Genomic DNA, 144,179 nt, shown 5'->3' on the forward strand with positions numbered 1-144,179 from the left:
GTAGTGTTTATAAATGTTGTTTATTTAAAACTGAATTTCATGGGTAAATTGCCCCCTTTTCCTCTATTTGTAGAAAATGTAAGGATAATAATTTTGTCATTGCTATTTAACAATGTCCCATAACAACAACTGTGATGAGAGTTTTATGTTAGTAGTCTCACAACTGGAGACATTTAAAACTCAAAGTTTACTTCTGGTAACAAATTTACTCTAGTTTTAAGTATGTTAACTTAAATAAATTGTAGGTTAAACAAAGATAATGTATCGACAAATGACTATGCCAAACTAGGTTACTAAAGAGAGGTTCAAAATAAATATGCTGGCTGACTAAATAAATATTCAAGCTAATCTAGATAGCTAGCTATAATTCTCATAGGTACAAAATGTGTACGACTTGTAAACAAGGTTACATAGACTTTTTCTTTAAACATCTTTATTGGAGTATAATTGCTTTACAATGGTGTGTTAGTTTCTGCTTTATAACGAAGTGAATCAGTTATACACATACATATGTCCCCATATCTCTTCCCTCTTGCATCTCCCTCCCTCCCACCCTCCCTATCCCACCCCTCTAGGTGGCCACAAAGCACAGAGCTGATCTCCCTGTGCTATGCGGCTACTTCCCAGTAGCTATCTATTTTACGTTTGGTACTGTATACATAGACTTTTTGAGTTGAGTTCTCAAACAGAAAAAAAAGTGTATTGAGATAGGAATTATATACATATTTTCAAGATTTAAAAATATCTTGGTTCTTTTTCTGCAACCAACACCCATTTGATCTGATACATTTTGACATCGATGGGGGAAGAGCAGCCATTTTGATATATGTCCAGAGCACACTGTTTCTACTAACAAGGCATCTTCTAATGGGAAACTTTTTACCAGAGTCTAACCAACTGGGATTCTACCATAGCCTAAATGATGTGGGGGAAGGGAATACCCATCTTCAGTCCCTCTAGTCTTCCTGTTTCATCTAAGGGGGAAAAACACTGCAAAGCATTTGATAAGGTCACAGTTTAGAGGCATAAAATTACTAAAAAACTGAAACCTAACCATAGGACTATACAATGATTATATTATATGATAATGAGAATACAACTGAGAAAAAACCTGCACATCTCAGATCTCATTTAAGAAGTTTCTAGAGAAACCCAAATAGATTGGGAGGAAAAAAAAACACAGACGTCAAGAACATGTTTATCTTGACACCTACAGCTACAGCAAATGGTTAACGCAGCCTGACTCCAAGCTAAGTAAACAAAACCTCACACTAGAAACCTACTTACCTGAGTTCTTTCTACCTTATACCATGTCTGGGTTTCAACAAAAGATTACAAAACATACTATATGTCACAAGCTCAGTCTGAATAGAGAGCAACAATACGAAACAGATTCAGATATGGCAGTAACGTTCTAATTATTAGACTGGGAATTTAAACATCTATAATTAATATGCTAAAGGCTCTAATGGAACAAAAGGACAACATGCAAGAACGGATGGATAATGTAAGCAAAGAGATGGATATTTTTTTAAAAACTAAAAAGAGGGGGGACGGCTTAAAGATGGCGGAAGAGTAAGACGCGGAGATCTCCTTCCTCCTCACAGAGACATCAGAAATACATCTACACGTGGAGCTTCTCCTGTAGAGCACCCACCGAACGCTGGCAGAGGACCTCGGACCTCCAAAAAGGCAAGAAACTCCCCACATATCTGGGTAGGGCAAAAGAAAAAAGAATAAACAGGGACAAAAGAATAGGGACGGGACCTACGCCAGTGGGAGGGAGCCGAGAAGGAGGAAAGACTCCCACACACTAGAGGCCCCTTCGCGGGCGGAGACTGCGGGCGCCGGAGGGGGAAGCTCCGGAGCCGCGGAGGAGAGCTCAGCCACAGGGGTGCGGAGGGCAAAGCGGAGAGATTCCCGCAGAGGATCGGTGCCGACCGGCGCTCACCAGCCCGAGAGGCTTGTCTGCTCGCCCGCCGGGGCGGGCGGGGCCGGGAGCTGAGGCTCGGGCTTCAGTCGGATCCCGGGGAAAGGGCTGGAGTTGGCAGAGTGAAGACAGCTTGAAGGGGGCTAGTGCGCCACGGCTGGCCGGGAGGGAGTTCGGGAGAAGTCTGGAGCTGCCGAAGAGGCAAGAGACCTTTTCCTCCCTCTTTGCTGCCTGGGCGCGAGGAGAGGGGATTAAGTGCGCCGCTTAAAGGAGCCCTAGAACCGGGCGCGGAGCTGCCGTAGAGACAAGAGACTTTTTCTTGCCTCTTTGCTTCCTCGGGTGTGAGGTGAGGGGATTAAGAGCACCGCGTAGAGGAGCTCCAGAAACGGGCGCGAGCCGCGGCTGTCGGCACGGACAGTAGAGACGGGTGTCGGACGCTAAGGTTGCTGCTGCCACCACCAAGAGGCCTGTGTGTGAGCACAGGTCACTCTCCACACCGGCCCTCCCGGGAGCCCGTGCAGTCCGCCACTGCCGGGGTCCCGGGATCCAGGGACAGCTTCCCCGGGAGAACGCACGGCGCGCCTTGGGCCTGTGCAGCGTCACGTCGGCCTCTGACGTCGCGGACTCGCCCCGCCCCCGTGCCACTCCCTCCCCCCAGCCTGAGTGAGCTGGAGCCCCCGAATCAACTGCTCCTTTAACATCGTCCTGTCTGAGCGAAGGGCAGTCGCCCTCGGACAACCTACACACAGAGGCGGGACCAAGTCCAAAGCTGAACCCCAGGAGCTGTGCGAACAGAGAGGAGAGGGGGAGATCTCTCCCAACAGCCTCAGAAGCGGCGGATTAAAGCTCCACAATCAACTTGAAGTGCCCTGCATCTGTTGAAAACCTGAATAGACAACGAATCATCCCAAGTTGAGGAGGTGGACTTTGGGAGCAAGATATACTATTATTTTCCCCTTTTTTTTTTTTTTTTCTTTTTGTGGGTGTGTATGTGTGTGCTGCTGTGTGAGATTTTGTCTGTATAGCTTTGCTTGCACCATTTGTCCTAGGGTTAGACCGACCCATTTTTCTGTTTTTTGTTTGTTTGTTTGTTTGTTTTTGTTTTTTTCTTTGTTTTTTTGTTTTTTAAAAGGAAATTTTTCTTCTTAATAATTATTTTTTATTTTAATAACTATACTTTATACTACTCTGTCTTCTCCCTTTCTTTCTTCCTTTCTTCCCTCCTTCCCTCCTTTCTTCCTTCCTTCCCCCTTCTTTCCTCCCTTCCTCTCTTCCTTCCTCCCTTTCTTCCTCTGCACCTTCCGTCCTTGCTTTCTTGCTTCCTTCCTTCATTTCTTCCTTCCTTTCTTCCTTCCTTCCCTCCCTCCCTCCTTCCTTCCTTTTCTTTCCTCTCTATTTATTCTACCTTTTATTTTGAGCCGTGTGGATTAAAGGTTCTTGGCGCCCCAGCCAGGCACCAGGGCGGTGTCCCTGAGGTGGGAGAACCAACCTCAAGACACTAGTCCACAAGAGACCTCCGAGCTCCACGTAATATCAGACGGCGAAAATCTCCCAGAGACCTCCATCTCAACACCAAGACCCAGCTTCACTCAAGGACCAGCAAAGAACAGTGCTGGACACCCTATCCCCAACAAAGAGCAAGACAGGTCTACAGCCCCATCCATTAGCAGAGAGACTGCCTAAAATCATAATAAGGTTACCAACATCCCCAAACACACCACCAGACGAGGACCTGCCCACCAGAAGGACAAGATCCAGCCTCATCCACCAGAACAGAGGCACTACTCCCCCCAACCAGGGAATCTACTCAACCCACTGAACCAACCTTAGCCACTGGGGACAGCCACCAAAAACAACAGGAACTACGAACCTGCAGCGTGCAAAAAGGAGACCTCAAACACAGTAAGATAAGCGAAATGAGAAGACAGAAAAACACACAACAGATGAAGGAGCAAGATAAAAACACACCAGACCTAACAGATGAAGAGGTAATAGCCAATCTACCTGAAAGAGAATTTAGAATAATGATGGTGAAGATGATGCAAAATCTTGGAAATAGAATAGACAATTTGCAAGAAACAGTTAACAGGGACCTAGAAGAAATAAAGAGGAAGCAAGAAACGATGAGCAACACAATAAATGAAATTAAAAATACTCTAGATGGAATCAATAGCAGAATAACTGAGGCAGAAGGACGGATAAGTGACCTGGAAGATAAAATAGTGGAAATAACTACTGCAGAGCACAAGAAAGAAAAAAGAATGAAAAGAACTGAGGACAGTCTCAGAGACCTCTGGGACAACATTAAACGCACCAACATTCGAATTATAGGGGTCCCAGAAGAAGAAGAGAAAAAGAAAGGGACTGAGAAAATATTTGAAGAGATTATAGTTGAAAACTTCCCTAATATAGGAAAGGAAATAGTCAATCAAGTCCAGGAAGCACAGAGAGTTCCATACAGGATAAACCCAAAGAGAAACACGCCACGACACATAATAATCAAACTGTCAAAAATTAAATACAAAGAAAACATATTAAAAGCAGCAAGGGAAAAACAACAAATAACACACAAGGGAATCCCCATAAGATTAACATCTGATCTTTCAGCAGAAACTCTACAAGCCAGAAGGGAGTGGCAGGACATATTTAAAGTGATGAAGGAAAAAAACCTACAACCAAGATTACTCTACCCAGCAAGGATCTCATTCAGATTTGATGGAGAAATTAAAACCTTTACAGACAAGCAAAAACTGAGAGAGTTCAGCACCACCAAACCAGCTTTACAACAAATCCTAAAGGAACTTCTCTAGGCAAGAAACACAAGAGAAGGAAAAGACCTACAAAAACAACCCGAAACAAGTAAATGGTAATAGGAACATACATATCGATAATTACCTTAAATGTAAATGGATTAAATGCTCCCACCAAAAGACACAGACTGGCTGAATGGATACAAAAACAAGACCCATATATATGCTGTCTACAAGAGACCCACTTCAGACCTAGGGACACATACAGACTGAAAGTAAGGGGATGGAAAAAGATATTCCATGCAAATGGAAATCAGAAGAAAGCTGGAGTAGCAATTCTCATATCAGACAAAATAGACTTTAAAATACAGACTATTACAAGAGACAAAGAAGGACACTACATAATGATCAAGGGATCGATCCATGAAGAAGATATAACAATTGTAAATATTTATGCACCCAACATAGGAGCACCTCAATACATAAGGCAAATACTAACAGCCTTAAAAGGGGAAATCGACAGCAACACAATTATAATGGGGGACTTTAACACCCCACTTTCACCAATGGACAGATCATCCAAAATGAAAATAAATAAGGAAACACAAGCTTTAAATGATACATTACACAAGATGGACTTAATTGATATTTATAGGACATTCCATCCAAAAACAACAGAATACACATTTTTCTCAAGTGCTCATGGAACATTCTCCAGGATTGATCATATATTGGGTCACAAATCTAGCCTTGGCAAATTTAAGAAAATTGAAATCGTATCAAGTATCTTTTCCGACCACAACGCTATGAGACTAGATATCAATTATAGGAAAAGATCTGTAAAAAATACAAACACATGGAGGCTAAACAATACACTACTTAATAACGAAGTGATCACTGAAGAAATCAAAGAGGAAATCAAAAAATACTTAGAAACAAATGACAATGGAGACACAACGACCCAAAACCTATGGGATACAGCAAAAGCAGTTCTAAGAGGCAAGTTTATAGCAATACAATCATACCTTAAGAAACAGGAAACATCTCGAATAAACAACCTAACTTTGCACTTAAAGCAATTAGAGAAAGAAGAACAAAAAAACCCCAAATTTAGCAGAAGGAAAGAAATCATAAAGATCAGATCAGAAATAAATGAAAAAGAAGTGAAGGAAACAATAGCAAAGATCAATAAAACTAAAAGCTGGTTCTTTGAGAAGATAAATAAAATTGATAAACCATTAGCCAGACTCATCAAGAATAAAAGGGAGAAGACTCAAATCAATAGAATTAGAAATGAAAAAGGAGATATAACAACTGACACTGCAGAAATACAAAAGATTATTAGAGATTACTACAAGCAACTGTATGCCAATAAAATGGACAACCTGGAAGAAATGGACAAATTCTTAGAAATGCACAACCTGCCGAGACTGAACCAGGAAGAAATAGAAAATATGAACAGACCAATCACAAGCACTGAAATTGAAACTGTGATTAAAAATCTTCCAGCAAACAAAAGTCCAGGACCAGATGGCTTCACAGGCGAATTCTATCAAACATTTAGAGAAGAGCTAACACCTATCCTTCTCAAACTCTTCCAACAGATAGCAGAGGGAGGAACACTCCCAAACTCATTCTATGAGGCCAACATCACCCTGATACCAAAACCAGACAAAGACGTCACAAAGAAAGAAAACTACAGGCCAATATCACTGATGAACATAGATGCAAAAATCCTCAACAAAATATTAGCAAACAGAATCCAACAGCACATTAAAAGGATCATACACCATGATCAAGTGGGGTTTATCCCAGGAATGCAAGGATTCTTCAATATACGCAAATCAATCAATGTGATACACCATATCAACAAACTGAAGGAGAAAAACCATATGATCATCTCAATAGATGCAGAGAAAGCTTTTGACAAAATTCAACACTCATTTATGATAAAAACCTTGCAGAAAGTGGGCATAGAGGGAACTTTCCTCAACATAATAAAGACCATATATGACAAACCCACAGCTAGCATCGTTCTCAATGGTGAAAAACTGAAACCATTTCCACTAAGATCAGGAACAAGACAAGGTTGCCCACTCTCACCACTCTTATTCAACATAGTTTTGGAAGTTCTAGCCACAGCAATCAGAGAAGAAAAAGAAATAAAAGGAATCCAAATAGGAAAAGAAGAAGTAAAGCTGTCACTGTTTGCAGATGACATGATACTATACATAGAGAATCCTAAGGATGCTACCAGAAAACTACTAGAGCTAATCAATGAATTTGGTAAAGTAGCAGGATACAAAATTAATGCACAGAAATCTCTGGCATTCTTATACACTAATGATGAAAAATCTGAGAGTGAAATTAAGAAAACGCTCCCATTTACCATTGCAACAAAAAGAATAAAATATCTAGGAATAAACCTACCTAAGGAGACAAAAGACTTGTATGCAGAAAACTATAAGACACTGATGAAAGAAATTAAAGATGATACAAATAGGTGGAGAAATATACCATGTTCTTGGATTGGAAGAATCAACATTGTGAAAATGACTATACTACCCAAAGCAATCTACCGATTCAATGCAATCCCTATCAAATTACCACTGGCATTTTTTATAGAACTAGAACAAAAAATTTCACAATTTGTATGGAAACACAAACGACCCCGAATAGCCAAAGCAATCTTGAGAACGAGAAATGGAGCTGGAGGAATTAGGCTCCCTGACTTCAGACTCTACTACAAGGCTACAGTAATCAAGACAATATGGTACTGGCACAAAAACAGAAATATAGATCAATGGAACAGGATAGAGAGCCCAGAGATAAACCCACACACATATGGTCACCTTATCTTTGACAAAGGAGGGAAGGATATACAGTGGAGAAAAGACAGCCTCTTCAATAAGTGGTGCTGGGAAAACTGGACAGCTACATGTAAAAGTATGAAATTAGAACAATCCCTAACACCACACACAAAAATAAACTCAAAATGGGTTAAAGACCTAAATGTAAGGCCAGACACTATCAAACTCTTAGAGGAAAACATAGGCAGAACACTATACGACATAAATCACAGCAAGATCCTTTTTGACCCATCTCCTAGAGAAATGGAAATAAAGACACAAATAAACAAATGGGACCTAATGAAACTTAAAAGCTTTTGCACAGCAAAGGATACCATAAACAAGACCAAAAGACAACCCTCAGAATGGGAGAAAATATTTGCAAATGAAGCAACTGACAAAGGATTAATTTCCAAAATTTATAAGCAACTCATGCAGCTCAATAACAAAAAAACAAACAACCCAATCCAAAAATGGGCAGAAGAACTAAATAGACATTTCTCCAAAGAAGATATACAGATAGCCAACAAACACATGAAAGAATGCTCAACCTCATTAATCATTAGAGAAATGCAAATCAAAACTACAATGAGATATCATCTCACACCGGTCAGATTGGCCATCATCAAAAACTCTAGAAACAATAAATGCTGGAGAGGGTGTGGAGAAAAGGGAACCCTCTTGCACTGCTGGTGGGAATGTAAATTGATACAGCCGCTATGGAGAACAGTATGGAGGTTCCTTAAAAAACTACAAATAGAACTACCATACGACCCAGCAATCCCACTACTGGGAATATACCCTGAGAAAACTATAATTCAGAAAGACTCATGTACCAAAATGTTCATTGCAGCTCTATTTACAATAGCCAGGACATGGAAGCAACCTAAGTGTCCATCAACAGACGAATGGATAAAGAAAATGTGGCACATATATACAATGGAATATTACTCAGCCATAAAAAGAAATGAAACTGAGTTATTTATAATGAGGTGGATGGACCTGGAGTCTGTCATACAGAGTGAAGTAAGTCAGAAGGAGAAAAACAAATACCGTATGCTAACACATATATATGGACTCTAAGGGAAAAAAATGTCATGAAGAGGTTAGTGGTAGGACGGGAATAAAACACAGACTTACTCGAGCATGGGCTTGAGGATATGGGGAGGGGGAGGGGTGGGCTGTGACGAAGTGGGGGAGTGGCGGGGACATATATACACTATCAAATGTAAATTAGATAGCTGGTGGGAAGCTGCTGCATAGCACAGGGAGATCACCTCTGTGCTTTGTGACCGCCTGGGGGGGTGGGATAGGGAGGGTGGGAGAGAGGGTGATGTAAGAGGGAGGAGATGTGGGAGCATGTGTATATGTATAACTGATTTAGTTTGTTGTAGAGGGAAAACTAACACACTATTGTAAAACAATTATACTCCAATAAAGATGTTAAAAAAAAAAAAAAAAAAAAAAAACTAAAAAGAAATGCTAGAAATAAACACTGACATAAATGAAGAATGTCTTTGATAAGCTAATCATAGACTGGATAGGGAAGAAGAATCACTGAGCCTGAAGAAATGCCAATAGAAACTTCCAAAACAAATCCAAGTAGAGAGGAAAAAAAAAAAATACACCTAATGGGAATACCAGAAGGAGAACAAAGAGAGAAAAGAAAAGAAGAAATATCTGAAACAATAATGGCTGTAAATTTCACAAAATTCATAATAAATACCAAACCACAGATTCAGGAATTTCAAAGAACACCGAGGAAGATAAACACAGGAAAAACAACAACAACTACATTTAGACATATCATATCCAAACTGCAGAAAATCAAAGACAAATAGAAAATCTTCAAAGAAGTCAGAAGGAAAAACAAAAATACTTTACCTAGAGAGAAGCAAGGATAAGAATTACATGGGACTTCTCTTTAGAAATCATGTAAGCAAGACGAGAGTGGCGTGAAATAAATATATAATAAAATAAAAGAACTACTATGTTATTTTTCTAGGACTACTGTAACAAACTACCACAAACTTAGTGGTTAAAAGATCAGAAATTCATTCTCTCACTGTTCTCTAAAAGTCTAAGATCAAGCTGTCAGCAGGGCCATTCTTCCTCTTAAACTCTGGATAGAATCCTTTCTTGCCTCTTTTTGCCTTCCTGTATGGCCAGCGATCTTTGACATTCCTTGGCTTGCGGACAAATCATTTCAATTTCTGCCTCATTCATCACATGGCCGTTTACACACTGTCTTCCCTCAGTGTATGTCTGTCCAAATTTCCCTTTGTTTGTAAGAACACTGTCATATTGATCTTGTCTTGATTTGGTTACTACAATTTAGTTGAGCAAAGCATTTTTTAACATGATGACTACAGAAATAAGTGTCCCAAATCCAACCATCCTAACATCAATATATTTACATTTTTATGCAAATATTTATATTAGTTTCAGAGATGCAATTTTGTTGTTTATATTCTATGCTCATTACACATTCTCCCACAAATATTACTGTATTTCTACCTAGTCTTACTGATGACGTTGTTTTGAAATTTAAAAATACACATGGTTAAAAGAAACCTACACTATATAAAACATAAAATGGAAAGCAAAACTTCATCTCAGAGCCCCTTCTTCATAGGGAAATACTCTTAATTTTGGAGTATTGTTCCAGAATTTTATGTATGAATAAGTATAGAGTATATATGTAATATATGTATATTATGTATAAGTATGACATATATATAACAACATATTTTAAGTACATGTGAACATACATCTTTCTTTGCCTTACCTAATATATCTCAAAAAGCTTTCCACACAGAACTGATTTGAGTTCCTACTATTCTACCTCACATCCATGAGAGCTTCATATTATAAATATTCAGGTTTTTTTTTTCTTTTGCAGGTATGTCTTTTTTGGGCAATGATACAAAAAGACATATTTATAGAAAGAGTAGCAAATGTGTATTTTAGTATATATTGCTCTAGTAAACATCTATTATCCTATCTTAATGTCAGCTTATTACAACACTTCTTTTTAACCACTGAGTTTTAATTTCAAAAAGTTGATAAGTATAATCATATCTAGGAAGGAAAAGAATCATGAAGTTTTGAGTCCAGCTTCTTCACTGTACTTCACTCTAAATGCTTACATAGCATGAATATGCCATACAAGAGAAGCGTCCTTTTGCTTTGTTTGTTGTTTCTCATTTTTGGTAAGCCCCTATTGCCCAGTGATAAAGAAGGGAAAAATGCTGGCATTTGTGAAATATCTGCTTTGCATAAGCACAGCCATGTTGTACTGGGCTAAAGAGATTTACTTCCCTGTAGCAATTTACTTGAAAAATCACTCTTTTTGATAAAATACTGATTGTAATGTAGTGTAGATAAAATAGTTTTGTATTTAATATCATGTTACAGTTTACATTTGCTAGAACAGAAATTGTCAGATGAAGAAGTTCCCTGAGAACTCTGCTTTAAATCATTTTGTCTTTAAACAGAATTTTGCGACTTTGAAGAAATGGCTGGATCTGCAGTTTCATGATGAGAATACCTCCCTGCATGGCAACCAACTGTTAGGGCCTAAGTGAAGGGAGGTGATATCCAAATATCCAAATTTGAAATAATAAAAATTATCTGCTTCCATAGGCATCCTGTCCTGCAGGCTTCCTCTTCATCCTATACTGCAATCAACTCCTTTCCTTTAGTCCATCCCAAACCCTCTTATCTTCATAATCTACTTTCCTTCCCTTTACTCCAGATGACCCTCCTTGAGCCAAAACAGTAAAGGATCTCACAAATTATCAATTGCACCCCTTTTAGATGGGTGGTTGACTTTATGTGCTTTTTAAATATTCACATTACAATGTTTACTTCAGTCAGACATTAGCTTCAAGGCTTCTCTATTATAACTGCTTTCCTCTCACTATTGTAGGCCCAGTGGAATTTCAGACGACGTCAGCTAGGGAGATAAGAGTTGGCAAAGAGGAGAACCCTACAGTATTCACTGTCTACTGTGGTACTTGTCCAACAGAAACATGACACAAGACTTGTAGGTAGTTTTAAATATTCTAGTAGCCACACTAAAAAATAGACAGTAAAACTAATTTTAATAATGTATTTTACTTAACTACATATATTCAAAACATTATCATTATCAAAACTATTAAGGAGATATTGTGCATTTTTTATTGTACTAAGTCTTTGAAATCCAGTTTATGTTTCATACATATGATGCATCTCAACTCAGATCAGCCACATTTTAAGTGTTCAGTGCCTACAGAGGCTACCATACTGTCTAGTGGCTATCACAGTGGACAGCACAGGTCGAGAGGGTGACTCAAGGAAAGACAGAGCTGGTCAGGAAATCTAAAATCTGTTCTCTACAAACAGCCTCCAGATCTCCAGAGGAACTGGGGAAGCAGCTGTGGTGTCACAGGAGGTGCATAAAATAAAATCTCAGGAGCTTTTGACTGTGCAAGAGTCTATGTCACTTCATCACAAGGACTTTCATGATGAGATCTGGATCCATGCCTCTGTTTGGCAGTTCTGTTGCCAGATTTTTCACCAGAACTTTTTTTCTTAGCAGAGCCTAATTTCTATTATTCCCTAAATATCTCTAATGTGACCCCCCCCAATATGATTTTCTCTGTAGTAAAATTTTTAAAATCCCAGGGACATATCTTATTAATTCTAAGATATTTATTGACATTTCCACTGGGATTTTTAAAACTATAGTCTTCTCTTTATGAAATTCTATAATGTGCCTCTGGAAGTCTAGTTTCATTCTTCCTCTAAATAGGAAGTTTCTGAGAAATATATGTTTCAAGGAAAGGGCCTCTTCATTAAGAAGTATTACTGGGGCTTCCCTGGTGGCGCAGTGGTTGAGGGTCCGCCTGCCAATGCAGGGGACACGGGTTCGTGCCCCGGTCCAGGAAGATCCCACATGCCGTGGAGCGGCTGGGCCCGTGAGCCATGGCTGCTGAGCCTGCGCGTCCAGAGCCTGTGCTCTGCAACGGGAGACGCCACAACAGTGAGAGGCCCGCGTAACAACAAAACAAAACAAAACAAAAAAAAGTAGTATTACTGCATAACAAATAAAAACGTTGAATGAATGAAGTTCTCAAAGTATGATGAAACCTAACAACCACAGTGCTTTCATAGCAAAAGCCATTTCAATCCTCTGTAAGCACCTAGAGTTACCAGTAATCACAACAGTAATGCAAAGTAGGTTTTAGTACTTCAAGCACAATCTCTATACTTCATTTATTTTACAAATTAGTTGACTATAAATCCATCATCAGTAACAAATTTTATATACTGTTTCATTTTAAAAAGTGATTTCTTTTATTGCTTTTTATATTTGGAACACTTTTTTCCTCTGCTTTTTCATACCCAAGTAAACATCTAGATCTTATTCTGCCATTAAAACGGTGTAAATTGTACCAAACCTGTCATCATCACGAGGGACAGTTTGACACATTCTATTATGCGAAACACCATGGGAGTGACTTATATCCTTAAAATTTATAGATTTTTTTTATTACAACCAGCATAAGAAAAACAGAAGTCTATTCCACCAAGTAGAAGCAAATCACCATGTTCAATGGTTTTACAGTGACCTAGCTGGAAATTAATGTAACTGAAATCATCAGCCTGTTGAGAAATAAGAATGACAGTTTATAAGTTTCTTCTTCTTGAATATAAATATCATTTTAAATGTAAACATAAATCAGTTGAGTAAAAACAGACTGGGACAGAGATTCAAAGGTTTCTTCTGTACTCAGTAACCAATCTTACTTGAATGACACATATGATTCCATGAATAAATATCTTTCTAAATTTTATACTGTTCAGGATAAAAAGAGTCCTAAAAACCTTTTAAAGAAACTATTATCGAAGGTTTAAATATACTGGTGAAATCCATTCATATAGTATAGTTTATCTTTTAAAAAAGTTTCTTTAGATGATATTTTTCATTTTAAACCAAATTATGATCCTGTGTATGATTCTTAACCATTGCTATATTAAACCACACCAGTTACTCATCAATGTACATGATGGAAATGAATTCATATTTTTCCTGAAGAAGGTATTATTAATCAATATTAACATCATTTTCTTATTTAGATAAAATAACAATATAAATAGATGTTTTTCTTCCTGTACTCTTCTGAATTATTTTGTACATTCCACTTTGGAAAAAAAATAATTTAGAATAGCACAAGGTCACAAAAAATATTATAATAAAAATAAAATAGTGATAATAGTGCTTAGGGAAGAGATTATTATGATCAACATAGCATTTTGTTATTTCTATAGCTAAAACACTCTCCCCACTTTCCACAATCTCTTCTTTTTTGTTACCCAAATATGTGAAGACCTGATAATTAGCCAACTACACTGGTATGAATTGTCTAAAGTGTAACAAATTCACACAGGTTAAGATGCTATATCAATGAAGATTTTTTATTTATTTGCTTGCTTGGCTTATTTTTCATTTGTTTTATTTTTTAGACAAGTTTATTTGATGTAGCATTATCCAAACTGTCTAGCAGAACTAGAACAGAAATTCTTGCCCATCTTCTAATTCTGTACTGATATTATTAAACTGCATAGTGAAAACATTTTGACAAATTCAAGCACACACCCAGACACACACACACACACACACACACAAGCACACACACAAGCACACACACATGCATACACACAGTAATAGACATTTTATACACTTCTTTATTAAAAGCAATAAAAACATTCTGGAGAGTAAGAAAAAAATGGGAATAAATTTCCTGATTCATTCTTGAGTTTCCTTAATCTAATTGTAGTTCTAGTTTATCAGTACAGAAATGTGTTTTCTTTCTGTTCAGTTTACATTAGTGATTTTCAAAAATATTTAGTCCATTAACCACTTTAGTGGGTCTAAAAGCATCTTGAAATATATTTTTTCTTCCTTTTAAAATTGCTACTACCAAACAAAATAAACCGACATCTACTTAGAATTAATTGGAAGGAATCCTATTTCTCTGAGATTCTGCCAACATAATGTTATCATATTAACATTAAGTTTGATGAGTAGATTACTAATTCACTTCAGAAACAAAAATATAAGATATGAATACAGTTGAGTAGATCTGATAAGTACAAGTGCTCTCAGGTCAGACTCCTTAGATTCAAATCCTGACTTTGCCATTAAATAGCTGTGACTTTGGGCAAATTATTCAAATTTCTACATCTTAGTTTCCTTGTCTGTGAACGTCTCTGAGAATTGTTGGAAGGAAAAAACAAGTTAATATATGGAAAAACATATTAATTTCTGGTTAATAAATGTTAAATGCTATTACAACAGGATAAATTTTCTTAAAGGAGCTTAAGTTTTTCTTTCTTGAGAAGTAGGTCTTCTATATGAGAAAAGAAAAAATGCTGAGGAGTGTTTATATAAAGAACTCTAGCCACAATAAAACCACTTCTTCTTTTCAAACTCTTGAACTAGTGCCCCAGTGGAACCTGGAAGACAGATTTCTATGGTGTTCAGTCTTTCGAGAAAACTAATAGTAGAATATTTTGAAGTAATATTAGGGAGACAATTAAAAGAAATAGTTTATCCAGACACAGCATGTGGGGATAAAAGCAATTAAAAAGGAGATTCAAACAGAGAATACACCATTTCCCTTCTACACTAAAGTTGCAATATGCTGACGTAGCTAGCTTCTTAAATAGGTAGCACAAAGACCATTTCCACACTAGATCACTGTTAGGTATTCAAATATGCACTGGACATAAGAGTGAAATAGTGCCATACTTTCTGTTGAAATGAGATAATGTTTGAAACAGCAACCCACTGTTCAACAGGATGAGCCCAGATAGCATGTTTGAAATGCTTTCTTTCCCTTAATTTTTTTGTGCCTCACTTCTTATAGAAATCAGAGATGGGAAAGAATTCTGATTCAATTTACTTAATGGATGAAGAAACAGGATATTATATGTGAAAAGATATATTTAGGGTTTGGTAGCTAGAGACTGGTAACAAAAGAAGTGAAATTCAAGTTAGCTCTCAGCTTGTTCTTTGGTACATTAATGCTGCCCACACAACATCCATATAGTCTATGCTTCCTCAACAAATTAGATACTCAATAAACATTATTATTGATTTCACCAAGCCAATGGCCAAACTCTTCATGAAAATAAAAGATAACAGCAATTTGAAGAAAGGGAAAATAAAGTTATAATATCAAGAAGTAAATAAGATAGTTGCTAACGTTGCAAAACTTTATGACTAATTCCATGTCCTCAAGATAAAGGTACAATAATTATACCTGATTTACGAAGTACAAGATGACCTAGCACTTAAGAATGTGAATAAAAATACTTTCCAACTTTTCTTTAAAACCATCTAATATGGTCAGACACAGAGAATTAATGGATTGGCATTTCTTTAAGTAAATAAAAAGCTGAGAATTCAGAGTACTTATAGACACAATCTTTCTGTGTATGAAACAACCTAAAATTTGTACACATTTCAGGCTTTATGGTATGAATACAATTACACTAAATGTTTTTAAAAACTAGCATTGATAAGATAGGTTCTATAAAGATACATTTAAGAACTGAAAAACATATGAAGACACTTTTCTTGTTATTTTATAAGAAATTTTGTTATTTTATGTTCCTCTATTTGCTATTAGTTCCTGACAATACCAACGTCAACATATAAGAAAGTAATTATTGTACACAGAAAACATCAAAATGTATTTTAAATACATTTCTGTATTTTGTTTTTATTTTGTTTACAAAGAGCTACACACCCACTGTAGCAAATTTAACAATATAAAAATACTATAGAAAAGGCAAAATTTTTTCTAATTATCTCATCAAGTGAAATAATTATCATCAAACATTGGACAATTGTTTCCATAACATTCTTCTTGTGTTTATACAAATAGGAATACATATGTATGTACATACTTGAATGCATTTAATTTAATAATGCTAAATTAAGAATAATAAAGTATTTTGATGGATATTATCAAATTGCTCTGTGAAAAGATAGCATATTTCAACAAGTAGTTTCATCAGCATGCCAATTCGATAGTCAAGAAAAATCCCTCTATGTCATTTTAATGCACTTATCAGTAAGGTGAATGTTATATCTCACATTTTCTTGTCCTTATTTGGGGAGAAAAGAGGGCCAAAACACTTGAGTTTAATGTATTTAATATTTTTAAGTCAAAGTTTAGGAAAAGCCAAACATGTTTCTATCCCCTAGTTATAAATTAATTCTTGTCCATTACTTTTCCCTCAAATTTTATTATTCTGTTGATAACAAGTTATATTGATCTAATTTTTAAGCCATTAATTATTGGCTGTTTTTAAGAGTTGAGGTTCTAGAGCATAGCTCCCCTTGGTGTTACTCTGATTTTACCAGGTAATGGTACATTCGTTTTACAGTTTAAACAATTTGCCTCACTTTTCTATGACAGTTTTCTCATTTTGTAAATCAGGCTGTTAATAATTACAACCTCCTAGCTTTGCTGCTAGAATTAGATAACACAAGTAAAACATTTAGCAATATGCTTAAACATAATGGGGTTTAACAAAATGTAGTTCAAGCATTAAATATAATAATATATTGATACAATGATAATGATAATATAGAATATCTAGTTGTGTTCATACTACCTATGTGATATCTGTTCTTTATTTCTAAGAAGACACCCTAACATGAATAGTTCCAAAGAAACAACTAAAGGAAGGGTTTGAGTTCTACATTCACCTTCCTTAATACTCCTGAATTTATATCTAACCACATTATATGGGTATGGTTTTGACATCAAGGGTGGGCCACAAATCAAATTTAAGAAAATATTTTCTTGAGCTTAAACTTTATAGTTTTCTCATTTAGCTGAGTAATCATGGTGATCTGGGTTAAATCCAAGCTTGTCAATTTGCTAGCTATGTGAGGTTACTAACTAAACTTCAATTTCTTCATCTGAAAAAATAGAGATTAAATTGTATAAGACAAAACAAAAATTAATTTGGAAATGATGTCAACAGCACAGCAGCAAAAGCCATCACTTATTTTTGTCCCTCCCTTCACTAACAAAAATTAGGTATCCATCCATGAGCAGAAGTGCCTTTGTGGAAGTTGTGGGATCCAGCACCATATGCCAAGGGACCAATTAGAAGTCGCCCACCTGTGCATTGGGTAATAAGCAGACAGACTTCAGTATTAGTTGTAGAAACTACAGGAGACTATGAACCACCTCTAGCTCCTCTTGGCTGTGGTATGGGACTGCCTGCAGAACACTAACTTGGGGAATCACCTAAGAACAAGAGAGCCTTTGTGAAAGTTCAGGTTTCCACTGGAGAAAAAAAGCATTCCGCTGGAGTAAAAAAGGTTTGAATGCATTGGAGTGGGTAAGAAGAACAAGTTGACTTTGCCAGTATCATACCACCCCTGAGATGGCACAGCCCATGGCTTCTCCTGCAGGGGAAAGAGAAAGCCAGTGAGTGAATGTCTGGCTTCCCCAACGGTGTGGGATGCTGCTGAAGAGACTCCTTTCTCTGTCACAGCATTCAGAACCTTGTTGTGAGGGCTCCATAACTGAGGGGAGGGAGCAGATCAGGAGAGGAGTATATGCTCACAGAGTGCCATATGCCAAACAACACCTCCCTTTACTCTGTGGCTGGCTTTCTGTGAGCACTCCCTAAGGCAGGAGCCAGAGCTCCGGTAGACAGGGAGCAAGCACAGAAGACATGCCAGCCAGGGTCCGTTGGCAAGGAGCTGTAGTGCCACCTTCAGGAAAACAAAAGAGAGGCTATCACCAGCCAGCCTGGGGTGTTGTTGATTCTAGAGAAGACATATAAGCTTAAGAATTCTGCCACAAGAGGGAACAAGAGTCATGGAGCAGGTATATCCTTATAAGGTCTGAGAAATCCTCACAATATACAGCAGGAAAGAACAGAGCTGGAAGCATCAATCTTCCTGCTTTCAAACTATACTACAAAGCTATAGTAATCAAAGCAGTGTGGTATTGGCATAAAAATAGACACAGAGACCAATGAAACAGAATTGAGAACCCAGAAATAAACTTCTGTATATACAGTCAACTAATATTTGACAAGGGAGCCAAGGATATTCAACATGGAAAGGATAGTCTCTTCAATAAATGTTGGGGAAACTGGATAACCACATGCAAAAAAAGTGAATTGGACTCCTATCTTACATCACTAACAAAAAAAATGAGCTGAAATAGATTAAAGACTTAAATATAAGACCTGAAACTGTAAAATCCTAGAAGAAAACATAGGGAAAAACTCCTTGACATTGGTCTTGGCAATTTTTTTTTTTTTTTGGTGATACCAAAAGCACAAACAAAAAAGGCAAAAAATAAATAAGAGGGCTACATCGAACTATAAACCTTCTGCACAGCAAAAGAAACAAGCAACAAAATGAAAGGGAAATCTATAGAATGGGAGACAATATTTGCAAATATTGCATCTGATAAAGGGTTGTCAAAAATCCAGACACAGCAAAACTAAAGCCACTAAATAAATAAATACCATTTAGTAAGAGTTTGTGCATGTAAGAACAGTTTGCAAACTGGGAGTTTCCAAATTCAAAGACTGACAAGAAGCTCAAGGGTATGAACTTACAGGATGGCTTATGAAGTGAAAACAAGGAAGTTCTTAACCTTTACAATGATTTTTTATTACAGTGGGAATTTCCAGACAGCAGGGCATTGGCTAAAAGTGTTTACCTCATACCATTTTAAGAAAGATGACTTAAGTTTTATTTGTTTGTTTTATGATTGTCAGAGGCATTTACAAGAAATAACCTAAGTTCTGCTTATGTTCATAAAATATGCTAGATTTAGTTTTGCTTACATGGCTTAAATGGTGTTGTCTGCTCAGGGAATTCTCAAGTCCAGTCTCCATTTTGTATTTAATTGTAATGGGTTAATATATATATATTGGGTTAATATATAATATAATTATAAGAATTATAAATATAAATAGTATAAAATAAATAAAAATTATAAATATAAGAATATATATAATTATATATAATTAATATATAATATAATATATATATAATGGGTTAATATAATATATATGGGTTAAAGTATATTTTTAAAAACTCATACAAAATAACAACAACAAACAAAACAAAAAAAAAAGCACTCTGATTAAAAATAGGTAGAGGAAGTAAATAGACATTGTTAGACATTTTTCCAAAAAAGACATACAAACTGCCAGTAGATACATAAAGAATGCTTAACTGATCATCAAGGAAATGTAAATCAAAACTTCAATGAAATATCACCTCACACCTGTTAGAATGGCTATCTTCAAAAAATCACTAGATAACAAGTGTTGGCAAAGACGTGGAGCAAAGGGAACCCTTGTGCACGTTGGTGGGAATGTAAGTTGGTGCAGCCACTATGGAAAACATTTGGAGGATTCTCAAAAAGTTAAAAATAGAACTACCATATGATCCAGTAATCCCACTTCTGGGTATGTATCCAAAGGAATTGAAATCAGTATATCAGAGAGATATCTGCACTCTGTTTATTGCATTATTCACAATAGCCCAGATGTTGAAAGAGCCTAAGAGTCCATCAACTGATAAATGGATAAAGAAGTTGTGTTCTATATATACAATGGGAGACTTTACAGCCATGAGAAAGAACAAAATTCTTCCATTTGCCACAACACAGATGGTCCTAAGGACATTACACTAAATAAAATAAGTCAGACAGAGAAAGCAAATACTGTATGACATCACTTGTATGTGGAATCGAAAAAAAGCTGAACTCGTAGAAACAGAGAGTAGAATAGTGGGTAACACAGTCGGGGGGTAGGGAAAATGGAGAGATCTTTGTCAAAAAGCACAAACTTCCAGTGAGAAAATGAATAAGTTTTGGAGATCCAATGCACAGCATTGTGACTACAGATAACAATTCTGTATTATATACTTAAAAGTTGCTAATAGAATACATATTAAATGTTCTCATCACAAAAAAAGAAATGGTCATTATGTTGTGTAACAGAGGTGTTAACTAAGGTGGTAATCATATTGCAATATTTAATTGTATCAAACCAACACGATGCACACACTAAAGTTACACAATGTTCTATATCAATTATACCTCAATAAATTGGGAGGAAATAATTTAAAAATCAATTTCAGTTTTTAATGATAGTATTTAATGATACTATCATTTGATGATAGTATTAAAATGTGGTAGTTATTTTCTCTGCTTTTAAAATTAGACTCAGTTCACACATACCAAAATAGAATTTAACCACTTATAAAGTCAACATTTTGTAACTTTTAAGATGTTTTGTCTAAATATACTGCCTAAAACTTATCCTAGGGGAACGTTTAAGTATCTATAGGAAAAATATACAAATGAAGGCAAAATGTCATACTTTTCTTAAGCCTTTTAATAACTTGAGAAGGATCATAAACATATTCTTTCCTTCTCTCTTATGCTGGCATTTGAAAACCTGTATTCATTCAAAATTTTATTAACTCATTCTGCTAAAAAAGAACCATAATTGTCTTGTTACTGGCAGAAGAAAAAACAGAGACTCTATTTCAATGTTCAATTAGGATTACATACAGAGATGCAACTTTATCAGTGTTGACATTTGCACAAGCTCTGCACATTTAAAAAGTGATCATACTCTGCTGAAATGAGTACTGTTCCTGTAGACACAATATAATGTATTTTAATTATCACATTAATATTGATGAATCATCATTCCAGGTCAAGATAAAACAGTAAAATAGCCATTTAAATTAAATTACTCACAGTATTGATTTTATTGCTATTTCTACAGATATGAGAGGATGCTTTAATTTTAGGTCCATATCTAACAGGACACTTTAGTTCTATCTGATTTAAAGAGTCTGAGGGTGCTCTGTGTGGGTGTTTAAAGTCTAAAAATATTTAAAAATTGAATTTCTTCCTGAATTTCATCAACCTGATTTTTTAAACCAGAAGAGAAGGTTCCCAAAATAAGTTTCTAAAATCTCTTTTGCTTTCTTTTCCCACTGAGTTTTCTGCTCATTCTGACTTAACAAAAAGATGTTATATATATTGTATCCACTTAGAAGTGAATATATAAATGGATAAGAACTTCATAATTTTTTTTATTTGACTTTTGTTTAAAAAAATTATACTACCAGAGATGGTTGATGCTGTACATAACCTTAAATATTTCAGGAATTTTAAAAGGTCACTTATTAAAGGAGTCTAAACATGCCAACTTAAAATACATATCATAATTCCTTATGTTATTTTAAAATTTAAAAAAATTATTCAGAACTCATCTCCTGACCAACCTGCTATAAATCAAACTAAGAATTCAAGTTTAAACAAAATAGGATTTGTTTCCTTGAGAAGCACTATTTTTCATAGTCTCTTCTTGGCAGCATTAAATTATTATAAGAACTTTTGGATTTAGGAGAGTTTTATTGTCTTACTGCCCATGAAACCATTAATAACTATTTTTATAACTAAAAATATAATTTTCTTATTTTTTATTAATTGTACTGATGTTAAAGTTTGGGAAATGTCAAGAAAAAAACAAAATAAAAGTTGTTCCTAGCCTTAAAATTATAATCTATTTAGAGACATAGTTACATACACATTTAATTATGAAAAAAAGCCAATGTAAATTAATATTTATTTTGGAGAATTTTTTTGTCTCACTCTTTCTCAGTTTCATAGGTATAATGAAAAGCCTTCAAAGATTAAGGAAAAGTGAGAGGCAACATGTGGTATTTCAAGTGCCAAAAAATTAATTTTGATTCTAACTAATATCAGTCAATCTGGAGGTAAAATTATGTAATACCAAAGTGAATGCCAACTCTATTAAGGGCATGTTTATTTCTTTTTAGGAAGACTTCTTGTTTGGTTTTGGTTTAATTTTTAAGTACAAATTCAGTGTAAATAATCTTCTCAGATTCTAATTTGGACATCTGTGCATAAAAAAGAGATCTCTCGCTTCTTTCAACCTAGAATGGACTATTCTCAGAGTAGTTTCTATGAGGTACGGGAATTCCATAAAATTGGAAGCAGGACAAGCTGAAAGGGTACAGAACTTATACATTTCCAATTCGAGTTTTTATTGAGATGATCTGAAATCACAATATGTTTCCTAGGCACCCAGTACTGACCAGATGAAAAATGGTGGCAGCCGAGTCAAAATTGGCTATGGTTATGATCCCAGGAGGAGGGAGAGAATAAGAGAACCGAATGCTAGGGAATCCGACATCTATGTAATAATCTTGTCATTCATTCAGAAAAGTGTCAATCTTTTCAAGTCTGGAGCTCAGGGAAAGCTAACTTAAATGCATTTTCCAAATATGTATAATAAGGTAGCTAAGCTGTGATTAGTTTTCTGAGGTTTATCTTCCAGGAAAGGGCCAGTAGATACTAGTTACTACTCATTTTTCTACTCTGTCTGTGAAGACAATCCAAAATCTTATAAAAGTTTCATAAGAAATTTATTAGGAAATTAGAGGGCTATGTCCCTCTTTCTTCTCATGTGTCCCTACATTCATTCACTGGTTCGTTCATTTATAACAGTAACTACTTTGAAAAATATAAAACAATATTTCTGCTTTTATAGAGTTTCTATTCTTGTAGGGGGTAACAAACGACAAGATGATTTCATATGGGAGCAAATGCCATGGAAAGAATAAAGCAAGGATTTTTTTTTTTTTTTTAGGGATTTGATGGTGGAAAGAATGCCTTCTGCCTGTGCAATGAAGTGTGCAATAAAAATTGGCAGAGCAAGTGCAAATTTTTGATTATACTTTATAAAAATACATGACTCCCAGAAAAGTATCTCTAAGATTCAGCATTTTTTAATAGTGGTACTTACATGTATTTTAATGACCTGTTAAAGTCATAAATGCATGCGTTTTATGGCTTTAATTATAGAGTAAATTTTCTAATGTTATAAAATCTGAATAGCTGTTGGGTAGAAATTCTCAAAATAGCATGATGGTCTTCAGACAATACACGAAATGTCTATTAATGAGTTCTGTGCGAAATGCATTGCCTGATTACTTGGTTGCTTGAGGCAACTTGACATGGAAATGAAATTATTGACTGAACTGAGCTTTAATACTGGCCTTGACCCCAGCTAGATGAATGTGAAGTAACTACTCTGGACCTTAAGTTAATTATCTGTAAAAAGACTGTATCTCTTCTTTTCCCATTTAACCAGCTTCTAATGCAGGATCGACTCGATCCTGCATTAGAAGCTGGTTAAATGGGAAAAGAAGAGATACAGTGGTACTTTCCAGTTTCTGTTCACGGTGAGGATGCAAAGGAGTATCAAGAGTGTGATGTAATAGGAATACTGGCATTTCCCAATCTTCCACCCTAATTTGCTGATAAGACTATGGAAATAAAGAGTAGTCTCATTCAGGAAGAGCAATAGAGCCACTAATGTGCTTCCCAGTGCCACATATTCTAAAATTTTATTCCAATCTATTTATAGCCTTTACTTAAAGGTCTTCTCTGGTTTTAGGGAAAAGGAGATTAATTAGTAATTATTTTCTGAACTGATTCTTAAGTCCTGCTTAATTTTGGTTTAAGTATCTTTACAATCCAATATCTATTTAAGTATTATGGCATACAATTGAAATCTTACAGATAATATTGTCTAGCCAGTAAAAACATGCATGACTCTGTAGGAATGTGGTTTTACAGAATGGCTCCTTTCATGCAGTGCTTAATGTAAACAAAGAGTGACTGGGAAGACATGGTTGGTCTGCTCAGACATGAATAAACTTTGTGCTACAAAGAAGGTAGGACGCATGGGGACTGATGTATCTATGGTCTGATGTAGGTCACCACATTAAACTCTTTCATTGTCCCTTCTCTTACTCATCTTATTTTTAATGCATCTTTATGAATTCCTTATCTTCCAAGTACAGGATTTCTTTTCTCTTCATTTCCCTTGATATCTAAAGAAATATCTTACTGCTAATAATTTTGATTCTTATCATTTTTGTTACTTAAAACCCACTTGTACTTATTACAAAGGTAGAATTGTGTAGTTTTATGTCTTAGAATCTGTTCTTTTAAGTTTAACATACATATGATATAGTTAAAGCATATCAAGGCATTAATTAAATAGTATGTTTCATAAAACATGGCATATATAATATGTTATATGAAAATATATTTTTAAATGCACAAGGTAGTTATATACCAGATATTGATTTTCTCTTCACTTTTTTTTTTTTTTTTTTTGCGGTATGCGGGCCTCTCACTGTTGTGGCCTCTCCCGTTGCGGAGCACAGGCTCCGGACGCACAGGCCCAGTGGCCATGGCTCACGGGCCCAGTTGCTCCGCGGCATGTGGGATCTTCCCGGACCAGGGCACGAACCCGTGTCTCCTGCATCGGCAGGCGGATTCTCAACCACTGCGCCACCAGGGAAGCCCTCTCTTCACTTTTAATAAGTGACACTCAGCTGGAGTTATTTGATGCACATATCAGAATGTCCTGGGTAAGAGGTACTGTAATTTGAATATTAAGTATATAGTTTACTATTTCATTTTCTGATTAAGGCTTAGATATCCTACTTGATGTTTTTTGAGATTTCAAATTAAATGAGGTCACAAAATGGCAAAGTTTATCAAAAATAAGCAGGTATTAAAATGATTAAAATAAGACTAATTGATTACTCATTTTTTATATGTCATAATGAATGATTCCAGCTTAACGATATTGGTTCATGATCTGTAACTGAGAAATCATTATTATTTTTTCCTTACTGCCCTAAAATTCAAGAAGCCCTATTCCTCACCTAGGTCTAGGAAGATTGTTTTCCACAGGACCACTTTGTATCCTAGATTTTAGTAAAACCAGTAAGCTAAGGCAGATGCTGGAAGGAAGTGAGGCTATTGCAGCCACAACTTCTGTAACATCAAGAATTCATTCAAGACACAGCACTCCAATGCATGAGCATACCCCTACTCAAAATATATACTATGTCACCAGAAGAGCAACCCATTTCCTAATCTTGAGTAGTTATAATTTTCTTATACAGATGATATCACATTTACAAAGACATATTTGAAGATTATTTAATGTAATAGATATTCCAGATAAGGTTTTTCAGGAATAGAGTCAGAAACAAGAGTTTTGACTGGTTTGTGATGATTCCTGTTTGTTTTTTAAACCCTAAATAGACCTCAACTTTACTTAAGCAAAACAAACAATTCTACTTTTCAGTGTAACAAAAATTGTAGGAAGACTATTTTAGTTCCCCTCAAATAACTTTTTTCCTTTCAAAACATAAACACATATTTCAAAATAAAGCTAACTGTAACTGTCAGGATTCACAATGGGGTATCTATTACATGCCTGTTTTGTACTCAGTTGCATTTAAATGCATTATGTAGCATAGTAATGATTATACTAAATTCAGTGAACACTTTCCCAAGGCAATTTTTGCATTATATATTTACACTATTTCCCTTTCTATTAGAGTTGCAACCACAATTAGCATTCAGCAATAACTAGTCTGCCTCTTAAGGAAATTGGGACCTCTCAATTATTTTTACATCTTAAAAGCCAGAAATTGCCTCTTTTCTTAGAAGCGAATTTTATTTTGCAGTGTATAAACTGTGTAGAAGCTATTTTTACTTCCTGCTTTAGATTTGATAAATAGCTGTCATTTTCTCCAATTATTTTGAACTTGCAGTCACAAAACTACCTGATTAGCAAACTGCCTAAGTAGAGTACATGATAAGGCAGAAAAAGCAGCAGTATCTAGATGAGAAATTTGCTCCAGTTAGCTGCTTGCTGCTCAGCTGATTGAAAAGTTTAGAATGGAAAAAAGTTGCTTTATTGATGACAATAGGTTTGGACAGTGACCTTTGAAATCAATGAAGCCTACCCTTTACCTGGGGTGGGGGGTTTAGATCCAACATGGATTCCTCCCTAGCTCCTTCTTTACACTCACAGAAAAAATTACTCTCAGGTCTTTAATTTTAGTGATAAGGGTAATAAAAATCAGAGTTATCTTGAGTTGAGTTGAGAGGTGTATTTTCATCTTGATGATATCTTATTTTATTTTTTTTGCGGTACACGGGCCTCTCACTGTTGTGGCCTCTCCCGTTGCGGAGCACAGGCTCCGGACGCGCAGGCTCAGCGGCCATGGCTCACAGGCCCAGCCGCTCCGCGGCATGTGGGATCCTCCCGGACCGGGGCACGAACCCGTGGACCCTGCATCGGCAGGCGGACTGTCAACCACTGCGCCACCAGGGAAGCCCTTGATCGTATCTTGCAACAATGGGATCATACATATTTTCTACCTCTGCTTCCTCTTATAATTAAAGAGTCCTTCAGGCCATGATCAGGGAGATTTCTGGCTTTTTTGCAAATATATAATCAAAGAAAGAAAAAAAACTCTCTTGAACTGGACAATAACAGAAAATATCCCCCAGGGCAAAAATATATAAAAGCATACATGGAAATATACAGGTAAATGGCAACTCTACCAGAGAAGTGTTTCATATTTGTGGCTTATATGTGAACATACATTTCCAGATAAGTATAGAAATAATAAATGACTCCAATTAATTATGAAGGGAAATTATAAGTTTATCTTTAACTGATCTTTAAATACTTGGCAAACTTCCCCTAAATAAGAATCAAAAAATAATCAGTCAGAGATGGCTTAGTCATATTGTCTAAATGCAAAACACTGAAATACACAAAAAAATGAGAAAAAAAATTAATTCAAAATGTTTTATGTAAGAAAGATGGTTTGAATATGAAGATCAAAAAAACGTCCCTATCTCCCTACCTCCACGCTCTCCCTCTTCTCTTTCTATCTCAAGGTATTAATTCTAACAAGCAATGTAAACATACCATAGCAAGCACTTTACAAGCATTATCAAATGGAATCTGCACAAAGATACTTATAAAATAAATAAAACATTAGCATCTCCATTTTACATTTTTGATATTGATTATAGATTACAGATTAAGCATGTTTCCCAAGGACATCCAACTAAAAGCATCTGTTACAAAACCCATTGATATTTCTGCAATCTGCATACTGACTCTATAAAGGAATATTTATTTTTAAAGACTACTTTTCATTTTATATTGTCTTCACTTTAGGTTTCAAATCAGAGAACTAGCCAGCATATTTAACAAGATACAGATGATACATGCTCCCAAATGTTGCCAATTTGACATGGTTTGGCATAAATCAGTGTTATAAAATCAAGGAAAATAGAGGAGGCTTACTATTGGGAAGACAGGCAATCATGTCCACAAGTTACAGAGACAACCATTTTCACATGAGTGAATTGGAAAGCATACTCCATTCAGTTTCGGTCAAAGGAAAAAGCTCCAAATTGACTCAAAGTCTCTTCTAACCCTATAATTATACAAATAATATTTATTTATCCAAGAAGTCCCTTATTATGTTGTGCATCTCATAAGTAATTTAACAAAGCTAATGCATGCATAAATTGGCCCCTGGAAATCTCTGTAGATTTGAAATTTAGACATATCAAATAAGGAATTCCACATCAATTGCATAGTCTGTCTCAAATTCATTACCATTTTATTTTTATATTATTAATTCATGTGATTACAAACATATACCCGATTACTGACCAGTGACCTTTGCATTATTTTTAGTTTTTGTTTTCTCTCTAGTAACTCGTACTCATGTTTACCTTAATGCCTAGTATATTAGTTTGCTAGGGCAGCCATAACAAGATACCATGAACTGGGAAGCTTAAGCAACATAAATTTATTTCCTCACAGTTTTGGAGGCTAGAATTCCAATATCAAGGTGTCAGCAGGGTTGGTTTCTTCTGTGGGTCTCTCTCGTTGGCTTGTAGACAGCTGTCTTCCCCCTGTGTCTTCATATGGTCTTCCTTTCTTTCTGTGTCCTAATCTCCTCTTACTATAAGGACACCAGTCATATTGGATTAGGCCTCACCCATATCACCTGATTTTACCTTAATTACCTCTATAAGACCCTATCTCCAAATATAGTCACATTCTAAGGTACCAGGGTTTAGAACTTCAACATAAAAATTTGGGGAGGAAAACAATTCAGCCTATAACACCTAACATATTTATGTATTTTCTGACCGTTGCTGAAGAATATTTTACATCAAATTTCAAATGGCACTCTGTAACAAAGCTATCTACATTGCTTTCCTCAGTGTACTGACACCATACATAGAGTTTCTGCTAAGGTTCTAAATGAAATTAGAGAGGTAATGTAATTTGCACCATCCTCCTTGAAATACTTGGTTCAAGTATGGAAGGGTCAGATGTACTGTTTTCTTATTTACGAACATGCATTTTATCTGTAAAATTTAACACGATTAATTGTAGAGAAAAGATAAGGTTTCTTAGTGTTTTTTGGAAGAAAATTTTATTTTAAAAATTACTCGGGGGCTTCCCTGGTGGCGCAGTGGTTGAGAATCCGCCTGCCGATGCAGGAGACACGGGTTCGTGCCCTGGTCCGGGAAGATCCCACATGCCGCGGAGCAACTAAGCCCGTGAGCCATGGCCGCTGGGCCTGCGCGTCCGGAGCCTGTGCTCCGCAACGGGAGAGGCCACAAGAGTGAGAGGCCCGCATACCGCAAAAAAAAAAAAAAAAAAAAAAAAATTACTCGGATAAGTTCTTGTAATATTAAACACTAAGAGAAAAGTTATCATAAATAGGAGTTTACATGAGCAGGAATGTTTTCTAATGCAGGTGCTAAAACAGGACACTTCAATAAGTTTGTGAAGTGGAAATATGCATTTAGTAATGTCTGAGTTGTGAAAAAAAACACAACCCTGAGTGCCGAATGGGTAATTATATTCTTAAGCAGCCTCCAGGACAGGCAAGCAACAATTTTCTTGTGCAATCATCTATCCAAATGTGCGATACTTAATCATGTGTAAGTGTTCGGTAGGGGCAATTTCTGTTCTTTTTCACTCATGTTACTATAGCTCTCTGTCTAATCCATAGGAAATATTACACATTTTCTGTCAGTCTTCTGTATAATTAAAGGGGAAAATAGCAACAGCAAAGTTAAAGCAGCAAATGAACAAAGGACCTACAGCTAATAGTAGAGATTCTACCTAAGAAAAATTTGCTAATGCATCCTTTTGAATAGTCCTTACTCACTAGGGGAAGTTTAGTTTCAGTTAACAGATGTGAATATAAAAAATTACTTTTGGGGATGAAGGGGACTTCAGCAGAGACTGTGAACAGCACCAACCTGCATTATCAAGATGCACATCTGGAGCACTGTAGTTAATAACAGGTTGCTTCTTTAATGTGATTCTGTGGGGTGGCAGCATCTCCAGGGAGGAAGGTAGAAATGAAGACACTGAAGTGATATTTGAGTTCTGTCCTGTATATCTGTGTCTTAATATAATTTTTATATTAAAAAATGTTTCCATAAATGACTTATCTAATAATAAACACAAGTAATGAAAGCAATATTACTACCTATATACTGTGTTGTTATGGGGATTGGGGTCAATATATGTTAAAATGCAAAGCAGAGTACTTGGCACCCAGGAGACAAATAGTTGCTAAAATTACTACTACTGGTTGCTATTTCCAATTTTATGTGATAATTCCTTTATTGCAATTAAAGTTCAATGAATAAGTTATAGCCTATCATTTTTTAAAATGTGTGCTGACTTGTGTAAATGAGGCAAACTGAATGTATGAATTTATCTCTCTGTCCTGTCAAAATCACATTAAATAGCAGAGAATAAACTCACAAGGTCGAGGGCTATCTTTATACTCTTTACCACCGTTTTTATCAAATGTTAGGAGGAAGTGGTGATCAATGCCAGAGTCTGGTCTCTAATATTTAACCAGAAATACAGAAGGATTTAAGGTGATTTTCAAAGGTACATCAAACCCCACCAACTAGCATATATTAAAGGTAGAGAAAGGAAAAGAGAAACATAAATATACATACCATGATCTTCTAAACATTTGCCTTGTAACTACAGATTTAGCAATAAATTTTCCAAGGGCCAAAGTGTAAAAATTTTCCAAGGGCCAAAGTGTAAAATGACCAAAAATTTGGTCATTCAGGAAATATACAAAGCCTAAGAAGATAAAGGCTAATTAACTGTCAAGGAGAAATATAAATATTATGGATACCTATTCTCCCATGAAAGCTCATGAAGAAGCTACAGAATAGCATAAATAAATAATATCCTGAAAAGTACCCTTAAAATAAATATTAATTCATTTCATAGAAAGAAATTTCAATATAGAACTTGAGGTATCTTAGAGTTCAATAGAAATAGTTCTGCAGATGGTAGTAGGATATGATCTTTTAAAACCAAAGCCAAAGTGGCTTTAACATGTTATAAACCTTGTCTTTTGAGCATTTTTCCAAGGTTTCAGTTCTTTTAATTCACAGATAACTTCTCATACATTTTCCCCAGAACACAAGACCGTATCAGGTATCTTAATCCACAGCAACTTTCAGATTCAGCGTGACATATTCCTGGAGCTAACCATCTTCCCACATACCCCTGAGATCCTGTTGTGTCTGGATTACTCTTCTCATAGTGAGCAGCCCTTGGTGACTTCTTGCCAATGGACCTCAATCAGAACTTTTCTAATCAACCTGAGGATTCCTTATTATAGTGAACCACCAAAGGGAAGGTACCAGGGTTTTAACTATTTACTTTCTTGGAGTTTGTCACCTTATGCAAATTTATTCATTTTTTTCCTAATGACCAGACCTATATGACTAGGAATTTGGGTAGAAGCATTCTGTGTCAAGAGTGAGTCCTCAAAAAATTTTTTGAATTGGTATAATTTCCCCAATAGCCAGAGTATCTTGCAGTCATGAGTCTTGTTTTGACCTGGAAATTTGCTCTCTTTACCTTAAAGGAGCTTCTAAGACTTTAGTCTCCAGTGGGGAAGACCCTTTCTTGGAAGTACAAAATTGATACATTCTACATCCACAAACACACCACAGGGACTTCAGCAGGTAAATAAATAAATAATACCGCAGACACACCAGTTTAAGTGGAAAAAAAATCCTGTTGCCTTCAAAATATTCTTCATTTATCTGTGAGTAGACATCTAAACAATAGTGAATCTTTCCAGAAATATATCACTACGTAATTGTATTTCATCTAGATATCTCGTTTCCAGTCAGATTTTCTAATGTCTAATGCAAGAATTTCATATTACATTTTAAGGTTTATTTTTATGTATTTTATGTTTTTGTGGCTATCACTAGTATAATTTTTATTACATTTTGTTTGTTATTTTATAAAATAATATTATTTTTTTCTACAAAGATATATTTATTTACCTTTTCTGAATTTTCTCTTCTAAAAATTTCAGTTATTTTTCTTAGATATTCAGGGTACACGATCATATAATCATAGTCATTTATTTCTAGACATTTACTTCTCAAGAAGCCATCTTTAGATGAAAGTTTTCTATAACCATAAACAAATGAATAAACAGAAATGCATTTTACTTGGAAGTGGATCTTTCAAAATCGGAAGGCCCAAACAGACAGCTGATAAGGATGTTAAGAATATATTCCCACATGTTTCTTGGCTTTAGATCTTAGATATAATGATGAGTTTGTCTTCTTATCGCTTATGTTTCTACATTTAAGAGTTACTGTCATAACATATTATTTGAAGTTAGTCCTTTAAATACAAAGATGATTCATAGTGTGATTTCAAAAAAACAGTCTTTGGGAAGTTTGGAAACATTTTCAGGACTCAGAGAAACTAGCATTTATAATATGTTATTGAGTTACTCCTTCCAAAGTATAATAATGATATTTTATCTTCCATTTCAGCAGCCTCCAATCTTGTGACATTTGTAAACACTTTACACGAGATTTTAAAGATACTAAACCTATCACACAAAACCATTTTGATTTCTCTTTTATATACTGATAAATTACATGTGATGGTTTCTTTCCTGATGCCCTTAATGCAATACATAATAAATAGCTGAAAAATCACCACATACTAAATGACAAATGTAAATATATTTCTTTTCTAAAGTGATTTCTCTTTATAAGTTATGCTTCTGTCTATTAAAATTCATAATGTGACTACAGTAGTCCACCCCTCTCTGAGGGGGATACTTTGCAAGATGCGCAGTGGATAACTGAAACCGTGGATAGTACAAAACCCTATATATACTGCTTTTTCTTATAAATGCATACCTCTGATAAAGTTTAATTTATAAATTAGGCACAGTGAGAGATTAACAATAACCAATCATAAAATAGAACAGTTATAACAATATATTATAATAAAAGTTACGTGAGTGTGGTGTCTCCCTCTCTCTCTCTCTCTGGCCTTCTCTCTCAATGTATCTTGTACAAATATCCTGCCTTTTCTATCTTAAGTACTTATGCACTGTGGCCATAACTTTTGCAGTTTGAAAGTTAAGACCGCAAAACTAGCACACATTTCTTTTTCCTTTCTCACAATTTCAAGGACAGAAGACTTGTTCTTACCGTAGATTTTAGCAACTGCAGCATAAGGTTTTTGTTCCTTTCCTTGGTAAGTCACGAACTTACACCTTCTCACTTAAAGGAAGCACTCAACGGCCTCTCTTGGGCGTATCTGAATTGCCAGCATCTCCACCCGTGTGCTTTGCGCCCTTATGAAGTAGTTACTCGAACACATGCACAGCGTTACCGCAACAGTCAATGTGATGACCTAGACAACCCGTAGTGACTAAGCTGATGGCAGGAAGTGCTGGACAAAAGGACGGTTCACTTCCGTAGCAGGACGGAGTCCTGCGAGACCCCGCGAGATTTCATCACGCCGCTCAGAGCGGGTGCAGTTTAAAACGTTTGAACTGCTTATTTCTGGAGTTTTCCGTTTAATGTTTGCAGACCACGGTTGACCGCAGGTAACTGAAACCAAGGGTAGCGTAAACCACGGATAAGAGGGAACTACTGTATGATCCTTTCCCTATATTTTGTATTTCCCCTGCCTTACCTCAGGTTTAATTATAGTACATTCGAACAACGCATTGGTGTCTGCAGTGTATTATGCCTCCTCTAACTTTAGAAAAGCCCTCTCATTGCTATGCTTAATTTGAATCTATTTTGTGTCCTTAGAAAACCATCTGTCACTAAATTATAATTTGGTGGCCCTAGCTGACTCATGAAACTAGGAATTACATGCAAAAAAAACAGTGGTTTGTTAGAAACTGTAGTTAGTTAACAAGATGTTAAAAAGGAAACGAAGATTTTTAGTACTAAAAGTAAGTATTCCTTAAAAAAAAAACTAATGGAAGAGTTTTACTAATTTCAATATTTTTGCTTGTGTGACCTTGGTTGGAAAATGAAGGAGAGGTGTAGACAAATTGTTCTACGAATTTTTGCTCTTGGTGACTAAGAAATTGCTGAGATGACGTTTACTATTTTATTAACTCATTAAAGAGGGACGTTTGAGGAATAGTTAAAATGCTCTTTAAGAGTCTAAGGATTTAATACTTTCCTCCATATTTAGCTGAATTTATATGCACACTTTATACTAGATAAACAATTATGCATGTATAAATATATGTTAGTCTCTGAACCTCAATTTAAATTTGTGGGGAGGCGAGAAGATGGCGGAAGAGTAAGACGCGGGCATAACCTTCCTCCTCACAGATACATCAGAAATACATCTACACGTGGAACTTCTCCTATAGAACACCCACCGAACGCTGGCAGAAGACCTCAGACCTCCCAAAAGGCAAGAAACTCCCCACGTACCTGGGTAGGGTAAAAGAAAAAAGAATAAACAGAATCAAAGAATAGGGACGGGACCTGCACCAGTGGGAGGGAGCCGTGAAGGAGGAAAGGTTCCCACACACTAGAAGCCCCTTCGCGGGCGGAGACTGCGGGTGGTGGAGGGGGGAAGCTACAGAGCCGCGGAGGAGAGCGCAGCAACAGGGTGCGGAGGGCAAAACGGAGAGATCCCACAGAGGATCGGTGCCGACCAGCACTCACCAGCCCAAGAGGCTTGTCTGCTCACCCGCCGGGGCGGGCGGGGCTGGGAGCTGAAGCTCGGGCTTCAGTCGGATCCCAGGGAAAAGTCTGGAGTTGGCAGAGTGAAAACAGCCTGAAGGTGTTAGTGCGCCACGGCTGGCCGGGAGGGAGTTCGGGAGAAGTCTGGAGCTGCCGAAGAGGCAAGAGACCTTTTCCTCCCTCTTTGCTGCCTGGGCGCGAGGAGAGGGGATTAAGTGCGCCGCTTAAAGGAGCCCCAGAAACGGGCGCAGAGCTACTGAAGAGACAAGAGACTTTTTCTTGCCTCTTTGCTCCCTGGGGCTCGAGGAGAGGGGATTAAGCACACCGCGTAATGGAGCTCCAGAAACGGGTGCGGAGCTGCCGAAGAGGCAGGAGCCTTTTTCTGGCCTCTTTGCTTCCTGGGGCGCGAGGAGAGGGGATTAAGGGCACCGCGTAAAAGAGCTCCAGAAACGGGCGCAACACGGCTGTCGGCACGGACAACAGAGACGGGTGTGGGACGCTAGGGTTGCTGCTGCTGCCACCAAGAGGCCTGTGTGCGAGCACAGGTCACTCTCCATACCGCCCCTCCTGGGAGCCCGTGCAGCCCGCCACTGCCAGGGCCCCGTGATCCAGGGACAGCTTCCCCGGGAAAACGCGCGGTGCGCCTCGGGCCGGTGCAGCGTCACACCGGCCTCTGACGTCGCAGGCTCGCCCCGCATCCGTGCCCCTCCCTCCCCCCGGCGTGTGCCAGCACGCCGAATCAGCTGCTCCTATAACCCCGTCCTGTCTGAGCGAAGGGCAGACGCCCTCGGACGACCTACACGCAGAGGCATGGCCAAGTCCAAAGCTGAACCCCAGGAGCTGTGCGAACAAAGAGGAGAGGGGGAGGTCTCTCCCATCAGCCTCAAAAGCAGCGAATTAAAGCTCCACAGTCAACTTGAAGTGCCCTGCATCTGTGGAAAACCTGACTAGACAGCGAAATATCCCAAGTTGAGGAGGTGGACTTTGGGAGCAAGATATACTATTATTTCCCCCCTTTTTTCTTTTTGTGAGTGTGTGTGTGCTGCTGTGTGAGATTTTGTCTGTATAGCTTTGTTTTCACCATTTGTCCTAGGGTTAGACCGACCTGTTTTGGGGTTTTATTTTTGTTTTTTTGTTTTTTTGTTTGTTTGTTTTTGGTGGTACGTAGGCCTCTCACTGTTGTGGCCCCTCCAGTTGCGGAGCACAGGCTCCGGACGCGCAGGCTCAGCGGCCATGGCTCACGGGCCCAGCCGCTCCACGGCACGTGGGATCCTCCCGGACTGGGGCACGAACCCGCATCCCCTGCATCGGCAGGTGGGCTCTCAACCACTGCGCCACCAGGGAAGCCCTTTTGGTTTTTTTTAATAGAAATTTTTCTTCTTAATTATTTTTTATTTTAATAACTATATTTTATCCTACTTTATTTTGTCTTCTCCCTTTCTTTCTTCCTTTCTTCCCTCCTTTCTTCTCTACTTCCCTCCTTCCTTCCTTTCTTCCTCCCTTCCTTCCTCCCTTCTTTCCTCCCTTCCTTCCTCCCTTTCTTCCTCCCTTCCTTCTTCTCTTCCTTTCTCTCCTCCTTCCTTCCTTCCTCCCTCCCTTCCTTTCTTCCTCTCTCCCTTCCTTTCTTCCTTCCTTCCTTCCCTCCCTCCCTCCCTCCTTCCTTCCTTCCTTTCTTTCCTTTCTATTTTTTCTCACTTTTATTTTGAGCCATGTGGATTAAAGGCTCGTGGCACTCCAGCCAGGTGTCAGGGCTGTGTCTCTGAGGTGGGAGAACCAACCTCAGGACACTGGTCCACAAGAGACCTCCCAGCTCCACGCAATATCAAATGGCGAAAATCTCCCAGAGATCTCCATCTCAACACCAAGACCCAGCTTCACTCAAGGACCAGCAACGAACAGTGCTGGACACCCTATGCCCAACAAAGAGCAAGACAGGTCTACAGCCCCATCCATTAGCAGAGAGGCTGCCTAAAATCATAATAAGGCTACCAACATCCCCAAACACACCACCAGACGTGGACCTGCCCACCAGAAAGACAAGATCCAGCCTCATCCACCAGAGCAGAGGCACTAGTCCCCCCAACCAGGAAACCTACTCAACCCACTCAACCAACCTCAGCCACTGGGGACAGCCACCAAAAACAGCAGGAACTACGAACCTGCAGCCTGCAAAAAGCAGACCCCAAACACAGTAAGATGAGCAAAATGAGAAGACAGAAAAACACACAGCAGATGAAGGACCAAGATAAAAACACACCAGACTTAACAAATGAAGAGGAAATAGGCAGTCTACCTGAAAAAGAATTCAGAATAATGATAATAAAGATGATTCAAAATCTTGGAAATAGAATAGACAAATTGCAAGAAACAGTTAACAAGGACCTAGAAGAAATAAAGAGGAAGCAAGCAACGATGAGCAACACAATAAATGAAATGAAAAATACTCTAGATGGGATCAATAGCAGAATAACTGAGGCAGAAGGACGGATAAGTGACCTGGAAGATAAAATAGTGGAAATAACTACTGCAGAGCAGAAGATAGAAAAAAACAATGAAAAGAACTGAGGACAGTCTCAGAGACCTCTGGGACAACATTAAACGCACCAACATTCAAATCATAGGGGTCCAAGAAGAAGAAGAGAAAAAGAAAGGGACTGAGAAAATATTTGAAGAGATTATAGTTGAAAACTTCCCTAATATAGGAAAGGAAATAGTCAATCAAGTCCAGGAAGCACAGAGAGTCCCATACAGGATAAACCCAAGGATAAACATGCCAAGACACATAATAATCAAACTGTCAAAAGTCAAATACAAAGAAAACATATTAAAAGCAGCAAAGGAAAAACAACAAACAACACACAAGGGAATCCCCATAAGGTTAACATCTGATCTTTCAGCAGAAACTCTACAAGCCAGAAGGGAGCGGCAGGACATATTTAAAGTGATGAAGGAAAAAAAACTACAACCAAGATTACTCTACCCAGCAGGGATCTCATTCAGATTCGATGGAGAAATTAAAACCTTTACAGACAAGCAAAAGCTGAGAGAGTTCAGCACCACCAAACCAGCTTTACAACAAATGCTAAAGGAACTTCTCTAAGCAAGAAACATAAGAGAAGGAAAAGACCTACAAGAACAACCTGAAACAATTAAGTAAATGGTAATAGGAACATACATATCAATAATTTCCTTAAATGTAAATGGATTAAATGCTCCCACCAAAAGACACAGCCTGGCTGAATGGATACAAAAACAGGACCCATATAAATGCTGTCTACAAGAGACCCACTTCAGACCTAGGGACACTTACAGACTGAAAGTGAGGGGATGGAAAAAGATATAAAAAGATATTCCATGCAAATGGAAATCAGAAGAAAGCTGGGCCAGTAATTGTGAACTAGGGTCAGAATTCAAAACCAATGTAATAATCTGGTTTAACAGCTTGATCAATCTATGCGATCTAGACTCTCACATAATTTTTGAATGGCTATTTTACCTCATAACCAATTCCCTTGTAAGTTAATTATCATTGGATTGATTTTGCTCCATTTTATCATTTTGTATCTAGTTCACTGAGGAGACAAGCCTCCCACTCCTTCTCGTTATTATTATTTATATCATCATTATGATGATTTTAATAATTATTTATACATGTGCAGTATTTTGTGCAAGATAGAATTGGTTTGTATTACTGTGGTTGTCTTTTTGTTTCCTTATTTTTTTAAATCTTCATTGAAGACTACAGACCTTTTAGCCCGTTTGTCATACATTATAGAGATGACAGTTTTACACTGAAGGCCACACTGTTGCCCTGGCCTTTGATTTAACGATGTAAGTTGCATACAGTTGTGAAACTCTTAGTGACAGTCACAGTGAAAAGGAAAAATGCAGAATGAGGTGTGAATGGAGAAATCAGAGAGAGAGTAGTGGCATCTTCTGATGCAGAAAAAATAGCAGAACCTTGAGGAAAATATGGAGATGATCTGTGGCTGGGACACCAAATGATAATGTTTGCTATTGATTATCTTTTGCCTCTGTGGCATCTGCTAATAGCATTAGTTTGATCATCTTGTATCTATAAATTCACTATTATCTAATCAGTTACAGGTTTTGAAAACTAAATGCAGCAGGTTTAAGTAGAGTTCTGACTGATTCATCTCACCTTTCGTTTCACCAAAATACCAATTCTTCACTGAAAAGAAAGCTGTTATATGTACAAATTTGATTAACAGTCAGATAAAGGGATTCTAACCACTAGGAAAAAAAGTAACAGTGGTAAAATAGTTAAGTTGTTTAAATTTTAAGGAGTGTTATAAATTTGATTGAATTAATTGCTTGTAACACATAATTTGGTAGAAGTACTTTGAAAGAAGTATTTTTTTTAGAAATGACCTCAAAAATGAATTTTAAATGCTTGTAATGACTTCTGGTTCCCGATCTTGCATATAAAAAGCTTGGAAGTTGCCACTCTGTCCTAACAACAAGTAAAAAAGCTGAGCAGACTGAAAAATCAACAACATTACTTGGATACATAAGAGAGGGGAGGACGCAGGTGAAACTCCTGGCCCTAAGATTGGAAAGACAAGCAGACAAATACAGGGAGTCATGGCTTACCAGAGCAGAGCTTCAGAACTGTATCCCCTATGGGAACAAGTGTGGAGCTAGGAAAATCTAACTGTAATTGACTAATTGCTGGAATCTCAGTGCTAACACTCTGAGTGTTAAAAACTCCAGGGGGATGCAATCATTAGGAGGTCCTTACAATATTGTGAGATTTACCTCCAGGAGCTGGACCAGATTCTCACGGTAAATATCCAAGAAAAATCCCTTCCTGCTTCTCTCAGGAGGAAGAGGGAAAATTAATTTCTGAAATACCTCAGAGCACTGTGTTCTTCTTAACAAGGCTGGATAATAATAACAATAACTAACATTTATCATTGTTTATTACATGCCAGGCACTGCTACGTACGTGCTTTTCATGTATTATATTATTTTAGAGATAAGGAAGATGAGGCTTGAAAAAAGAGTTTGAACATAAATCAATGAAATTGAAAAAAGAAAATTAATACAGAAAATCAATGAAACCAAAGCCTGATTCTTTGAAAAGATCAGTGAAATTGATAAGCCTCTAGCTAACCTAAGAAAAAAAGGGAGAGAACACAAATTAATAATATCAGAAATAAAAGGAGAGACATTATTATAGCTCTATGGAAATTAAAAGGATAAATAAAGGGATACTGTAACAAACTCTATGCCCACAAATTTGATAACCTAGGTGAAATGGCCCAATTTCTTGAAATACACAAACTACCAAAACTCACATAGGGAGAAGTAGAAAGTCTGAACAAGCCTATATCTATTCAAGAAATTGAATAAATAAATAATAGCTTCCAAACAGAAAACACCAAGCCCAGGTAGGTTCACTGACGAATTCTACCAAATATTTAGGAAATAAATAATACCAATTCTCTACAATATTTCTTAGAGGATAGAAACAAAAGAAATACTTCCTGACTCAACTGTGAGGCTAGTGTTACAGTAACACAAAATCAGACAACAACCTTGCAAGAAAATAAAACTATAGATCAGTATCTCTCATAAACATAGCTGCAAAAATATTCAACAAAATATTAGCAAGTTGAACCCCAAAAGATAAAAATGATTATGCACAACAACCGAGAGGGATTGATCCTGGGTATGCATGGCTAGTTCAACATTTGAAAATCAATTAATGTAATCCATCACATCAGGTGACCAAAAAAGAAAAAAAAATCACATGATCATTATCAGTTGATGCAGAAAAAGTATTTGACAAAATCCAACACCCATTCATGATAAAAACTCAGTAAACTAGGAATAAAGGAGAACTTCCTCCACTTTACAAAGACTATCTATAAAAAACCTATACCTAACATGCATATACTAAGTGAAAGAAACCAATCTGAGAAGGTTACATTCTGTATGATTCCGACTGTATGACATTCTGGAAAAGGCAAAACTATGAAGACAATAGAAAGATCAATGGTTGCTAAGGGTAATAAGTGGGAAAGATAGAGACCAAGGCTTTTTAGTGGAGTGAATGTATGATACTATAATAATGGTATGAGTGATGGAATGTATTACATCATAATAATGGATGCATGTCATTATACATTTGTCCAGATCTGTAGAATGTAGAATACCAAGAGTGTACAATAAGGTAGACTATGAACATTTGGTAATTATGATATGTCAATTTGGGTTTTTCCTTGGAAAAAATACACCATTCTAGTGAATGATATTGATAATGAGGGAGTCTGTGCACATGTGGGAGCAGAAGTTATACAGAAAAATCTCTGTACCTTCCTCTCAATTTTATTGTAAACCTAAAACTGCTCTAAAAAGTAAAGTCTTAAAAAAGAAAGAGGCTTATACCATTAAGGTTGTAAGATTATTAGCATGCTAAAATGTAGAAAAGCATTTAATAATGGTGATCAAATTTCAGGTAAATGATCATTTAATTGAGCATCAAAATTTGTGTTTTAATTAAATTGGTATTAGAGTAGTGATCTTCAAACCATCAGAGGGTAGCCTGTTAAATAGGTGGAATTCCAAGTCTTGACTCCAGAGATGCTGATGCTGTACCAATACCTGTTATGGATTTTAGAAAGTTGTGTTTTATATAGACATCTCAGATGATTATGTATCAAATACCTCTATAATATTCTTAGAAACATCAATTTCTTAGACAAATTTATCTAGAGCCATTAAATTCTAAGCTGAATTGGTAGATATTAGTCTTATGGATTATAACTTATTACTGGGGATCACCCAGAAAATCCACAAAGGGACTTTGAGAATTTGTAGCAATGCCATTTAGCAACAGGTCCTCATAAACGAAGATACTGATAACTACTATTGAATTTAACCAAGGTTGTGTCCTTTCTATGACTGCACTGAGAGAAATTGGATAATACCAACTAGTTCCTTTAAAGTTTTTCTTGTTTATGAAAACTCTTTCTATTTTTTTATGTATGTCTCATACATATATATAGTCTGTCCCATTGTTTTCCATAAAAGTCAAAATGTCGTTGAAGGAGAATTTCTCTATAAATCCATTTTATAGGGAAATTCATGTATGGTATGGGACCAACTTTCTTGGATTAAAGAGCTTCCTGGTGGAGCCTAAAGAGAGTTAAAGAATACATTTTGAGTCTCTTCCATCATCCACACACAATTACTGAGGAAACAAAGCCAGTTTGCAAGAACAAGACTTTTCATCTGACAGTTGATGATTATCATTTTCAGGCACATGAATGAGAACAGTACAAGTAATCTATGTGCATTTTTTGGCCATTGCATTTGATAAGAAGTAAACATGAAGAGCCTTTGGGTCTGTCTCTTGGTGTTCATAATGTTCCATTTCATTCTGACAAAAATAGTGAAATTTTATGAGGAGTCAGTCCCAGGTTTGTCAGACACTCAAACACAAGGACATCATATTTATCCATAAATAAATGAAAAGAATAAATACATATAAATGTATATATATTCATGTATATATTTAGAACATATTAAGCACAGCAGACATGATGCTACATCCTGAGTAGGATACAATATATTGTGAGGAAAGAGAAAAGTGTCATAAAGAAAAATTCATAATATGCTGCATATCAAAAAAGAGAGTAATAAAAGTCAAATGAGAGACAAAATTTCCCTGATATTTCAGAGTGCAAGAAAGATCATGTCTACTTGGTGAGAATTGGAGAAGGGTACATCTGAAGAAGATAAATGTGGGGTTTATTCAGGGAGGTGATAAGCAACTACTTTTAACCCAGAGGAAGAATAAACAAAGACAATAAAGCTGGAAAATATCTAAGGAATTTATGGAGATGAGCAAATCACATACTGTGCAGAGTGATGGAGAAAATCTGGTTGGTGCTTAAGGTAAATATAATGCCAAACAATGGACACAACCACCAATTTCCTAGAAGTCCAGTTAATGTTTAGTTTGTTGTTAATCATAAGGAAGACATATTATAACCCTTACCAAGTTACCTGGTGCAGAGTCAGGATTTCCTATCAAAATGCTGGAAAGCACAAATAAAAAAACAAATGAATGGGGACATATAGGAAACTAGCCTGAATATCAAGAATTTGACTATGTTTGTATTCTGTACCTCTCAATTCTGACATATATGATATCATATAGATATATAATTTCTGAGGTTGATAAACTATATTAGGCTCAGATGAGGTGGACTGTGGATATATTTAGGATGATTAATGTCTTGAACGTAACAGAAACTGGCATGATTAGAGAAGTTTATGTATAATATATATTACTCACTTACCTCAACATTATCACCCACCACTATGACTTCTGATGAAACTCAGGATGCTTCACTCAGGATGGATAATCTTGCTAATCCCAGATGACTCTGAATCATCTGAACTGACGAGTTTCTATATATCAGTATTTTAAATAATAAATCCTATTTCATATCACCATGAAATTTGTGCCTGGTATTTCCTTAAATTTGTAATTTCAGTTAATATTTGTCAACAATATGGTTGAGCAATAGATCTATTTTCTGAATAAATTTACTTGAAATGGCAGTTCCTCTAAAAATGCATATCATACACATGTAAGTAGTTCCCTAGCAATCCATTACTGGATATCTTCACATAGTACAGACCGGCACTTGACGATGGCAGAGGCAAGAGGAGACAGGAAGACTTTCTGTCTGCAGGAGTGTCAGTCTAGCACTTAATCAGCAAAGATTCCTGACCCTGATAAAAAGAACAGGACAATATGTAACTCAATGAGAGATTACCATTGAACTAAGGATTAAACTTTGAAAAACTAAAGTTTCTGATCACTCTAGCACCCTTGCTTACTGCCAATAGAAATTTCAAATTTTCCTTCATTCTGGTTCCCTAGAGATAATCAAACTCATAGAAGGAGTAATTACTGCGCCTTGGTTGTTTCTGAGAAGTAATACTGTCACAATCTGTGATGAGACCATATGCTAAAGATTAGTTTTTCCACCCACAGCTCAAAAATAATCATTTTATTTTTAGGAACTGAAAAGTAGGATAGGAAATGAAAAGTATTCTGAGAGAAAGAAGCCTCTTGATGAAGCCTGAATAAAGAGGAACATCATGGACAAAATACCTTTTTCCACTTACAGTCTCTCTTCAAGTATGCTTTAGGTTAGCATAGCTACTAGAAAAATGTAATTGTTGTAATAATAAAGATCTGACTCCTAGGAGATGGCATTGTGCTTTAGAAAGGACACTAATAGTTAGAATTCCCTGGGTCTAGATACAGAAAAATAGTTGTCAATTTTGACTCTGAGGGAGGAACAGAAAATGATGAATGTGAAATATCTGATATATGAGAGACAAGATGTTCTAGTTTGCATTGCTATATTGTGAAGAAAGGGAAAAAAGAATGGGAACATAAGATGAATAGGCATCTATTAGCCCATTGTACTCAATAGATAACTCTATTGTGTTGGCAGAAGACATATTGTATAATCAACATGATCGGTCTTAGGTGGCGATGTCTCTATCCTAAAGTGACGTCTATACCATTAAAAGCCAATTGAATGGGCTGGTAAGCACTTACTAAATATGTATTGAATGAATCTATCAATGAATGGAGCCATTAGCCACATTTGCAGTATCTTTTGTTTGCAGAAAAAAATGATTTCTGCTGACACAAAAGGGGAAAAATTTGTGATGCTAAATTTACTCATGTTTCTATAATTTATATTCTCCATGTATTCTCTACAATAACTGAGACTTGGGTCAATCATTTGCAAGGCCTTTGTGACATCACTGATCTTAGGAAAGTCTCCAAACACATTTAGGTTCAATTTCCTTCATCTGCTATTTAACAAAGGAGTACATATGAATATCTCTAAGCAATTTTCCCACTCCAACATTCTGTAATTCTTCTCAGATGGTAGCAAATGGTTCAGGTCATGCATGGCTCTGCTTGGCTTTGACTTCTTTGGGGAAATAGATAAGACCTAACCGACCTTTGCATGTCACTTGTATATCACAGGAATTGGTCTTTATCAATTGAAGTCGCGGATGGATACCCATTTGCTGCTACTCCATTCACTTTTGAATTTATCCTTTTGAAAAAACAACTTTTGATATTGGGGACAATGTAACAGCCTGCTCTTTAATATTGATTAGGGCTGTCAAATGTGGTGGTACAGTACTCACCCTGCACAAAAGTGGTTGGCTTAGTGGACTTAGGGAATAAAATGTCAATCACCATCTGTTTGCCAATCCATATACTATGTTGTGAAGTCATTTTACCAAAAGAGCACCTTTTTCTAATTTGTACAAAGTTGAGATGGGTTTTATTTATTCATACACATGATTGACAGGACTTAAGAGACTAATAAACTATACTCTCCACATTAAGTGGAACTTTTGAGTCATATGTTTCCAACTCCACCTCAATTAAAACCACTCTTATTTGGTAGTTGGTCTGCCACTGAAAAGACTCCTAAGGGGTGCCATCAGAAAAAAAAAAGTATCTATTGATATAATACCCTTAACTATAGATATCTTCCATAAACTGATTTAATTTGTATGTCTTTTTTTAGAGTTTTCTATGTTTATGTTTGTATGCATGTGTGTTTTCAGTATGTGTGTATACACATGTGTTACAAAATATAATGAGGGTTTCTCCAATCATAGTTGATAGAATGATGGAGAGGATAGTATTGAGGGGGAGTCAGATCTGTTTTCTTATTCCATTAGATCAACTACATAATTTCATCATTGGATAAGTGAGGATCATCAAGATTTCTGTGTACTTACCATATATTTCATCCCCCTGGTTCTGAGAAAAGAAATATTTACTAAGTGCTTAACAACTCATTTGCAAGAGAAAGTGGATAAGGTATATGTACCATGACCTGCTCATAAGAAACTTTCAATACACAGTAAACTGAATCATAGAAGTAAAAGGAATAGCTGTAAAAGCCATCAATTGTGCTGCAGTTCAATCTCACACTTTATAGAAAATGAAACTTGGCTGAGAGTGGTCACTTAATGTGTCTGAGATCACACTGATGTTAGGGGCAGAACAAATGCATTTTAGCTACACTGGACTTCACCTCAGGACTTGTCCTAAGTCAATCTGGTGTAGTAGATAAGATGATGAACTCTGGATTCCAAATGCAGTTCTGAATCTTGGCTTCATTCACCATGTACTTACCTGGGTTACACTGAGCAACTAAATTAACTTCTCTATGTCTGTGTTTTGTCTTCTGTAAATTGGGGAAAATAATAAAACTTACTTCCTTTTGTGTGAATTCAGTGAGTTAAAATTTCTGAAGTGCTTAGATCAAGGCCTATAATATAATAATACACAAGCACATTTTATGATAATGATGATGATAGTTTCTTTTGATGACTTTAAAACAATGGGAAATTCCTTTATAGGGCAGTTGCACACTCCAGTATTCCCACACACACTGTAGTCAATTGCTTTAAAATAAATAACAGGAAACAAAAATGGTTATGAACTGTGTTAATCTGAGGAATCCCAAAGTTAATAAATGAATTAAAACAGTAGCCATTGTGTATATGAATTATAAAACCATCAACAGAATATTTCTAATGGTATCTCTCTGAATCTGGCCCAAAAGACAAGGTTTCTCTAAGTTTTTAGCCATTGGCACTACCACTGCTGCTTAACTCTGTGGCTGGGCCCACACTTGGGGGAAAATTTGCAAGAGAAAAAAGAGAAAATGGAAAACTCACCCATGTATAAGTTTCTTTTCCATAGTTTTCCCCTGCCAAAATTCATCTTTTTTTTTTTTTTTTTGTACTTTTCAGAGTCTTCAGGTAGTTGCTTTGTATATCTTGTCTAGAGAATTTTAGTTGTAATCAACAGGAGAATTGGGTTGAAGTGTGCTTACTCCATCTAGTCTAAAACCAAGATATCTTACGGGGGAAATTTCTGACATTTGAACAGCAGCTGTTTTTAATAGCTCAATGATATGGGTTAGGGAAAGGAGTATGTAATAATAATAGCAATAATAAAGATAACTAGCATATTGAGGTCTTACTACATACCAGGTACCTTTCCTTTATTGTGTGTATTTCACTTTCATAGCAATCTATTTAAAAAATTATATTGTGCCTACCCCACAGCAAAAGAATCTGAGTCTCAACACTTAAGCAATGTATCCAAGAACACATTACAAAGTATTGATAGAGATGCGATTGAAGCCCAGGCCTATAACCTATAGGACATATTTAGCCTCCGTGCTGCCTAGTCACCTTCTTGTTCTGCTCTTCAAACTCTTCTAAGGTAGCATAAGAAAGAGGCTGTGGGGCTTCCCTGGTGGCGCAGTGGTTGAGAATCCGCCTGCTGATGCAGGGAACACGGGTTCGTGCCCCAGTCCGGGAAGATTCCACATGCCGCGGAGTGGCTGGGCCCGTGAGCCATGGCCACTGAGCCTGCACGTCCAGAGCCTGTGCTCCGCAACGGGAGAGGCCACAACAGTGAGAGGCCCGCATACCACACACACACACACAAAAAAAAAAAAAAAAAAAAAAAAAAGAAAAAAAGAAAAGAAAAAGAAAGAAAGAGGCTGTGGATTGAGGAAATTCTGTATCTTAACTATTGCTGTGTGTCTTGGACAAATTAAGTTTTCTAAGCTCTACTCCTGTATCTATAAAGTGGCGATAAACTCCTATATATTTTTTTAACAAAAAACAGAGAGTAAAAATGTAAAGTACCTGTCTCAATTCATGGAAAATGACCAACACACAATAAGTCCTAGGTATTGTTATTTTTATTTTAAAAATGTGAATATAAGTTCTAGTATATAGAGATTACTTGTATGTAACTATTGTTGCTGGTATTGATGGTGTGTAAGTTAATTTTTAAAATTTTGTTGTTTAGTCAATGTTTAGTCTGAGAAAAGATAAAAATTGGCATTAGAAATCATAGTTACTATCCTAAAAACATACATTATTTTAATGTTAATATATAATTATTGAAAGGCTATATCATCTCATTACTTTGGGTATAAAAATTGATTTAGGAATGGTGTTTTGGAAACTGAAGAGGAAATAAAATACAATATAAGGACTGCGATTTTGAATATGCTAATAATTAATGTAATACGTAAGCATCTGCAACTTGATATTACTATTTCTCCCGCCAGGAATTTCCTATGTTTGCTGTGAATGTAGATACCTGTTCAGAAATTTACTGAATTTTTAAATTTTAGCAAAGTGAGTGGCCAAGACAAAAACAGGTTCGTCTTGTTAGAATAATGAAAGGGAAAGGAAGAGAGCATTCTAGCTAAATTCAAAATCAGATATAAAACTTTTGGTAGAGCTAAGCTAAGCCTGAATTGCCAGGGAATTGCATCCTGACCTTTACAAGGATCTGGAAAAGTCAAGTGATCTGGAAGCCAGATCAGTCTTCTGTGGCAGAAATTTCTTGAGGTTTGTCAAGACTCGCCCTTAGCCATTATAAGTAATGATGCTTGTATATTGACAAATAGTTTGATCAGCAAAACTACCACACTCAAATGAGTACAGTTATCATTTTAAAGATTTCTTTCCTCGCCTAAACCTATTTTTTCCCTCAAAATAATTTTATTTCATTTTGAGAAATATCTTGTACTGAAACATAATCAAAGGGAAGTCAGCAAATGGCCCAAGTTAACTAATTCAAAAAGAAGGAATAATGCCTGGGGAGTTGCTGATATGAGAGAAAACAGTACAGTATGTGTTAACTTGAATGACAATAGCAATTTATTTGCTTATTCAGTTATCTTTCAACTTATGTTTTGAGTGCCCACAATATGCCAGAAGGCATGGCTAGGCCCTGCAAATAGAAAGATGAGCAAGGGAGACCTGGACCCAGCTCTCATAGAGTACAGAGTTAAATGAGGTAGACAGTAACATAATTATGGAAAGGAATATGATACTTTAACTTTATAAGAAAAGTTACAGTGTTTCATGGGAGCATTAGTAGTGAAAATATTTAGTCTGAGAGGTGAGACAAAACTTTCCTGAGAAAGTAATGATTGGGCTAAAATTACACTTAAAAGAAGATTTAATTATATGAAGGGGTCCAGGATAGGCAAAGAGAGGAACATTGCAGATAACTCAATGTGGGTTCTATTTAGATACAGATTGCACATTCAAAAGAATTTAACTGAAAATAATTTAAGGCAAGGGTTAAAAGAATCAACAGGGTAATGATGAAGCACAAAGGAAGTAGAATCAGCATGAAGTCCTTGCAATTTTTTGTCCTGACATGGTGTGGTGAAGGTATCGTCCAAAACCAGCGTATCTGGAGCCATGGGAAAAGCCCCAGAGAGAAGTTATAATTGATCGAACAGGATCAGAAAAACTGTGTCATGGCAGAGAGGAAGCGGTGAGGATCTCCTTACAATATCCCTACAATATCCTGCTAGTGAGTAGGGGTGGGGGCAAAGGAAGGATAACCAGAACATCAGTCACGTGGAATGACATATACAGAGGAAACCAAGAATGAAAGAATAAATTCCATTTGATCTTGGGGTGCATAAAACATGCTAAATGCCTACTCTTTCTTGCTGTCCAGGGTTCTAAAAAGCTTAGGAGGAGAAATATGAAGTGTATGGCTTAAAAATGTGTAAGGAAGGAGAAATATGAAGTGTATGGCTTAAAGATGTGTAAGGCTCAAAAAAATTTTTTTTCACAAGCTATTTCTATATTTGTACAGTCAATATAGATATTGAATAAGCTTTAGAAAGGAAATGAGAGAAAAGACTGTAAAAATTTGGGGAAGCTGAGATTTTATTTTCAATGATTTTATAATGATTTTTCAATGTTTATTGGTTCTGTTAAGGCAAAAATATTATTCTAACTGTTAAAGTTATTTATGATGTGTTAAAGATAGTAAGGCAAACTTTATTCGGTGAGACTATTAGAATAAGTTTAGGGAAGCACTGCAATGGAGTTTTGCAGTGAGGGAGAGAGATTGGGTTCAACTTCAAATACAACAAGAAAAAGTGGGAATTTATATTCAAAGAGCAGGATGGAGATTAGTAGTTAGAAAATTTCTTAGAAGAAGCATCAGTGATAAAGATGGGGGTGGGGTTTCTGGCTGATAAGATTTTTGCTGAAGGCAGGCCAGGATGTTCATCCTAAGGAGATGCTGAAAGGTGATACCCAATCAGATGCCAAGGGTGATTCATTATTAATGATGGGGGATTCTGGCTAACTTGACTTAACCAGCATTGGACAATGTAGAGACAAACACAGAAGCTGAAAAGTAGGGCCTAATTGAGAAAATAACTCAGAGAAGTCTGAGTAGAATTTGGTCAAGAAGAGAATCTTTGTCAGTCATAACCACTGACTATTTTTTATATTACATCAGTATAAGACTTAAAAGAGGATTAAAATAGATCATGGTCTATGCTTGCTTCTGAGAGTGGTCAAAGGGGTGAAGTTGACTAGGAAACCCATTATGAATCAAGGGAGTATAAAAATCCAGACAAAGCTTTATTTATAGAGTAACTAATCCAAATCTTAGGGGGTTAAACAAAATCATGAAGAGGATGTGTAAGGAGCAAGCTCAAAATATAGTAGAATCAGATTTCTACCAAAAGGCTGCGATGCCTTGATTCTTTCTTCCTGAAACAGTAATTCATTCTCCAGTCAGAAGATTCACTGCACACAAGTATGTCTCATGTCTATGCTTTATGACTAGTAGCAATTTTACTGGCTTCAGTGTACAAGAATGTAAACCGGAAATAACGTTGTCTGCAGGTATTGCACTGTCATATTTATGATATAAATGGCAAAACCTTGTTCAAGATTCATTATTTGTGACTGCATCACTGCTTTTCTCACTGACATTGAACAGAAAGAAAACAGTGATTGATGAGAAAGAAAGAACATTGAAGGAGAGACAGAAAATGTCAAAAGTTCAGAAGTAACTGAGGAGCTAGCAAAGAAATTTTAAACAATCTTTATCATGATAAGGGATTGTATTTATTATGAGTGATTTCTCTTATAATTGTGGATATGGGATACACTAAAAGTAATTGTATATATATGAACAAAATGCTATTTTTTATAAGCACACATGTCTTAATATCTCTTATGAGGCTGGGTTCCCACGGAAAAGATTTTCATTTTATAAATAGAGTGATAATATACTCATCCACTGGTCTTAAAAAGCTACATTGAATGGAGACATAGAAAAGCACTGACCTCTGGGTATGATGGAACAGGAGACATACATAAGGAATGAAATAGATGTATGAAATGTGGATAAAAGTTATCCTTTAAAGAGAAATTCAAGTACCATTGCTTTCTAACTTGGATGGACTATATATAGTGGCAAACACACAATCTAACCTATGAAATATGAACATTTCAAAACGTCCTTTAGTTTACAATTATAAAAGAACATACTAGAATTTACAGAGAGAAAAACAAAGGAATATCTGGGAAAACTGATTTGCTTTCAGGATTCTTAGAAGGTTATGTATGTTCCGTGTATAAAACTGCTAAGATTTAATATAAATAGGATAAAACTTGTGTTCTAGAAAAATAGCAATCATATAATTAATTTCAGGAGTTTTTTTTCATTTAGATTAACAACAAAGTTTAAATTCGCATTTTAAAAAAATAAGAAACTGACCCAGATAATCTGCATAGTAGAAATGAAATTCTTTGTAAGTAAGTGAATAATCCAGGAGCCACGCTGATGATATCCTCTGATTAGAGAATGCTGAAACAAAATTATTATTGTGTTTTACAAAGAGACAAACAAAGCTAGTTTCAAGTTTCAAATTGAAACTGGTCCAAATTTAATTTGAGCATTGGAGTAGAGAGGAAGGATTTTTATTGGCCTTGGTTATTTATAGAGTGTGATTATGCTGTATGTACCTTGAGATTTTTGTCTGTTTATTTTAGTAAATACATGGAGATCAGTCTGGGAAGTTTGCTGGCTTGATCCTATTAACTGCTGTTACTAGCTTGAGGAATTAGCCCATCTCCACCACCTTAGATGCTTCATGTACTTTGCAGAATGCTTCTAAACATGAAGAAGATGGTTATTGGTTTTGGCCTCCTTATGAAATACAAAGGCTCTTGGCCAACTGCAGAGCATCTTCCTCCAGAAATTGCAGTATGCTCTTTACCATTCCAGCTGTATTGTTGTGGAAATCATATATCCTGTAAACCCCAGTTAGCCAGGTGTCCTCCCAACTACCACTAATAAAGAAATCTTGCCAACATAGTAATGAAATCTCATGATGCTGCAGCACTGCTTGCCTTTATCCAGCAGCTCCAGGCCTGCAGAGAAATGGGCTTTCTCAGGCTTAAGTAGGCCAACATTTGGTAAGAAGCTTCTCAATATGTAGAAGCCTCTTTTCCAGAAATGGGCAATCAAATTCTTGCTCCTTATACTTTCTGGAACAATCCATCAGAATAAAGTTCCAGTGAGGTTTCTTATCCTGTAAGCTTCCACTTTTATCCACAGTTTTCAAAAATCACATTGAGAATTTGAAGAGATTAAACAGATTTCTTGTATTTCAGAATGAAAAATGTATTCTTGGGCTTTGGTGAGTGAAGCAGTGATATTGCAAATAGATTCATCATAGAGTTGGCAAGAATTATAACACAACATGTAGTTATGGTCCAAGCCCGGCACTTCCTCCAGCATTTCTTCTTTGTCTTATTTGATGAATAAACTAAAAAATAAAAACGTATGCTTTTGTGTTACTCAGTGTTCACTAGGTAAGTAGAACCAATACGATGTGTATATATAGAAAGACATATACTATAAGGAATTGGCTCACATAATCATGGAGGCTGACTACTTCAAAATCTGCAGTACACACTGATAAGCTAGAGACCCAAAAGAGCATGAAGTGTGGCTCCAAGCCAAAGCCCAGAAACCTGAAGACCCAGGTTGCTGACAGTGCAGATGAAGTCTGAAGACGGTCAACTGGAGAATTCTCTCCTGCTCAGGAAAGTTAGGCTTTTTTTTCTATTCAAATCTTTGACTGATTAGGTGAGCTCACCCACATACGGAGAACAATATACTTTACCCAAAGTTTATTGACTTAGTACATACTAAGCCAATAAACTCATCAAAAAACACCCTCCAAGTTGATACATATAATTAGCTATCATGAGTCCACTGCTTATAAATGGCATCCGTACACATCTCCTTAAATCATACTTAATTACCAGATAAAGACAATAGCAAGGTCATACTTCCACCTAACATAATACAACTATTATGTGTACAACTGAAATTGCAGTAACCCTTTCCCGAGAAAAGAATGCAAAGTCGTGGGTTGTTGTAAATTCTTCCTGATATCCTGTAACTTAAATACTATGATGTAAAGATAAAATACTGAAATACTGTGTTATAAAGTCAGTACATCTATCGTATATGATAAAGGGGTAAGAGAGGGAAGAAAACAAATGTATATATTCTCCACACACAGCATACTCATAACAAAATAACAAGGAAATATTCATGACAATTACAGTCCTCATTTGTGTAACTAGTCAAATAGTCATAGCTGGTATTCATAACTACTTCCTTCCACTAACCATTCTATATTCCCTTTGCCTTCAGGAACTACCTAAGCTGGTTGTGGTTCTTTACCTGGTGGAGTGACCCAAACCTTTATTCCTGAAGGGTCTGAGCCATAGTAGTCCTGCCTGAATTCAATTGTTATAATTTTCCGTTAACTTTAATCACAGGGCATGGTAACACTAAGAAATGACCTAAGAGATCTCCTGTATTCCTATATTTCTTACCTCTAATGTAGAGCATCAGTGCAATTTTCCTTTGGTAGTTAGGATCAATCACTCCAGCCAGCACAATAACTCCCTTCCAGTATGTTGATTCAGAGGCATGAGGAGTCCAAAGTGACCAGGTGACAGTCTTAACTTCCAGTTCAATAAATTATTATTATTATTATTATTATTATTATTATTATTATTTTTTGTGGTACGCGGGCCTCTCACTGTTGTGGCCTCTCCCGTTGCGGAGCACAGGCTCCGGATGCACAGGCTCAGCGGCCATGGCTCAGGGGCCCAGACGCTCTGCGGCATGTGGGATCTTCCCGGACCGGGGCATGAACCCGTGTCCCCTGCATCGGCAGGCGGATTCTCAACCACTGCGCCACCAGGGAAGCCCTCAATAAATTATTAATATGAAGTATTCTTCACTTTGGAACTAAGATCTCTAGGGCAACAGAGCATAGCTTGTGGGAATAGGAAGCAAAATTTTTTCTAGTGGGTCACTAAGGATATTAACGAGTGGTGCTACTCTCATTTCTACCCCTTTATTCCTAGACCCATAAATTCTGGCTATGGGAGAAACAACACCATTTATCGGTTGCTGATTCAAAGCATACACATCCTTCTGGGAATGTTGCTCCAGCCTTGCAAGATCTTGCCACCTCGCTGGCTGAGTCTTCAAAAGGCCATTCTGCTCTTCTACCAAGCTAGTTGCTTCAGGATGGTGGTGAACACGGTAAGACCAGTGAATCCTATTAGCATAAACCCAATTGCTGCACTTCCTTTGGTGTGAAGAGAGTCCCTTGCTCAGAAGCAATACTGTGTGGAATATCTTGATGGTATTAAAACATTATGTCTGTGGACAGTAGTTTTGTCAGAGGCAATGAATACATGGGAGGCAAATCCTTATCCAGCATGAATATTTATTCCAATAAGAACAAACATCTGCTTCTTCCATGATTAAGGGGTCCAAAGTAACCAACCTGTCACCAGCTAGCTGGCTGACCTCCGTGGAGAATGGTCTCGTATGGGGGGCTCAGTGTTGGTCTCTGCTGCAGGCAGATTGACCACGAGCAGTGGCTGGAGTTGGCATGCAGTTGGACTTCCATGCAGCTGAGCTAAGGCACAACCTCCATCCCTGACACCATGTTGTTCATGGAGCCCACTGGGTGATGACAGGGGTGGCTGGGGAAAGAATTTGACTGTTACCGCAGAATGAACCATCCTATCTCCTTGATTATTAAAATCCTACTCTGCTGAGGTCATCCTTTGGTGAGCATTCATGTGGGAAACAAATATCTTCATGCTTTTTTCCACTCACAGATGTCTACCCACAGACCTCTTCCCCAAATTTCTTTCTCACCAATTTTCCAAGAATGGTCCTTCCAAGTCTCTGACCTTCTAGCCAAACCATTGCAGATAGTCCATGGATCAGTACATAATTACATGCCTGGCCATTTATCCTTTCAGGCAAAATGAATAACCAGGTGCACTGCTTGATATTCTGCCCATTGAGAGAAATTCCCTTCACCACTGTCCTTCAGGGGTATCCCAGAGAGGGGCTATAGTGCTGTGGCTGTCCACTTTCAGGAGCCTTCATATAATGCAGAATCATCTGTAAACCAAGCTGAGTTTTCTCTTCCTTTATCAGTTAATTGTAGAGAACTCCCCATGAGGCCATAGGTGCAGGCTGGGAAAGACAGATAGTATGGCAGGAGGGAAGACCATGGACCTTTGGACCAAGTCTTCATGTAACTTACTTGTGCCTTCAGTGCCTATTGGGGACTGATCTTATAATTATTATTTACACTTGATGATGGAATTCTGCTTTGCATGCCCAACTTTATGGCTTGATGAGTCAGAAAACATGAGGGACTGCTCAGGTGACATGATAATTTGGTGGCCCATGGTTAAGCATTCAGTCTCTACTAAGGCCCATTAGCACCCCAAACACTGTTTTTGTTTTTGTTTTAACATCTTTATTGGAGTATAACTGTTTTACAATGGTGTGTTAGTTTCTGCTTTACAACAAAGTGAATCAGTTATACATAAACATATGTTCCCATATCTCTTCCCTCTTGCATCTTCCTCCCTCCCACCCTCCCTATCTCACCTCTCTAGGTGGTCACAAAGCACCGAGCTGATCTCCCTGTGCTGTGTGGCTGCTTCCCACTAGCTATCTATTTTACGTTTGGTGGTGTATATATGTCCATGCCACTCTCTCACTTTGTCACAGCTTACCCTTCCCCCTCCCCATATCCTCAAGTCCGTGCTCTAGTAGGTCTGCAAACACTGTTTTTCAGAAGACTAACAATTATCCACAGAGGATGGCAAGGCTTTGGTCCACAGTCCTAAGGGCATACACTATGATTCATTTATAGGAGCCAACCAAAGACTCCAAACAGTATCCCTGTCTGCCACTGCCACTTCAAACACCATTGGATCTGCTGGTTCATATGACTCAAGTGACAGAGCATCTTGCTTGGCAGTCAGACCTCTTCCAGAACCTTCTCTTGTTCTGGGCTCCTTTCAAAACGAGCAGCTTTTTAGGTTACTTAGTAACTGGTTAGCAATAATGAGAATTGTGTTGCCTCCAAAATGCAAAGAATCCCACTAGGTATTGTGCCTCTTTTTCTGAAGAAGCCAGATGCAACAACTTATTCTTCGCCTAACAAGGGATATATCAACATGCTCCACACACAATTGGACCCTTAGAAATTTTACTAAGGTAAAGACTCCTGAATTTGTTGAATTTATTTCTTACCCTCTGACACCTAAATATTTTACCAGTAATTCTAGAATATTTGCTACTTCTTCCTCACTGGTTCTAATCAGAATGATGTCATCAATGTAATGGACCAGTGTGATACCTTGTAGAGGGAAAGGTGAATAAGATCCCTGTGAACTAAATTATGACATAGATCTGGAACGTTGATACACCCCTAAGGTAGGGCAATGAAGGTAACTGATAGTCTTGCTATCTGAAAGCAAACTGCTTGTTGTGGTCTTTACTAACAAGTATTAAGAAAAAAAAGCATTTGTCAAATCAAAAACTGCATGCTATGTACCAGGAGATGTATTAATTGCTCAAGCAATGAAACCACATTTGATATAGCAGCTGCATTTGGAGTCACCACCTGGTTAAGCTCACTATAATCCATTATCCTTCTCCAAGATTCATCTATCTTCTGCGAAGGCCAATAGGAGAGTTGAATAGGGATATGGTGGGAATCACCATCCCTGCATCCTTCAAGTTCTTGATGGGGACACTAATTTCTGCAATGCCTCCAGGAATATGGTATCGATATATTGCAGCTCTAGTAGCTTCCACTTGGCCTTTCTCGCCATAATAACCCTCACTCCACAGGTCAGGAAATCAGTGTGAGGGTTATGGCAGTTGCTAAGTATATCTATTCCAATTATGCATTCTGGAACTGGAGAAATAACCATAGGATGGATTCAGGGACCCACTGAGACTGGGACCCACTGGAGCTGGGACCCACTGTCAGATGGACCTGAGCTAAAACTCCAATTGTTCACCTGACCTCCATAAGCCTCTATGCTGAGTGGTGGACCATAATGATGCTTTGGGTCTTCTGAAATTAGTGTCAGTACAGAGCCAGTGTTCAGTAGTCCCTGAGAGGTCTGATTATTTCCTTTTCCATCATACACAGTCGCCTGGTGTAATGGTTAATGTTTTGTGTCAGTTTGACTGAGCTAAGGGATGCTAACAAAGCTGGTAAAATATTTTTTTCTGAATGCGTTTGTGAGGTTGTTTCTGGAAGAGATTAGCATTTGAATTGTTGAACTGAATAAAGCAAATTGTTCTCTTCAATGTGGGTGGGCATCATCCAATTTGTTGAAAGCCTGAGTAGAACAAAAAGGTGGAGAAAGGGCAAATTTGATCTCTCTGAGCTGGGACATCCATCTACTCCTGCCTTTGGACATTGATCCACCTTCATCAGTGTCTTCCCACACATCACCATTCCTTCCCAATGAATGCCCTCACTTTAATAGTAGACAACCTGTGAGGCTGGGAATTCAGTTTGCATCGTTAGCTACTAACAGGATGAAATTCTGAGTTTGGTTTTTAGCAATCTCAGCCCTACGGCTGCAGGAGAAAAGGATCACTTTCAGGGCAGACATAGAAGCTTTTAGATTATTTATGTGTTATTTGAGCTGAGAATCTCAATCCCTGAACTCATCTTTTGTCTTTCCCCATTTTGCCCATTAACATTAGGTGTAACCCACCAATCTCATTACACCCATTTGTTTGACAAAAATGTTCTAATGTATCATAAACACTATCACTCAACCTTTGCTTCTTATAAGTGTTTGATTAGGAGTATCCATTAGTAATATTTTGTGTAACTCTATTGCCAGATCATGCCATGGGCTATCAATGCTTTTTTAAAACTGAAAATAGAGTCATTAGTATCTTTAAATCTAATCAAATTAGACAATTGCAGAAACCAATTCAGAAGCAATTCAGAAAAGTTATTCTTAAGATTGCATTCTCTAGAAGCACTCTTGGTACCAACACCTGTATGACTTTTCCAAAGAAACAGAACAAATAATATATATATATATATATATATATATATATAAATACTAAATATATATATAAAATATATATATAAATACTATGTATACTATAAAGACTTGGCTCACACCATTAGGGAAGCTGGCATTCCAAAATCTACAATGTGACCCAGCAGGCTGGAGACCCTGCAGAGCCAATCATCCAGCTCTAGTCTGAAGACTGGCAGGCTAAAGACTCAGGAGAGCTGACAGTACAGATGAATTCTGAAGGCAGTATGCTGGACAATTCCTTCTTGCTCTGGGACACCATTCTTTTTGTTCTGTCTAAGTCTTCAACTAACTGTATGAAGGCCACCCACATTATGGGGGGATGGTCAGCTTTAGTCATTGTTCACCAATTTAAGTCTTAATCTCATCCGCAAACAATCCCCAACTTGACACATGCAATTATTCATCACAATTTCTAGATTTTGAAACTTACAGAAAGCATCTCATAGTTAAAAATCATGCCAATTTCAATTGGATTTTTGAATCTGGCTGTTTCAACTTCTAACACCTGTCTCTTTGGCTAGTGAAATGGTCTTTTTACACTCCTGAATAAAAAATTTTTCTTAGGAGCATATTTAGTAGCAAAAAGTACCTGAGATTACTACAGGCAATGATGTAATAGTTTTGTGAGTGTGTGTGTGTGTGTGTGTGTGTGTGTGCATGCCTATGTGCATGATTAAGAGCAATTTAGTAAATTTATGGGCATGCAAATGCAGATACATTAAGCTGACACATTTGTGGAGAAAGGTTTCTAACTATAGGGGACAATATTTTATTTTTCCTCCTTCAAGGGCACTGCTTTCTGAATTCACTACTTGAAAGTTGATATTGTTCAGCATCCTGTTCACACTGTACATACCCAGAGTGTAATTGACCCTTCATTCATTCAGAAATGTCTAAATATCTACTATATGTTGGGTACTGAGTACAAGCTGGGCATAAAATGCTCCCCCCTGCAAATGACTTAATAGACCTTTTACAATAGAAAATGATACAGGAATAAATCAAATGTTCATACAAATAAATTACAGTTGGTTCTATAAAAGAAAGGAATATGATGCTTTAAGAGAATATAAAAGAATTGTACCTAGGCTGGAGAAATTAGGGATGATATACTGAACAGATATTTTGTATAAGCTAAAATACAAATGTATTCAATAGTGTAGAATTAACTTAGATAAAAGGTTAGAGGAGTACAGAAGAATATCCCAGCAGTAGAATAGCATGTGTAATGCCACTGTATCATTTGGGTGCATTATAATTATATTTTTAATTTTACTATTACTATTATTATTATATTGCTACTACTGCCCTTTCTACCTCAACTGTTGCTACTACTAGCTAAATGCTTATGATTTCTGATTTTAACTGTAACCCATATCAAAATCTTGAGCATTTCCAACTTCCTATGTAGTAGATACTTCCAACTGGAAGAAATAACCCAGGCAGGGACAGGACTAATTTAGCCTTCCACAGGGAATTTTTACAGAATCACATGGGAGGTGATCTGAGGAATTCTTGAGATGATGTATAGATGCAATTGTGATTTTTTATATGATATGTGCCCAGACAGTTTCATGGCATGGGTACTAACATTCTGAGAATGTTTCAAATTCAGTGTGCCCCAAGTCAATACTGATTGGGTTTCCTTTTATTACTCTAAAGCTTTGTGGGGCAATAAGCAGAGAATGGATTTTGGAATCAGAGTTCCTTGATACGTTTAACCTTGGGTGAGTTATTTAACCTCTCTGAGCCTCAGTTTCTTCTTTGTATAAAATGGACATTGGAATATCTGCTTCAAGGGAATCATTTAAAAAACAAAGTAGGTAATTGACAAATACCACCTAGCATAGCACCTGGCACAAAGTAGGCACATAATATAAGTTAGTTCCTTTGCTTATCCTTCTATTTGACTGCTGGAAGAAATTAACTACTCTTTCAAAGAAGAGTTCATGTCTTTTCTCATCTGTTTGGTCACTTCAAATGTATTCTCACCAGTACTGTATAAATCTTTTTTTTAATATCATTTATATTGTGTTATTGGTACCTACTTTCTTTCCAGTCTGCTTCCCAATTATTCAGGAAGTGTCCCAAATGCAGAGATTATATAAGGCACATCTTGTTACCTCAGTAACTAGTCCCATATTTGTCACCTAATAAATCCTCATTAATTGTTAAATTGGACTAAACTGCTTTCATTCACATCCTATGTTTGACTAAAATCTAGATGTTAACACAGTGAAGCTCTGATATCCATGTTTTAACTTACCTTTCAATCTTTTAATTAATAACAATAATTTCTAGGCTCCTTTCTTGCTTTCCCAAACTTCTGTTTAAAATTGTGTCTGTTACTACATTCTCTTTGCCACTTTCCAAGATGGTTTCCAGTGATCCTCACTCCAGGCATTTAAGCCCTTGTGCATTTTCCTGGCACACTGAATCTGGACTTTCCCTGTGACTCCTCTGACACAGAATGATCTGGAAGCAGTGCTGTGTAACTCTGGTGTCTCAGTTTTAAGAGATCTGAGCTTTCACTTTGTCCTGTTGGAACACACTTTCTTGAAACTTGGTCATCAAAATGTGTAGGGAAGCCCAAGTGGTCATGGGGAAAGGCACCCATGAAGGTGAACTGTGCTGCAGCTGACCTCCCAGCTGTTGACCACCACCAGCTGGCCGTTTTGTGTTAACACCAGCCTTCCCAGCAGCAGTCAACTCACAGAATTGTGAGAAGAAATTATCATAGTAGACCACTAAGTTTGCGGATAGTTTGTTATACAGCAATAAATAATCAAAATACTGAACCATGCCGTGATCATAATAGTCTTTCATAACAGCCTTTCAAAATCAGAATGGCAGGGACCATAGCAGCCATACAGTCTCATTACCCATCTGAGATCTTATTTACTATCAGGTGGCAATTTACCCTCTACGTAAGCTCCAAATATGTCAATAAACTCACCACTTGTTAAACCAGTTGATTCATCTTTTAGATAACGCTATTTGAGTACACTTATTTTCATTTGTAAAAATCTCTTTCCTGTCCTTACTCATTAGTTCCATCTCTCTCTACTGTCCACTATCATAAACCTTTCTAACACCCTTCACTAAACACATTAAATCTTCATTATCTGTGGCTTGGTTAGTAGATCCTCTCTACCTCAAGTTTTTAACCTCAGAATATGCTCTAGTCTATGTACCTCTTAAAACAGAAAGCAGATCTCTTGGAGTAGCCTATTGTGTGCTGGATCTCTTACTTAGCGGTATTAAGTGCATTTGTATGTCACTTTATACTCTTCAAAATGTCCCCACATATAAACTCACATGTTTCTAATGCCAATGCCCTAAAGTAGGGTTGAGCACTTCTTCATATCCTTTTAATGAAAGGTAAACGTAGACCAAGAAAAATTAGGAAACACTACCAGACTGTTAGAAATTTCTGAGTCCCAGGCTACTGTTTTGTTTTGTTTTGAGTTCTTTTGACTATTTCTCCATCTCTTTTCCCTCAAGTGTAAAGACAGGATGGTGAAGAGATACTCTTCCTCAGCTGTATCCTCAAGAAGAAATGATTATATTTCATATAAGCGCCAGGTGAAAGATTAACTAAAGTCATTACAAGATTTTTCCAGCCTTGCTGAAGGTGAGACTAATATTATGTATATCCCAGAACCTTTGGTCATCTGTCTTCTCAGGCAGCAGAGCATCTGCCTAAAAGCATGGATCAACAAATGTTCAAAATAAATTCTTTCTCAGAAAGAAAAAATCACTCAACTTGTCTTCATGGAATTATCCTCTGTGGGTCCCCATTCAAGAAATAGAATAAGATGTTCAAGGTATATTTATTTTCTAGCTTCATGAGATGATTTGCTGTGATAGCATTTTAGGGGAACCAAATTACTGCATATTAATCATGATTTTTGGAGAGGTAAAGGAGCTATCTTCCACTTTCATATCTAAATATTTCCTGGGCATATGTATAAATATTGAAATTATAAAAATTGATAAAGGAACACCTATCTTATTAGGGTGGATGTAAGTATAAATGCATGTGCAAGTGTGTGTATCTGCGTCTGTGGGTGTGTAAGCAGGTTCAATCCAAGATAGTAATGTATATATGATTAAATAAGATATTTGAATGCTTATTTAGGTTTCTAAATTAACCTATATTTTCAAATTTTATTTCTTCTTGCTTAAAGTAATATTTCATAATGGATGTTGATATTTGTAGATGCATATTCTTATCATGTAAGGACTGAAAATAATATTTTAGGAGAATTTTGAGGAGAAATTTGATAGAATCGTACTTATATTTTGGAAAATTTGTCAAGATAAATGTGAAAACTAATTTTTTTTTACGTAGAGAAATCTGCTTAAAGCCCTCTTGAACCACCACTCTGTATACCTGATTACCTTTCTTTACATTTGGAGACGATGTATTTTTTTGTGATCAGCATTTTTTACATCCTTATACAGATTTCTTTGATTTTTCTGTCACTTCATATTACTTCGAGATATTCTCTTTCATATTGCTTTCTGGAATTTCATGTATTTTCTTTAATTGGAACATATGGCCAGCTTTACATCTGTCAGTCTTTGATTACGGCTAGGAAATCACTACTTTCAGCATGCCTAATTATCCCAAGCCAGCTCCCAATTGTCCTTAGTTTTGGCTCTCCTCAATCTTTAATCAATTTCCTTTTTTAAAAAATGACAAGATTTAACACAATATTCAATGATAACACAGATCATCTGTGGTGCAGAGTTTTGTGTCCCTGCCAAACTGAATTTATATTATATGGGAATATGTGTGTTTATTAACTGATATATAATGCCCTCCTTCATTTAAGAAAAATTTAGTGGTGTTAGTGTTCATATGTGGAGAGATTGTTTAAATTCAGGGGCCTTTTACAACAATTTTGGGACTCTTTCTATGTTGCTTTCAAACAGTACTGGACATTATTTTTGATTTATCAGATAAGTATACTGATATCTGAGTTGTTAAATATGGTGCTTAAGAGCATACAACCAGTAACAAAGTTTAGAGTCATGGCAAAATCTGATGCCAAAAATCCCTGTTTATTTTTCTACATCTTCCATTCTATTGATAAATACATGTCAGGAGATCTAAGTTCTACCACTTTTCATTCTGTTAACTAACTGTCAACTCTTAACTGATTACATGATCACAAGTTAAGACATTTAGCTTCAGTTTCCTTATGTGCAAATGCAGTGTTGTAGATGAGAAAATCTGGATTTTACAGAAGTCTCTTGGGTGATACAGCCTTTAGTCATGGTTCTCAACCATCCACTTCTGTTCCAACCACATTTATCAATTCTGTTTCTTAGGGTCCAGCTATCTATTATGTTTGAAGAAATAATTCCACTGCCATTAAAAAATCCATTGATGATCCATTTTTGCATTCACTAATCATGCCCACTCTCCAAGGCTCAGCTAATTGTTAACTCAGTGAAACTTTTCTGATTGTCCTTCTTAGAGGCAGACACTTCTTGTTCTGAATTATTACTCTCAAACTAATTGCCATGATCCTGCTAGCAATTTAGAACATTTTGATTACAATGTAGATACTCTTTAAAGATACAATATTTTACCTAATTTTTATCAGCCATAGGATTGACAACCCATAAATATTACTTGAATGAACAAATGAGTGAATAGTCACAAAAGTCTGTCACAGCTCTGAAACTTCAAATATATTTGTCTAAATCTCAAGCTAGTAATTGTTGTTCATCAGAACAAAATACATTAGGCTTGCAAGTAAATATGTTTTTTAAAATATCTAATTACATATTTCTTAGTATTCAGATTTAAACTATATGATTCAGAAAATCATAACCTTAGAAAGTTGAAAAAAATTATGTCAGACTTTAATTTTCATCTTTAACCCATGCTTGTATTGGACAAAAAGTAATATTAAAGAACAGGAAATGAATCAATCTATTTTAATAGTCTCATTATAAACCACATTGAGTTGCATATATGACAGGTATCACAAAATTTTCTTCGGATTAATCAAATCTTATCATGGCTTGTTCACTCTGTCTCTCAATGAATATGTATTTATATTGATTTCTGCATCTATGTGTAAGTATGTGTGTGTGTGAAAATATATACATGTATGTACATATGTTCATGTGTGTGAACGTGTGTGTGAGAGTGCACAAAATATTTATGTGGCAGGCCCACAGAACTATTTTTTTATAAGGCGTGAAAGAAGTCAGGTGGCCAAATTTATCTTGTTTGTTTGAATATATCATATATATATTATATATATATATTATATATTCTAGGTTTTTCTATGTGAATAGATATTCCTTTCTGATCATTCATTCTCAATAGCTGTACTACTAATAGCCATCAGTACTGGCTATGGAGAGGTCATTATCTTTTCCATACAGTATTACACCTGACCAAAAATGTCCCCAATGAAGTTCTCAGAGGTTCTATACAAAAGTGTTAATGAAGTTGTTTTAACGTCTTACAAAGTCCAGCTGTGTGTGGGGAGTGGGAGTGGGCATCAGCTGATGGTGTTTGACTCATGGTTTCAGGGTCACACCCTCATGTCTCATCCTCTTTCCTTTCACCTTCACCTATTGCTTACCATTTCCCTCAACTTCACCCACCATTCTATTCCTTTGTTCTCTCTTTCCTGGGGCCTACCCACTTTCTCTATAAAAGTAATCCATTTATAGGTCCTTTTTACAACTCACACATTAGATATGCGTAGACTTCTTATGTGTTACTCTTTTTTCTTTTCTATCAAATTTTATCTGACTTGTTAGAGGGGAGAGTTCTGAGCTGTAGGTGTCTAGAGTATATGAGAGTTGGTCCCATAAATACATGTGGGTAGGTGCATTGTGAATGGCTTCCACTCTGATCTCAAATAGCATTATTAAGATATCTGAATTCAGAACACCTCACAACAAGAGCTTTATTTTGTTTCTGGAGACTGTCTCTATATAAGAAATCTATATGAATTCAACTAATTCTTATTGAACTCTTACTATGTACCAGATACTGTGTTAAGTCCTGGAGACAGTACTGTGAACAAAAATGCATTTGGATGCCCTTGGGAGGCTATAAGTGAGAAATCCATATATTAATAAAATAATATAAAAATGTTTGTTAAATTGCTACTAGTATAATTATTATGAAGAGAAATATATAGTAAGAGAGCAGATAAGGTGGAGTTTAACTGCATGAAAGATGTCAGAGAAAGTTTCTCTAAGGAAGTACAGATTAAGCTGGAGCCTATTCATGCAATAGATTTTATTCCTCTTGGTATACAGTGTCTAGGCATTGTCTAGGCTAGGGGGAAGAAATAAATTTCCAGACAGATAAAACACTCCTTTGGCAAGAATGAGCATGAATATAGTGCAGGGTCACTAGAAAGCTAATGCAGTTAGAGAAGAAGGCAAAGTGCATGGTACAATGTAATGATGCAGAGGAAATGGGGTGCCGGCCATAAGGAGGCTGTAGATTATTTAAGGACTTTTGTCTTGAATCTAAGATGATAGGGCAGCCTTCAAACATTTAAACTAGAGTGGGCATGGAGGAGATTTGCATTTCACAAGATAACTCCAGTTCCATGTGGAAATTAGAAAAGTGCAAGGTTATTGGGAAGAAGAAATTGGAAGTCAAGGAGACTAACTGAAAATGTTTGAATGGGAAAATGACATGATTAAAGGTCTTGTTCAAGTTTATGTCAGTGTGGAATTTTCCCCGTTTTATTTATGATTTCTAAAAATCAAATCTGAGAGGAACATTGGCTAATTAAAATTCTAGGCAAGTCAGGTATCAGTTAATTGAGTTTTTACTGTACTTGCACCACCAATTTTCAATGCTTTTAATGAAATAGAATGTGTTCTCTTTGGAATTTAAATGTGTCCATTGTATTTCAGACTGTAATCATCTTCAATTTCTCCTACAGATTGCCATCTGTAAAACTTCTGTAAATGTTATTCTAAAAATAACCAATAATCTGTGATCATTTGTTATTTTTTCCCAGTGGAGACCTTAGCCCATTTTTCTTTTTATAAATAAGGAAATGGAACTAAGGGGATAAAAAACCCAGAGAACCAAATCCCTCCTCTCAGCGAATGATAGGGCACTATAAGCAATAGTATATTCTGTGATTTTCTACAAGGCAATAGTTAGCCATAGAATTCAAATTAAAAATGAGATGATAAAATAGATATTTATAGTTTTTTTATTTAGCTGCACAATTTAAAATTTCTGACTCTGTCTCTCTGTCCCTCCCTCTACACACACACACACACACACAGAGAAGCACACAGAAACATATGTCTTGTCGGTTTCTGTTGGTTCTGGTTTTTTTTGGTAAACCTCAACTAACACAAAGACCATGAAAGGTCTCAGTTGACACACTTCTTATTCCAGTGTTTTGTCTGATTAGCTTCTTCTTTTGCTTTGAAATATATTTTAGTTTGGTTGATAAATTATGTGAAGAAGCATGGCATATAAGAAATGTATCAATGAGGTGGAATGTTTCAAACTGGACACTGGATTGGGAGAGTGGGGATGGTAGCTGTAAGGGAGATAAATGGATTTTGCTTAAGCCTTTGAATGTATGCTTGTGTCTCCCACCAAAATGAGAAATAGAGTAGCAGGAGAAAGATTAGAATTAATTTGAGGCGTATTAATATGAATGTGCATCTTCTAGTGGAGATGTCTGACAGATAATAGGTAAATGGGAGAAATCACATGTGAAATAGATTTGGTGATCATTAGGATATAATTGATAATTAAATCCAAATGGAATTAAGTGAATCCATCCATGGAGAACATATGGAATGAGAATAAGGGGTAAAGGACAAGACTTATGGGAAATGCCAACATTTAAATATACATGGAGTCAGAGAAATCTTAAAGTGCTTGTCAAGTTTCCAGAAAGACAGGAGAAAACCAGAAGTGACTTTTGTTTTATAAACCTGGAAAGGAGAACACTTCATTAAATGGAAAGACTTTCAAACTTCCAATAGTTTCAGTCAAGCAGTAGAAATATAAGCCATATTTGACTGTGTTGTCCCATAAAGAAAGAATTATGTTTACAAGAGGGATATAGGGTGACATTACTTGAAAATCTAGGATGCTTAACTGTAAGGTTTGCCTGTGACTGAGGGATTTCTCAGGGTGCAGGACTTCCAGTGTTAAAATCAGAACAGTTCCAGGCAGACAGTGAGGGTTCATCACCCTACAATGGAATTGTCTTTGCATGAATGTGAAAGGGACTACTTTTTTTTTTTTAACATCTTTATTGGAGTATAATTGTTTTACAATAGTGTGTTAGTTTTCCCTCTACAACAAACTAAATCAGTTATACATACACACATGCTCCCACATCTCCTCCGAAAGGGACTACTTTTAAGGCAGTAGGAATAATCAGAAAAAAGCAGAAATTTCCATTCTTCTTCTCTTCCCCCATCATCTCTGATCTTTCTGTATGTCCTTAATGAATGAATGAATCTTCTTTACTCACTCAGAAGGTTTGTAAGGACCCTGGTACACTTAGAGGAGAGAAAGATTTCATTTAAGGCAAGGGGTAGAGAACATTCAGTGAATATGCTGATGTCATGTAATTGTGTGTTGTTTTGCTTTGTTTTCAACAGTGCACTGGTGTTCCAGATGGCAAAGTGGAAAGGGTTGGCAAGGAAGCCTATAGTGAGAAATTAAATCAGAAGGGAAGGAATACATAGCAGCAAAGGGGTGAGATAGGAGTAGAGACAGATGACAGGAGTGACTTGCATTTAGGGGACAATATAGGATGACAGACCTGAGGGATATTATACTATTTGCTTTGGTTAAACTATGTACCTGAATTGTCATGTAATGGTAATTACGTCAACCAAGGAAGAAAAATGAGTGGTACTAATCAAAACTTAATTATATTTTCTGTTTCAAATACAGTAAAAATATTGTGGCTTTGCTTAGAGTTTCAAATAGAGCATTTGTTAAAAGATAGCAAGACAAATATTACTCTCCAACAAACGAGCAGAGAGAGCAAACAACAAAAAGAGGCAACTCTATTTCCTCTCTGAGCAAAGCTCAATTTTGGCCTGGGATTTGACCTCAGTACAATTCATCATCCAGAAAAATGTTAGACCCAGACCGGAATATAAGGATTCGTGCTCATACACCTCATCACTTAGAATTTGTCAGGCTGTAGGAACATAATCAAGCTTATATAATTAGGGAGACATGATAAGGATGCATGAGGAAATAAAGAAAACAGGAAACTCTATCAATGACTGTGCAGTCATGTCACATAGAAATTGAAATGGCATTCTGTGATAAAACCTAAATCTAATGAATCACCATTATGGTGACTTGGTCACTTTCTGTTCCACTTATAGCTCTTTTCTATACCATTATAACCATTATAACACTTCTATTTAATCATGGGTTCTGCTTGCTACCATCTCATTTTATGTCATTATTCTATATCATTCCACTGTCTACTGAGTTTCTCTGTATTTCTCAAATGCTCACCAAAAAGACTGATATGTAACCAGTGTAAGAAGTTCCTTTATGGCAGAGGTTTTTAATCATACTGCTTCATAACTGCAGAAGAACCTAGATGCCCACCTCAGGTCCAAGGAGGTGTGTCGAGTGAAGCAGAATGTGGCAGAGTGATAAGGTTCAAACTGTGAAGAACTGTAGTTCAGAAAAGAGTTCAAAGCTATAGTTCAAAACAAAAGTCTATCATAAGAGTGCTTTAGATCTGACTCTTGCCTCAGGAGACGGCATCTGTAGTACATGTTTCCCTTAGATACACGCACTTTAGTGAAGAGCCTGATGTGAGAGGAAAGGATGGAATTCATCTGAGATTTAAGCCTCAGACAAGTTTATTCCAAATTCAGTAGGTCTATATTAACAAGTTATCAAGTTGCTATGGTGTTTTCATCATCTTGGGTGATTCAGCCTTTATCTTTAGCATGTTGTATATTTCAGGGTAATTGTGTTAACCATTTAGGTTCATATTTAATCTGTTTGGGACATAGATTATACATTTCACTTGTCCCTTAGGCATCTGCCTTTCATAGATAAGTTACTGTATCTCCTCCCTAGTTTCCCTTATTCTTCTTTTCACATTTCACAGCTTTATCTTGTATTTAGCCAAGAGAATCCAAGCAAGAATTCTTCTTTTTTCATCTCAATGAGGTCAGTGCTACAAATTCATTATAACTTCTTCTTCCTTAGTTTGGGTCTAATATCTCACTCCTGTAAATCCATAATCATACTCTCTTGGTAATAAAGATATAAGAGTGGCATACAAGATATGTAATTATTATAGCATAGGTATCACATAGAAACTTCTCTGCCAAGTTTTTATAATCTGCACAAGTAAGGTAATTCCAACCGTGTTTTTTTTAACCTCTGTTCATGTGATTAACTTGAAAGGATAATTAATTCAGAGATGTGAGATGTGGAAGAAATTTTAAAAACATATGCAATAGGCCATTTTCTATTAACTTATATATGTATTGTTTGAATTTATCTAGAGACTGATGGCAAAATTATTTCCTTCATTTGCAAGACATTTCTCTTTACTAACTCACACATGAAGATGAATTTATGAGATGCAGTACCAAGGGAAACGTATCAGAATAGTTAAAATAATTATTCTCATTCAAGTTTTAGAAAACCTGATTCAAAACACAAATTTGCTAAAATTGGCCATTAATGCATAGGAGGTGAATGCAGTTGGCAAGATCAAAACTTAAATTCATTTTTAGAGTAGCTCCTTTTTCTCAATTTCCAGATAGTTTCCATAACTTGATCAGGGCAAACATGACAGAGAAAAAGAATGAAGATGTTTGGGACTACAACTCCTATATATGTTCTATTATCTGATCCTTAGATCCTTACTGTATTAGTTAGGATTCTCCAGAGAAAGATATATATATATACGTCTTATTGTATTGGCTCTCTCTCTTGCCCTCTCTCTCCATATATATATATACATATATGTGTGTGTGTGTGCATGTATATATATATATATATATATATATATATATATATATATATATATATATATATGGAAGAGAGTAAGTAATGAGGAATGGCTCACGTAATTATGGAGGCTGAGAAGTCTCACGACCTGCTATCTGCAAGTTGGAGATCCAGGAAAGCCAGTGGTATATAATTCCAGCCCTAGTCCAAAAGGCTGAGAACCAGGGGAGCTGATGGTGTAAATCCTTGTTCAAGGGCAGGAGAAGACTGATGATTTAGCTCAGGCAGGGAGGCAAGAAGAAAAGGGGGTGAATTTCTCCTTCCTCTGCCTTTTGTCCTAATCAATTCCTTAATAGGTTTGATGATGCCACCTACATTGGGGTGGATAGTCTACTGAGTCCACTGATGAAAATGTTAATCTCATCCAGAAACACACTCACAGATACACCCCAGAAATAATGTTTCATGGGCTATCTGGGAAATCCTTAGCTCATTCAAGTTAATGTATAAAGTTAACCATTACATTTACTTTTATCTGTGAGTAAATCCAAGGCCAGAAAGGAAAAATGATATTGCAAAATATATCAGATAGGCATGTTTTTAGCTGCTGGTAACAGAACATCATTTACAACACAAGCTTAAGCAATAGATTATTTTTGTTCACATAACAAGAAGTATAGATCAAGTCAGCTGTTGGATTGATTCAAGGGCTCTGAGTTGTCAGAACTGATGACTTATTGCTCCTGTTAATACAACCATCTCCAGCAGGAAGCAGGAACGTGAAGGTAGAATAGCACCTATGTCAAGAAAGCAAAAGTTTTCTAGGAACACAGAAACAGACTTCCACTTCGTTTGGCCAATAGTATGCATAAGTAGCCAAAATGTAGCTAGGAGAAACAAATTTAGGAACAGATATTGGAGCAGCTAAGCAGTACTGTCTGTTATAAACTCAAGCATGTGGCTTTTTTTTTCTGGAAGAATAAAAAATAAAGCTCAATTGTTTCTATCCAGTGATGCAGTGATCATGATAAAAAGGATAGCAGACTTTCTGAGGGCTGCCAACAGGTACCATAAATGAGCTAAGAAGCAAACCCTCCCTGTCCAGCCTTAAGATGACTCCAGCTCAACCAGCAGCTTGAATGCAACCACATCAGAGACTCAGATGCTGACACACAGAAACTGTGATATAACAGATATTTGTTGCTTTAAAAAATTTAAAATGGGATAAACTTAAAATGACATGAGATAATAGAAAATAAAAAAGGATAGTACCACTAGGTCAATGTTTTTCTTTAAAAATCAATGCTAAAAAAGTTAACGTGGGCAAACAGAGCATCAGCAGGTTGGGACAAAACATAAGGGATGAAGAAGAAAAATTCACATGCTAGATTTTCTTAAGGAAGCTCACTGAAAATATACATTAAATTATATCTTCCTTTAAGGAAATAAGACAACTTACTATGTACTGTTTTGAGCAGAATTAAAACAACATAAATTGCTTGCATAGAAACTCCAGTACATGGATATATGTAACATTTCCTTTACTTTATGTTGAAGATCAACTTGTATAAAAATATAAAGATTTTCCTGAGGAATACTACCATCCTTAAGTTTATGGTATCATAATCACTAGTCCTATTACCTGACAGAAAAAGAGCAGCTACAGCTTCAATTTATTGATCATGTCCTCTACTGTAGGAATGCATGCCATCTTCATTAATAATAATATGTTGACATTAAAATTAATATTTTTAAATTGGAAGAATAAAACCCAAAGAGTCTAATTAACCCCACTAGCTTAGTGAAGCAAGAATCCTTATAGTATTATAACCCAAGTAGATCTGGTTCTAAAGGCTATGGTGGTTTTTCATTCTACCTTCACTTAGAGAAAAGGAGATCTGGTACCAGTAAGTGTGCTTCAGAAACTTTAATGTATTTTATTACAACTTTATAATAAATCTCACATATGCTTTTGTTATTTAACACATTTGTAACATTTGGAATGTAGAGGTAAAAAAGTCTAGAAATACTGAATTAATACTATTAATAATTTCCAAATAAAGAATACTGTAAAATATCATGATGGTAAATAAAAGAATCAGTACTAAAAGGCAGACCAAAATATTGAACTCTGTAATCAGAAACTCACAGCCCTCAAAATTTACCTTTCAAATGGTCTCTATCCATTACCATGAGTTCTTTGCAATCCATCTCCTGTCTGCACCATTTGTCATCTACCAAACTACTTACTTTATAGAGCAAAATATGTCCATCCTTATCTCTTAGCACACATTAAATATTGGTTTTCACATTCTTCAGATTGTCTTTGTAGCTCATTTCTTCCTGCATAGTCACTGGTCACTAATTTTGCTATGTCTTACACTCCTTTCCCACCTACCAGAACTTTCATTTGCTTGACCAATACTTAGTATAGGTTCTCAGATTTTTTGGTCTTTGGAAGCTTCCTTCAGTTTTAATAAGTGCAAAGTGCTATGAATGTCTACTCGTCTACAATAAATAATATCACTTAAAAAAATAAATGGCAGTCATAGTTTGAAAGAAAGCCTTTAAGTTGTCATTTCATATCTCTTAGCTGACATATTGTATAATTAGGAGTTCCTAAGTGCAATTCTTCAAAGAAAAGCTGGAAACAGAGTTCATATATTTGTCAGTGAGTAATACGTAGTATATCCAGCTCTCCTGTGGTTAAAAATTAGTCTGTTCTTCCCCTGAAAAGTGCAATAGGCACTAGATGACAAGTCATTTGTTGAAACAAATATGATCTCTACATGATTCATCCCTTCAGGGAGGCTTGGCCTGTCTTCTGTGGGACATTTAAAAAAGACTGTTTTACCAAGGAGTAGTACTTGATGTTATCCATGTTGTTACCTGAATTCTCTAATGGAATTGAGTGAAAAACAAAACAAACAAACACACAGAAAATTCAAGCAGTTTTTCAGTCAGATGAGAAAATGGTGTTCATGAAACCTAAGCCACATACATTACTTTCCAAAAGAGTCAGTTATTTAATTATGATCCACAATTAAGACTCAATCTAGAGGAAGAAATTTAATGAGCATTTTTTTCTTGTAACTAGTTTCTCTTCCAATTCAACCATGGGTAGATAGTTTATCTTCCAGTATCTCAGATGTGTACTCTTAGATATTGTTAGCTGTCACCATCTCCACATATTGGTGGGATATAAGAGAGGTATTATAAGTAAGAGAGTAAATAAATAATAAAATAATTCAAAGCAGCTTTGGGCTCACCCACATGATGTTATGCCAGAGTACCCCTAAAATAACAGCTCTAAGGAGCCTAGATGAACCCTTTACATAAATGTCAGAACCCACCCACGCAATCAAAGCAAAACCAAAGCCACTTGCTTCAAGACTTCACTCCTTCAAGATTTCTTTGCAAAATAAATGCTCCTATCTGCCATCTACTCCTTTTATTTTGTTTTATTTATGTTTTTTCTTCCTAACTCTCTCAAAATGTCTCCTTGTACTTCAGAAAGAACTCTTTAAAAGCTCAAAGGTATATCTTATTCATTTGCATCATAACTTCAACAACAGAGACCATATAATAGGATTAATGTGCAAATTTATATATATATATACATACATATGTATACATACACACATATATCCTTATTGTGCTAATGTTGTTAAAAATAGTCAATATGCTTGATTAGTTATATTACTGCTCTATGAAGTAAGAGAAAAACTTGGGAAATTTAAAAGAAAAATTGTTCTTATTCATGTATATAATATACAGTATACATATAGACTATATAAATAACAATATTATATATTTATATTATATATTTTCTAATATAAATAACAACTACATGTGTATATACATATATAGTATAGCATTATTTACTTAGAGAAATTGTAGTAATACACATAATTAAGAATGTTTTAAGTTTGGAATCTACTGCATATCATCACTTTTGTCAAAACAAACACATATTTTTTATTAATTGGGTTTTATCTTTCTATGGGAAATTGAAATTTAACATGCATTGTACTTTTTTCCACTTTGGAATTGTGAAAGAAAGACTGTACCATGCAAGTTAAACAGACAAGGAAGAATTTATTCAAAACTCTTGCTATAGGGATTAAGAAAATTGCAAAAGGGCCAAGAGTTTAAACTCAATTCCACAGAAATAAAAGATAGGAGAGTTTTTAAATGCTGGGATGAGTTAGCAGAAAACTACTAGAGGACAATAATGGGGAGGTTAGTCAGCATTATTAGACCAACTGTGTTTGCTAATTAGGACTTTTAGAAGTTAAGCCACTACCCTTCCACAGAGATTGGGAGATGTGGACTCCATCTTTCTTGATGATTGTATTTCAGAAGGATGGCTCCTAGGTCACTGAGAAAGATGTTTCTGGGCTATAAAACTGGCAAGAGGCTTCGAGAAGATTTGCATCCTAAAGAAGCAGAGAAAGAATTTACAATTGTAAATTTTCTAAAGTAAATCCTCTAAGAGAAGGGAGATTAGGGGCCAATAGTCAGGAAGAAATCCATCTAAAATTAGTAAAGCAGAGGGAAAAGTTAAGGCCAGCTATCACAGTCAGAGTATATAAGTGTGGAAGGGAATACTATATTTTATAAATTTATTCTTTTCTAAAATTAACCTGGACATAAATTCATTTCTGGCATTACCAAAATATAGACCAGAATGAGAGTCAAAGAGCAGCTGAAGTCAGGTTAGACTCCTCTTTTATAAAATTGATATTCAGTAACCACTGTTTTTCTTTTGCCCCTATCCTGTCCCTCTGAATTAGAGAGTATATGTATTCAGAGCAATCTGTAGCTCATTTTGGCTCCAAAATCCCACCTTAGAACCTACACAAATTTTAGAGAAGTGAAGGAAAAAATGAGCTAACTTTACATATAAAATGCCTTCTATTAGGATAATTTCATTACCAAAGAAGTCAATATCCTTGAAATGGTTTTACTATTGTCGTTTGTAATAAGACTTTGGGGAATTTAGAAGGAAATGATCCTAATTTGATCCTAATTATCTCTGTTTTAATTAGAGCTTTCAATGTTCACTTTGTGAAATTTACTGAGGTATCACAAGAGAGGCACTGAATCTCTCAATTTTATAACTGGAAAAGATCTTAGAGAATATCAGGTACAACCAAATCACTTTAAAGAAGTAACTAAGATAAAACAGCTTGTCCATATCTCTTACACCTCCTACACACATAGGCACACACACATAATAGTACTCAAAAAAATAGTACTCAAGATATTTTCTTTCTAAATTTCTATATTCCTAAATTTCATTATAATACTATATCCCATCAAGATGATTTTATATGACGGACATTACAATTTTTATGCTTTATGATTACAGACTACTAAAAACTAACATACTATATTTAGCATGGGACAGAAATTAGGATAGATACTTGAAAATGTTCTTTACATTCTTTTCATTAAAGGTTAATTAAAAGTTTTAAATTATTCCTCAGTTACCATAACTTACTTTATATGTAAAGAATAGACTCCCTAGTTGATTTCATTCTCATTCAGGTAAAATGAGCTTTGAGACCTGGCCAATGAGAAACAGAACTCTCAAACTGCTCATTATCAAAGAGTCATAATGAATCCATCTATTTTTGTACTAATGCTTTTTAAAATCAGCCCTGATTTAAAATTTTAGGAAACAAGTAAATCTTTATAAGTAAATTTTAAGAGAGAATCCATCTTTTTAAGAACTACTAGATATTTGCTAAGTCTTTTAGATTTTATATATTCAATTGAGCCATATTTTCATGATTAGAACAAGTGTTATGCCTAAATGTTTGTGTACCCTCAAAATTTGAATGTTGAAATCATAAACCCCCCCACACAATGTGATCGTATTAATAGGTAAGGCCTTGGGAGGTAACTCAGTCATGCAGATATAGCCCTCATGAAAGCAATTGGTACCCTTATAAGAAAAGACAGATTCTTGTCTAGGTGTTCTACCCATTATTGAAAGTGGGGTATTGGAGTCTCCTACTCTATCTACTTGTTGATTTCTCCCTTCAGATCTGTCAATATTTGCTTTATATATTGAGACCAAATGGACCTAACAGATATATACGAACTTTCTACCCAAGAGGAGAATACACATCCTTCTCAAGTACAAATGGAACATTCTCTAAGATAGATCACATATTAGGTCACAAAACAAGTCTTAACCAGTTTAAGAAGATCAGAATAATTCCAAGTATCTTTTCTGACCACAGTAGAATGGAACTAGAAGTCAGGTGATTATAAGTAACAATACTGTACCATGTACTTGAAATTTGCTGAGTGTAGACCTTGTGTTCTCACAACAAAAGAAAAAGGAAAGAAAATGGAAACTATGTGAAATGATGAATATGGTAATTAGCTTGATTATAGTAATTATTGATATTTCACAGTGTGTATATATATATGCTATACCTTAAATATACCTTAAATATATACAATATATATTTGTCAATTAGACCTCAATAAAGCCATAATAATAACTGAAATAATTGCCATTCTTTAAAACATAAGACAGAAGGACATAAGAGCTTGCTTAGTCACTCTGATATCTGCATGGGAGAAGATGGTCCTTTGCAAACCAGGAAGTGGGTTTTCACCAGATCCTGGATTTCAAAGCACCTTGATCATGGACTTCCCAGCCTCCAGAACTATCAGAAATAATTGTTTGTTGTTTAAGCTATCCAGTCTATGGTAATTTGTTACAGCAGCCCAAACTGATTAAGAAGACAGCTAAAACTCAGTTATGAAGTATCTATATAATAAACCATTTAAAAATTATCAGATAACTTACATGAAAGTAAAATGATGATTACCTTATGTATTAGGTTGCTTTCTTCCACAATTGAATATCTGTTCAAACAAATAACATATGATATTATATATTTAAACAGTTTAATTTTTTTTAAATTATTTTTTGGCTGTGTTGGGTTTTCATTGCTGCACATGGGCTTTCTTTAGTTGCGGCGAACGGGAGCTACTCTGTTGCAGTGTGCAGGCTTCTCACTGTGGTGGCTTCTCTTGTTGTGGAGCACAGGCTCTAGGTGCACAGTCTTCAGTAGTTTTGGCACGCAGGCTCAGTAGTCGTGGTATGTGGGCTCTAGAGTGCAGACTCAGCAGTTGTGGCACACAGGCTTAGTTGCTCCATGGCATGTGGGATCTTCCCAGACCAGGGCTCAAACCCATGTCCCCTGCATTGGCAGGTGGATTCTTAACCACTGTGCCACCAGGGAATCCCTAAACAGTTTAATATTTAAGAGGCATGGATAACAATCAGTTTCCTTCTACACTATACCAAAATACACTTAGCATAAGTCCTCTCCTTAATAATCATTTTCAAACAATTGAATCATTCTGTACATTCTTACAGTCTGCCATTCATCCTGTGTTCACCTGGCATTTTGGTTGGCTTTTTATTTTAATTTGCACACTGTACACAGTAATATTCACTCTTCATGTTGCTCAGTTTTATAGGTTTTTGACAAATGCATAAAATGTCCACCAACACAATACCATACAGATGGGTTTGGTAACTTTTGTGACTCCTTTATACACAGCATTTCCTGTCTTTCCCAATCCTTGGCAACTACTAATCTGTTTTCTGTTCCTATTATTTTGCCTTTTCCAAAATGGAAAATTAATGACCTGTAGTGTTTGAGTCTGACTTCTTTCACTAAGCAAAATGCAGTTAAGTAAATTAATATTTCAAGTTTTTTTGTTGTTGCTTTTGTTGTTGTCATTGCAGTTTGCATTTTGTTTGACATTTTAAAAATTGCTGAATGGTTGTCTACTCATGTATTGATACATTGATGAACTTTCTATGTATTGATGAACCACAGTTTGTTTACTTATTCACCTGTTGCAGGACATCTTGTTTCCAGATTTGGGTGACTATAAATAGAGATGTCATAAACTTCCATATAAAGGTTTTTATGTAAACCTGTTTCCCATTTACTTCACTAAATACCTGAGTGAAATTGCTATGATGTTTAGCAAGTATATGTTTAAATGTATAAGAAATTACCACACTCTTTTGCAAATTGACTATATCATTTGCCACTCCCACTGAGAGCTTCTTTGGTTCCTCAATTTTGCCAGAATTTGATATTTTCCATCTTTTAAAAAATGTAGGCATTCTAGTGGTTGTACAGTGATTATTTTTGTCTAAAGACTGATAATGTTGAACATCTTATATGTCGTCCACATGTCTCCTTTGGTATAGTGTCTGTACAGGTATTTTGTCTATTTTTTATTGAGTTATTTGTTTTCTTATAGTTGAGTTTTATTTGTAAATATTTTCTCCCAGTTTGTGGCCTGTGGTTCCATTCAACAGTATCTTCTGCAGATAAAAATTGTTTAATTTTTATAAAGTCCAGTTTATTATTTTTTTTCTTTATAAATTCTGCTTTTGATGTTTTATCTAAAAACCATTTGTCTGAGTCAGTGTCACACAGATCTCCCAGTATATATACTCAAAGACATTTGATAGTTTTATCTTTTATATTTAGGCCTGTGATCCATTTCATGCCAAAACTTGTGTATATGAAGTATGTGTCAAAGTTCTCATTTTGCAAAGGGTCATCCAATTGTTTCTGCACTGTTTGTTGAAAAAACTATCCTTTTTCTAATAACTTGAAAAGAAAATGGCCCGTATGTGTCTTCATTACAAATCAGTTCATATATTTGTGTGAATCTATTTCTTGGATTTTTATACTGTTCCATTGACATATATGGGCTGCTATTAACCTTTCACTTAGTGTGGTGCCTGAGTATGTGAAAGGTTTTTCTCTGTGTTTTTACTCTACTCTTAGCTTTTAGGAGCCCCTGCAAGCTTGTGCTAGTCACAGAAGGGTGTCTCCCTACACTCTTTGCCCCTCTCAGAGCTGTAGCCTCCTGCTTGGTACTTGATTGTGATACTTGGTACTTGACCAGGTGGGCTCTCAGTTTTCCTGGTAGAGACTTGGTCTTACGTAGGCTTTGTGAGCCCAGACCTTGGATTTGGCACAGTCTCTGAATCCCCACCATGCTTTTTGTTTGTCAACCAAACACTTGATATCTGTGATGGGTTTTGAGTGGGAAAGGGTTTCTTGTACCTCCCTAAATAATAGCAGACCTCTAGTCTGTATTGAAATAAATCCTGATCCCAAGAAGGGGTTGTTTTCCCCTTTGCTGGGAGACAGAGAGTTTTAACTTACCCTCCCATCAAAGCATTGGGAGATGGGGTGGGAGGGGCAGAAGCCTGTGTGCTGGAAGCAGAGGAGATTCCTAGCCTTCCCCTGAGCCAAAAGGGTTTTGCCTACCCCCTTTCCTGAAGTAAGGCCCCCAAATTCTTGCTGAGGTACTTAGCAATAGTCCCTGTGAGATTTGTTGAAATCAAGCATTTCAATGTTTCTCATGTCTTTCAGGTATGAGTTTTATTTCCAGGAGAAGAGAATGTTTTCCCTCCCTCTCACTGCAGAGAACTCCTCACCTCATGGAAGACTTTAACAGGTGGTTAATAAAGTAAGTAGAATTGCAGCATGCTAGTTAAAACTGTGTCTTATTCATACCACATTTCCTTTTCCTTTTTCTTTGATATTTTGTATAATGATTTAGTGATAGGTTAACTGATACTTTTATTTTCCCGGCCGTTTAGATACTTGGGAGAAATGATAAATTAAAATCCTATTACACAGAATGGAAGACAAGCTGAGCAGAAGATTGATTTATTTTGCAGATTATAAACTTTGAAATGCATAGCATAAATAATAATTTTTATTTTATTTTACATTTCTCATTTCATCCTGATTGCAAATGAGGTCAGCAAATGAGTTTTCCTATAGACATAGTGAACTTTATTCCAATAAATTGTTTTAAAATCTTCAGTAATTTATAAAATTATTGACAATTAAACATAAAAATAGTTGTAAAAACACATTTCTCACTCCTTGTTTAAAATAAATTTCTTAATGTTTTTCAACCAGCACTGACAGTTTCAGAGCACTTAACTATTTCATCAGCAGTGTTCTAAGCACAGGGGAGAAGAAAAGAAGTAAGACTGGAATATTAGCCTATGTGATTATTATACAAACCCTGATAATTACTCAGATCTATATGTTGTGATATAGAAATTGAGTTTCCCAGATCATAGGGAAGGAATTTAAAGATTCAGATCTCCAGAATATCACTATAGTTCTTTTCCACTTTTAAACCATACTGCAGTGTTACTTATCTTCTCTCATTTAAAATGACAATTATCCAGTTTAACAATCCCACCCCAAAAGTATACTCCATCTTTCTCCAACATTCTATTTGTCCTGTCCTAATTCAAACACACACACGCACATGCACACACACACACACACACACACATTCATACAATTTCAATTTCTTATATTCCAGTGGAAGATAAGTATCAGTAAATATTAGGCAGTCCTAATACACACTGTCCTCAACCAATTCCTAATAGTCCAAACAGAGAAGAGGGGACCAGAGTAGGAAGGTGTAAATAAAACTCCTTTCCCAAAGTGGCATGGACAAAGATCAAGTACTGAAGTATGTAGTATCCTAGTAGGAAATAAGTCTATTTTACTATTTAAAGTACACATTGTGAATTCTGCTTTCATTTAAGATATAGAAAACCACAAGACAAATGGTTACCCTACAAGTAAAAGTTGGAAAATATACAAAAATCATAAATAAATTTTCTTGTATCCATTAGAGAGCCAAGGTTTCAAGTCAACTGGGTTAACTGACTTCGAAACCTGACAAGCTTCTCTAAAAGGAGATGAGGACTGGCAAACTTTTTCACATTTGGCGGTATGGAAGAGGTGGCTGCTACAGAAGCAGGTAAGAGAGAATTCAGCTAAAAGGTCAGTAAACCATTAAAGGCTGAGGTTGGACTAACATGTCAGTTTAGAAGAGAAACTGTGACCTTCAGACACAAATGAAGTTCAGAGTCACTTGCAAACTCTTTTTTACAGGCTTTCACTGGGTGCTCATGAGAGAAACTGGGGGGAAAAATAGAAGACTAAAGAGAGTCCCTTGGTGTCACAAGTATCTGGGAGGTTATTGATTGTTCCTAGAGACCAGAAAAAATTACTACCCGCATCTGGGGACTGTTCTTTCATATCAAAGAAAACTGCTGGAGGAAAAAAAGAAAGATTATGGTTCTCAGGCTTCTAGAAAAGAGCTACTGCTTATGGGGCAGGTGTTGGGGTGTGGGAGGAGGTAGAAGTGAACACATTGGCCTCCAGGCAATAGGTAGAAAAACCTCTTAGGCTTAGTAGGTGTGCTACTATTTGGGGAAAAGTAGAAAAATTTCTCCCACTCAAGACCACCACAAACACAATGTAAAGTTTAGTTTCTAAAAGGATTGACAAAAATGCTGAGTCGAACATCTCAACACCAAGGCTAAGTGCAAAGAATTTGCCTTATTTTATTTTATTTTTATCTCGCCTGGAGCTCTTTCATCTTAGGTTTGTATTGATTGATTGATTGAGTGAGTGATTGTCTTTCTGGAACTCAAATTACACAAATGTTATACTACTTGATATAGTTCCCTAACTCTTGGATGCTCTGTTCTGTTTTATTGTCTTTAAAAAATTAATTAATTAATCTATTTATTTATTTATTTTTGGCTGTGTTGGGTCTTTCTGCATGCGGGCTTTCTCTAGTTGCAGTGAGCGGGGGCTACTCTTCGTTGCGGTGCACGGGCTTCTCATTTCAGTGGCTTCTCTTGTTGTGGAGCATGGGCTCTAGGCATGCAGGCTTCAGTAATTGTGGCATGTGGGCTCAATAGTTGTGTCTCGTGGGCTCTAGAGCGCAGGCTCAGTAGTTGTGGCACACGGGCTTAGTTGCTCCGCAGCATGTGGGATATTCCTGGACCAGGGCTTGAACCTGTGTCCCCTGCATTGGCAGGCAGATTCTTAAATACTACACCACCAGGGAAGTCCCTGTCTTTTCTTTTTCACTCTTTTCTTCTCTTTGCTGTCTCAGTGTAGATAATTTCTACTTACCTATCTTCAAGTGAACTTTTCCTTTCTTCTGCTGAGTGTGCTAATGATTTATCATTATTCATCTCTAGATGTGTTTTTTTTTCTAGAATTTCTATGTGACCCTCATTAATAATTTCCATCTTTCTGTTCAAATACTTCATCTGTTCATGCACATTGTCTGACTTTTTTTTTATAAACCTTTAACATATTGGTAATAGTTACTTTACAGTTCCTGTCTGATAGCTCCAGTGTCTACATTGTCTCTGAGTCTGATTCTGTTTTCTTTAATAATAATTATTATTTTTTTTTCTCATTTTGGGTTTTTTTTTTTTTGAATGCCAGTTATCGTGTATAAGAGTAGAAACTGAAGCAGATAAAGCTTACATCTAGAAATGGATATATATCTTCTGTCAGGCCATTTAAGTGGATGAGTTGGTTCAGTCTAGTCAATTTAGGTTTCGTTGTTGCTAGTGTCACTCCTAATGCATGGAAGCCTTCATGTTTCTCCAGCAGTGGACTGATGTCACACGTCACTACTTGAGACACAGGTTACTTAAAACTAGAGTCTGAGGGACTTCCCTGGTGGTCCAGTGGGTAAGACTGAATGCTTCCAGTGCAGGGGGCGTGGGTTCGACCCCTGGTCAGGGAACTAAGATTCCGCATGCCTCATGGCACGGCCAAAAAAAAAAAAAACAGCTGGAGTCTGAGATAGGGATTCTTGAACCACTCATTTACTGAGGGGTGCTGCCAGGAGAAGGGAGTAAGTAAAGCAGGCTAATGTTGGAGAAAAGGTAAGTAAGATATGGTTGCAAGAGAAATCTAGCTCATGGGGGAATCTGGAGTATGAGCTGCAATACAAAGTTTGTCTTACATAGAGACAAGAAAGCCAAGTGGTTATGCCCCTACCAGAGTCAACGACTGGCTAAAGGTCCCCACTGGGGATAAGCCACAGCTTCTCAGGCATCTCCCATGGGGACCATTTCCATCTGATATGCTCAAGCCTCTAGGAAGATTGAGTTGCAGCAGCTGGGGAGTGGTATACCAACCAAATAATAGGAATCTAGTCAGGTCAGGCAGAGCATTTGATACACTCTGTCACCAAATTCTATATTCTGTCACACCAATCAAATCACAGATGCCAGTTCACAGCTAAGGCATTAATATATTAAGTCAAGGAACTAGAAATAAATGGTTAAGAGATCATTTTCACTAAGTGGCAAACAGAAATATACCTTAAGTATGATCACTACAATTCTAAGTGGCAATTTTTCCCACACTAGCTTGAGAACAGATGTTCAAATTTTACTGGTTTTATTTTTGCCATAAATCCCATGTGTATGCACGGCTATTGTATGCTTACAGCTGGCAAACTAAAATTGAGTGACACACTGGATAATCACAAGCATATCAGGTAGTGTGAGTCAAGTCCTGGTCCAGAAACGATTACTAGCAAACTCTAGGACTTTGAGCAAGTCACTTCTCCTAACTGTGATTTATCTCTAAAAGGCAGATAGGGAAGGCAACACATAATTTTAAGACTCAATTTGGCTCAGGGAAATTTTCTTCAAGTTCAGAATATATAGTATGTGCCTTTCCTTTATTGCTAACAGAAAAATGATAATCTGAAATGCAGACTATTCCCTCTGCAAATTAACAGTGATTTGAAATACCGCAATGAGAAATTTTAAAAAGTGCTTAAGTAGTGGATTAATTTACACCTTCATTTTTTAAACCCTTACTGCAGAAGGTAATATATATATATATATATATATATATATATATATATATATATATATATATATATATATATATATATATATGTTTCTCAGGGCCATTATATATATAATGGCCCTGAGAAAAAGAAAACAAGATACAATTGCAAGTCAGTAGATGTTTTGGTGAGGGAAAAGAGTGATTAAAGAGATCAGGTGAGATCCAGGTGTGGTCATCTTTAAATGTCTTGCCTTTATTTGAGTATAGTGTTTTATTGTTTTATTTTTAACTGACAAATAAGAGGAGCACAAATTTAGAGATTTATAAAAATATTGCATACATTTCAGAAGGATTCTTAGTTTCTCATTTAATCCTCTGATATTACAAATGAAGACATTAAGGTGAAAAATATTAGGGATGGAATGAGTAGGGGCATAGAATAAAACTTCAAAAACCAAAATCAATGACATCAAAGCCCAGGGGCTTTGACCAGAATTAGAAGTGCTCTTCTGGATTGTTGAAGTTAAAGATGTCTATTATCTGTTTTTCCAGAAAAATTATTATAATTTTATTGGTAATCACACAGAATATCCTTAACATTGAATGAATTCACTCTGGATAACCTGTACTATCATTTTGTTTAATTACAATTTTACCTTTCCCAAATTCATGAGTAGGATCTATATACAGTCAGCCCTCAGAATCCACAGGTGCTACACCATTTTATATAAGGGACTTGAGCATCCACAGATTTGGGTATCCGCAGGGGTTCCTGGAAGCAGTATACCAAGGATGACCCTAAATGTTGTATTCTGGTTATCTATGAGGATGTATATGTTTACTTTCACCAAGTAAAACCTTTCATGAGAAACAGAGACAAAACACCTAATTCCACAGTAAACCTTATGGGGTCAGAGGCAAATATTGTGTGTTTTAAGAAGTCGCAAAATCCAAGAAGATAATATTAGTCTATAAGACAAAACTGGAGACAGGTTTCCTATTAGCAGATATATTCTTTCCATCTTTGCTTAAAAAGGCCTTGTCATATGGTATAGGATGTGAATTCTTATGGTTATGGAATGAAAGAGACAATGAGGAAGATATAATGAAATAGTACAATGGATGAATAGTTTCTGACCCATTCTTCCTTTTTACTGAATTCCTTGTGAGGTCATGTAAGATGTCAATAAAATAGCCAAAGATACTTTAAGTTAGATGTGGTTATATGTGTATTTTCTGCTATTCCAGGACTCTAAAGGCTCACAGTGTTAGAAGAGGGAGGTAGACATCAGTAAACACGGAGGTCATAGGTTTATTCAAGTACAGGTCTACTTAGAATAATATAATAAATGCACATTGTGATTTAAGTGGAAGCTCACTAGAGTTTAACCATATCCATAATTATGGACATAATATTTCCATGTCAGTAATTCTTTAGACAAACAGTATATTGTTATGTACATATTGTATTAGTAACTTCATTGCTCCAAAATGTGTATTAATATTCAAAAGAACAATAGAATTTTTAATTACCTGCAATCTTAATATGGCAAATATATGACAAGAAAATAATATATTTCTTACCACCCTTCATTTAGTACTTATTCTTAGCTATGAGGACTATCTTTCAAATCATTTCACTAAAATTGTTCTATTCCTTGTTGACTTGTGCCTTGAATTATTTAAAAATAATACACAACATGGGAAAGTCATTATTAATTTGTGATTTAATCATAAAGTACAAAAACTACCTATAAACTTCACAGAATCACACTTTTTAGTCTTAAAGGCTATTGGAGATTATCTGGTTAAGCTTCTTATTTCACAGGGAAACCTGCAGACTTGCCAGGCTTAAGATTTTTGCCTAAGGCTAAAGTATTTTGAAAGTAATAGATAAGGCAGGTAATTGATGACCTGTACTCTTTGTCCTATTAAAAGTTGCTATTCAAACTGTAGTCCTCTGACCACAAGATTTGACATCAACTGGACATTGGATAGAGATGCAGAATCAGTCACCACTCCAGATTTATTGGATCAGAGTGTATAATTTAGTAAAATCCTGGTGATTCATTAAATTTAGTAAATCCCTGGTGATTAAAGTGTAAAATCACTTCTCACTAAGAAAAGTTTCAGGTAGAAGGAGATTTCTCACAATGACCACAGCTCACTTCCATTTTCAACTTTGCTTCCTGAGTTCTAAAACAAGGTTCACCAAAGTAAGATGCTTAGAGTAAGAAGTCTTCCTTGGCATGGGAAGGAAATAGTGGAACTTGTATTTATATATAATTTTGGATTCTATTTAATTGGTCATTCTCTCTTTGTACCACAAGATCCATTCTTCACCCTTTTATGTCCTGCTGTGTGCCTTAGGTAGGCTGTGGTCTAAGGGCATAGTCATCTAGGTTTATTGCCCTTTGGATTCTAGTTGGGTTTAACCAGTGGGAGAGATCAGAATGAGATCAGAAGATGAGAGCGAAATTGAAGTATTTCTCTCCCAGCTCCTATTTGCTCTCTGCTTGGACACCAGGATCATGGAAGTGGCTGCTTTCCTCTATAGTTTAAGATGCTATTAGACAGCTTGTTTTCCAAGGTTTCTGCTCCCTCCTTGGCTCTAGGAACCCTATTTCATTCCCTGATCCCTTTAGAGAATGGAGTGATACCTTTTCTGGTGTTGCCAGTCCATGCTTCCATTGACAATTTTGTTGGTTCCCTTAGCCTTATTCATAACTCTGTAAATCATATATTCATTGTTTTCAGAGTTCCAAAATTGTCTATTTTCTGCAAAGACCCTGACTTAACACATCCATCTTTCCTCGTTTATTTGTATGTTTTATAATTAACCCCTCTCATGTATATGTATCTCATATCATATGTATATGATACACACACGCAGTAATGGAAGAGGGAGCGTTCTCAAATATAGTTGAAGATCACTGCTAACATCATCCAAATTGTATAGTTAATTTATTTAAAAACTTTGCCCTTATAGAGAAACTATTGTCCTGTAAAGCTTACTGAGGTCACATACAGATTGGTCTAGTAAGTTAAAAACCTATTTATATTTTTCCTAGTTGAAATCTGCACAATTTCTCTTATCCTTGTGATTGGCACCATTGGTTTGTTGGTCCTTTTAACAAAATATCAAGTAAAAAGAAAAAAATGCATAAATAACACAAATTATTTATTTTAAGTTGTTTCACTTATTAATTTTTTAGGTATTCATATAGCTACTAACTGGCAAAAACTCAGCTTCCTTTTTCCTTTTGTTGTTTAGAAAGTTGGCAGCCAGACTTATCTATTCCCCTTGCTGCCAGGCAGGAGATTGCTGTATCTTTTCTGGGAAAACTGAGTAGTCAAAAAGAAAGACCTATTAAAAACTGAGAGTGGGCCTTCCCCCCACAATTGTAAAGATGGTATAAAGAATTTAAAATAAAAACAATACTGGGAATAGAAGAAAACTTTGAAAACTAAAATCAGTGTCATCAGATAGCTTCAGTGAGATACTGCAGCCATGATATGAAAACATTCTTCAATCTCAAAGAATAATTTATGTCTTTAAAATTAAAATGCAATTGCAGGGCGCTTCCCTGGTGGCGCAGTGGTTGAGAATCCGCCTGCCAATGCAGGGGACACGGATTTGTGCCCCGGTCCGGGAAGATCCCACATGCCGCGGAGCGGCTGGGCCCGTGAGCCATGGCCGCTGAGCCTGCGCGTCCGGAGCCTGTGCTCTGCAATGGGAGAGGCCACAACAGTGAGAGGCCCGCATACCACAAAAAATAAAATAAAATAAAATAAAAAATGCAATTGCAGGAATAAAAACCTTAATAAAATGTAAAATGGAGGAAATCTATCAGAAAGAGAATGTAAGGTCAAATAGATAGAGTGGAAGAGAACAGAAAAATAAAATTAAAGGACTATCTAGAAAACCCAATAACCAAATAATAAAATTACCAAGAATAGAGAACAGAGGAAAAGAAGACAAAGAATTTTTAATGAAACAATTCAGGCACACAATACAAAATTAAATAATGTGAGTGTTTCACACCAAATGGGTCCACCCGGTAAATGTATGAAAAAGAGCTATACCAAGTCTCATTACTGTGAAATTGCAGAACATCTGTGCCTAAGGGGAGATCCTAAATACTTCCTGAGATGGGAGATAAAAACAACATATTATAAAACGATCAGGCTTTAAAATATCGGTTTTCTCAAACAGACAAGATGGAAGCTTGAAGACCATGACACAATACCTGGAAAAGTAATGGAAATGACTTCCAATGCAGAATTCCATACCTCGCCAATGAAAACAGGGTTGTCAAAGACATTCTCATACATGAAGGCTTTCAAAAATGTCACCATGTGTACACCCATTCCTTAGAAACTACTGAAAGGTTATGCCCTACCAAAACAAGAGAATGAATCCAACAAAAGGAAGTCAAGGGAATTAGGAAACAGGGGATCCAACACAGAAATAAGACTTAAAGGATTTTAGAGGATAATAGTGAAGACAGATTATAGAACAGCAACTGTGTAGCAGACCTAGAGAAAAATCATTCAAGAAAGAAGCTCCGGAAGAGATGTTGCCAAGGGGGGGAAAAAAAGCAAAGTAATTTATAGATCATTTCATGCATTTGAATATATTGAGAGGAAATTTATATTTTTGACAAAAAAAATTATCAAACCAAAAAATGAGCAATTAACCCCAAGAAGTAGTGTGTATATAGCACTATAGAACCTGTCTATAATATTTTAATAAATTGTAATAATTGAAAATAGATTTTAAATATTATAATAAAAATAAAGGTTATGAAAGAGCACAATTCTGACCTTCCAGGGTGAAATTGTCATTATCTAATATTTACTACTAACAGACAAAGCCATTTAAACATCGGCAAGTTACTGAGAAATATACAAATGAGTACCATAAAGTAAAACAACATTGAAAATTGTTGCTTCCAGGAGGCAGTGATGGTTAATAGCTCACAAATTTTCCTGTTAATACCACCCAAATACATTCAGTTTACTGTGACTGATACTGACTACAAAATAAGACATATGTAAATTCCACTTGTACAAACCCAGTTTTCAAGAGCCCTACACAATTACTCAGAATCTGTATAATATTGGGGCTATTTATTCATCTTGTACTTTATAGCAACAATTTTTAAACTAATAGCTGACAGTGAGCAGGCAGTATACTAGGCACTGGACATATAAATGCTATAATCCTTCCCAGTGAAGCTTGAATATAAACATGGGAACAGACTCTTTTCATCTTCTCTGGACCTCACTTCAGTCTCTACTCTTGCCTCTGTTGTGATTCAGGCTTCTTCCCAGTAAGACTGTTCAACTCTGTTAATAATTATACTAAGTTTTCAGAGTATGATTTTTAAAAGAGAAATGATTAAAATGCTCTATGAAACATAATCATGAAATCTCTATATTTCACTCATTTCAGTCATTCAACAAGTCATTCTATAAATTCTTTATTCTTCATTGGGCAGTCAGTTCATAGTGCGCTCCAGATATCTGGAACATTGTTATTATCTTCTCTATAGTTAAAAAATTCCCTATGTGTTATTTTCTGCCATGAATGATTCCTAAAGCAATCTGGGAAGACTTGATAAGTTCTCCTATTTGGATATGAGGATATCATTGCTGTTTTCTGTCTTCTCACCTCATTGACACATTTCTCCTCACTCCTGAAAGACGTAACATAATTATTGTATAAATGACATGGATATGTATTAGAATATATTTATTTTCTTTTCCTATTTCTCTAATGACTGCCATCTTGGACTATAACTTCTCGAATACTGGCCATGTCTGTATTCAGAGCCTGGTCTAAACAACCTACAGAAGAATCATTAATAAATGTGGTATTGTTGATAGTTAAATCTTCTGTCTCATTCATTCTTCTGCAAATTATTCTTTTGTATCAGCACTAACCTACATCATTTGTTATTTTTAACTGAGATAAATATTTAACCTTGATTATTGCTTAAAGTGGGCAAACTAACAGTTTTGGGTAACAGCTGGCAAAGCCAGGTAAAATACTGCTATGTCTGATGGATATAGTTTTAAGTATTTTAGGCAAAACTATTTAAATGATTTCATCAGGTATCATAGTTTTTAAAAAATACTATGTCTCTCTAACTGATATTAGACCGAGTACATGTATATGACAAGATTCATCACAGTGACTACTAGAAAAATTTGTAACAAAAATATGAGTGACAAAATAGTTAATATTTAAATCCAATACACTCAGTTTATCCATCTTTTGTTATTCTGTCATCTTTTTTATTCTATCATTAGACTAGTGATTCACATTTGTTGAAATGTGAGGAACACAGAAAATAGAAAAAGGCAATCAAATGGAATCTAGATGATTAATAGAACGTGAGTCCTTGATCAGATGAACTTGGATTGATTATAAAACTTCATGGGTAAGCAATTGAATTGCATATGAAAAAAAGATGATATCGTGTTAGAAAAATATTGAAGATAATTCTGAATATTTTGACCTTTGCACAGCCATATAAAATAAAGGCAGTCCTGAACATTTTCTTTGTTCTAAAATGGAATATATGTCATCCAAGGAGTCTGTCATCTCATGCCTTTATATTTCTACAAAAAAGCTTCTGGATAGAATCAGATGTAAAACCAAAGAGAGGTTATCCTTTTTCATTTAAAAAAATCCATAATTCTCATGGAATGAAAAATATTATTATAAAATATAAAATTGAGAACTATTGAGAATATGTTTTAAGCTTCTTTATAAATGAACAGTTTGGTTAAAGATGATAATTATGCATAGACATGCTCTCATTTTAAAATGAAAAAAGTGAAATAATTCTTCTTGGCATTTAATATATATCCATCATTTTTCAGAGGAGGGAACTAAGGTGAGAAATGATGAATGATTTTCTGGAAATCACACAGTAAATTAGTAGGTCAAGATACAACTAATCCAAATTCCTTGTTTCTCAACTCAGGCTTATTCTATTGTGCTTGAGTCTCAAATATTTTGAGCATTTAAGTGGATTCATTTTTAGAATTAAAAGAATATAGAGATCACTCTTCATAATAATAGTTGTGCTTTTAGTATTTGTTGATTAAAACTGTCACTGCATGCAATACCATATATAGAATTAGTTCATTCTTATGGATTAAAAGAGATAAGACATGGACTTAAAGAATATATTTCATGAGATAAAGACAGAGACCATAAAATATGTTATAATATTATAGCCTTATAACATCACAAAACTTTTTTTTTTTGCTTTAAGGGCTAAGAATAGAGAGTAGGGGAATATAGGAGAAGGGATATTTAGGGAGCCTCAGGGACAGCTTCATCTAAGAGAATGGAGAGCATTTCAGCGACAACACAGAAGCACAAGAGAGCAAAACTGAACTGGGATTTACATAGTATAGAATGTGAAGCCATAGGAGATTGAGGTGGTGAGACAGCGGATCAGATTTTAAAGGGCTTTCAGTGCCATACCTAATAATTTAAATTTCTATCTGAAGGCAAAGGGAGCAACTGACAAACTGAGGAAAGAGCAAGAGCATAGTTGGATGTAAGAAGCACTATACTCACAGCAGAGTAAGACTACATTGAAGGAGATGAGACTAGAGAACTAAAAAGTATGATGAAAAGACTGTTAACAATTTCAAACAAGATATAGTGAATATCTAAACTGCTGAAGTAGATATTAGATATTTAGGACTTAGTAGGTTGAATAGATATTTAAAGTTTCGATCATGTATTGATTTTTAGAGGAAATGAAATAAAGAAAATATACCAATCAGTTAGTGTTTGCAAGTGAGATTCAATTTATTTGGCTATTAAAAATATAGGTTGTAGTTACTCCCTGGATATAGATCAATTCCCATGAAGAATGTAGTGTCATAAAAGGATTTAAAATATTAAACCTTCGGAATGTTAACTCTTATGAGATGCATAGCAAAAGAGGAATTCACAAAGCAGATTGAGAGTCGGAGGCCAGAGGTGTGTAATGTACATGGAGAGGGGAAATTATCTCAGAAACCTAGGGTGAAGAAATGTTTGAAAAAGGAGAAAATGGTGAGCACTGACAAATTTTGCCATGAAATCAAGAAAACTGGAATCTGAAGGACAATCACTGGATTTCTATAGAGAATTATGAGTTGATGAGGACAAAATTCAGATTAAAATAAATCACTGGGTGAATTGGAGGTAGTAATTTGGGGACTTAATTAAAGCATAGGCTTTTCATTCTCAAAAGTTTGGTGGAAATATGTGATGGGATGTAGAAGGAACTTAATGGAAAAATGGCATATTTTGTGGAAGAAAAAATTTTGAGCATACTAATATGCATAGAGGAAGAAACAAATGTAGAGGAAGATAGAGGCTATTTCATGAAATAAGGATGTTGAGTATTTTGGAAGAGAAGTTGAAAGTCAAAGATAAAATTAAAATTCTTTGATATAAATCTGAATATTACTTTCTCTGACCTGAATAGATACTATGGTGGTTGAACATACAGATAAAGTTAAAGGCAAACATGTCTAACATAAGAGTGTTAATAACTGACAGGTGAAATGAGGAACAAAGTCACAAGAAAGAGATGGAGGCAAAGTGGGATTTTCAAGAAGAATAAAAAGAGTAAGGAATAAATGCCCTAGGTAATGTGATAAAGGAGTAAAACATGTAATAGCACAGTGAAGAATGACAGAGTGAGATAGTAAGAGTAAGACTGTTTTTATGTGGTTTCCACCCAAGTCTGTTGTGATTCTGGGGATGCCCACATGTGGGTGGACAGATAAATGTTTCCAATAATATACTTAATTTAATGTTCTCAGGCTCAAACCAATTAGTAGGCATTCCTATAATTTTAACAATGGAAACATTAGTCATTCAAAAAGTCCATATCAAACTAATAAGTCAAAAATTGTGTCAAGCTCCTGGCATCAAGCTTAATTAAATATTCTTCTGAGGATCTCACTTCTAGTCAGATAATTTATACCTAATTCAGTCAACTACCAAGGTTTTTTGAAAGCATCAAATATATGCATAACACTGGTCTTTAGGGCAGTATAGACAGATGTTAAGAAATTGTCCTTATCTTCAAGATTCTAAGACATAATGTAAGAACAAGTGGCAAGGCAGTATGTATTTGCCAAAATTCTTAACTGGACTACTAATTATAAATTGGGCTAGAAGTAAAATCAAATCTGAATGTTTAAGCATTTATTAAACTATGGAGGATGAGCTGAAGTCTTTTACTTGAAGTGTCTTCCAGTATAGTTTAGAAGAAAAAGTAAATATTCTCCAATTATTTTTTAACAATAAAAGGCAACACTTATCAAATGACAAATGACAGGAATAAAATATTTATGGTATAATCTGGATAATGTTGGAATAGGTAATAGTTGCTAAAATATTTAAATGGGTTTAATATTTTATGGGAAGAAGATACGTAAGTAATTAAAAGAAGCAGAGATTTGAAAAAAAAAAAAAAAACAACCATAAAACAAAAGAAAGGAAAGAGAAATAGCAGGCACGTGAATACATCTCTCTTTTAGAAGAACCCTACAGACAAACCCCTGCAAAGACTACAGACTACATTGGATTAGCTGGATGGATTCCCAGGTATAACTAAACCAGCACTGTATTTGCAGTGACCCTGGCTCACAGTGACACTGCATTTTGTATTACCATTCTTCCTACTGAAAAAAAAAAAAAAAAAAAAGTAGAAAGTAGAAAGTGAAGTCAGTCTTAGAAAGCATTAAATAATAATGACACAACTGTCAGCAAGTGGATGGAGGACTTTGAGTGCTATTTGGAGTGTGCCTCTTAGTTGAAGGAATTTGAGGGGAAGGCAACATGAATGAAGGAATCAACATCCAGAACTAAAATAAAAGTGGTAAGCTATTTATGCAACAGTAATGACACTGGCACTATCCAAGCATATGGTACATTTTGGAGGAATTCAAAATAAAATTGATTAGGTAAGAGTGGAATACACATGGATGGCTTTGAAAGTCTGTCAGAGGAGATTCTATTTAAAGCATTAAGGTTAGGAAGCCGCTAAAGTGTTTTGGAGCAATGGAGTGTTAAAAGCAGTATTGTCAGAGAATCTACCGCAGAGGAAAATTTTAAGGTAATTAACTCAAACATACAGGGAGATTAAAGTATTTGAATAAATTGGATAGAGATGAAATTGCAAAGAGAAAAAAAGCAGCTGTGAAGAAGATATTGTGAAAGAGACAGCCCCCCGCCTTCCCCTGTTTTTATGTTTTGTTAACAGAATTAGGCCAAACCAATGCAAAATCTAGAATTTTTGTAGTTTAAATATATATTTCTAGTTGGCTTTTAAGGCTTTATAATAAAATCAGAGGAAAAAAACCCCATAAAATCTCTGGTGCGTTTAGTCTTGATATACTAAAATACCAGATTAATCTCAGAAAATCTATACTAGGCATTTATTTTTAAATGTTTTACTAGGATAATCTATAAAATCAAGGGTATAATCCATGATGAGACCAAATTATAACATAGTAAAATGTTTAGAAATGTTATGTCTAAACTCATTATTCATCTTTTCTCAGTGTCCAAAAACCCCTATAAAACCTGAATTAATCAGTTATTTTTCCTATAAAAATGCAATTATCATTTAAAAGTCCATCAAAGACAAACTTCATCTTGATTTTTCTTAAGCTAAATATATTTCAAAATGAGGGAGGCAAATGGGAGAGGTTCTCTGACACATGCACACAAATTTAGAGTCTCTTCTGGAGATAATACATCTAAGTACAATATTTAAAGTTTTCAAAAGGCCAGGGTGGGGCTTCTCTGGTGGCGCAGTGGTTGAGAGTCCGCCTGCCGATGCAGGGGACGCGGGTTCGTGCCCCAATCCGGAAGGATCCCACATGCCGCGGAGCAGCTGGGCCCGTGAGCCATGGCAGCTGAGCCGGCGCGTCCGGAGCCTGTGCTCCGCAATGGGAGAGGCCGCAACAGTGAGAGGCCCGCGTACTGAAAAAAAAAAAAAAAAAGGCCAGAGTGGCTCCCATGATTAAGAAAAAACTGGACAGGTAGTCAAAAGATTTGTTTTTCACACCTACATTTTCTATTTTATGACTTTTAGTTAAACTCACTGGATCCTGCTTTCCTTGTCAGTGAAATGGTGATAAGAATGAAATAATACTAAGTAATAACACTAATAATAACTGGCAGAGGGCTTCCCTGGTGGCGCAGTGGTTGAGAATCCGCCTGCCGATGCAGGGGACACGGGTTCGTGCCCTGGTCCGGGAAGATCCCACATGCCGTGGAGCAGCTGGGCCCGTGAGCCATGGCCGCTGAGCCTGCGCGTCCAGAGCCTGTGCTCCGCAACGGGAGAGGCCACAACAGTGAGAGGCCCGCGTACCGCAAAAAAAAAAAAAAAAAAAAGTAACTGGCAGAAATTTTGATCTGTCTAACATTTTGAGGACTTAACATGAACTAGGCTCTAAGTTAAGTTTTTTACATGCATTATTTTTATTAATCATTATTAAGCTTGAAAAGGAAATATTATTTCCATTTTTACATGGGGGAGATATAAATTTCATTTGAGGAAACAGAGCTCAGTAAATTATGCAACTTTTATAATATAATTTAGATTATAAGTCCTGTGGAACACTGTGCTTTGTTGTCCCCATCTACCTCATAGTGACAATATAAAAATAATGCTGAAAAAAATTAAGAAATGTGCTGTATACTATAAAATATCTTACAGATTTAAGACACTATGATTAAATTATTAGATTTTACTGTATTGTAAATACCTTATGGGAAACTTTGAAGCTGATGCATTTTTATACTATCACAGTAATTTTTGTTATAGATACTGACTAAATGTTATTTAGTGGACTGGAAGGAAGGAAAGAAGAAAGAGGAATGTACTAAAATGAAATAAATAAGAAATACCTTTGAGGGTGAATCATATGAAATTTCCATCTTTGTGGAATAGAACGGTTGACTACGTGCAAGTTCATGTGGTTCAAGCTAATGCAAATAACACATTTTACTCAAATTTTTTAAAAACTTAAGTTGAACAAATGATTTTAGTTAAGGACAATTGCATTTTTTCTTCTTTTGTTATAGACAAGGTTAGATGCTGTGGCAATTATTCTTTTCTGTGTAACACCCCAAAGCACACTGGCTTAAACAACAATTTCTGATTTCTCACAATTCTGCCTTAGAATTTCCATATTTCTCTAAAAGTTCTATCTGTAAACTGAACAGTTCTTTTGTTAGTTCATCATTCTTTTCTCATACCTTGTAATATGCACCTTTAAAGGGAAAACAAAACCAAAGTCTACCTGAAATTCCCTTTAAGCAAATACACAAGTTCCAGACATCCATTTTATAATTTTAATTACCACTGGTGACATTTTTTTTGGCCTATATATGGCATGAGTCTCCTTTTCTTTGGCCTCTTTGGTCTCTTTATCAGCTTTCTCACTGCCCTTCCAGCTTCTAATAATGATCTCCCTACCATGTGCCCATCTCCATTTCTGCCCAGTCCCAAAGCCAACACCAAATGTTTTAGGTTTTTGTAAATGGTAGTACTTTAATACTGATTTAGAGTGTTCCAGCCATGACTAACAGCGATAGTTATTACTATATTGATGTAATAAACTACCCCAAATCTACTTAGAACAATAACTGATTGTGTTTCATAATTCTGTGGATTCCTTGGTGGTTTCTCTGCATTTTCTCCTGGACCCCCTTCATGTGGTTACATTCATTTGGAGGGTTGTCTGGGCTAGAAGGTTCAGGAAGACCTCACTCACATTTCTTCCTTTTAGTGCTTACAGTCTGCTGGGGTGCCTTAATTTTTCTCCACATGGTCCTTCATGTCCAGGAATTTAGCAGAGCTTCTTTATAGTATGGTGGGCTCATGATTGCAAGAGAGAAAAATGAAAGCTGCAAGGCCTCTTTAATTTTAATTTCTAAGTACCACCGTCCAACTTCCCCTGCATTTTCTATTCTCTAAAGCAAGTTACATGGCCAGCACAGATTCAGGATTAGGGAAACAGACTCTACTTCTAGATGCAAGAAGAAGTAGAGTCACATTGCACACCTTGCAGAAGTGCTTGCAGGAGGGGAGGAATTTTTGTAGCCATATTTGCAAACAATCACCCTGCAACGCCAACTCAAATTTTATCGCCAATAGGTTCTTTAATTTGTTCATTACGCAACTACAGTGAATTCAGAGGTTAGACATTTATTAGAATCAATGATGATATTTGTAAATATGGTTTATATAAACATCATTTACTTCACTTTTATAGAGTTCACGAGAGCAACTTAAAAATAATTTAAAATGTAAATATCTGGTTTTAACACCTATTGTTATTTACATTTCTCCTAACATTTCATATTTTGGTAAATGCACTCTACTAACGTGGATTTGTAGAATATAATTTTCTTGAGATCAGACTCTTTACTACTGCATATGTATGAGGTGAATATACATGAAACTGACAATGGAGACAAACTAACCTTTTTCCATCTGAAATATGTGACTTTGTAGTAAAAATATGCAAGTTACCTGTGTTGGAGCACATGGCTCTCTTGTCTTATATATATGTATATATATATGTATATATATAAATTTTGGTGACATATATACAAATGCATATTATACATTTAACATGAGCTCGTGAAATTAATAAATTTAAAAATATATATCATTAGTGAGATGAGAAGCAGTTAGAGAACCTGCAGTGCATTAATATCCACCTGGATTATTATGTCTGCTTAGCATTTCTACTTTCTAAATGGTAAATGCATTTAGAAACATGTCATCCTTGCTTTATTGAGAACCAATTTTGTGATTTACCCCTGACACCAAAATGCTATAGTTAGGAGCTTTATGTTCTGAGTAACATTTTTTTCTCCATCTCCAAAAATTTTAATGTAGTTCAGGCCATTATCATTTCCCTCACTGCCTTCTCACTAACATTCAAAACAGTCTTATTAGGGGAGACCTTCAAGATGGTGGGGAGTAAGACATGGAGATCACCTTCCTCCCCACAAATACATCAGAAATACATCTACATGTGGAACAACTCCTACAGAACACCTACCAAACTCTGGCAGAAGACCTCAGACTTCCCAGGAGGCAAGAAACTCCCCACATACCTGTGTAGGACAAAAGAAAAAGGGAAAAACAGAGACAAAAGAATAGGGACAGGACCTGCACCTCTGGGAAGGGGCTGTGAAGGAAGAAAAGTTTCCACACACTAGGAAGCCCCTTCACTGGTGGAGACGGAGGGTGGATGGGGGTAGCTTCAGAGCCACGGAGGAGAGTGCAGCAACAGGGGTGCAGAGGGCAGAGAAGAGAGATTCCCACAGAGGATTGCTGCTGACCAGCACTCACCAGCCAGAGAGGCTTTTCTGCCCACCTGCCAGGGTGTGTAGGAGCTTCAGAGGTCAGATCCCAGAGAGAGGACTGGGGTTGGCTGCATGAACACAACCTGAAGGGGGCTAGTGTGCCACAGCCAGCTGGGAGGGAGTCCAGGAAAAAGTCTGGACCTGCCTAAGAGGCAAGAGACCATATGTTCAGGGTGCGTGAGGAGAGGGGATACAGAGCACTGCCTAAACAAGCTCCAGAGATGGGCACAAGCCTTGGCTATCAGCATGGATATGAGAGACGGGCATGAAAGGCTAAGGCTGCTGCTGCAGGCACCAAGAAACCTGTGTGCAAGCACAGGTCACTATCCACACCTCCCCGCCCGGGAGCCTGTGCAACCCTTCACTGTCAGGGTCCCGTGATCCAGGGACAACTTCCCCGGAGGAAAACACGGCATGCCTCAAGCTGTTGCAATGTCACGCCGGCCTCTGCCGCCACAGGCTCACGCCGTATTCCTTCCTCCCCTACCCCGTGCCTGAGTGAGCCAGAGCCCCCTAATAAGCTGCTATTTAAACCCTGTCCTGTCTGAGTGAAGAACAGATGCCCTCAGGCTACCTACATGTAGAGGCGGGGCCAAACTCAAAGCTGAACCCCAGGAGCTGTGCGAACAAAGAAGAGAAAGGGAAATTTCTCCCAGCAGCCTCAGGAGCAGTGGATTAAATCTCCACAATCAACTTGATGTACCCTGGATCTCAGGAATACCTGAATAGATAACGAATCATCCCAAAATTGAGGTGGTGGACTTTGAAACAACTGTGGACTTCGAGCTTACTTTCTGCATCTAATTTGTTTCTGCTTTTATGTATATTTTAGTTTAGTATTTGGCACTTATTATTGTTGTTAGATTTGTTTATTGATTTGGTTGCTCTCTTCCTTTTTAAAATATATATAGAGTTTTTTTTTTTCCCTTTTCCGTTTTTGTGAGTGTGTATGTGTATGCTTCTTTTGGTGATTTTGTCTGTATACCTTTGCTTTTACCATTTGTCCTAGGGTTCTTTCTGTCCCTTTATTTTATTTTATTTTATTTTATTTTATTTTATTTTATTTTTAGTATAGTTTTTAGCACTTGTTAACATTGGTGGATTTGTTTTTTGCTTTGGTTGCTCTCTTCTCTCTTCTTTATTTTTATATTACATTTTTATTTTTAATATTTTTTAAAATTTCTTATTTTAATAACTTTATTTTTTTCTTTCTTTCCTTTTTCTTTCTTTTTGTCTCCCTTTTCTTCTGAGCTGTATGGCTGACAGGATCTGTGTGCTCCAGCCAGGTGTCAGGGCTGTGCCTCTGAGGTGGGATAGTCAAGTTCAGGACATTGGTCCACCAGAGACCTTCCCACTCCATGCACTATCAAATGGCAAAGCTCTCCCAGAGATCTCCACCTCAATGCTAAGACCCAGCAAGCTACAGTGCTGGACACCTATGCCAAACAACTAGCGAGATGGGAACACAACCCACCCCATTAGCAGAGAGGCTGCCTAAAATCATAATAAGGTCACAAACACCCCAAAACATACCAACAGATGTGGTCCTACCCACCAGATAAACAAGTTCCAACCTCATTCACCAGAACACAGGCACCAGTCCCCTCCACCAGGAAGCCTACACAACCCACTGAACCAATCTTAGCCACTGGGGGCAGACACCAAAAACAACGGGAAAGACGAACCTGCAGCCTGTGAAAAGGAGACCCCAAGTAAGTTAAGCAAAATGAGAAGACAGAGAAACACAGAAGATGAAGGAGCAAGGTAAAAACCCACCAGAACAAACAAATGAAGGGGAAATAGACAGTTTACCTGAAAAAGACTTCAGAGTTAAGATAGTAAAGATGATCCAAAATCTTGGAAATAGAGTGGAGAAAATACAAGAAACATAAAACAAGGACCTAGAAGAACTAAATAGCAAACAACCAATGATGAACAACACAATAAATGAAATTTAAAATTCTCTAGAAGGAATCAATAGCAGAATAACTGAGGCAGAAGAATGGATAAGTGACCTGGAAGATAAAGTAGTGGAAATAACTACCACAGAGCAGAATAAAGAAAAAAGAATGAAAAGAATTGAGGACAGTCTCAGAGACCTCTGGGACAACATTAAATGCACCCACATTCAAATTATAGGGGTCCCAGAAGAAGAAGTGAACAAGAAAGTGGCTGAGAAAATATTTTAAGAGATTATAGTTGAAAACTTCCCAGATATAGGTAAGGAAGTAGTCAATCAAGTCCAGGAAGCTCAGAGAGTCACATACAGGATAAATCCAAGGAGAAACACACCAGGACACATATTAATCAAACTATCAAAAATTAAATACAAAAAAAAAAATATTAAAAGCAGCAAAGGAAAAACAACAAATAACATAAAAGGGAATCCCCGCAAGGTTAACAGCTGATCTTTCAGCAGAAACTCTGCATGCCAGAAAGGAGTGGCAGGACATATTTAAAGTGATGAAAAGGAAAAAAAATTACAACCAAGATTACCCAGCAAGGATCTCATTCAGATTTGATGGAGAAATTAACAAGCAAAAGCTAAGAGAATTCAGCACCACCAAAATAGCTTTACAACAAATGCTAAAGGAACTTCTCTAGGCAGGAAACACAAGAGAAGGAAAAGACCTACAATAACAAACCCAAAACATTAACAAAATGCTAATAGGAATGTACATATCAATAATTACCTTAAATGTAAATGGATTAAATGCTCCCCCCAAAAGATATAGACTGGCTGAATGGATACAAAAACAAGAGCCATATATATGCTGTTTACAAGAGACCCATTCAGACTGAAAGTGAAGGGTTGGAAAAAGATATTCCATGTGAATAGAAATCAAAAGAAAGCTGGAGTAGCAATTCTCATATCAGACAAAATAGGCTTTAAAATAGACTATCACAAGTGACAAAGAATGACACTACATAATGATAAAGGGATCAATCCAAGAAAAGGTATAACAATTGTAAATATTTATGCACCCAACATAGGAGCACTTCAAAACATAAGGCAAATGCTAACAGCCATAAAAGGGGAAATCGACAGTAACACAATCATAGTAGGGGACTTTAACAGCCTACTTTCATTTCATCCAAAATGAAAATAAATAAGGAAACCCAAGCTTTAAATGATACATTAAACAAGATAGAATTTCTTGATATTTATAGGACATTCCATTCAAATAAAATAAAATACACTTTTTTCTCAAGTGCTCATGGAACATTCTCCACGGTAGATCATATTGTGGACCACCAATCAAGCCTTGGTAAATTTAAGAAAATTGAAATCGTATCAGGTATGTTTTCCAACCACAATGCTGTGAGACTAGATATCAATTACAGGCAAAATCAATAAAATAAAAAAGTACAAACACAAGGAGACTAAACAATACACTACTAAAGAACCAAGAGATCACTGAAGAAATCAAAGAGGAAATCAGAAAATACCTAGAAACACATGACAATGAAAACATGACCTAAAACCTATGGGATGCAGCAATAGCAGTTCTAAGAAGGAAGTTTATAGCAATACAATCCTACCTCAAGAAATAAGAAACGTCTCAAATAAACAACCTAACCTTACACCTAAAGCAATTAGAGAAAGAAGAACAAAAAAACCCCTGAAAGTTAGCAGAAGGAAAGAAATAATAAATATCAGATCAGAAATAAATGAAAAAGAAATGAAGGAAACAGTAGCAAATATCAATAAAACTAAAAGCTGGTTCTTTGAGAAGATAAACAAAATTGATAAACCATTACCCAGACCCATTGAGAAAAAAGGGGATAAGGCTCAAATCAATAGAATTAGAAATGAAAAAGGAGAAGTAACAATTGACACTGCAGAAATACAAAGGATCATGAGAGATTACTACAAGCAACTCTATGCCAATAAAATGGACAACCTGGAAGTAATGGACAAATTCTTAGAAAAGCAGAACCTTCCAAGACTGAACCAGGAAGAAAGAGAAAATATAAACAGACCAATCACAAGCACTGAAATTGAAACTGTGATTAAAAATCTTGCAACAAACAAAAGCCCAGAGGGCTTCACAGGCAAATTCTATCAAACATTTAGAGAAGAGCTAACACCTATCCATTGCAAACTCTTCCAAAATATAGCAGAGGGAGGAACACTCCCAAACTCATTCTACGAGGCCACCATCACCGTGATACCAAAACCAGACAAAGATGTCACAAAGAAATAAAACTACAGGCCAATAACACTGATGAACATAGATGCAAAAATCCTCAACAAAATACTAGCAAACAGAATGCAACAGCACGTTAAAAGGATCATACACCATGATCAAGTAGGGTTTATGCCAGGAATGCAAGGATTTTTCAATATATGCAAATCAATCAACGTGTTACACCATAGTAACAAATTGAAGGAGAAAAACCATATGACCATCTCAATAGATGCAGAGAAAGCTTTTGACAAAATTCAACACCCTTTTATGATAAAAACCCTCCAGAAAGTAGGCATAGAGAGCACTTACCTCACCATAATAAAGGCCATATATGACAAACCCACAGCCAACATCATTCTCAATGGTGAAAAAGTGAAACCATTTCCCCTAAGATCAGGAACAAGACAAGGTTGTGCACTCTCAGCAACATTATTCAACATAGTTTTGGAATTTTTATCCACAGCAATCAGGGAAGAAAAAGAAACAAACAGAATACAAATCGGAAAAGAAGAAGTAAAGCTGTGACTGTTTGCAGATGACATGATACTATACATTGAGAATCCTAAAGATGCTACCAGAAAACTACTAGAGCTAATCATTGATTTTGGTAAAGTAGCAGGATACAAAATTAATGCACAGAAATCTCTGGCATTCCTATACACTAATGATGAAAAATCTGAAAGAGAAATTAAGGAAACACTCCCCTTTACCATTGCAACAAAAAAAATAAAATACCTAGGAATAAACCTACCTAAGGAGACAAAAGACCTGTATGCAGAAAACTATAAGACACTGTTGAAAGAAATTAAAGATGTTACCAACAGATGGAAAGGTATATCATGTTCTTGGATTGGAAGAATCAACATTGTGAAAATGACTATACTACCCAAAGCAATCTACAGATTCAATGCAATTCCTATCAAACTACCACTGGCATTTTTTACAGAACTAGAATAAAAAATCTCACAATTCGTATGGAAACACAAAAGACCCCGAATAGCCAAAGCAATCTTGAGAAAGAAAAATGGAGCTGGAGGAATCAGGCTCGCAGACTTCAGACTATACTGCAAAGCTACAGTAATCAAGACATTATGGTACTGGCACAAAAACAGAAATATAGGTCACTGTAACAGGATAGAAAGCCCAGAGCTATACCCACGCACATACGGTCACCTTATCTTTGATGAAGGAGGCAAGAATATGCAATAGAGAAAAGACAGCCTCTTCAATAAGTGGTGCTGGGAAAATTGGACAGCTACATGTAAAACAACGAAATTAGTATACTCCCTAATGCCATATATAGAAATAAACTCAAAATGGATTAAAGACCTAAATGTAAGGCCAGACACTATCAAACTCTTAGAGGAAAACATAGGCAGAACACTCTATGACATAAATCAAAGCAAGATCCTTTTTGACCCACCTCCTAGAGAAATGGAAATAAAAACCAAAATCAACAAATGGGACCTAATGAAATGTAAAGGCTTTTGCACATCAAAGGAAACCATAAACACAACTAAAAGACAACCCCCAGAATGGGAGAAACTATTTGCAAATGAAGCAACTGACAAAGGATTAATCTCCAAAATTTACAAGCAGCTCATGCAGCTCAATATCCAAAAAACCAAACCCACTCCACAAATGGGTGGAAGACCTAAATAGATATTTCTCCAAAGAAGATATACAGATTGCCAACAAACACACGAAATGATGCTCAACATCACTAATCATTAGAGAAATGCAAATCAGAACTACAATGAGGTATCACCTCACACCAGTCAGAATGGCCATCATCAAAAAATAAATGCTGGAGAGGGTGTGGAGAAAAGGGAACCCTCTTGCACTTTTGTTGGGAATGTAAATTGATACAGCCACTATGGGGAGCAGTACGGAGGTTCCTTAAAATACTAAAAATAGAACTACCATATGACCCAGCAATCCCACTACTGGGCATATACCCTTAGAAAACCATAATTCAAAAAGAATCATGTCTTTCTGTTTGAATAATTAAAAAAAAAATCCCACAAGGACTCAGAGGTAAAAAAATATACAAATCAATTTTCACTGCAAAGTAAAGGAGCTGTTACAGTGGAGGATTACTGGACTGAATGTCAATATTATGACATAATATGAGTGTGTTTCGTGTTTGGTAATTGCAATCATTGTTGCTTTTGTTGTGGTTGTCCATTTAAAATGCTTGGTGTCAGTTTATTTATCTCTTGTAAAAATAAAATACAGGGTATGTGTGAGAGTTGTGGAAAAAAAAAAAAAAAGGAGAGGGTGGCTGGTGGGGGAGAGCACCTTTCTCTCTTTCTACTCCCCAGAAGAATATCCACCCACCTAACCCAAGGAAAAGTTTCAATGATGAAGCTGAACTTCAATGATAAGAAATACAATCAACTTTCATTATAATATTAGTACCTAGAAAAAATAATAATAATAGTAAAAGGGGAACAGAGACTAACTTGATGGAGAGAACATTAGGAGAATTTAGATGGGAGGTCAGGGAAGGCATCTTTAAGTGCTGATATTTAAGTGAAAATTTGAGTAGGAAAGAGGAAGAAAATTCTAGACAGAGAGAAATACATACAATGGTCTAGAGGCTGAAAAGAACATGGTCGGTTTGAAGAACTCCAAGAAAGCCAATAGTTCTAGACAAGTGGATACTCAAGTTTATTGTGTAGTGGAATCACCTGGTGGGCTTGTTGAACTAGAGATACCTGGGTTCCAGCCACAGTGGTCTGATTCAGCAGGTGTGGTGTGGGGCCTGAACATTTGCATTTAGAATTTCCCAGATGATGCTGATGATGCTGGTCCATAGACCAGTGAGGGAGCTGGAAAGGGATGGAAGAGGCTAAATAATGAAAGGCCTTAGAACTTTGGCAGAGAGTTCCAATTTTATCTCAGGAGGCATAGAAAATGAGTACGAAGTTTTAAGCAAAGAAATCATAAGTTTCGGTTCCACCTAAAAAGTCAGTCTGGTTGCCACCTAAAGGGAGAGAAAATGAGTATTGAGAAGCCATTTAGGACACTCTTGCAAGAGCAAAATTGCTATATGAACTGTTTTTGAAGGATGCAGAAATTAAATCATGTAACTGAGGCATAGTTTTCAGATAATTTAATTGCTTTGATATGGGAAAGAGGAAACAAGGAACTAAGATGACAAAATTTGGGAGACTGCATGACCTGGAAACGTTTAGGTTTCTCACCTGAAAATCTGAACAGCTATATGCTACTGAATTTTGACAATGGAAACAAGAATAAAGTAGTATGTCTGCAAAATGAAGATAAAGCACCTTCTGCAAGTTGGTGTCACCTGTCTCTCCATTCTAATGGGCAAGCCTCAGAGTGTTCCTCTGTTCTTCAGAAACCTCCTCCTCCCAGAATGGCAGGAATGTACTCGGTGTTAAATGCTGAGGTCATCCCCATAATCAATGTCTTCAAAGTCTAATGAATGGAAGAACTTTGGAACCCTTATCAAATTTGTAACAAAAATCAGGAATGGGGAAGCGGGGAGTGCTTAGGGTATGACAATTGGCTCTAGAAATTTGAGGAGCAGAAATTTTAGGAAGATGACAGTGGAAAAATAAATTATTATTCATAAGTCATATTTTATTTCTACTCTGGGGTCAAGTATTTTAAATATATTTATAAAGTATAATACACATGCAGATATGTGTGCTACCTTATTACTTCAAACTCTGCACTTTCTTTCTATAAAGCATCTCTGAGTTTGGGTTTCCAGATTCATTAAGATTCTCTATGAGGAACTCCTTGCTACCCCAAAGTGTCTATTCTTCATCTCCTCTCCTTAAATCTTCCCATCACTGAGCCCAGCAACAGGTTTGTAATTCATAAAACATTGCTTACTATTCAAAGAACTACCTTGGAACAGTCTTTCTGGCCTTCTTAAATTAATTTTCTTAGTAACAAGGTGTCCAAAGTTGAGTTCCTTGGGAAGCTGACTGAGACAGTGATTAGCATGCAGGAAGTTTACCAGGCAGTGCCCTGGAGTCAGAACTTATAGAACGGCATATGTAAGGAATTTGGCCTTAACTAAAGAGAGATATGACCTTTTTCCCAGTTGCTGGGAAGTAACTTTTAAACCCTTAAAATTTCCTTAGTGATAGGAGTGATTGGTTATTCATGGTGGGCCCTATGGACAATATCTGATACGTTATGCTAATGAGATGATTCAAGATTGGGTCTAGTCGTACCCAAAAGACAAACCATTGAAGGGTTAGAGCTTTGGGTAAAGTGATACCAACCCAACCTCTGGGGAGGGAAGCTGGAAATTGAATTCAACCATATAGGCAACAATTTAACTAATCATGTTTATGTAATAAAGCCTCCATAAAAATTCTAGACACTGAAGCTCAGATGAGCTACCCAGTTGGCAATTTTTTAGGGGGAGGGGTGGGGTTATTGTTATACATTGTAGCCAGGAGGAGGTAATGGATCTGGACTCCACAGAGAGAAGACAACAAGAAACTTCACATATGGGACCGTCCAGATCTTTCTGTATGTGTATCTTCCTTTGTCTGGTTCTAATTTGTATCTTTTTGCCCTAATAAAACTATAATCATAAGTAGAGTGTTAAAAAAAAAAAGGAGTCATGTTCCACAATGTTCATTTCAGCTCTATTTACAATAGTCAGGACATGGAAACAACCTACACATCCATAGACAGATGAATGGATAAAGAAGATGTGGCACATATATACAATGGAATATTACTCAGCCCTAAAAAGAAATGAAATTGAGTTATTTGTAGTGAGATGTATGGACCTAGAGACTGTCGTACAGAGTGATGTAAATCAGAAAGAGAAAAACAAATACCATATGCTAACACATGTATATGGAATCTTAAAAAAAAAAATGGTTCTGGGCTTCCCTGGTGGCGCAGTGGTTGAGAGTCGGCCTGCCAAGTTCGTGCCCCGGTCGGGGAAGATCCCACATGTTGCAGAGCAGCTAGGCCCGTGAGCCATGGCCGCTGAGCCTGCGCGTCCGGAGCCTGTGCTCCGCAACGGGAGAGGCCACAGCAGTGAGAAGCCCACGTACAAAAAACAAACAAACAAACAAAAATACAAAAAAAAAAAAATGGTTCTGAAAAACCTAGGGGCAGAACAGGAATAAAGACGCAGACATAGAGAATGGACTTGAGGACGCTGGGAGTGGGAAGGGTAAGCTGGGACGAAGTGATAGAGTGGCATGGACATATATACACTACCAAATGTAAATTAGGTAGCTAGTGGGAAGCAGCAGCATAGCACAGGGAGATCAGCTCGGTGCTTTGTGACCTCCTAGAGGGGAGGGATAGGGAAGTTGGCAGGGAGACGCAAGAGGGAGAAAATTTAGGGATATATGTATATGTATAACTGATTCACTTTGCTAAAAAGCAGAAACTAACACACCATTGTAAAGCAATTATCCTCCAATAAAGATGTTTAAAAAACAAACAAACAAAAAAGCAGTCTTATGTTTCTCAAATTCATTTTACTGCGAAGTACTAAATGATTTATAACAGTATATCTCAGAGCAGGAGTTAGTGGACCCCAGGGGCAATTTTGAATATTTGTAGAGGCATTCATGTCTTCTGATAGAAATATGCCTGAGAATTTACATGTAGCAATGCATATTATTTTAATATAGATTACTTTCCTTAAATTCGTTTTTGAGTTTCAGTTATACATTTTGTTGACACTTTATTATCAGTTTTCTGGAGGTATAAATAAATACAGTAAAATTCAGCAACATTGAGTATACAATTTGATGTGTTTTACAAATGTACAGGCATGTAACCACTGACAAAAGCATGAATAAACATAGCTGTCACCTCAAAAAGTTTCCTCATGCACCTTTGTTACCCATCTTTTCTCCATCCCTGGTTTCTGGCAACCACTGATACGCTGTCTGCCACTTCAGTTTTACCAAAATGTTTGGCATTTTGTGAAACACAATTTCTTTTGGATGGTTAAGGTACAATGTGTATACACGCAAGTGGTGAGACAAAAGATCATATCAGGAAGAATCTTAAGTGACATGCTTAAAGTTTTTACTTACCTTAAAGGCAATGAGGAGCTATCAGTGGATCTTTAACAAGCAAGATTCTTGATACAATTCGAGTTTACAAATCTTCCCGGGCAGGGGGAGAATTGATTGGAGAAATGTGAGGCTGGAGGTAGAGAGAACAGTCAGAAAGCTGCTCCTACAGTTCAGGTGAGGAATGATGAAACCTGAACTAAGTCAATAATAGAAGCAATGGAGTAGTGGGTACAGGACTGAGAGCGATTTAGCAGGCTGTTCTACATTTTTCTAGAAACTGGAGAATGATTGGATGTCAGGATGGAAATGCAGGTAAACAAAAGATTATATCCAGGGTTTTGGCTTCAAAAACTGGATAGACATTAAAGTTATTAACCCAAGAAGTAAACAGAGAAGTAGAATTGAGGTATAGAGTGAGGGTGGGGAGTTAAGCTTTGATCATATCTAGTTTGAAGTATCTGTGAAATATTGAGGTGAAAATGTCTAATTGTTTCTAAGACCGAGAAAAATATCTAGATTGAAGTTATGGACTTGGAAGTCATAAGTATATATTGACAGCAATGTGATTTCAAGTACTATTCTGCTAACAAAATTTGAACAAAGTGTATTTCCTCTCCTATATATTTTTCTTGAAGTTAGAAATATCCTCCTTTTGGAATATCTGTGTCATCTGTATCCTCTTATTTTCTTCAACTTGCACTTGTCTTGTCAAGGCTTAGATTATTTTCATCATATACGATCACAATAGCTTCCTCACACCTACCTGAAGTTCCCCACCCAACACAACTTATATACTCCTGTCACAAGTCTTTACCCTTTCTTTTCTGTTTGCCTAAAAGGCTCTTCTAACCATTATTTGTAAAATTTGTATCCACCTTACAAAATCTAATTCTAAAGATTATCTTCATTTAATCTTTCTGTTTCTATTCCCACACATAGCCACATGCAATTTCTTTCTTTGAAACTGTATAACATTTTTCAAAAATATTGCTTATTTTGCACCACTTATGCAGTTATAGTTATGCATATTTCATTAATCTTCTTTATTATATTGTAAAGTCTTTAAGCATATGGTTTGCACTTTAACCACTGTATTTACCAATGGAGCACACAAGTGCTGCTTTATATTTAGAAGGCTCTCAGAAATATTCATCCATAAACACTGACAAAAGTGTTTTATCCATTTTACATAAAGACCAAATAACTGGTTCTAATAGGGCTCCCTAATTGAAAACATCAACTACCTTCTAAAATTAATATTGACACCTAAAATGCTTTGAAATGAGAACTAATTGAATACTTATCAAGGGGGAAGTGGGGATTCTAAATTCTGATTATTGGTTAAAAAATATCAACAGGAAATTGAATACGGAGGCCCATAAAAATTTGACTTCTTAGCTCCTTATGGATTTTTATATGCTCAAATTACATAGTAGAAACCAAGATACTTAGTTTTGCCTTTTGGTGATTATTGAACTAATTCCCATGCCCTAATTCAGTTATCTTAGTAACTTGAACTATGGATATCTTCAGGTATAGTAACTTGGACTGTGAATAACTTGAACTATGCAAACAGATTTCTCATGACTAAAAACTCAAAGTTAAAAATTTTTGATTCAAAATTGTAATTAACAACAATGGAAATAATGGGAAATAGCTGTTTTCAAATACTACTGAGACAGTCCAGAATGGTTCTTAAATTTTTAATTATGTTATGCTAGAATTTGTTTTGGTCATGAAAGATGACTATTCTTGGCAGTTCATAATATGTGTTAAATAATCAAAAATGTGAAAACGAAGATTATTTGAGAAATAAAACAACCATCTGTCCTAAACCATTTAGGTACTATTTTGCCTAGCGATTTGAAGATAAGCCAAAAGATCTCATTTTGTATTCTAGGATGCCCATTAATTGTTGGATAGCTAAGCCAGCTATGCAAACAACAATAGCTTTTAAAAATATTTATGGTAAGATATAGTTTATGGAGCTAAGAGTTTTAGGAAAAAGGTAAAGCTGGACCAGTTTAATAGGATGTCAGAGACAAAATGAAAGAATGTATGGAGGAAACTGATAGAAAAGCCTAAATGCCAGGTATCCCAGACAAATACTGACAAAGCTCTAACATTAAAAAAAAATAGTGGTTTTCTTTTTTCATTAAAAGATGTTCAAGGGGCTTCCCTGGTGGCGCGGTGGTTGGGGGTCCGCCTGCCGATGCGGGGGGCGCGGGTTCGTGCCCCGGTCTGGGGGTCTGGGAGGTTCCCGCGTGCCGCGGAGCGGCTGGGCTCGTGGGCCGCGGCCGCTGGGCCTGCGCATCCAGAGCCTGTGCTCCGCGATGGGAGGGGCCGCGGCGGTGAGAGGCCCGCGTACCACAAAAAAAAAAAAAAAAAAAAAAAAGATGTTCAATATTTTTATTTTTAGTAATATGCAAAGGCAATTACTATACTTACTTTTGTTGAATTAATGTGAAAAGTTACATCATTTCTTTACATTTCTAGATAGTATCTTTATCCAGTGGTTTCATTTTCCCATCTGAAAAATGGTCTGAGATTATTGCTGAATGCAGATTGAAAAAACAGCTGTGAATCTTATAGCAAAAGATAATGATGTGTACCAAAAAAACATTACCCACTTAATAGGTTTATATAACCTAACTTCTTGATGCTCATCCTAAATTTAGAAACAAAGAAAAAATACTTTTATACGTAAAGATAATAGGATTTTCGTGTCCTTTCCTTTCATAAAAAATGTTGGGGAGAAACACTGTTTAACTTCTGTCAGTATGATAAATAGCCCTAAAATTTCTATATCTGAAATTGTTTCAGCTCTTTTCTGAAAATTTTTAAGTAATTAAAAACAATGTGACTGTACCTTCAAATTTCCATAGTATCATGTAATGTTTATAAGAGTTTGAATTAATTAATACACAGTATTAATTATGGTTTGGGTCCTTTTATAGTGACTCTGCAGTCTCCTTGTAATGTATATTGTTCAATTTGTGTATCTTTCACTGATTAATAGGACACTAAAAAAAAAAAAAAATAGGACACTATATCATTTTACTAAGTCTCTGTGCTTCAAAAATATGTTACTAGTGACTTAATCAGCATAGCCAGGTCTTGTCTATCGGCTACAAAAAGCCGATATTTGAAAGCCAAATATTCTACTCATGCCCTCAATTACTACCAGATCATGTCCTCTGGATAAGCCAATTCCAATATCTGCCAAATGAGAATCTAAACTTCATTTATTTATAAGGTTATGACATTATTATTTAGGCAATGTAAATAAAGTGTTTTTTCATCACATAAAAAATAAGCTATCATCATTAAAAATGTGTGATACAAAAGGGAAAAGGGGCACTGAAAGAGAATTTTTCAAAGAGATTTTCTGCAGATATCCTTTTACTGTTATTCAGTAGTGTTTGTGAAAAGCTTAAATTTGGTATGAAAATGTCAGGAGATTTAGATTGTAACCAAAGAGTGTGTTTTGTTACACCCGGGACCATTTACGCCAATAAGAACAGCGCTTCTGAGGTTGCTTTATAAACTCAGAGTCAAGCTGAAAATAGGCATGTATTTTTAATATGTTTTTTCATGTTATATATTTTAATAAATTCAACTTGGTTTGACAGAATATAGGAGCAGAAGCTAATGGATATGGGTTCAGTTTCTGGTTCTATATGTTTTGTTTTCTCTGGAAAATTTTCAGACTAAGAGAAAAGTGGCAAAGATAATGAAGAGAATTTTCATATACCCTTCACTCAATCTCCTCGTATATTAACATCCTACATAACTACAGCATACGCAACAAAATTAAGAAATCAGCATTTGTACATCATTAACTACTAACTTTGTGCAGATGTCTACAATTTTTCCACCAGTTTTTCCTCTAATGCCTTTTTTTCTGTTCCAGTGTCCAATATAGGATGCCACATTGCATTTAGTATCCCAGTCTCTTTGGTTCTATTGCAGTTTCTCAGTCTTTTCCTGTTTTTCATGACTTTGCAAGTTTGAGTACTGAATAGATATTTTGTAGAATGTTCTTCAACTTACGTCTGCATTCTTAATACACTGGGGTTATGGATTTTTGAGAAAAATTACCACAGAAATGATGAGCCCTTCTCACCACATGTATTAGAAGAACATGGTATCAATATAACTTATTACTGGTGATGTTAACCTTGATCACTTAGTTAAGACAGTGTTTGCCAGGTTTCTCTTCTAAAGTCACTATTTTTCCCTTTTTACACTCTGTTCTTTCAAAGTGAGTAATTAAGTCTAGCCTATATTAAAGGAGGAAAATTATATTAAACCTCAGGAAGAGGGGGTTTCTCTATATGTTACTTAGAGTTCTTCCTGAAGAAAGATTTATCTATTCTTCCCCATTCATTAATTTGTTGAATTATTTATGTCATTGTAGGTGCACAAATATTTATTTTATACTTTGGACTATAAATCAACAATGTGCTGTTTACATTGTTGCTCAGATTGTTCTACTTTTGGCCATTGGGAGTTCTTTCAGAGTGGTTCCTGTGACCCTTGACATGACCCATCTTTTTTTTTAATACTACTTACCTCTTCTTACTATCTGGAAATACTAAATACTATTGGCTCATTTTGTATTTTCCCTACCCCAATCCTGGTATCAATCATTTATCCTAGGTCTGGTTCTCTTTTTAAATATCCAGGTAATTTATAATATATCCCATTTTAAAGATAAACACAAAATATTTGTATGTTAACGGCAGAGAAATGCTGAATGTATCTAAGCAAATCCATATACATAGAACCACACAGCGTTATAAAACTCTAATCCACTTGGTTCATTATCACATGGTTCTAATTAATATAGGTTTCAGAATAAATAATCAAATAAGAACAAAATTATATAAATGTGATAGGAGAGACAAAATGTAACAAGCTTAAAATAAGTATTAAATTCTAGGTTATAAAAGCATCAAGTTGTATTGCCCATACAGAAACATTTCTAGTGGAAAGAGTCATGAACTGATTTAAGATCAGTTCTGCTTTAAAAACATAATAATATTTTCATTCTTGACACAACTGCTAACATTTTTTTAAATCTTAGGACAGTCTTCATCAGGCTCATATTATATTCATACAATGAAAAACATTTCTAAGTGAACACTAAAACATTTTGCGAGCTCTGAATCTATTGGGAGAATAGTGGACTTTTGCCAGTCCATACTTATTCTTAGCAAAAGATAAGAAACTTCGCCAAATGTTTTATTTTAATCCTCCTCCATAGCAGTGAACGCAGTTTTGTCTACATAAGGTAAGGGTTTCCAAATATATTGTACTATTTTTCTCCAAGCTGTTTTCATCCAATTTTTTTAAACTTATTTTTTTACTTATTTTTTAAAATAAATAAACTGGACATAAGTTTCTCCTATTTCTAAAGGCACTGATTATTTTATTAGATATGACTAATCACATACCAGCTTTGATAATTGTCATAAAGAGAGGAGAATTGGTCCCAGGTGATTGGAACCCCTTGAGAGCAAGAGCCATGCTTTTTCCCCCAATGTTTGTTAGTTATGCCCACTTTCTGAATACATTTACAGCAACATCACCATAATTAAAATCAGCAGTGACATAAAGCTTCTAAGTTGCTGCACTTTTGTACTTAAATTCTCATCTTATTTGGCCTCTTTCGAACACATTCTTGTTCTTAAAACTCTATTCACTTCTCCTCCCTCCTAATTTCCTGTAGAAGGAGAAGAGCTTGAAATGCTCTTCTCCTTCTACAGGAAACTTAAATAGAGATCTCCCTACTCTAAGATCTTTTAGAGGTTCTCAATCTGTTTCTTGGAGGAAACACTATTTGTGAGTGTCTTAAATTTACAAATGTATTTATCAAATTATCAATATATTTTGCACCTCCATTTTTATTATTGAATTTCCAAATTTTATCCAAGGATATAAAAGTATAAGCAATGGTAAAACTATAATGAAAATACATAAATTAGTAGTATGGTCATAATTATAATATGTTTAAATGCTACGACATATTTTCAGTGTGTGTCATTCTGAATTCATGTCTATGGTTGCTCATATACTGCACATCTTTACTTGGGGATATTTGGTCTGCTGGTTTGTGTTTATACCTGGGCTGTAAAATATTTGTCAATCATTCTGTGATACCAATACGATAAATAACACTTTTCTTCCAGTATGAACTAAATAGTGCTACCACTAATAGAATTACAGATGCAAACACCATATGTTTGAACTAACCTATACAGTCATTTGCATAGGAAATTAACATATCTCATCAAGCTTTTAAAATCTTGAAAACCTCATAAGAACCCTATAAAAGATGAATTGTAAAAGATGTGGATCACGTTCTGCTGATGCCTGGTTAAGACTGTTGGCTGGCTTCTAAAGAAAAGCTCACAGGATAGGAGTTTCTAGGTGGATTTACCATAGTTCAACCTCAGGGCATGCAGTTTGAAGGCTAAAAAACCTGATTTGTCATCACTCCAGTGAGGATCTTTCTTTGCTGAAGGGCAGACTTACTAACTTGTCTCACAGAGACTAAAATGCAAAGACTAGAATATCAATATATTAATTTTACATGAGAATTATAAATTCCAAAGGAGGGGTGGATGCTAGACTTCTCTAGCCATGAATTCTCTCCCTGTAGATAACATAGATGGCAGATGAAAATTTAATTGGCAGGTTCCTTAGTGAGCCAACATAAAGTATAGAAGGATTAGTTTTCATTTTAATGTTTAACGCCACCAGTAAGTATAATCTGTTACATTTATCTCCACAATAGAGATATGCCTGCCTGACACAAGTGAAATATTTGAACAAAGATGTATCTTCCCTGGATAATAATTAGGAGCTTCTTAGTGCCCCAGTCTCCTCTGTCTGTAATTCCAGTTGTTCACCATCTACCACCTTTTTTTCTGTAGGAAGACCTGGGAGACATAAAAACTGTTGAGGGTAATTTTTTGCATTGTCCTGATTAGATTATTTATATATTGGCTTAATTTTTTAGTCCTAAGGTAATGATTCAACTTACTTTAAGATTCTTGAGATCACGTTGTTTTTCAAGCTATTTTTGAATAAATGGAAACCAATGATTCCATCTTACTTCAAAGCTTTTACGACTCCCAAATGAATATAACTTCAGGACATCATTTTTTCTGAGTTTCTTGTCATATTTTCCAGTTCACTCATCATGTCTGTATGGCTTTTAGACAAATTATTCAAATTTAAAATACCGAGAATCAAACTGCTCTCTTTTTCCCCAAAAAACATGGTATTTCTTTTTTCTTATTCCCTTAAATATTAGCATGCATCTCTTTTCAAATTTAATGAAAAGGTATATTAAGATTTTTCATTAACTACCATGTTTGTAGCAATGTGTTTTTTCTTCTATAGACTTTCTCTTTAATGTCATCTGCTCCTAGGAACTTGCCTGAGGAAATACAGTCTTGTAAATTGTACAGTAACATGTTATGCCCATTTTTTCTGGCTCCAAAGACCTTAATTATACTTTTATGTTACAAGTCTTCCTGACATCATTATTACCTAACCAATTACCCAAACTGGTTTCATTAAAATGATTCTCAACTGCCCATTTTCTCTCATCACCCTTATCTTTAAGCCTCAAGTTCTATTTCTGTTCCTTCTTAACCATTGGCTTGCCTATTCCCTTCACCATTGCCTTATTACGCTTTGCATAATCTTCTACTTAGATCCTAATGTTATTATCCTATCCTATGTCATGTTCTGTAATCTGAGGATAAGATGGCTTCCATTATGTTGTTACATTTAGCCATCTCAAATTTAAATCTGATCTTGTCATATTCTTGCTTAAGCTCACAGAGGGTTTCATGTTGTCCCATGGATTGGGTATTTAGGATGGAATATATTTCCCTAAATCCTCTCCTATCTGTGTTAATGTTACTGCTCTCCTTTCACCCCAGCATTATAATTTCTAATTCCACCTTCTCTTTAACAACTCCAAACTTTATACATCCACTTCTCTCCTACCACAACCTTTTTTTCTTTTGCAAGCTTTTTCTTTCTTTTTTCTTTTTTCCTCCTACCACAACCTTTTCTTTTCTTTTTTTCTTTTTTCTTTTTTTCTTTTTTCTTTTTTCTTTTTTTCTTTTGAAAAAAACAATTATTAATAATCAAAAATACATTTAATGAGTACCTAACAATTTGTCATGCACTGTGCTGAGATGAATTATTAAATTTTATTTGCATATAAGCCTATGAGTTTGTATGATTATTATTCTCAGTTTACAGATTAAGAAATTATGACTCACAGTGAATAACTTGCCTGAAGTCTCATAGCCAGTAATTTATACAACATAGAGTTTAACCCAGGCATAAGAATTCATATTTTCAATCACTGCAGAAAATAAAATGTACTCATCACTTTAAGATAGCTTGTAAAAATTCAATACTGGATTTTTACATTGTAATTAAAAATTCAGACAAAATGGAAGCATGTTCAAAATAAAAAGGAGTAAACACATGAATTATTTATAAAAAGTAATAGTATGAAAAATAAACAATTCAACATAGGATTTATGAAATAAACTTAATTTATTATATATGGTTCCACTGAAGAAAAATCTATATTATAAAGAAGAGAATACTTAGTATGATTAATAATGTCTTTATTATGGCAAATAAGTTATTGGGATCATAAAAGATATCACTACTTCTTGTAACTTTAAAGTTCAGCTCAAGTTTCATTTATAGACCTTATTTAAAAAAATAATAGATGAAAATGCATTGTTAAGATAAATGACCTTTTAGAAATCATGAGGACATAGAAAGTAAATCAAAAAATCATTTTGTGAAATCCCATACCAGTATTTATGACTAAATAAAGCCTTAGATATTTTTTTCTGAAACATAATGGTATATATTTTAATACATTACAGAACATTTGCAAATTAGTGCTGTCCCACTGGCCCTAGGCCTTGAAGAAATTTAGGGCTGTGATTCGGAATCCATTTGCCATTCACCAAGTCACATAGATTACTTGCTGCATCCCTTTATGGTCTGAGAGTGCATTAGAAACCAAATCCTATTCATCACAATTTATTTTTAAATACCCATTGTGAACCTTGGTTTTCCTTTTAACAGAGTAGATGGAAAATAACAATGAAAGATCTGAAAAATTAGATACTTCTGACACTTGTCAGCTGCGTTCACTCGCTGTTTCAGGGGGTATTCTCAGGTATCCATGGAGGTCAGCTCGGTTCTCCCAGGAGGCATATAACCAATGGTGCTTCCCTGTTGCTGGGACCTCTGACCTGCTATGGCTGTATCCTTTCTACTTGTTCCTCTATATGTGATTGCACTCTCATACGTATTTCTCTCTGTTTTTGAATCCTATTTGTTTTTGTTTTTCTCTCAGGCTTCTGACCAGCTCCTTGCCTTGCTACTTGGTTTTTGTATAAGATTTCAGATTGAACACCTGATCCAGTCTATTGTCTGACCTGCCTCCATCACCTGCTTGATCTGTTTCCCTTTTCCTTATTCATACTATCCACAGAATTACATAACTAACTCCTTCACTACCTGTACACATACAGAGTTGATTTGAAAATGTGAATTTGAAATTCCACTACCCCTTCCTTGACAAAACAATATAAAATTTGAACATGAAAAGCATATCAGGGTAACCCATACAATCAACTTATAAATGAAATCAGAAATACAGAGTTGACTAAAAGAGACAGAGTGGCTCCCATTCATTTGGTTGGTAATAGGATATAGGGGGGAAAAAGTTAATTCAAAACATTTTATCAGTGCTCTTCCACCCAGTTTTCAATGCCTGTATCTTTTTGTCTACAAAGCTAAGTAGTTATAATGACAGTCTTAGCCTTCAATTTTGTCATGATGCCTTGAAAAAATTCTAACATAGGTAACATTTGGTTACATTTATACTCTGGGACCAGGGCAGTCACAACTGTAACCCACCTAGCTGCTTCTGCAAGGTAGATTGTCATTGATGATGAATTTTCTATACTAGTCAATAGGAAGGTGCTAGTGAAGTCTCCATGTCTGTTGGGGAGGAGTTTGAACCTACTTCAGATACTGGTTCACTTAACATTCCCTTCTAAAGAAACTTGAAGGAGGTAAAGCTGTTACATTTATTGCTTGTTTATTTCAGAACTTTATATTCCCAATGCTGTAAAAAATTGGAAGCGAGGATTGGTGGAGAAATTGGCCCTTTGCTCTGGTTTATCTACTTTCCTAGGAACAATGCCTCATGACTTAGGCCTGAAAAGTGCTTGCTCATGTTCATTGTCTTCTCTCCCAAGTCAGACTCTACTCACTTCCCATCACTTCTTCTACTACAACTTTCCCTCTTTGTTCCATGTACTCCCTTTTCTAAGTTCTGCTAACTCCTCCCATGTAAATACTCACATCTCAGTCTCCTTTAGGCCCTTCCCATTTCTTACAAATGTTTCATCCTCTTGATCCTGCTACTACCTTCAGCTTTGATGCCGTGAAGTTTGGTGTCTCCATTCAGTGTATTGGATCTCCTGGAAGCAGGAAATGAGCTTTGTCCAGTAGAGAAGTGAGGGACAAGACCTGGCATGGTGGGAAGGCCAAGGTGTCTTCCTTGGGGTGTGGTTGAGTATATTTCACAGTAACTATAATTTTAAAACAGACCTCATTCTCTGAGGATTAATTTTCTCTTCCACCACCTTTCTTATTGATCTAGGTGATAAATCCCTCCTATTAACATAATGCAGATCCCATTGCTGACAAAAGAGTAACCCTGACTTCATTGCATAAAAAGAGCATTTCTTCCTTTCCTTGTCTGAATGACACTACAAAACCTCTCCCATCGTAACAAATGGTGCCATGCCTGAAGAGATTTCCTCTAATAATTAAATTTCTCTTTAACCAGAGTATAAAACAGAAGAAGAAAAGGTATGAGTTGAACTGTGACTCTCAAACAGAGCTCTGGCATGAGACTCCTTCACATGGTTTGGGCTTCTCAAAGCATAGCAAATGGGTCTTGAGAGAAAGTCTTCCAAGAGAAAATGTTCACAAAACAAATGCCCCGTGAAAACCAGATGGGAGTGGTATGGCCTTTATTGACCTAGCTTCCAAAGGTACACAGTATCACTTCCACCTTTGAGTTGATAAGGCCAGCTCAGATGCATGTGATGAGAATTAGGTTCCAAATCTTGATGACATAGCAAGGTCACCTTGCAGAAGAGAATGTGCGATGGAAGATACAATCCAGTTATTTTTGGAACTGCAATCTGGGACACAAGTCATACCTGCTGGGATCTGCCCAAATTCCTGACCCACAGAATCCATGAACATAATAAAAATTACTGTTTTTCAGCACTAAGTTTTGGGATAGTTTGCCATGCAGCAATAGATAACCAGAATAGTGGCCTATGAGACAGTCACTGCTGTAGCATTTATTACTGCTTCAGGCAACACTCAACAGCTGACCAATATAGCCCAACTGAAGTGCTCACAGCTTAGAGTCAATAAAATGAGATCCATGATGCTCTAACTTTGGAAAATGAAATGCAGACTTTATTTGAATGCCACAGAGGCCACATCATGGGGGAAAACAAATGGTTCCAAATAATTCAGAGCTTCCTTTATTCAGGGTTTCAATATATACCCACTGATCTCTTTGTTATGGTATTCTCTGTGACTGCTACTTACCTGAGTACCTTCTGAAGGAAGATATAACAAGTAAGACTTCTGGACCCTGTGATTCTGATCTTTGCCCTTGATTACACTATTGATTTATTTTTTCATGGGTAAATAATGGAAGATAGTATTTTTTAATTGTCATGATATTTGTAGAAAGTGTTATGACGTTTCTTCCTATTTGCTTTTTTTCCTGTTTTATCAATATGAGAAAAGCAAATTTTTTAAAAGCATGTATTCAGAAGTACTTGTCAATTGTAATTCCTTTACAGTCTAGCCCAGCAGCTCTTGCTACACAAATAACTGAACTTCTTACTCTAAAGCTCACTCAGAAGCCAACTAATTATAGCTTGATGTCACATGTAGCCATACTATAGCAAAATAAAATAAATGTATAGGGGTTTATGTATACACACACACACACACACACACACACACACACACACACACACACACACACACACACACACACACACACCCAGGCACACACATATACTTGTAAATGGGAAAGTGATTATATATGCTATACACATAAATATAGATAGTATATATATGCATCAATATATTAATATATGTGCATCGGGCTTCCCTGGTGGCGCAGTGGTTGAGAATCCGCCTGCCGATGCAGGAGACACGGGTTCGTGCCCTGGTCCGGGAAGATCCCACATGCCGCGGCGCAACTGAGCCCGTGAGCCATGGCCGCTGGGCCTGTGCGTCCGGAGCCTGTGCTCCGCAACGGGAGAGGCCACAACAGTGAGAGGCCCGCATACCGCAAAAAAAAAAAAAAAAAAAAAAAAAAAAAAAAAAATATATATATATATATATATGTGCATACATATATTAGCATATACACATATATATGATTTTTCCTTGAGCTTTTCTTCCTTATTCTAAATTTAGATTTCTGGTTTATTCATATGAACTTATAAGCTCTGCTCTTTAGGGTCTATCTTTGAGAAATTGATCCATTCTCTGTGCACTTATTAAATCAAGATTCTGGTCATAAAGTACTTTGGACTGTGAGGGATTAAATAAGACAAGTTTCAACTCAAAAGGGTTCTAGATAGTCAACTTTAAAGTCTTACTATTATTTTCCAATATCTCAGTGCATCTCTTTCTACTGTGAATGCATATTATCCAAATAGTTGCAAAGAATTGGAAGAAACATGGAAAGGGTTCCTTTTCAGCTTGGCAAGGTGCATTGTTTTACCTTCTGGCAAATCAAGACTACAGATCCATATAGAAAACACAGAACCCTTACTAATTTTTGTCATCACTCAAAATATCTATCACATTATGTCACATACTTCTGTCTGTAAATGTGTATATGTAGATGGTGTGTGTGTATACAAAATTATGTATAATAGATAATATAACAAACATTGATTTCAGATCAAATACATGCTTATTTGAAATTAAATTTTTAATAATAAATTTTAAAATACATATAAAATTACATGTACTCTATATAAAATTACCTACATAAATTTTTCTGAGAACCGTTTTTTGTTTCAGAATGGGAAAAGTTGTGACTATTATCTGATGCTAATAGTTATAGAAATGACTCACGATTTTTAATAGTTATGAGTATAGTGGTTAACAACACAAGCCTGGATTAGTTATCTACTTTAACTTTGTTTTACGGGTATGACATTAGGCAAGTTAATTTTCCTCTGTAATTTTGTTTCCTCATCTGTAAAATAAAAATAATAATAATTCTGAGGATCAAATGAGGGAATTAATGTAAAGCTATGAGAATTTTAAAAGGCAATTTGTATAGTTCTTAGAACAGTTCCTGGTACATGGTAAACACTCAGTAATATTAATTGTGGTTCTTAGCTGTATCATCCATATAGAAGGATACCATAATTTCCTTAACCAATTCATTAGCATGTGCATCTGGATTGGTTCCAGGTTTTTGCTACTGTGAACACAACTCTGATGGGCATGTTTTTATGCACATCTTTTTCCATTTATTTTCTTAGTATTTATTTCTCAAAGTAGGATTTTTGAGTGAAATTGCATATTTTAAAGTCTTTTGATAAATACAGTCAAATTGCCATCCAATTTTTACTCTAATCAGTTGTGTACAAAACAGGAAATTGAAATATACCTTAATTTAAGATATTTTAGTCATTTCCAAATAATTTCAGTTTTATTGTTTTAAAATCTTATATACACAAAAGGGGATATTTAAATGATTTAAGTAAAATGCCCTACTTTTTTTTTTTTTTTTTTTCCGGTACGCGGGCCTCTCACTGTTGTGGCCTCTCCCGTTGCGGAGCACAGGCTCCGGACGCGCAGGCTCAGCGGCCATGGCTCATGGGCCCAGCCGCTGCGCGGCACGTGGGATCTTCCCGGATCGGGACACGAACCCCTGTGCCCTGCATCGGCAGGAGGACTCTCAACCACTGCGCCACCAGGGAAGCCCCAAATGCCATACATTTTTGTTAAATATTTAAATAGCTCAACTCATTTATTTGCAAGTAAATTATTCATTTTGTTGATGACAATTAGAAAATTGTTTCATTCCAGTTGGTTGTGCTATATGCTTCTCAGCATATACTTGGACCAGTCCCTCCCTGGCAGTTAGTGATTATGGGCTGAGAATAAAGGTTTTATTTTAAACTTTACCTAAATCAATAATAACTTAAGTAAATCTACTGCCAGAAATGTCATGGAATCTGGCATTTCATACCTAAAAAATACACTAAAGACTTGGAGTTACACACTGTTAGAATTTATTCATGCCCCTAGTCCTTTTGTTCCCATGGATGTCTGAGAATTATAGATACTGATTTCATTAAATATTTAACCTTCAGGTTGTATTTGTTACAATTACAGTAGCTATTTCCCCCACCTGCCCAGCCAGTGTTTGAAAGCAATATCCCCACACCCAACCAAAAGATAAATTGTCTGAAAAAGCTTTCAGATTCAGTTTGGAACAACGAAATAATTCAATATGAGCTGATGTAAAAAATAAAATAGTTTCAGTTTTGTCCTTATTCCTGACCTTTTCCTGTGCTTCTTGATTTAGTGGTCATCATAAAAGTTTAAAGTGAGTTAACTGTTTTATATCATATAGTGCAGGCTATATCTTCACTTTAAAGAGACCTCTGTAAAAGAAGAAAGAACTCTGAGACAGCCTTTAAAATGAGTCAAGTTGGAAAGCTTATGCTCTTTCTGGAGTCTTTGTGTTCTGCTGGTTGCCAGGTGTCAGAGCATCTGCTCTGGAAGTTGTTGATGTCACACAGCAGCAGGGGAAGAACACTTGATTTTCTGTAATTGATTTTATTTTTTAGGATGAGGATGTCTGCTTCTGCTTTTGCAGGAGGACTTAATGGAGTTTTATAGATATTTTTTAAAGGTAGACAGTCATGCTTACATTTTTAGGCACTCTGTTTGCCAGGGGTGGAATTATCAGGGTAAATAGGAGGCTAATAGGGAGAGACCTTGTATCCTCAATGCCTGAAGGGAACTAGTCAGAGACCAAACAATTAGTGGTAGCTTGTGCATGTCAGAAGCTCTAGCAAACACACAGTCAATTATTAAATGGGTTTTTCCACCAGGTGAATGTACTTCAGTGTAGGCAGTATGAAATTGCAATCAAGATGATCAAATGCCATTTTTTTGCTGAGGAGTAAAATAGGGACTTGGTGGAGAACAGTATGTGCAAGCTAAACTAAAATGATCATCAGCTTGACATGAATTAATTATTTTTTTCCTTAAGAAAAAAATCATCAACTCAATATGGATTAACTTCATAAGTTTTGTCAGGAGTTTCAAAATAAATCCAATAAAATGTCCTATTTTACCTTTAAATTGTTTTTTAATATTAAAAAACAAAAGCAACTGAACTGGGTCCTGCCACTTGGCAGAAAGCCACTCACATTCATTCTCTCCTCTTTTGTCTCCTACACACTCCCCTGTCCTAATACTAAGCATCATTTTAATGAATTTCTGACTGCTTTATTGACTGGCCTCAGAACTTGGTCAGTTCTTACTGGATTGGAATCATTAATTTAGGAAGTGTACATTGCAGTTTAGTCCAAATCACTTAGTAAACATTAATAAGGACAGTAATAACATTCCTGCCCTCATTAGAATCCATCAAGTCTCAATTGCTTAATAAGGCTTTATTAGTGAAAAATAGAAGAATATAATACTTAAATACTGGGGAAATGAAGAACTACGCAAAGATATTTTAGTAATAACCAAAGTTTTGCCTAATGAGGCACAAAGAAGAAAAACACCCAGCTCCCAACCTTATATAATGCCATGTTATAGGGCCACAGAACTTTTCTGATTCCAAAATAGGAATGCAAATTTGTATTTGACATGCTTAAGTAGTTTACATGTTAATAAAGTTAGAGAAGTTTAATGGGAGATACAATAATCCCACTCTATTATATACTTCTGAGGGGCAATTTTGCTGTTTGAGTTATATAAGAAACTTTTTAAGGAAGAATCTCTTAGCTGATGACAAAATAAGCTAATTTGGGGCAAAATTAACTTGGAGAAAATGAACAGATGCCCAAGCAGTGGATTTTTAACTTAACCCTTTTAACTGATGGCAAATGTCACAGAAAGCCATCCACTATTTTCTTGTCAGAACTGCAGAGGAGAAAAACAAGATTTTATGGCTGAATATTTCAACTTCCACCTCTGAAATCTGTGTCATGTCAGGGTTGCTACATCAAGCAAGAAGACCAGCAAATCCAAGGAAAATTTATTTCACAAAGAATAAAATATAGCATACTTTAGAAATATGATCTACTAGTTTAAGAAAAGAATATTCCAGAATTTTGAATCATGCAAAGAGAAGATGCCTTTTCATCATCTTGGAAACAATTTTTAATCAATAGCCAAAATAAAGCAAAACAAAACAAAAAAGCAACTAAACACTATCATGTTCTTATCAATCCTCAGCAATTTATAATAAAATAAAATTCAGTTTCTAATACCATATGCTTAATAATGAAGACCTCTTCAATAAAATGCAGCTTTATTGTTATCAATATATATCATACCTGTTATGATGAGTACAAAAATATTTATCAAAGGAGTAATTATAATAAATGTAGAAGATTAAGCATTATAATAAAGGTAGAAGATTCAGATTATTCCTGAAGCACTTTATTCTAGTAGGAAGAATAAAATATTCTGATATTATTTTACATATATTAATTTTAATTATAAATTATATACATCACATGACAGAAATGTCAGAAAATATTGTAAAGGATAAAATTGAAACCCACAATCTTTTCTTTAACATGGATATAATCAGAAGTGGTATTCAAGATATTAATAACTAGTGAGTTGATATTCTTCAAATATTTGAAATTATACATTATTTGTAAAATGAAGAGTTTGGCATTTTCCAAAGAGAGTTCTAACCTTTGCCCTCACCTTCTTTGAGTTAATGTACTGGCCCCTGGAATGTTGTGTGTGATAGGCATGTCTTGGTTTATTTGAGGACTTTGGGTCATTCCAGACAGTCTTGTAAAAGTGACCTCAGGTGGGGCTTTGGTTCATGTGATATGAATCACCTAGAGACTGAAGTCAGCCATGTGGGCAATCAATCAATCAATCAATCAATCATGCCTACATAATGAAACCTTCATAAAAACTGGGCACTGGAGCTTGGGTGAACTTCTTTGGTTGTCAATAATCTGAGCGTATTGTCACACATCAATGCTGGAAGAGCAATGTGTCCTCACATCAGAGAGAGAGGACAATAGAAGGTCTATGTTAGAACCCTCCTAAATCTGACCTATGAATCTCTTTGGCTTATCTTAATCTGTATCCTTTCCTTGTCACGAACTTTAGCAGTGAGTATAACAGCTTTCAGTGACTTCTGTGCATCATTCTAGTGAATCATCAAACCTGAGGGTGGTTTTGGAAACCACCTGAATTTACAGGTGGTGTCAGAAGTGAGCACAATTCTCAGGACTCTGCCCTCTAATTGTTGTTGGCCTAAACTCCTTGTAATCTCTATGTTGTACTACATGCCTTACTAGTGTTTAGTACATTTAAGTACATTTATGTACATTTATTACATTTAGTACTTACGTACCTTTAATGTAAACCACCCATGAAATCAATCTGATAGTTTTCAAATTATTAACATTCATCAATTATTTATGTGATAACACTACTCCAATAATACACTGTTTGAGCCATGATTTAGTATATGGAACTACATTAAACTTCTAAAAAACTTCTCCATTAAATTGATAGCCATTGTATGACTTTCATTTATAAAATATAAATGATTATCTTAATATCAACAAAAGTATTTATTATACTCTGTCCTTTCTCATCCTTTTTCCTTTTTGATCCTCTGACTGGATAATTTCAAATGACTTGTCTTTGAATTCACTGATTTTTGCCTCTGCTTGATTGAGTCTGCTTAAGCTCTCTATTAAAATTTTCAGTTTAATTATTGTATACTTCAGGTCCAGAATTTCTGTTGTATTCTTTTTAATGACATATCTCTTTGTAGAACTTCTCATTTTGTTCACGTATTGTTTTCCTGATTTTATTTTAGTTGACTGTATGTGTTCTCATGTATCTCATGTGTTTAAAGATGATTATTTTGAATTATTTGTCAAGCAGTTCATAGATCTCTATTTCTGTTTCTTTTCTTTCAATAACAATTGTATATTTTTAAGTTGTACAACATGATGATTTGATATACATATACATAGTGAAATGATTACTACAGTCAAGCTAAATAACTCCCATCTCCTCACAGAGTTAACCACTTTTGTGTGTGATAAAAGCACCTGAAATCTACTCTTAGCATATTTCCAGTATTCAATACAGTATTCTAACTATAGTCATCATGCTGTACATTAGATATCTAGACTTATCCATTTACATTACTGAAACTTTGTATCCTTTCACTGACATCTCCCCATTTCCCTCATCCCCTATACCCCACAATTCTACTCTCTGTTGCTATGATTTCAACTCTTTCAGATTACACAAGTAAGTGAGATCATGCAGTATATGTCTTGATGCACCTGGCTTATTATTTCACTTATCATAATGTCCTTTAGGTTCACCTATGCTATCATGCATGACAAGATTTCCTTTTATTTTAATGCTGAATAATATTACATCAGATATAGATAAAGATATAGATATAGTTATGTCGATTCCATATCTTGGCTATTGTAGGTGTCCATTTTTTTTTCTTTTGTAAAATATATTGATGGAATTCATTTCTTTTTTTTTTAACATCTTTATTGGAGTATAATTGCTTTACAGTGGTGTATTACTTGCTGCTTTAAAACAAAGTGAATCAGTTATACATATACATATGTTCCCATATCTCTTCCCTCTTGCATCTCCCTCCCTCCCACCCCTCTAGGTGGTCAGAAACCACCGAGCTGATCTCCCTATGTTATGTGGCTGCTTCCCACTAGCTATCTATTTTACGTTTGGTAGTGTATATATGTCCATGCCACTCTCTCACTTTGTCACAGCTTACCCTTCCCCCTCCCCATATCCTCAAGTCCATTCTCTTGTAGGTCTGTGTCTTTATTCCCGTCTTACTCCTAGGTTCTTCATGACCTTTTTATTTTTTCCCTTAGATTCCATATACATGTGTTAGCATACAGTATTTGTTTTTCTCTTCCTGACTTACTTCACTCTGTATGACAGATTCTAGGTCCATCCACCTCACTACAAATAACTCAATTTCATTTCTTTTTGTGACTGAGTAATATTCCATTGTATATATATATGCCACATCTTCTTTATCCATTCATCTGTCGATGGACACTTAGGTTGCTTCCATGTCCTGGCTATTGTAAATAGAGCTGCAATGAACATTTGGGTACATGACTCTTTTTGAATTATGGTTTTCTCAGAGTATATGCCCAGTAGTGGGATTGCTGAGTCGTATGATAGCTCTGTTTTTAGTTTTGTAAGGAACCTCCATACTGTTCGCCATAGTGGCTGTATCAATTTACATTCCCACCAACAGTGCAAGAGTGTTCCCTTTTCTACACATCCTCTCCAGAATTTATTGTTTGTAGATTTTTTGATGATGGCCATTCTGACCGGTGTGAGATGATATCTCATTGTACTTTTGATTTGCATTTCTCGAATGATTAATGATGTTGAGCATTCTTTCATGTGTTTGTTGGCAATCTGTATATCGTCTTTGGAGAAATATCTATTTAGGTCTTCCACCCATTTGTGGAGTGGGTTTGGTTTTTTGGATATTGAGCTGCATGAGCTGCTTGTAAATTTTGGAGATTAATCCTTTGTCAGTTGCTTCATTTGCAAATATTTTCTCCCATTCTGGGGGTTGTCTTTTAGTTGTGTTTATGGTTTCCTTTGATGTACAAAAGCCTTTACATTTCATTAGGTCCCATTTGTTGATTTTGGTTTTTATTTCCATTTCTCTAGGAGGTGGGTCAAAAAGGATCTTGCTGTGATTTATGTCATAGAGTGTTCTGCCTATGTTTTCCTCTAAGAGTTTGATAGTGTCTGGCCTTACATTTAGGTCTTTAATCCATTTTGAGTTTATTTCTATATATGGCATTAGGGAGTATACTAATTTTGTTGTTTTACATGTAGCTGTCCAATTTTCCCAGCACCACTTATTGAAGAGGCTGTCTTTTCTCCACTGTATATTCTTGCCTCCTTTATCAAAGATAAGTTGACCAATAGGTGCATGGGTTTATCTCTGAGCTTTGTATCCTGTTCCATTGATCTATATTTCTGTTTTTGTGCCATACCATACTGTCTTGATTACTGTAGACTTGTAGTATAGTCTGAAGTCAGGGGGCCTGATTCCTCCAGCTCCATTTTTCTTTCTCAAGATTGCTTTGGGTATTTGTGGTCTTTTGTGTTTCCATACAAATTGTGAGATTTTTTATTCTAGTTCTGTAAAAAATGCCAGTGGTAGTTTGATAGGGATTACATTGAATCTGTAGATTGCTTTGGGTAGTAGAGTCATTTTCACAATGTTGATTCTTCCAATCCCAAAACATGGTATATTTCTTCACCTATTTGTATCATCTTTAATTTCTTTCATCAGAGTCTTATAGTTTTCTGCATACATGTCTTTTGTCTCCTTAGGTAGGTTTATTCCTAGATATTTTATTTTTTTTGTTACAATGGTAAATGGGTGTGTTTTCTTAATTTCACTTTCAGATTTTTCATCATTAGTGTATAAGAATGCTAGAGATTTCTGTGCATTAATTTTGTGTCCTGCTACTTTACCAAATTCATTGATTAGATCTAGTAGTTTTCTGGTAGCATCTTTAGGATTATAAATGTATAGTTTCATGTCATCTGCAAACAGTCACAGCTTTTCTTCTGCTTTTCCGATTTGGATTTCTTTTATTTCTTTCTCTTCTCTGATTGATTTGGCTAAAACTTCCAAAACTATGTTGAATAAGAGTGGTGAAAATGGGCAACCTTGTTAGGTCTCCATTTCTTTAAGATCAGTTATTTGAGATTTATTTTGTTCCTTTGGTAGTGTTATGTTTCCCTAATTATTCACAATCCTTATAGCTTATGTGGTGTCTGTGCATTTGAAGAAGCAGTCACCTCTTCCAGTCTTTACAGACTGGCTTTGGCAAGGAAAGCTCTTCACCAGTGAGCCCAGTCAAGATTCTGGGGGGGTTGGTTGCTGGGGTCTATGGGTGAGTCCACAAGAAAGCCCTCTACCAGGGTCCATGGGCTGGCTGTTGAGATCTAGACACTGCTTGTTGAAAGTTCCTACCCCCTTTTTTAATTCTTAGTTACCTCTAAGTGATTCAGCTTGGCCTATTCTCTCACTGTTTGGGGGAAGGCACAGCAAAAGCAGACCTCTCAGGTAGTGCCTTGAAAGGCTGAGGAAATTGAAAGCCCACTTCACTTCTCTTTCCCCCAGAGGAGAACTTGTGAGCAAGAAGCTTCACTAGCTTGGGGTAGGGGTGATACAGTTAAAGTGCAACGTTTCTTCTGAACTCTTTTCAATGAATTTTTTCTCTTTTCTGTGTTCCACTGGGGTCCTGTGCCCCATCACCTGGATTCTGAGCTCTCACGAAGGTGTTTTCATCTGTGGCATCTGTGGATGGTTGTTAAATTAGTGTTTCTGTGGGGAGGGGAGGGATGGAACCTCCCATTATTGCCATCTTGCTGACATCCCTCTATCTTTTCTCAACTTGAAAACTAACAGCAATTCCATTAAAACATTTTTTAGCCCTTACAGTATTGTCTGTGATTTTATAAGTTCAGCATCTCTGTCTTCAACATCAGTGTATTAGCTCATGGAAATTTACTGGGCTGCCTAAAATAAAGGCCCAATGTTATCTGCTCCTCAACATCTGTGAAACCCAGAGGGCCTTGAATGACCTAACCACACATTTCCCACTCTGCTTTCATGATAAGGCTCTCTAGAAAAATAGCACACCCACATTTATCTCTGAGTAGCAGTTCCAGTTCCCTGTCAGCCTGAAGAATTATTCATACTAGTCCATCATATCCTTGTGTGTGAACTGAGGGGCACCTCACTCTCTTGATAGTACAAAACTTGCCTCCCAAAGCTCTGGTTGTTCACTCTGTTCCTGGTTATAACCCTTGTCAGGCCCTGGATGATGTATAATGTCCTCATCCTCTGGGCTATGCATTACTAATTAATGGCCATCAATCTCATCTGTCTGATATAATGTGTGGGATGTTTGATCATCCCCATAATCCTAGAGTGGGAATCTCTTCCTCTGCAACAGGGTGGATATGAGGTGATTAAAACAATACCACCCACTTAAATTTAAGTAATCTCTTTGGGTCAGTTTCTTCATCAGTACAATGTGGATGATAGTGATAACTGTAATATTAATAGGGTTAAATATATGTTTAGAAGTGTGTGCAGCATAGATTGAATACTACATAAGCATTATCTTTCATTTTGAATAATTAAATTGTGTTGTAATGTCTTATATTTGTGGGAATTCAGTTGATTTTAATAAACTATCCCATCGAATGGCAATAAAATTCAACTCTTATGATCAAAAGGGGTATCCACACCTGGGTGCTACCTAGACCCCAACAGCCCAAAATCTTTGTCTTCTACTCATACTCCTTTTCTGTTGCTTACAACCCCCTTAGAGCCCCTGTTCCCAGCCAGTGTTTGATTTGATTCTCATTACTGTCTATGGCTTCATTCCCAGTCTCTCTCACTCCATTGAGGCAAGTCCCATATATGCTGCAGTTTGTGTTAATGCTAATTAGAGGGTAACTGTGAAGGAAAGCTGTCTAATGGCACAGTGCCTTTATCTGTGGGGAATGCAAAAGGGGACTGAGAATTTGTTCTCTGAGGTACTGTCATCACCATCATAGAAGGCACATCCTTTATTTGTATCCAGGCCTACTCTTGACCATGAAGATAAATAAAAGGAAGTGTTCAAAAGCCATTGTAACCTGGCTGATTTACAGGCATAGGACAGGGCGAGGAAGACTGATAGCTCTCCTTCAAAGGCGGAACTCTTGGGGCTACCTAGCAGAAACAGTACCAACCAAAACTGACAGTAGACATAGTTGGAGTAGAATCCTATCGGCCCCCAGTGTGCAGGTTCAGAGACTCTAAGGAACTTTCCCAGGTAGCTAGGACAGTGGATAGAGTGGGAGACATTCAGAACATTTAAGAATTTGATGAAAAACATGAAGAACTTTTATGTCTTCACAATCTATACAAACCACAAAGATGTGTATCAACTAACTATCAATCTTGGCTATGATAACACTTTTATTAATTTTTAAACTATTATTAAAGATGATTTCACTCTTTTGACTTAATGAATAAAAGTTTAAAAGTAGAGTGATGCAAAACAGTAGAGGTTTACTGGTGTATGGAATTATCTTATTGGACCTTAACAGCAATACATTTCATTTGCTAATACAAAAGATATCTCCAAAACTGTGTTTCAGAAATGGGACCTCCAGGGTCAAGCTAGGTCAGCATTTGAGCAGGATTGATACCAGCAAGCACAGCTGCTTCTGGAATATTTTTCAATAAAAGGAAGATCACCCTCTGAGTCATCTCAAATTGAATCTTTGTCACAGGCCTGTGTGTGTTTTAAAGGGATGCCTATAATCAAAGGTCCAATCATTAGCAACTTTGGACATAATATCAGGATAGCAATGCAACCATTCGAACACTCAAGGCCGAATAAATACCACCTATCTGTGGTTATGAAAATAGTAAATTCCAGATGATCCACCATCAATAGTTCAGCTACCCCATCGAGGGTTACTAGCACCTGTCAGTTCTCCCTGCTATCCAGTGATAACACACAGCATCTGTTCTCTCTTTCCCACTGCTATAGCATTTCTGAGTATTGTGTTATTGAAATATCACCAATGAGTTAAATGAGTGTAGACATTTTGGAAGGAATGTATGCACAGTTTTAATACTTCAAATGAGACTAGTAAACATAGGAATAGTGAACCTATACCTTAAAAAGAGAAAACTGAATGAGGTAGGACTGTTTTCATTGTAGAAATGGATGCAAAGAAATGTAAGTTATTGGGAAATCTGGAAGGATCCAAATTAAGAAAATAATGGGAAGATTTTCCCCTACTCCTTGGGTTGGTAAAATAGATCTGGGAAGGCCCATTGTGAACAGGTATCCTCACCTTGTAGTCTTAAAATAAACGTGTAGGGAATTGTAAGAAACACATAAATTTTACAAGATAGCCAAAACACGACTAACGGTTTACTGAGAAGAGTGGAAAAGTACAGATAGGTTGCCATTTTATATCAAAGAAATTCTGACCTAAGCCTGAAGGAACGTGCTTGCTATCAAAATGAAATACTTTATTGTGACTTAAGAGATAAGGTTCACATCTTTTGAACTTGGCTTAAGCCATACCTAGGGCATTAGCACCTAGGACAGTAAGACCTTTAGTTTTAACTTTCTGTTAACTAAGCAAGTTCCCAGAATTTCACCATATTTTTGTTTGTTTTTTATAAACTTATTTATTTTTGGCTGTGTTGGGTCTTTTTTGTTGCACGCGGGCTTTCTCTAGTTGTGGTAAGCGAGGGCTACTCTTCGTTGCGGTGCGTGGGCTTCTCATTGTGGTGGCTTCTCTTGTTGTGGACCATGGTCTCTAGGCATGCAGGCTTCAGTATCTGTGGCACTCGGGCTCAGTAGTTGTGGTTCGTGGGCTCTAGAGCTCAGGCTCAGTAGCTGTGGTGCATGGGCTTAGTTGCTCCACAACTTGTAGGATCTTCCTGGACTAGGCTTTAACCCATGTCTCCTGCCCTGGTAGGTGGGTTCTTAACCACTGCACCACCAGGGAAGTCCCATGTTTGTTTGTTTTTAGTTGCAAGGTTTAACAGTGCAGATATGTAGTGCAAAATAATAATAATAATAGCAACAGTAACAATAATAATAAATTACAATGCACTTTGCCCTAATCTATCATACTGTATTCATCACAACCAACTACCTCAAATTTGAGATGGATGGGGAAAAAAAATAGAGTGGACTGAAAATTCTAAATTATCATAAAATCCCCATATTTCTGGAATTGTTATCACTGTTCTATGAATGAGGGACCAAGACTCATTTAAGTATTTTATCAAAACTCACACAGCTAATAAATGCAAAAGCTGGAAATTCAAACATATCATGTGTGATTTTATACCTTTTGTGCTTTCCTCTAAACCTTGCTGCCTACCAAACAATTCTATTTTGTTATCCTAATCAAAAGGAAACAGAATATTCTCCTTAGTGAGCAGTAGATAAAGAGAACAAGGTCAGCCCTGAGTAAAATGATAAAGACTCAGTTGTGGTTTGGTTTGGGTTGGTTTTTATGTTTACCTGTCTATTATAAAAGATATAACTTAGGAACAGCCAAATGGAAAAGATGCATAGGATGAGGATTGGGTTGTTGCAGGGAGAGGGACCCCTTCCAGGGCCCAAGAGTGGGCTCTTGTCTAAGACTTGGAAATGAATTGTCTGAGGAGACACATGTGCTGACAATGCAAGAGACTTTATTGGGAAGGGGCACCTGGCCTGAGAGCAGCGGGGTAAGGGAACCCAGGAGAACGGCTCTGCCACATGGCTCTTGAGCTCAAGTTTTATGGTAATGAGGTTAGTTTCCAGGTTGTCTCTGGCCAATCATTCTGACTCAGCATTCTTCCTGGTGGCGTGCGCATCACTCAGCCAAGATGATGAGCGAGAAAGATTCTGAGAGGTTGGTGGGACATAGGGACTGGAATCTCCTCTCTCCTTTTGACCTTCTGGTTGGTGGTAGCTTGTTAGTTCCGAGTTCCTTACCAGGACCTACAATTGTAAGATAACTCATGCAAGTGGTTACTATCATGCCTGGCCAGGGTGGGAGGTTTTGGTCAGTGGTTCCTCTAACAAGTCCCTGCTGAGAGACTTCCTACTCAAGATACTTCTTGGTAATTGGGGTGGAAGTATCTTTCTTCTGTAACTACTTCCCGCTAAGAGTGGGCATAGTCCTGCCTAGTACAGTAGAAGTCTCTCTCCACCTGATCATCACTGTTTCTCCTCTGCTTGTACTAATAAAGTTAATAAGGTTACCATGTCATATTCCCCTTAGCCTCTAGGTAAATTGTAAAGCTACCAAGAAGAAACTGAAGATAACCCTTCTTTCTGTTATTACAAATATCCAAGTTGAAGAAATAGTGCTTGGTGTTCCAGAAGAGAAGCAGTGTAAGGTGAGGGCCTTTGAAAAGATATAGACAGGAACAAAGAAAGGGAAAGAGTTTTCTCCAAGTCTCAAGAGGGATTTGAGGTACACAGATTCTTCAGGATGTGGGACCTACGTCTTATTCTTTTCAAATGTTCAAGAATATAACTAGATGCATAGAGAGACTTGAAAATGATCTCATTCTCTGGGGATATTGAAAGCCACAGAATCATTTTAACTTCAAAACAAATCATATGGGCTCGGTCCATGAGCATCTCAATAGTAACCCATATGGAACAATATGGAACAGTGGGATGCTTTCATAAATAAAATGAAATGCTTTGATGAGGAGCCTCAAAAATATGAACACAGAGGGAACTCCAGTAATGACAGATGTAGTTTTCTGCCAGCCCAATAGGATGGGGACTCAGTATTCAATTTGACTTTACTGAAAAAACTTTTATAAATGATAATTCATTCATATCCCCTTTTGTAGAATGAGGATCATATTGTAGGATCATCATATTAAGATTCATCATTTACCTAGGTAGGAAACAAACTATCTATATACCAGGTTGTATAATTAAAAACAAACAAACAAATATGAAAAAACTCCACTAAACTTGAAATAAAGGGAGAAAATATTTTGTCTTGGCTCTTTTAACTGGTTGAGAGACATTGAAACTGTTATATAATCATTTTCCACTGTAGGTGCTAATCTATAAAATAAGAGATTTTAATTAGGATATCAATATAGTTGCTTTCTATTATAATATTCAATTAACAGGATAACTATATAACTTAGCTAAACTGAGAAATTGTTTAGCAAAAAAGAGTGCTAAAATAATAAAATTATATACTTTAAAATGTTTATTTATTAGTTGACAAGTTGCTTTCATTTCATTAGGAGACCTGTAAATACTATGTTTCAAAATTATTTTAGCTCTGCACATTAGAGCAAAAATCTTTATATTGATTACTAAATATCTGAATATCAAAAATAACATTCACATTTAGTTATCTGTTTTTCTCTGCATATCACTCTAAAATTCAATGCCACTCATTTTATTTTATTTTTTGAAGAATATGTGGTTTTCAGTACAGATATATTTTAATTATACTTGCCTATAACCTTCTTCATACTTTTATTTTAGGGTTAATAAGCCTAAATTGTTTACATTTTCAATTGCTTTTTCTCTGTGAACCGTAATATTTTCAATTGAAAAAATATCAGTGTGATCAAAATCTATAGGCACGTTAGGTCATAGTTAAAATATTTTCATAGGTATTTTTTCCCCTCATTTCTCAGTACCTACTTTGGAATATACTTTTACAAGAACTAAAATGTCTGTGATTTTTGAATATTTAACTAAATTTAGATGCTGCAGAGTTGTATACCTTTGAAATTTATTTTCATTCTGGAACAGAATATAAATTAATCCAATTAAAAATTGAAGATCCATCAATAATTTCTTCCATAGGTTGAAATAATCCAAAAATAAGTATAGAACTTTAAAGTTGTGACATAAGCATCATTTGTGCTCTGTTTAATTCGTAACATTCCTCTCACTTTTATAAAGATAAATGTCAGTGTCTTCTTGGTTGCAAGCATTTTGTTTGTTTGTTTTGCGGTACGCGGGCCTCTCACTGTTGTGGCCTCTCCCATTGCGGAGCACAGGCTCCCGACGCGCAGGTTCAGCGGCCATGGCTCACGGGCCCAGCCGCTCCGCGGCATGTGGGATCTTCCCGGACCGGGGCACGAATCCGTGTCCCCTGCATCTTCAGGCGGATTCTCAACTGCTGTGCCACCACGGAAGACCCTGCAAGCACTTTTTTTTTTAAGTTTCAAAAGCTAAGTTTTTCGGTCCTTCATTTATTGAACTATTTGATTAAATGTTTCCAAAGATTGAGAACAAAATGGAAACAAAAATTTAAAGACTCAGTTGCAAGATGTTCAATGGGATTGTAAATTATTTAGTTTGATTTGTAAGAGTATTTCAAAACCTCACACATTTCTTTTTTTTTTTTTTTTTTTTTTTGTGGTACACGGGCCTCTCACTGTTGTGGCCTCTCCCGTTGCGGAGCACAGGCTCAGCGACCATGGCTCACGAACCCAGCCGCTCCGCGGCATGTGGGATCTTCCCGGACCGGGGCACGAACCCGTGTCCCCTGCATCGGCAGGCGGATTCTCAACCACTGCGCCACCAGGGAAGCCCCTCACATATTTCTAAAATACAGTTAATAACAGGCAAGAGTGAAAGTGCTGTCATGCTGAAGCATTGTTTTTTTTCTATTCAACATCAGTTTTGTTACAAATATTTTGTAGGCCAGTTACTGTAACTATGTATTTATAAGAACATTTATACATTTTGACAACTTAAATTTCTACTTGAATTGGTAGAATATTGTGGCTTGATTGTAATCAATTTTAAATTATATGTGTTCTTCAACCAAATCCAAGCACATTTCTGTGTCCTAGATATCTTAATTTCCTAAAAACATTATTTTTAACTCGATACAATTCTCCATTAAAATTTTTATTTATATTATCACCACATAGGTGAATAATTTTATTTTTAATGTTGAACTCTTAATCTGTATTAACACTAGTATTGGTAATGATGTAATATGTTTCAAGTTTGACAAAACAAATTTTTTTGATATTATAAATTGAATTTTAAAAAGCCAACCTTTCTTAAAAGTCAATAATTTTTTTCAACTTTTCAATGACACTGATATACATCTGTTGATGAGGTTAACACTTTAAGAACTATCACATCACTTTTTGTATGTCTACAAAAAGAAACACCTTGGAATCAAAAATGAAAGAAAATTATTTAAGTGATTTTTTTAGCCAAAAAAATGTCATGCTTCTTTGAGGAAACATTCACTCATTTACTGCAGCTACAAGTGTTCAGTTTCAGTCTTCCTAAATCTTCCTACTTACGTGTGAAGTATTTAGATGCAGAGCTTTCTTCTGTAGATATGTGTCTTCTTGTTTTCATGCATTAGTGAAATCAATATTGTTCCCATGGTGGATGATAAATGTCAACAAACATTTTGTTCAAGTTGTATGTTTCTCATAAACTCTTCAAGGAACAGCAATTAAGTCTCTAATTTTTCATTAAAGATGTACTTTACAAAAAAAAAAAAAGATGTACTTTACATATTTAGTTCATTGATAACATTCCATTTTATTACCAAGGAAAAAACCATTTCAATACAGTAAGCTCTCCATTGACCTCTCTCTGTTGCTCAAAGCTGAACAGCTCAGTATCTATTCCCATGCCTATTTCTGACCCTAGCATAAATTTCCCAGTTTCCAACTGACCTCCCCAGTCAGCAGCCTGGAGGCTTAGAATATTCTAGGTCACTAAGCATGGATCATGGGAGCTCAGTGGCCAGTACTCTAAGTAGTCAGCAGGGGCAGCAGCAGCATAAATTTATCGCCACTGAGAGCAGAAAGAGTAAGCTGTCCCTAGCTTTAGATGTCTTAGAGTTCCAGCACGTATCATCTAATCAGCAAAGCCCTTGTTTCTGTCCTTGAAAGAAAATGTTAATAGTGCTGTTTTTGGAAAGCATCAGGTTATTACTGGTCATCTTTCAGATTTCACTACAGTGAAATCTCTTCACTGCATGTGCATTTCAGAAGCTGTTAAACAAGAACATAGCAGAAGTTAAAACCATAAATGGAGGTCAAATTCATCCTGGCTTATTTTAATGGAACTATTATTAAAAATAGTTTATTGAAAAAATAAATCCAAGACAAAGCTTGAACCAGACTGAATGTCTAGACAATAGGTATAAATTGGGACTGTTCTGGCAACTTGGATGTATGATCATCTTAATCATGGATTATTGATTTATAGAGGAAATTCACTTTCCTTTTTGAAATTGCTAGGGCTGTGTAGAGTTAAGTGGTTAATTTTTAACTATTTGTTGAAGCTGCTAAATTATTGGAAGGAGTGCTGAAAAAATTTCCTCCTGAAAAAGAGAGCTACAAGCTAATGATTCCGAGGGCTTTTGATCAAAGAATATGGCTGCCTCAGCAAAATAATAACTCCTTATTCATGATGAGAATATGAGATGGCATGTAGTTATTTTAAAGATAATATGAGTTTTTATTACTTAGATAATGGCAACGATATGAAGATGGCTATAATAGCTGTGTGTTGATTTCAAAGTCTATAATGAAAATAAGTTGGAGAATGATTTTCTGCCAATAAATCAAACTTAAAATCAGAAATAAAAGAATAAAAATGGCCAAACACTCATGAGACTATAAGATAAATGTATGAATGTAAGAGTTACCAGTTTTTAGCATTAACCATAAAATAAAGAAAAAGAAAAATACTAATATTTTGGTCAAAATTGTTCCAGACAACTTGATAATATCCCACCTATGTTTAATTTATGTAATTGTATAGTTAATCTACATATCACATTCCAGTGAGAATAAACCAGCTTTCCAAAAGAAAATATAAATTGGGGCAGGATGAAGACAAAAATAGAAAAAATAAGATAAAGCCAAAAGTGGCATCAGAACTCAGAATTCATGAGTTTTTAAACATTGCCAGGTAGGTTTCATAAATTAACTTCTTGAGTATCACCACAGTTGATACAAAGAGAAAAATCAAGAATATTGTGTCTTTACTTTATTCACAAGCTAATAATAAGCTAGATTCTCAGGAAAAATGGGCCTCTTTTTGATAGTGTTACCAATGAAAAAGAATCTTGAAAAGCTACAGACCACCTTCCAAGTTTAAATGTTTCCTCTTTTCTATCTTCCAATAAGTGCCCAGGCCTACTCTGAGTGCAAAGAAGTTTGAAACCAATTATGCCAGGAGTTTACGTAGAGATGAATCGATGGCATTTAGCCTGTCCATAGTTTATTCCTGAAGTTGTTATGAGACAATGAGCTAAATAGGAGGTGAGCACTCAGAGTAAAATGTGAACATAATTTATTCGGGTTTATCCTCCATGATAAAATGCAGCACTACCAGGTCTGTTCCTTAAGTAAACATATCAGGACTTTTGGATACAGATAATACATAACTCTGTAAAGACTGATGCCCTGGGGACAATTGCCTCACATTCAAACTGTTCCAAGTAAGACCTGGGGTAGAACTTATGGCCAAATCATTTCTAAGAACAAATTAATTATAGTGCAAATTATTTAGAATACACAAGAATTCATTGAGATTTTATGTATATAAATTTAAGACCACACGTATGCACACATACATATGCATTTATTTAAATTCATATAGTGTACATTTAAACATAAATGTGAATTTTAGAGTTCATTATGGCCCATGAATATCTTATTGCTGATGAACTCTTAGTTCATGAACTTATCAACTCTTAGTTGATGAACTCGTCATTGAAACTCCAAGCTTTCCAAATGTTACAGTTAAAGCTGACCTTTTAAGTAGTGTACTTTACTTCTCCTGGACAAAATATTTGCAGATATATGGTTGATATAAAGAGAAAAATCAAGAATATTGTGTCTTCACTTTATTCACAAGCTAATTACAAGCTAGATTCTCAGGAAAAATGGGCCTCTTTTTGATAGTGTATTATTTTAAGGCTGTATCTACACTCTTAGATTTGGTTAATTCATTTATTAGTTCTCCTGAAAAAGGGAAAGAACTTTTAGCTAGCATTTCTTATCCTGTTAGCTGAATCAATCAAAGTTCATTAGCTCTTCCCTGAAAGGAGCTCCAAACATGCTTTAAACTTTTGAAAAATTCATGTTGGAGGTGCCTTTTTTTAACACTTAAGTACCCACTGATGTGACATGCCATTTCTAGAGGAACAATTTATATTTCATCCGTGGATTTAATTATATATTGTCCTTCAAATGAATTTCTATATCTTTTATATTTTGGTTTTAAGTTTCTGTTAGAAATTTAGCTTATAATTTTAGCTGCAATTTGCGATCCAGGTGAGGAGTAAAACCCAAGTTCCTAAACTGTCCCAAAATGGATTTTACTTTTGTGTATATTTAAAATTTATTCTAAATTTTAATGTATTATTTGCACACTATTATGAGAAATATGTATACATATTTTAAAAGTTTAATTAAGTGTCTTATGGCATAAGATGAGTAATATAACTTCCACATTAATATAATTATAGAAGAAAATTAAAATAAGTTACGCATCTCAACAGCACAAGAATTTAGCAAAACTTTGCCAAAAGCAGGGAAGTGTTTCCATGAGCTCTACAGAGCTAAATAGGAAGAAAGGACCACATAGGCAGGGCCAATAGGGATAAAGTAAGAGGAGATTTCAGCTCATCTTCTTTATCTATGCCCAGTATGGTGACACAAACTAATTCAATTAAAACATTTAGCAAATAATATCTCTCTATTGTGTCACACTGTCTTATGAAGTAATCAAGAACTTTGCCCAATTCTTTCACCCCTGTCAACTATATAAAAGGGTTAACTTGAGTTTTTAAAGGATAAAGATCATAATGGCATACTGATTTGTTCTCTTCTCAACCATGAAGACTGAATCAGTGTCAAATATTAAATCAAGGGGCTACTAATCCAGGCTTTTATTCCTATTCTACTCATTTGAGAGATACATGAGAGAAAATTCCCAAAATTAGACACTTAGAACTGGAGAAAAAGGAATATATACTCCTTGGGAATATTGTAAAGAATCATAATCATCTAGAAAGGGGTAAGCAAGCCAAGGTCTCTGGGCCAAATATGGCCCTCCACTGTCAAGTCAGAGTATCAAGCAAATCCTAAGTTTGGCTTGTCATACTTCCATAAATTCAATTGGTAAGAAATAGCGAGCCCAGACGGATTTTAGACAATTTATTGTTCACGGCATGCACCACATTGGCTCTCCTTGCCCATCCCTGTTCCAGTCCAATGGGGGATAACACGGTGCCTGCCCAGATGGATGATACACACATAAGTTAGAGTCACAGCAAGGAAAACTGAGCCTAGCATTCTCCTAATCTTATAAAGAAGCTGCTAGAACATCTGCCCAACCTTTGTCTCAGAGACAGACATTATCATTTTACTCTGGAATGTAGTTAAGTGTTCAGGGGGAAAGGGGAAGGATTCACTAGGTTTATTACTTAGATATGTAGGAAAATCTCCTCCCAGAAAGGAGAACTTTACTATTCTGGAATATCTTTGAACTCTGTATCATAGAGAGATGTTTTGCAAACATCCTTGCAGTGTGCTTTTCTTGAAGATTTGAAGAAACCAGAATTATAGAAACAAGAATTGTATCTCCTAACATCATATTTTTTTGTAAATAAAATTTTTTAGAAGGCAACTATGCCCATTTGTTTAGGTATTGTCTATAGCAGCTTTTGCACTGCAACAGTAGAATTGAGTAATTGTGAGAGATACCATATGTCCTACAAAATCTAAAATACCTGCTATCTGGCCCTTTACAGAATAAGTTTGCAGATCTCTAGTCTGAACAATCTGCTTCTGTCCTAGATATGGATGGTCTCCCTGGGTGGTCAGAAAGTGGACAGGGAGTCAACAACAACAGCAACAGTAAAAAACAGAATAAATAAAAAGAAAGTTGTGCAAGATACAGAAAATACGAATTAAAGTAAAACTCCAGTTATCTTATTAAATTCATTTTGGAAATAGTAAAGCACTGACTCAGAACTTCAGAAATCAAAAAAGTAATGTGGAGGACAAAACTGAGAAGTTTCTTCCAGAATTAAAAGGACTAGTACAAGATATATAAATGCTTCAAAAGATAAAACAATAGGCTCAAGGACAGAAAAGAGAGTCAATTTATGAGAAATAGTCCTCAAGCACTAAAAACAAAGGCATCCCTATAAAAAACACAAAAGAATAAGAACACCTAAGCATACCTGACCTAAAAAAAAAAAAAAAAAAAAAGATCTAAGGAGTCAGATGAGAAGACTGACAAAAGTAATTATGGTAGGGGTTCCCTGGTGGTCCAATAGTTAAGACTCCATGCTTCCATTGCTGGGGACCGGGTTCAATCCTTGGTCAGGGAACTAAGATACCGCATGCCATGTGGTAGAGCCAAAAAAAAAAAAAAAAGTGATCATGGTAAACCAACATCAGGATGTAACTTGATGACTTAAAATAACAATCAAGTATAAAAACTTAAAACAATTCACTGTACAGGAACAGGGATTAATGGTAGACTGTTCCATTATATCTTAAATAAGTAGAGAATTTTGAAGAAAATAAAATATGTATCCAGAATGATCTTATTAGAACACAAACACACACACACAAAAAGAATGATCAAACCATGTGTTTTTAAGTGGATGAAGGAACAAAAATAATTCTAAATATGTCTTAACTCAGAAAAAATGCAACCCATGAAACAATTCTTTATAAACTTGCTCTAGAATATACCACAATTACCTGGAAGATAAACCAAAGTTTTGCAACCAAGAGTAAGTGAGTCAGCATGTAAATTACTGGAGAGTGTCACATGCAGTGTTATTTGTATTTTTTTATTTTTCCTTTTTTATTTTAAAAAATCACTTTATTTCTTAAGAATAAGTAATAATAATAAATTATAATAAATATACATTTTACTTAATCATTTGGAGATATTAAAAATTTCACACTGGATTAAAATATGTTGCCTTTGCTTTATAAATGACATAAGAAGGCCTATCTTTCAGTCACTCCCATTCAGGTTACAAAACTAGTGCACATACCAAATATAGTCAACTAGATATTAATAGGATAAAGAATAATTCAAATTAAGAAGAAATCACTTGTATGCTGGGAACACACCAAATCCCTACTCTGTAAATTTGTTGAATATAAGTTATCTGTGATTAATGAAATGAACATTTATGGTTCACATTGTAGTAATCAGGAACTTAAAACATCCGGGAAATTAGAGTTAGGAAAAATGGCTAATATAATTGTTCTCAACTGCCCACTGGCAAATGCCCTTCATTTTTCCAGTTTTGCATGACCTAGGAGCAGGGCTTCAGTCAATCTGCTCTACTTTTGTATGTATAATTATAGTGTAGAGCAACTTAATGGTTTATTGAAATGGCTGTGCTTACTAAAACATATAATCTGAAACAAAGTGTTACCCTAAGTAATATTTATTTTCCATTTTGGAATAAAAGAAGTTAGGAAACTTTCAATGGTGATTGACCCAAACCCATTGGTATTTGGCTTTAGAATGAATTTATGAACATACAGGTCAACACAGGCGTTTCTGAATTTGAATATTACGGCATTTTTTTTTTTTTTGCAAAATTATGAAGGTGTAATGTGGATTCCCAGCCAAGAAGTCTCCCGTGGTTCAGTGGTTAAGACTGATTTCCAGTGCAGTGGGTGTGGGTTCAATCCAAATCTCTAGGGTTGCTCTCCATATTAGACTAGGTAAGGCTGTAGTAGATACTGTCATGGAGATGATGGGATCTAGAGTAATGGAGGACAAGTGCGGCACTTACTGACAAAAATGGGATGAGCACAT

This window comes from Kogia breviceps, chromosome 2 (assembly GCF_026419965.1).
Source record: "Kogia breviceps isolate mKogBre1 chromosome 2, mKogBre1 haplotype 1, whole genome shotgun sequence".
In the NCBI taxonomy this organism is placed as follows: Eukaryota; Metazoa; Chordata; class Mammalia; order Artiodactyla; family Physeteridae; genus Kogia; species Kogia breviceps.